Genomic DNA, 132,915 nt, shown 5'->3' on the forward strand with positions numbered 1-132,915 from the left:
TCCTTGAGGTGCTGGAAAGTGACAGGGTCAAGGAACAACCAATACGGAGTGGAGAAGGCCATTTTTTCCTTACACTCCGCAGACAAGGGAATCTGCTAGTAGCCCCTGGTTAAATCCAATGTCGTAAAAAAGTGAGCAGTGAGTAACAGGAAGTTGTGACACTTCATCGTTACACTTCATCAAACTGTGCCACTTTTTTCACCTTTCGATAGTCGACACAGAACCGTGTCTTTACCACAAGAACTGTGCAACTCTTCTATCACTCCCATTTTCAGCACAAAGGGTCCTTGCCACTTGGTGGGTAACTTTGAGATAGAAGAAGGGTGTAATACAAGCACTTTGTCTCCTGGTGAGAATTGCCCGAGTCTAACCCCACAGTTGTACAGACGCTGCTGCTATTGCTAGTCTGGGAGGGAGCAAATTTTCTCTGTCACGTCGCCCTGTCACTGGTGAAACCGTAGAGAAGGACACGGTCTGCACTGCTACTGCTACCTTAAAAAGTGAAGAGAGGTGCGTAGGTCCTGCAGGCCCGGCCAACCATAGTCCCTGCAGTACTGACGAAAAACACATTCCATGCAATGACTTTCCTGATCCACGACTGCTGTGTGCAGTGCTATCTGTGTCATCCACATTTGTGCTTGAGCTGCCTGAAGATAATCTCAAAAGTGAACAACAAGAAGATCCTGTACTGTCAGAAGTCATTGGCTGGAAAGCTAAGGGTCGAAAACCACCCTACTGGTGTATGAAAAATGCCCACCTCAGGAAAAAGTGCTATGGCATGAGTACTCTAGGCTTACATTTCACAATTGCTTACTCTGTCGTAGAGCTTTCAACCCATCCCAAAAGTCAGTGTTGCATCAGTTGGTTGTTCCTGAATCTTTAAAAGACACTGTCCTACAGCTGCTGCACGGCAACCCAGTGTCCGGTCACGTATCAGCAGAGATGGTCCTGAAACGTGCTCAGCAGCTATATTACTGGCCATTCATGTCACAGGACATCAGAATATGGTGCACACAATGCACTCCATGTGATGCCAGATGGAATCCCACACCTCATCACAGAGCTCCAATGAAAACAATTGTTGCGGCGGAGCCATTTCAAAAGGTGGCAGCTGACATACTTGAACTCACCATTACAAGTCATGGCAACAGGTATGCGCTGGGAATTCAAGACTGTTTCTCGAAATATGTCAACCTCTATGCTATCCCAGACCAACGTGCCACAACAGTTGCAAAATGGCTGTTTGACAACTTCATCTGTCAGCATGGCGTCCCTGAAATGCTGCACACAGACCAAGGACGTCAATTTGAATCTGACGTGGTGAAACACCTGTTTCAGCTGCTAGGCATCCAGAAGACACGGACCAGCCCATATCACCCTCAATGTGATGGGATGGTCGAGAGGTTCAACTGAACACTTATTGACCAGTTAGCTAAGTTACTCCTTCAGCAGCCTGGCGAATGGGATGACTGCCTCAATCAAGTTGCTTTGGCAACACCAGTCCTCACTCTACCACGGGGTTCATGCCATTCTTTCTCACACATGGACATGAGGCACAGATGCCTGCTAATATGCTGTTGCCTACCACCATGCCAGCATCATCTACTTCTGCTTCTCCTGCTGACTACGTCATCCAGTTGACTCAGAGACTTCAGTCTGCCTTCAACACTGCTGCATGGAACAGAGATTGGGCCCGCAACCAGCATAAACAACTGTACGATAGGGGCATCAAACACACTTCTTATGTTCCGGGTGACTTGGTGTGGTTAAATGACCCCACTACAGCAAAGCAAAAACTTGCTCCACATTGGAAGGGCCCCTTTGAGATATTGGAGTGCCTTGGAACAGATGGAGAAAACCCTGGTGTCACGTACAAGATTCGTTACCTCCTGGACCAATCAGACAAGACTCAAATTGTTCACTACAATCATCTCAGGCCTTACAATGCACCTGTCCCTAAAGGTGGAACCAACTCGCCTGCTGGTGACATACCTGTACAGCCCCAGATTCCACAATTGACTGCATTATCAGGTGCTTTGCCCTTCACAGCTTAGAAATCTGGAGCTAAAGGGAGCTGGAATGTTCAGGGCCGCCCTGCAACCTCATCAGACCCTCAGGTTTGCCAGCCACCACCTCTAAACCAGTCACAACCCCATTCCCACTCTCCTTTGTCCCCTTCTCCTCTGTCTGAGACTGTAACGACTTCCCCCTCTGGCCATGTGGTGATACACCAATCAGACATTGTCCCCTCAACTCCTCATCGAGTATCTGGTGTTTCACGGCGATGTGGGAGACGTCAAGTTGTGCCTCCCAGATACCTCAAGGACTATGTTTTGAACTGAACTTGTTTTTGGTTTTGCTGTTCTTTTATTGTTATCCCCTTGCTCACAGCATGTTGTTTTTCCTTTTCTGTAGGGAAACGGGGACGTTTCTTATGTGAGGGGGGGAGGAAAATGAAAAGTGTAGAAGTAAATTTAAATCTAATTGGATATACAAAGAGGTGTTTACAAAGGTTATGAAGCTAGTTATGTAGCTATTTGGTGGTTCCGTGATTTGATATTTACATGTTTACACGTTTCAATGTTTAGACATGCATGTTCAAAGCAGTAATAAGTATGTGTTATATCCACCTAGTTGTTTTCCTTGTTTTCATATGAGTATAAGATTTCCTGGATTCTGAGAGCCCAGTGAAGTATTTATGTGGGTGGTACACAGGAAGTGTGAGTTGTTGCTGTGTGCTGAGAGTAAAGAGGCTGCTGAAAAAGTTATCCGTCTCCATCTTGCTGTTCCTAATTATTCAGAGAGATTCCAAACCATCTAGTGAACCCTCACGTTACATTTATAATAAACAGATTAAAAGAGACAACGCTGAGAAAAGAAAGACAGCACAGTTTTAACTTAACTGAATACCTCACAAACAGGCCTCGTACCTGTCACAGTAACATTAGTGTAGGAGTTTTTAAGACATAACCCTAAAATAATAGGATGCAGTCTTACTTGTTGCATTAACTACAGAATTGATTACCTTCACAGCAAACAACAACTTTTCAGTTCTTTCAGATCTGTTATGTTGACTTTACTACAAAGTCTCCTGAGTATACCACCAATTACCTATTTAGAGGCATCGATACTGTGGAGAATGGGTACTAGGGGACGATGACAACACAGTAGAAGGAAGTTTCATGTGTAATTGTCATTCTTAGTTGCTGTAAGCTTCAAATTAATGATGCACAGTCATTTCTATGAAAAAAGTAGGGAAGGCAGAAGACATTTGGCTCTGGAACAGAATGGGTGGTTTCTCCACTGGATTTGATTTGGAGTTTTGATTTTTATTAAAAGTAAAATCTTACATTTATTAACAAAACTTTAATTAATGCTTAGAAGTACTTCAAACAGGTTTGTTCTCTATGGCAGGTAACAACTCAGTGAATTATGGTTTTTTTCAGCGATCAATCAGCTATCGGGTCATTATCGTACAGATCCTGGTAATAATTTTTCTTTGCATCAACTTGTTGCTCATTGTGATCTTTGTTAGAAAGGAATCCTTTCACACATCTGCACGTTACATCTTGTTTTTTGTAACACTGCTGTCAGACAGTGTTTTGTTATTGGTGTCAGATGTTTTACTTGTATTAACCCATTTTGAAATTACAATGCCAGTGTGGTTGTGTATAACTATCTCTGTTGTTGTACTTCTTTACTTCATTGTCACACCAGTTACCCTGACAGCAATGACTCTGGAGCGCTATGTGGCCATTTGTATGCCCCTGCGTCATGGACAGCTCTGCTCCACACGCAGCACTATGTACTGTATCCTGATCATTCATGGTGTCAGCTCTGGTCCTTGTATAATTATTCTATCCATGTTCTTTGCTTCCGCCTCACTTAAGTTCTACAAGCAATCCATAATATGTAGTGGAGAGACATTTTCTCTTTACAGATGGCAGGATCATGTTCGATCAGCTGTGTATCAATTGTATTTCTTAATTATGGGCATCACCATTGCATACTCATATGTTCAAATAATGAAAGCGGCCAAAGCTGCATCAGGAGAAAAAAAGAAGTTGACACATAAAGGACTCAAAACAGTGATCCTTCATGCTTTCCAGTTGTTGCTCTGTCTCATTCAACTGTGGTGCCCATTCATAGAAATTGCAGTGCTTCAGATTGATTTCACTTTATTTCTGAATGTCCGATATTTTAACTATATTGCGTTTAATATTGCTCCAAGGTGCCTGAGTCCTCTGATCTATGGACTAAGGGATGAAAATATTTTTCTTGTACTGAAAAATCTTATGCCTACTTCATCCTGTTCAAAATAAACATAATTTGAGTTACATCAGAAATATACATTCTCCGATTCATATTTCATCAAACCACACAGGAAAATACTGCTTCAATATGCAAGAAAAAATAATAACAATAAACAATGATTATTTTTATAGGCTTTAGCCCCCTGCCCCCACAACCCTGAAAAGGATAAGCAGAAGAGACTGGATGAATTAATGGATTAATAGATGGTTAAATTATTAATCATCCATGAATTATTAATCATCCATACATTTCCTGAACACATACAGGAAATTTGCTTTCCTGTATATATTCTGTGAGGCTGCATTTTTTTTTTCTTGTATTAAAAAAAGCTCTGCTTCTTTGTGTTTATCTACACATCACTGCCAGGTGATACCGCCGTGTAATCCATTCATTTCAACAAAGTAACTGTATTGTGAATACCACCTTTTAAAACAGTAACTGTAATGGAATACAGTTACACATATTTTGTAATTTAAATACGTAACGGCGGTAACAGTTTCCTGCTACCTTGAGCAAAGCACAGCACAAGGGAGCTGCTCAGGGAGCATCTGTGTGGTCATCAAAGTTCAACACTGTTAGCACAGTTAATCACTTATCGCTCCCTGTCATTCTGCCATTGAAGAGTGGCCAAAAATTATTTTATGTTTGTCCCTAATGCTCCTCAACATACTCTAGATTCATCCAGGATATGTTTCTTGCATAGTTAAGCTCTTGGTGAGCCAGTGACGTGTAGGAAGACACAAGGTGACGACCAAGAACAGTTTGATAACTACTACAAATGGCGGCTCAGAAAGACAGCTCTAATTGTAGGGTGGGTTAGCTCCCTGGTCTGCAGTTTTCATGAGAAAGCACCCCAACAAGCTAGAGATATCCCTAGGAGAGTCAAGGTTAATGACCAATGTAATGGATAGGACCATAAGTAAGACATGCGTCCGTGGCAAGCTGTGGAAGAACCAGCGTGGAATAAAGGTCCATCAGGCGAGAATGAAATGTTTGGAGCGGGAGAGTGAGATGCAATGCACAGGCCCTGAACCTGGTGAGACGCACCCCATAGGGCCCAGTCCCTCCACACACCAGAGTCTTCCAATCCAAATAGAGTAGTTCCACAGCAGGGAATTAAGTGGCCCTCAGCCATCAAACGGAGTGATTAGCAGAAGTTTGATGAGGATATGGCCAACATCATACAAGCCGTAGCCAAAAGAGATGCTGACAGCAGGCTTGAAGCAATGACCACCATCAAGCAGAGCAGAGTGGCACAGGAGACAGGGAGAGAGAGAGAGAGAGAGCTAGGAAATTAGCATATTTTATTGCTAATTGTTATTGTATCTTTATTTCAGACATATACAGAAAAAACAATATATACACAAGTACACATACTTGCATTTACATGTACAAATACACACACGTATGTGCTCAGACAAAACAAAAAAGAAAATAAATAAAATAAAAAGGAGTCTAAATGACATGAAATGACACTTATTAAGTCTGAAATGGAGTAGGAAGAAGTATAACATACTTATTAATCCCTACCCCATGTTCAACATTCTATTGAATCCAACTATTCATTGTTACCCCTAATTCCCATCATCACATGCCCTACACAATAAACAAGGAGGACATGTATAAACATAGCTACAGTGATAATTTAGACAGTTTAGCATAGTTATATATACAATGGGTCGTCAACTTTATCAGTTTCATATTCTTCCAAAAGCAGTTTTCGAAACATCTTTATGAACTGACTAATGCTTGAACATTGCTGTAGGTGCACAGTAAGACTGTTCCACAGTTTTAGCCCACAAATGGTCACACAAAAGGTTTTAACCTTTGTCCGTGTTTTAAGAGTCTTCAGATTCATTTTTCCCCTCAATTCATAGTCCCCTTCTCTGTCAAAAACATCCTCTGTATATTTCCTGGTAACATATTGTATCTGGCTTTGTACATAATTTTTGCAAATTTTGCATATTTTATAAGATCCATAAATTTCAGAATTTTTCATTTCAAGAACATAATGATAGTGTGGTCTCTAAATCCTGCTTTAGTAATCATCCTGATTGCTTTTTTCTGAATTTTACATAATGGTTGAAGTGAGGTTTTGTATGTATTTCCCCAGATTTCCACACAGTATTCCAAATATGGCAATATAAGTGAACAGTAAAGTACCCGGAGTGATTTGGAAGGCAAAAAATGTTTAGCTTTACTCAGTACAGAGATGCTTCTTGACAGTTTAGCTTGTATATGCTTTATGTGAGGTTTCCAGCAGATTTTGTTATCTATTATCACACCCAGAAATTTTGTATGAGAAACTTGCTCTACTTCAACATTATTTATTAACAATTTTGCTCCAGCATCTTTTTTACAATTTCCGAATAACATAAATGTTGTTATTTTTTTCAAATTTAGTTATAACTTGTTTCTGTCAAACCATGTTTGCAGTTTAATCATTTCTTTTGTGACAATTTCCAAAAGCTGCTGTGAATTCTCTCCAGCACAAAAATATTTGTATCATCTGCAAATAAAATAAACTGTGATATATCAGATGTTTTACATAGATCAATGATGTACAGGATAAACAGCTTTGGTCCAAATACTGACCCCTGTGGAACTCCACAAACAATGTACAGATATTCACCAATCTTCACAAATTGTTGCCTGTCTCTCAAATACCTCCTTACCCACTCTAGCACCACTCCTCTAATGCCACAGTACTCCAGTTTATCAAGTAATATTTCATGATTAATTGTGTCAAAAGCTTTATTTAGGTCAATGAAAACACCAACTGTGCATTGTCTTTGATCTATATTGTTGGTGATATTTTCAATTACCTCCATTAATGCCATGGATGTTGATCTATTTGGTCTGAAACCATACTGAATGTCCATTATTATTTTATGTTTATCTATAAATTTGTCAAGTCTATTAATGAAAACCTTTTCCACTATTTTTGAAAATTGTGAAATTAGAGAAATAGGCCTGTAATTTGTGAATTGTTGTCTATCTCCATTTTTAAACTTTAGCTGGTTTCATTTGTGTTGGGAATGCACCAGTTTGTAGAGACAAATTGCAAATGTATGTTAAGGGTTTGGAGATGCCATCAACTTTCTTAACGATTCCATATCAATGTCATCATAGTCAGTAGATTTTTTTGTTCGTGATTTCCCAACAATATCAATGATTTCCTTTTCTTCTACCACCATTAAAAACATTGAATGAGGATTACGTTCAATAGGTTTAGTTTCTTTCTCTGCAGAATTTCTTATATTATGAATTGTATCAGCCAAGTCTGGTCCAACACTTACAAAGAATTTATTGAACTCATTAACCACATCACTCATGTTACTAATATTTCTATCATTATTAATGAAATACAAAGGATAATTTAACTGCCTGGAACCATTTTTAATGATGGCATTCAATGTTTCCCAAATCCCTTCAATGTTATTTTTTATTCATATTTAATAATTTCTCATAATATTCCTTTTTACATCACCTCAAAATGTAGCTTCACTACTTCTACTCTTTATAAATTCTCTATATAAGGTATTTTTCTTTTTACATGCATTTTGTAATCCTTTTGTGATCCATGGGCACGCTGCATATTTTTGTTTTTGGCTATATTTCTTTACTGGGCAGCGGCTATCATATAACAGTTTAAATGTTCCTAAAAAGTCTCATAAGCTTTATCAATATTTTTTTCCTTATACAACATCTCCCATTCTTGCTTTAGTAAATCACCTTTAAATGCATTTATGGACTCCTCTGTTCTCACTTGTTTGTATTTTATTGTATTTTCCTGTTTGACCTTCCTGTAATTGCTGTCATACGCTACAAAAACAGGTAGATGATCACTAGTGTCATTAATTAGAAGACCACTTATAGATCTGTTTTCTATTTCATTGGTGAATATATTGTCTATTCAGGTTGCCGACTTGCTGTAATCCTGCTGGGTTTAGTGATCACTGGACAGAGTCCCATGCTATACATAAACTCATCTGTCATACCATGTTTGTTTGGATTTAATAGGTCTATGTTGAAATCCCCACAAATGAACATAACTTTTTGATTTGTCCTATTAAATCTTTTATCTACCCACTCCTTAAATATTTCAATATTAGAACCGGGTGTTCTATATATACAACTTACAATGACATTTTAATTTTTTTTCCATACGAATTTCTATTGTTACACACATGTTGTCCACCACCACCGTCATTTTTTCCACCACCCTGTATTTAAAATTTTTGTCCACAAACAAAGCCACACCCCCACCGTTCTTATTCTTTCTGTTCATAAAATTTAGTTCATATCCGTCTATTTTAAAGTCCACTTTTTTATCCGTATTAATCCACGTCTCAGATACTGCAATCACACTGAATGGATGTGCAAATTTGCATAAATATTCTCTTATGTTGTGAAAGTTGGCATATAAACTTCGACTATTAAAGTGGATTGTGGAAATTTTGCAGTCAGCCTTGGCAGTTTTATTGAATTGTTCTTCAGTATAATAACAGCAGGTATCACTGATGTTAAAAAAGTTCAATTCTGAATCAATGTCCTGCTCTGTGAAGTGTGTATTGTATTCCGTGTTTTGTGGTGAATTTAACTCCAGATAGACCCTGTGCACAAGAAAATGCTGACTTCCTGGTTTGAGACCGGATGTGGGGTTGTACATTTCCGGTAGCTTTACTTTGCGGTCAATTGCTACTGCGAAGATATACTCCAAAATCATGTCCAAAACTCGAAAACGGAAAGATCACATTAAGTTACAAAGAGGAGAAGGTGGGAACACTCACCACTGTTGTGTCATAAAAAATCGAATGATCAATTTTGACGTTTAAAGAGTTTAGATCGAGCAGTTGTTTACATCACTCAACACAAGCAGAACTGCATTACAGAATCAGAAGACGCATCGTCCACATTCAGAAGCACATCTCTGTATAGTGACAGTTATTATGATTTAAACAGGCAAATGTTCAGCATTCAAATTACAGGTGAAGAATAGTCAAACCAGATGTTTCCCCCGTTAGCAGGTGAGGAGGAGGAGCAAGTAAACAGGGCCGTAGGACTCAAGTCGCAGGGAGTGTGGATAAGGTGGAAGAGCACCTTGCAGCACTAAGTCACCTGGTCAAACATCATGCAGGCAGACTTCCACCATGTCCGATTCCTCGTGCAGGCAGTATACCCTACCAAGCCCAGTACACCTCCATGTGTCGTGGAAAAGCTAGATATCGGCCTGTCCCCTGTGCTCTGGAAGGGGCACCCTAGAACATATCCTCAGCAGCTGCCCAAAGGCCCTGGCCAATGGTCGTTATCGTTGGCGTCACAACCAGGTGCTCAGAGTAATTGCTGAGAAGACTGCCACGGTTAACAACCAGCCTGCTCAACTTGATTGGCAGCTACAGGCTGAGGTAAACAGCTAAAGTTCCCACCAGCACATCTGATCTGATCTGATCTGGAACTTACAGTGCCCAGGGAAGAGCATATCAATGAGACCAATCAGAGTGGACAGTATATCCTTGGTTTCTTAACATAAACCTCACTGTTACAGCTAGTGGCAGTGCGAAAGTGCCCCCCTTAGACTCACTTTTAATATAAATCCCATTGTTTTCCCCTGAGTTATTGGTTCTGTTATTAGTTAGCTACCATAAACTAATGCTGTAGAATGAAGGATGACACTTTAATGATGAATCCTCAGGTTTATTGGCAATAACCATTCAGTTTCACCGTAAGAGCTGGGAAAGTGTACATAAAAACAGCGTGTAAGTTAAAAGTCCATACTCTTACAACTGTAAACATTTACAACATAAATAACTTAACCAATGACTCTATGTGATATTGAAGTACACCGACTTTACAGATTCTTTATGATGGTAGCGATCAGGTGGAAACTTTTACTTATAAAGTCAGACATCTGTGTTTGCACTTCACAATAAAATACAGATTCATCTGGAGCTAACTAGCCTGCTTCAACTACGTCTACTGAGGTCTAGGTCACAACCCGCCCATTGTACCACCCCCTTAAACTGTCCTGTCCTGCCTCCGGTCTTCCTCATCTCAGCACTATAAATAAAATCACCCAAGTTTAAATCTAGCTCTCTAATCTTGCCTACAATGAAAATACAATGGCTTCCAAAAGTATTCGGCCCCCTTGAACTTTTCCACATTTTGTCACATTACAGCCACAAACATGAATCAATTTTATTGGAATTCCACGTGAAAGACCAACACAAAGTGGTGTACATGTGACAAGTGGAACGAAAATCATACATGATTCCAAACATTTTTTACAAATAAATAACTGAAAAGTGGGGTGTGCGTAATTATTCAGCCCCCTGAGTCAATACTTTGTAGAACCACCTTTTGCTGCAATTACAGCTGCCAGTCTTGTAAAGTTCGAGGGGCCCGAATACTTTTGCAAGCCACTGTATTTCAAATATGAGGAAGTTTTCTACAGGCAAAGACATAGATGTGTTATGAGTTTGCAAGCCACTGTATATAAAATCATGAGTACATAATCAACATATCACACAAGCATCCCTTCCCACAATGACAAACTTAACAATTGCCGTTTCTGTCACTCAAAATATTTAAAGATGTACTTATTTACATCATAACCGTACCTTTTTGCCTGTATCAAGGGGGCTGCTAATGACAAAATAAACTTCCACGTGCTCCGTTACAACACTCTCCTCCAAACTGCAAACTGCACAGACAACAATTTTACAGGTAGTCGTGCCTTCGAAATAATATCTTCAAATCTCAAACAGGAGTCAGATAGTAGATGTAGATGAGTGCCAAAATAAGCAAATAAAATGCAAGCAAATAAACCTAAAATAATGGGATTTAGTCTCACTTGTTGCACTAATTACAGAATTGATTACCTTCACAGCAAACAACAACTTTTCAGTTCTTTCAGATCTGTTATGTTGACTTTACTGCAAAGTCTCCTGAGTATACCATCAATTACCTATTTAGAGGCATTGATCAGAGGAGATTGGGTACTAGAGCAAGATGACAACACAGTAGAAGGAAGTTTCATGTATAATTGTTATTCTTAGTTGCTGTAAGCTTCAATTTAATGATGCACAGTCATTTTTCAGAAAACTGCAGGGAACGCAGCAGAAGACATTTGGCTCTGGATTTGATTCTCCACTGGATTTGATTTTGAGTTTTGACAATCTTACATTTATCAAACAAAACTTTAATGAACTCTTAGAAGTACATCAAACAGGTTTGTTTGCTATGGCAGGTAACAACTCAGTGAATTATGTTTTTTTTCCACGACCAGTCAGCTACCGGGTCATTATTGTACAGATCCTGGTAATAATTTTTCTTTGCATCAACTTGTTGCTCATTGTGATCTTTATTAAAAAGGAATCCTTTCACACATCTGCACGTTACATCTTATTTTTCGTAACACTGCTGTCAGACAGTGTTTTGTTATTGGTGTCAGATATTTTGTTTATATTGACCCATTTTGAAATTACAATGCCAGTGTGGTTGTGTATAACTATCTCTGTTGTTGTACTTCTTTACTTCATTGTCACACCAGTTACCCTGACAGCAATGACTCTGGAGCGCTATGTGGCCATTTGTATGCCCCTGCGTCATGGACAGCTCTGCTCCACACGCAGCACTATGTACTGTATCCTGATCATTCATGGTGTCAACTCTGGTCCTTGTATAATTATTCTGTCCATGTTTTTTGCCTCCGGCTCACTTAAGTTCTACAAGCAATCCATGATATGTAGTGGAGACACATTTTCTCTTTACAGATGGCAGGATCATGTTCGGTCAGCTGTGTATCAATGTTATTTCTTGATTATGGGCATCACCATTGCATACTCATATGTTCAAATAATGAAAGTGGCCAAAGCTGCATCAGGAGAGAAAAAGAAGTTGACACAAAAAGGACTCAAAACAGTGATCCTTCATGCTTTCCAGTTGCTGCTCTGTCTCATTCAGCTGTGGTGCCCATTCATAGAAATTGCAGTGCTTCAGATTGATTTCAGTTTAATTCTAAATGTCCAATATTTTAACTACATCATGTTTAACATTGCTCCAAGGTGCCTGAGTCCTCTGATCTATGGCCTCAGGGATGAAAATTTTTTTCTTGTACTGAAAAATCTTATGCCTACTTCATCCTGTTCAAAATAAATGTCATTTGAATCACAATAGAAATATAAATGCTGTCATTTATATTTCATGTTAAAATGTTAAAATGTATGGATGATTAAATTATTAGTAGTTTTCCAGTTTTCCATTTTTTTTCTGTATATGTTCTGTGTGGTTGCATTTTTTTTATTTAAAACAAACTGTGCTTCTTTGTGTATTACGTCACTGTTTAGTGAATAAGTAAAGTCAAATTTTATGTATACAGCACCTTTCTAGATAAAAGATCACAAGGTGCTTCACACAGGGAAGACAAAGTATAAATCAAAAACAGACAAAAGTTAACAAAATGCAATTTTTAAAAGATGTGTTTTTAGTTGTTGAGTCCACACATCTTAAGCTCAGTGGGAGTTCCACAGTCTGGGAGCCACATTGGCAAAAGCTCTGTCTCCCTTAGTTCTCAGCCTTGTATGCTGAATAACAAGTAGGCCCTGATCACATGACCTCAGGGGCCTGCAAGGGACATAGGGCTGTAGAAGTTCAATGATGTAGCCTGGTGCTTGTCCATGAAGAGCTCTAAAGGTCAGAACCAGAATCTTAAAATGGACTCTAAATTCCATGGGGAGCGAGTGCAGCTGTATTAGCAATGGTGTCACCTGAGAGTACTTAGATGTTTTGGTCAGAGGCCTTGCTGCAGCGTTTTGGAAAATCTGCAAGCGCTCCAGGGACTTTTTGCTAAGAGATGTAAACAGCAATCTCAGGTGCAGTGAACAGTGAATTGTATGGGTGCAAATTACACAAAACCTTAAAATCAGAAAATACAATTAAAATAAATGTTAAGTGTTTATCATATTTTTAAATAAGGTATTTGTTTATTGTACTTATCTACGGTATTTGTCCAAGAGAATTTTTTTCCCCTAATATGAGATGCTTAACTTTTTCTCAGAATGAATTGTTGAGTTTTCTTAATGTTGGAGCTTGATCGGTTTAGCTTAATCTATTGTTATGAATTGGTGCAACATACATTTATTTTATCTGAAATTTACAAATGATTTAGTATGTGTTACATGGCAGCCCTAAAGAATATCATTGTAACTCAGTATTATCTGATAGGTAATAAATACAGATCCACAAATGATATATACATATACAACAAATACAACTTTTATCATTTTATTGCTGCGGTGAGCAATGATGAATGTTGGAATAATATTATTTTGAAAAACATCTTCAGTACTGATCATAACCCGTTAATAACAATCATGACAACAAAAATATTAACGATATTTAACAGTAAATAAATTGTTATTATCATTAATAATAAGAATGATTTCTTTTTTATTGTATTTTTGTGAACAGTATTTACAGAAGCTCACTTGTTGAGGGAAGGTTTTTTTTTTTTTTTTGGTTTTTTTTTTTAACTGACCTAGTTCCTAGAGCTGTTTTGCAAAGAAAAATGGGCAAGAATTTCAGTCTCTAGATGTGCAAAGCTGGTAGAAACATACCCTAAAAGACTGGCAGCTGTAATTGCAGCAAAAGGTGGTTCTACAAAGTATTGACTCAGGGGGCCGAATAATTACGCACACCCCACTGTTAAGATATTTATTTGTAAAAAATGTTTGGAATCATGTATGATTTTCGTTCCACTTCTCACATGTACACCACTTTGCATTGGCCTTTCACGTGGGATTCCAATAAAATTGATTCATGTTTGTGGCTGTAATGTGACAAAATGTGGAAAAGTTCAAGGGGGCCGAATACTTTTGCAAGCCATTGTAGGTGGAGTTAAGACACAGTCCTTGTTCTGTCCTTATTGTGCGTCCCTTTGCCCAACTTGACAGACAGCTAACGGTTTCAATGAACATTGGAGGTGGACGTAAGTTTAAGGCTTTTTACTTCGTCAGTAGTTCAATGATTGACATCCTTTTCTTCCCGTAAAACTAAAAACAAACGCAAAGTAAATGTTACAAGATGTCTTTTCCTTTTAACTCACACTTCTAGGATATGAACTGTACTGTTATATAGTATGTGTAATCAACAGCGACTCAGTATTGATCACAATACAACTTAGTGAGTTTAGCTTCCTCAAAGATAAACATAACAGATGAAATAACTGGTTTCTAAACAAATCTCTGTAATAGAAATGCACCAAATAAACTTGTAAACATGTTGTACATTAATACTCACAAGCAATAACTCTCCAAGGCAGAAACGTTTTAAAGAGCAACAACATATTCTGCAGGTTAACAAGCGACCAGCTTCCTGTTTCCTCTACCCACAGGAACACAGAAAAACTCCACCAAAATATAAGCTGGTGACTATTCCCACTATGACCAGCAGAGGGTGCTGAAGAGAAAGAACCTATGCATGTCAAAATAGTCCTGTTGCTGAGGTTGTGGTCATCCTGTAATCTCTCAAGGACTATCTCCAACGCTTCAGTGACTGGAACGCAAATGAAGAGTGATGTAACATCATGCAAGGCCATTGTTTCACCTGCCTCCATAATGTCATCTCTCACCTTCTCAGCAAGGTCCAAGGTGTTCTGGATGTGGTGTTCAGAGCTGTCTACCAACAGGTTGAAGATTGAAGCCAGAAACTTTGAGATGCTATAGGTGACCAAGTTATCATACAGACAATTGCTCTTAAAGGAACACCCTATTTGTGTAAACCATTCAGTTTAGGTGTAGATTCGCCTGGGTATAGCCTGTGGTATGAGGTCTGGTCAATAGCATTGTCTTGTTCTAACTAATTGTACTAACTGACCTCACAGGCCATTTTTCATTCAGTGGGCTGGTTTCAGTTATTGTGCAAATGTACTGTTTATAAGGTTGGGGGAACCTGCAGCCAGCTGAGACTGACGAAGTCACTTCGATGAGTGATGAAATATTTCTCCCATTGAAAACACTACTTTCAGATGAACAGAAACAACCTTCTGGGGTAGTCTGTACAGACTTTTCCACATCTATAGTATTTTGGTGCATCCTATAATAGAAAGCATGCATGCTATGGAAAGTTTTTTTTTTTGTTTTGTTTTGGGTTTTTTTAGCTTTCAGCATTTCAGGGTTAAGATCTAGAGTTATACTGGGCTATTGCAGCAAATTTGTTGGAATGTCATGGCATGTGGCATGCTTCATGTTACATATTATCACAATAAAATTGAACAATTTAAAAAATTAATTAGTATCTGAAACAGAGAAGACAATTTTCTTTTACTAATTTACAGTGCTGTGCATGCAGTAAATACCTTAAAAGAGGCAATAGGTTTTGATTATTATTTGTTACAGACATATGAGGGTAGGAATATACAAATGTAAAATAACAGGATATACTTGTTCTCTTTGGCAATAACTATGACAGTTAATTTCTGAACACGCAAAAACTTTTTCAGAACTTTCAGAACTAGACTTCAGTGTAGAGTCTCTTGAGTTCTCCATCTATCATTGATGTGGAGCCATCAAGGGGAATGGCTGCTAAGGGAAGGTGATGGCACCATCTCACAACTTCAGTTTCATATGACCTTTAAATTAATGTTCCACTGTCATCTCTCAGAAAACCAGAACAGGAAACCTGAAAAGAATAAGTCTTATATTTAATAATGACACTCCGATGCCCTCTTAAGTGCTCTCTATGGCAGGTAACAACACACTAATTTGTGTGTTTTTGCAACGACCACTGACTGACCGGGTAATGACTGTGCAAATCCTGGTGATAATCTTTCTTTGTATCAACATGTTGCTCACTGTGACCGTTTTTAAAAGGGAATCATTTTACACATCTTCTCGCTACATTTTATTTTTTGTCACATTACTCTCAGACAGCTTTTCGTTAGTCACGACCGATATCCTACTTATCTTAACCAATTTCCGATGTTCATTACAAGTTTGGTTGTGTATAATTATCTGTCTTTTTGTGCTTGTGTATTCTATTGTCACACCAGTTACTCTAACAGCAATGACTCTGGAGCGCTATGTAGCCATCTGTATGCCCCTTCGTCATGGACAGCTGTGCTCCACACGCAGCACTATGTACTGTATCTTGATAATTCATGGCCTCAGCTCTGGGCCATGCATTGTTATCATTTCCATGTTCTTTGCTACTGCTTCACTTAGCTTCTACAATCAATACACTATTTGCTCTGTTGAAATGTTTATGCTTTATAGATGGCAGGATCATGCTCGCTCAGCTGTAAGTCAGTTTTATTTCATGACTATGGGAATTACTATTGCATTCTCATATGTTCAAATAATGAAAGTGGCCAAAGCTGCATCAGGAGAGAATGAAAGGTCAACACAAAAAGGACTCAGAACAGTGATCCTTCATGCTTTCCAGCTGCTCCTCTGTCTCTTTCAGCTGTGGACCCCATTTATAGAAAGTGCAGTCCTTCAGATTGATTTCAGTTTATTTTTAAATGTCAGATACTTTAACTATGTAATATTTAATCTCGCTCCAAAATGTCTGAGTCCTCTAATATATGGGCTCAGAGATGAACATTTTTTTCTTGCACTGAAAAATCTCATGACTGCTTCATCCTATTCAAAACAAACATAATTTGACAAGTTACATGAACAAAAAATTATATTTAAATTTATCAAAGCATAAAGCAAATAATTGGTTAAATGTACAAGAATAACTCTGATTGTATTGATACCAAGTAACAGTTAACTTTACATAGAACAAGCAGGAATCTGTAGTTTTGTGTCTTTCTGTCTTATATGTGTTACATTTACTAAAACACATTGTTTCTGTCTATTAAGACACAAACTATTTACCAGGCACATTTTACACTGAAGATTTAAAGTAAAGGTTAAACAGATAATAGGGTTATTTGATACAGTTCACTGTAGAGTATTTATGAAAAATGTGCCAGAATAAATAGATTAAAAGGTATTGATAATGTTTTCCATACAGATATACTCAGATATACTGAGAGGCTAAATAAAGCTGAACTTCTTACTGCATGTGTAAAAAAAATATCATAGCTCCTTATCGGCCTAATATAATTATATAATTAATCAATCAGTAATGTGGATTATCTTCAAGTCCATAATGTCCAGTCATTTATAACTGTAATGTGTTTACTGACTGTACAATGTTAAAGAAATAATATGTCATCAAATCTTGACATTGATATTGTTTGCAAAATTTAATTTTTTTTAATCAAATGTGTGCTCATCCATGTATTTTCCTAAGTGTACGTATGCATAAATAATACATTCATAGTCAGGTCTTAGTTGTTTAACCAAATTATAGTTTTTCTTGTAATTGTAACACTTTATTAATGGATTTAATGGGCTAATTTGCTATATTGATACACTACTGTATAATGTAATTGCAATATAGAAATTACAATGTAAGAAGATAGTCATTGCATAAATACTATAAATTTTGCATAATCTATTTATTATTTTAAAAGCTAAAAGGGTACTCTGAAACAATCTTTGCCAAATCCGTTTACCACCAGTGCTTGGAAGCAGCAAAAGAGAAGGAAAGGATTGTGCAAGTGTGGGCAGGGACTTCAAATCTAGAGACTTTTACTGATAACAGGAGATCTACTGTATCTAATGTGATGGAGAGAAGAAAAAAATACATTTTGTGTGTGCAGGACAACTAGGTGGAGAAAACTAGGTTAAGAGCATTTTTTTGGAATTATATGTAATCTTTATCTTTATTGTTGCTACAAATATGTGAAATAAATACATGAAATGTAAAGATATTAGATGGCTTTATTACGATGGCAGTCATTCAATATACTCACTCAAATGAGCAATCCTATTTATCCATATTGTATATTCTGTATCTATATATCTGTATATGTGTATATATGGTGTATTTATGCTTATATCCTTACTCTCATTCCCCTTAATGTATCTGTAACATGCAACTTCTTTCGGTGCTTTGCTACTGGAAACTGAATTTCCCGGAGGAACCCACCCGAGGGATTAATAAAGTTTCATCTAATCTAATCTAATCTAATCTATTCATATACATTCATTCATTGTTGAATGGCGCCCAACACCACTGTGTCGTCAGCAAACTTCACAATGCTGTTGGAGCCATGGGTGGCTACACAGTCTGAAGTGTAGAGCAGCGGTCCCCAACCTTTTTTGCGCCACAGACCGGTTTATGCCTTTAAGGTGTCGCGGATAAATACAACGAAATAAAACTAGTACCGGTACCGAAAAAAAGAAAATTTATTCATAAATTCACGTGAAAAGAACCAGGAAAACCGAGTAAATGATAAAAACGATAACAAAATAACGCTGAAAACCGATAAAAACCCTGAAAACCATACACTTTTTACACCTGAGCCTCAACTCTCGCGGCCCGGTACCAAACGACTCACGGACTGGTACCGGTCCGAGGCCCAGGGGTTGGGGAACGCTGGTGTAGAGGGAGTAGAGCAGTGGCGAGAGGACACATCCAGAGGCGGAGCCAGACATTTGAAACACCCGGGGCTTAGCCCTAAAGCAGGGGTGTCAAACTCAAATACACAGTGGGCTAAAATTCAAAACTGGAAAAAAGTTGCAGGCTAACGTTAATATTTATTGAAATATATTTATTGAAATATATTTATTCCTCCAGATATGAGAATGACTCTTTTCTTATGGACTTAAACAAGTTTTGCTGAAAAACTGAATATGGAACAAGCAAAGCTTAATACTAAACAATATATATATTAGCTGTATAATACCAGTAGGCCAGCTCTAATAGTAATTTGGTATGGCTTCGCGGGCCAAATGTAATTAGGCTGCGGGCCAAATTTGACCCGCGGGCCAGAGTTTGACACCTATGCCCTAAAGGGTAGTATGTATGTGGAATTTTTTTTTTTTTTTTTTTTGGGGGGGGGTTAGAAATGACTGAAAGTTTAATTGGCTCTGTTTTGAGTTTTGTTCAAAAAAGAATGACTTCATATAGGGAAAAATATATATCACATATGCAGGACACCTTAAACTAGTTTTTTAATTAAGCAGCAAGGCAGAACAAAATCAGGGCTGTATCAAGACATGAGGACTAAACCCCAATTCAACCAGACCCAAAACTGATCCGGAATTAAAACAGGACTACAACAGTTCAAAATCAGGACTACTTGGTATTTAACCAAGACAGAACCAGAATCAGAACTAGATGATAGTAGCACTAAAAAGCATCATAGGCCTGCACTACACTTATTTTTTTAATTCGACCAAAGTCCACTATTTAGATTGAGAAAAGTTCATATAATTATTTAGCCTTGTTGTGCAAACAAGCCTGCATAACTTAATAAATATAGAATTTGAAAAATAGCAAACCTAAAAAGAAACACTAGGTACGAGATACATGAGGACCTATGATACGGTGATACTTTTGCTAAACAACCATTTGACTAACATGTGTGTCTCACCTGCTCTTGTTCCATCTCTGTTCTGTCCTCATTCTCCATCTCCCTCTCTGTTCCTCTCTCTCCCTCTCTGTGCTGACAATCATCAAATATACAGTTGAAATCACATATTTATGTACTCTTCAGATCAAAACACAAACACTTTTTTAATTGTAACATCAAATCAGACTAAATGTTTATTTTTTTCGATTGCTAAATATAAAAAAAGAATTAAAAGTGCTACGTAGAAAGATATGTGCATGAGATATACATGAGATATATACATGAGAATAAGAATTAAGAGTGCTACGTAGAAAGATATATACATTAGTGCAGGTGGTGATCAGTGCCAAACATGGAATGATGCAGTGACACAGCGTAGGGTCATGTGATAGTGGCGGGGACAGTCATATGGTTATTGTTCATGTGTCCAACAGCAGAGGGGAAGAAACTGTTCTTATGGCGAGAGGTTCTGGTGCGAATGGACCGGAGCCGGCCTCCTGCCTGAGGGTAGCAGGTCAAACAGACTGTGTCCAGGGTGAGAAGGGTCAGCTGAGATCCGAGCTGCACGCCGCAATGTCCTGGAGGTGTACAGGTCCTGCAGGGATGGGAGTCTGCAGCCAATCACCTTCTCAGCAGAGCGCACAACACGCTGCAGTCTCTGTTTATATTTGTTAACTTTAAGAGTAAAGAGAGAAACTATCTGTATTTCTTAATTGCAAATGGCACCAAATTGTATTCAAACTGAGCCACACTTATGGAGCACCACAGTTCTTTTCCTGGTGTTTTGGTTGACATCTCTTGATTTTCCCATGTCAAAGAAACAGGCTCTGTGTTTTGCCTTATATGCATCCACAGCTGTGCCACCAATTTACTCACATGGACTCTACTAACCTATCAGAAGCTTCTTCAGCTCAGAATGGAATCGTCTGGAGTTTCTTATTAATTAACAATAAACTTAGTCAACATGTACTCCTAAATTTGATCAAAGTGATAAAAAATAGACAGCTCTGTCTCTCTTTATTCTGACATTTAACTAATTCAAAATATATTTCAATATTTATCTAAAACAAAGGTTTACTCTAAATTGATGTTGTACAGTAAAAATGTTTTATGTTTTCTCCCTAAAGTGTATGTAAATATCTGGTTACAAATGTGAATATCCTGCTGTCTACTGAAATCCCTCTTGTTTTGCATAGAATTAAACTGAACAACATACAAAGCATAATATATAAAATAACATTTACCTGAGTTTTTTCTTTGAAAGAAGCCTCTAATGTCCATTCTTATATTTCAGTACATAACTGAAACCGATTTAGTCGGGGAGGGTAAGAACTGAAAATATGAAATAAACACACATAAGCTAAGACTCTCTAAAAAAAAAAATAGCATTTGTTCGGCTTTTCATTTCGCCATTTGTTGATTCACTTGAAGAGCAAGTAACGTAATATTGGTCAAGTGATCAGTTTGATATCAATCTTTTGTGATTCACCGTCATATTTACATTATTTGTAGGGTATGAATGATTTGCTTTGGTACCTGGTCAAACTTAGGCTCTCCTTAGTATGGCTGGCTCCGTTTCTCCAACAGCGCACTCACAGGCAGCAGCTGCCCCGCCCCCTCGCTCAGTCGCTTAGTGCCTGAGCTCGAATCATACCAATATCAGGGGGGATTCACGCACAGTCGTAAATTCCCACAGTGTGCACTATGTGCTTCGAATATTGTGTGTACTTTTTGTTTTATACAGTTGTCAGCCAGGCATCTAACTATGGAAAAAATTACACTCCAAAAGACCCCGGGCTTCTGACAAAACAACCCGGGCTTAAGCCCAGTAAGCCACCCCCATGCTCCGCCCCTGGACACATCCCTGTGGTGCTCCTGTGTTGATGATGATGCTGTTAGAGACACATCTACCCACCCTCACCACCTGATTTCTGCCAGTGAGGAAGTCCAACACCCATGCACACAGACGGCTGTTGTTTTACATATGGTGCTAGGCAGCGTTTGATGCCTAGTGGTATTGATAATGTTTAGATAGATAGAAAGTCAGTTTGTCCTTGATTTAACCCTTTAAGACCTACCATAGAACCAAGTCCGCCAGAGCTTATATTATATTTTTACATGCTGTGGAGCCATTTTTGGGAGCATTTCAAGTTGCTATACATCAATACAACCATTATAGCCCAGATTTTAATAATATGTATTCATTAAGTGCATAGTAATTACATAAATTGCAAAAAAGTGCAATAAACTACAAAAAAAAATTGAAAATCGTTTTTGCTTTTTTTAACATATATTTGTAGTTAGAGAAATTTAAGAGGCTTATCCCTCAAAACTGTAAATACAAAAAAGTTGCACAAAATAGTTTCCTACCACAGGAAATTTATTTTGAGTGTCTTCATAGTTTTATTTTTGAAATACACCAATTTTTATACACTGCAGGAAAAACGAAAATAAATATTATACTGCAAATTTGCAAAAAAGCAGCATATGCATCAAAATAAACTATTTCCAGCAGTGCAATATGAGTCCTAAGCATCCCAGAAACGACACAGAAAGTCAAAGATAACTTTTAAAAAGACGAGTATAGGCTCTGAGGGCCTGATAGTAAAAAGGACTACATTTCCGCGAAAATGACGTCACTTCCGGTTTCGGGCAGGTAATGGCGGAAATGCAAAAGTTCGCGCTGACTTCTATTCCAACGTAGGAAGTGTTATGAACAGCTGATCGGACTGGCACAGCGTGTTTCTGGAATATTATGTTTTTGTTCCTGCAAGCGCTTTTTATGCAGTTTTTGCAAAGCTTTATGTGGAAGGAAACCGTGACCTAGGACAAGCTGATGGCATAAGATGTAAGTACAACTCCTCCGGTTTCATATGCAAAAAAAATTTTTGCGCTAGCTTACGTGGTTGCAGAGCTACTGGGATTTAAAAATAGTTACGCAAAACAGAGCGTGCCCGCTCCGATCGGCTGTAAAGGGTTAATGCTCCTTGGAATAAAATGTGACCAAGGTGTGAAGAATCTTTTAAAATGTTCTTGGTTTTCCTAATGCAGCAGGACCTAAGGAGATCTTCAAGAGAGGGTAGAGGACAGCCAATGGTCTCCTGGGCAGTCTACTCTGGGCAACTTTGGGCTGACTCAGCATGTAACAGAGACCACGCATAATAGAGGACACACTCTTGACGTACTGATCTCCAAGGGCCTGAGTATTTTGTTGTGGAAGTTTTCCATTTAAATAAAGCCTGCAGACGAGCGGTAGCTAACATTCTTTAATCAAAACACACAAAGAACAGACAACCAAGCTTGCGGAGAGCCTACATGACCGCGGGGCAGACGGTCAGCAGAGTCTCCCTGAGCCTAGCATGGCTCTCAGTTAAATACCTCCTTCAGGAACAAAAGGCAGTACACAGCTGTTTCACACCTTAAGGTTCACACTCCCTTGCTACCTCCCAGAGTCCTCAAAGAGACAAAAGACTCTTCCTGTGGAGTTGTCTGCTTCCCCCAACTTCCTTACTAGACCCCCACCATTTGTCTTACTGTATGAGTGTAAGACATGTTAAAATCCAGTGGCACCAAGGCATCATACAATAAAATAATGTGATTAATACATAAGTAAAAGAAATTCCTATACAATCTCAAAGGTTACTGTGTCTGATGTGGGCCCGTCTGATCATTACTGTGTTTTCTTTGAAAGTACAATTTCAGCCCACACAAATATGTCAACAGCAGTGATCACAAAATAGTGTTTAACTGAAAACAGTAGTGAGATCTTTAACCAGGTCTTCCCATTAACACCTGGCCTGTCGAGACTTTTGGTCAATGAGCTCGTCAATAGCTTCAATGCTAAAATATTAAATGTTGTGGACACTATTGCTCCCATTAAGGTGAAGGCTACAGTTGACAGGCTAACAAACCCTCCTGTGTCAGTGGCAGAGGAGGGTTTCATTCGACCATGCCCTGCAATGACTTTGCCAAATTCTTCACTGTCAGAATCTAAAAGATTAGACAAGCAATTGGTACATCAACGGCATATTCAGGATATGTACTGTGTCCACTGAAAAACTGCTTAAACACAATGAAACAGTTTCACCCTATTAACAGCAAAAGGTCTCAAAGACCTGTTACAGATCGTCAACTGTTCTTTAATGTCAGGTTTGTTTCCAGAACCACTAAAAACTGCTGTAAGTACACTTACACTGAAAAAGGACAATCTTGACAAGACACAAATGAACAACTATCTCAAAATCCGATCTCAAATCTCCCATTTTTAAGTAAGATCGTTGAAAGAGCAGTTTCTCAACAGCTCAATTACTTCTTAACACAGAATAACTACTATGATACCTTGCATTCAGGTTTTAGACAGAACCACAGCACTGAAACTGCTCTGACCAAAGTGTTTAATGACATATTATGTCTGAATACAGACAGTGGAAAAATGTCAGTCTTAGTTTTACTGGATCTCAGTGCAGCATTTGATACAGTTGACCACAACATATTACTCAAAGGACTGGAGAACTGGACAGGTCTTTCAGGAACTGTACAAAACTGGTTCAAAACATACTTAGAAAACAGGAAATACTTTGTATCAATAGGTAACTTCACATCTGAGCAGACAAGTATCACATGTGGGGTTCCCCAAGGTTCCATCTTGGGACCTCTTCTGTTTAACATTTACATGCTCCCACTGGCACAGATTATAAAGAACAACAAAATAAACTATCATAGCTATGCAGATGACACACAAATAAATATCACAATGTCACCGGGAGACCAAGGCCCTGTACAGGTTCTTGGTAAATGCATTGAGGAAATTAGTGACTGGTTTGCCACAATTTTCTCCAGCTAAACAAAAACAAAACTGAAGTAATAGTCTTTGGAGCCAAAGAAAAACAAGTAGAGGTCACCAGAGAACTTCAATCTATACACCTAAAAACCACCAACCAGGCACGAAATTTGGGTGTAGTGATGGACGCAGACTTAAACTTACAAAACACGTTAAGAAAATAACAGCTGCAATCCAGGGGGATACTAGGATACCCACCCCAGCCTGCTGCCTCTCACCAGCGGCAACTCCAGACTAAGACAGAGTCTAGCCCCTCTCCGGGAAACTGGTTCTAGAACCCAAGCCATGTACTGAGGTGAACCCGACTATATCTAACTGGTACGTCTCAACCTCACCACTAACTCAGGCACCTTCCCCACCAGACTCTTTCCCCACCAAAGAGGTGACATTCCATGTCTTAATTGCCAGTCTTGGTAGCCTGAGATAGGTCCGCCAGGGCCTCTGCTCCTGGCCGCTGCCCGGCACACAGTGCACCCGACCCCTACGGTGCCTCCTGTGGGTGGTGGGCCTGAAGGAGGATGGCCCAATCTGCCTTTTTCAGGCTTTGCCCAGCCGGTTCCCATGGACTAAGGACTGGCCACCAGACGCTCACTCTTGGCACCCTTCCCAGGCAGGGTGAACGGTTTCCTTGGTGTTGTGCTCATAGGGGTCTTCTGAATGACCAGTTTGACATGGGAGACCCTACCAGGGGGCAGAAGTCCCCAGACAACATAACCCCTGGGATCCCCTGGGACACACAAACCCCGCCACCATGATAAGGGTATTTCAGACAAACATGTAAGAGAATAGTGTATTTATTGGATATGTTCCAAGGTGTCTGAGTCCTATTCCCTACGTATTGGCAATTTATTAAAAAAACAACAACAAATCATTTATGCTGCCCAGTGTGCAATAAATACCTTAAAGGCAATAAGTAGGGAAGAAAATTATTTTTCCTATTGACTTGTTTGAATATTGCACAAAATAGGCCTACTGCTTGTCACGGTCACGTCACTGTAGGGCATAATAAGACATACCTTAAAAAAATAATGGGATGTAGTCTTGCTTCTGGCAATAACCATGCCAATTGATTAACTTGTCAACAAGCAACGAAGTTTTCAAAACTTTAATTAGTTGTAGACTCTCCTGACTGAGTGCTCCATCTATCAACAGTGTACAGCTATCAAGGGGAATGATCTCTTAGGAAAGATGATGACACCATATGACAACTTCAGTTTCATATAACCTTTAAAATAATGTTCCACTGTCATCTATAAGAGAACTGCAGCGGTCAGAAGAGGATATTTGTGTTTGGAAAAGGACGAAAGGTTTCTCCACTAGACTGATTTTTTGGTTTCAGTCTTTAGAGTAAATCTTACATTTATAATGACACTGATTGACTCTTAGAAGTTATTTAAACACCCGTGTTTGTTCTCAATGGCAGGTAACAGCTCACTAATTTGTGCTTTCTTGCACCAACTATTGACAGTCCGGGTCATGATTGTGCACACCCTGGTCATAATCTTTCTTTGTATCAACATGTTGCTCATTGTGACCTTTGTAAAAAAGGAATGCTTTCACACATCTGCTCGCTACATTTTATTTTTTGTCACTTTACTGTCAGACAGCTTTTTGTTACTCATGACCGATATCCTGCTTATTTTAACCAGATGTTCAGTGCAAGTTTGGTTGTGTATATTTATCTGTCTTTTTGTGCTTGTGTATTCTATTGTCACACCAGTTACTCTGACAGCAATGACTCTGGAGCGCTATGTAGCCATTTGTATGCCCCTTCGTCATGGACAGCTGTGCTCCACACGCAGCACTATATACTGTATCCTGATTATTCATGGCCTCAGCTCTGGGCCATGCATTGTTATCATTTCCATGTTCTTTGCTACTGCTTCACTTAGCTTCTACAATCAATACACTATTTGCTCTGTTGAAATGTTTATGCTTTATAGATGGCAGGATCATGCTCGCTCAGCTGTAAGTCAGTTTTATTTCATGACTATGGGCATCACTATTGTTTTTTCATATGTTCAAATAATGAAAGTGGCCAAAGCTGCATCAGGAGAGAGTAAGAAGTCAACACAAAAAGGAGTGAGAACAGTGATCCTTCATGCTTTCCAGCTGTTTCTCTGTCTTGTTCAGCTGTGGAGTCCATTCATAGAAACAGCTGTCCTTCAGATTGATGTCAACTTGTTTAGAGATTTCAGATATTTTAACTATGTATTTTTTAGTATTGTTCCAAGGTGTCTGAGTCCTCTCATCTATGGCCTCAGGGATGAAACTTTCTTTCTTTCTTTGAAAAATCTCATGCCTACTTCATCCTGTTCAAAAAAACATGTGATTTGACAAAGTACATCACTACTATTAATAATGGTAACATCCATATTTAATCAAAACATTCATTAATTTGGACAATATCGACAAGCATGTAATGATTAACTTCATATATTTTAACAGGTACAATTTACACTGAGGTTTTAAAAAAAAATGTAAATAATAAGAGTTAGTTCATCTCATTTGACAGAATTTACTGTAGAATATCTACACAATATGTGGAACAATAAACAAAATAATAAGTATGTGTGGTGTTTTCTACTTATCAAGTCTAACATAAGAGGCTAAATAAGAATAAATGTATTTTTGAACTTGTAAAAACAAATTTATTTCTCTAATGTCTTTAGGGCTAGACATATTTAATCAGCAAGATCAAACACTTCATGATTATTTATCACAATATAAATAAAACTAAATGGAATTTTCCAGGATCTAATATGTTCATTATTAAAACACCTGAATCATGTCATCGCAATTTAGCATTATGTGATAGGGCACCAAATGTGGATGCACAACAGATATCATAACAATTATAAATTGTAACAAATAGACATTTTCTTTTACTACTGTTATGTAGATGTCATAAAACAATGGAACAGACAATAATTTTGTTATATTATTAAAGCAAAACATATGTTATATTTCACTTATGGATTAGATAGAAGGGTGTCTGTCAAGAAGTCATTCTTAAGGAAGAAAAACAGCAAGAAAAGGCTGAAGTATGCCAAATTACATAAGAACGGGACTGAAAGTTAATAGTAACAAGCTGTAACGATTTATCCAACTTAGAAAGTTCTTGGTTCAACTCATCATTAATACACTTGGCTTCATTAAAGGTTGTATCAAACCTCAAGTAAACAAATGAAATAAATGCTTGTTGGTGAGTTTGTGTTACTTTTCCTAAAAGTAATGCAGCAAGCGAAGTTGAAAACCAGCTCAAAGAGACTTTAAAGACACCACAATGATTTTACTGTAGACACATGAACAGGTAGAAATGGAGATTGCAAGCCTGACTGCTCATTACTGCCTTTGTTACCTGTTAGCAATCAGGCTCTGGCTGCTGGGCAGTGGTGTCCATACACTCAGCTTTAATATCATTTACCTCTTGCATATTTCCAGAACCCTATATCCATAATCACATACTGCTGTATACTACTGTTTATAATATTATCTTACTTATTTTGTATTTGTTTGTATTTATTTGTATTTTTGTATTTTTCTTCTGTACCTGAGCTGAGGTAAAGCATAAATTTTCCCGCCATAAGATCAATGAAGTCTTATCTTATCTTATCACTTGGGGTTCTTGGCTAGCTTTGCGTTAGCATGCCGTCTTGCAGATGTTTGCAAAGAGCTGAAGTTCTGTTAGCAGTATCATCAAAATCAGTATAACTTTGTTGCATGCTACAACCAAAACTGCAGACAACATTGGTTTAGGCTAATTTGTAACATAATACACTTTATTCACCTAGTCTCTCAACAGCCTACCAGGCCAAAGAAGAGAAAGATTAATATTAAATAGTCAATATTAAATTATTATGTACATTTCGGCAAACTGTTTTTAAATATTGTATTTGGTATTTATACTATGTCAGTACATTTATATTCTGTTCAGAGAATAACCAATTCTGTTCTGATCATATTTATAATACTATATGACTACATTAGAACACTTTACTTGTTGTTCCTGGAGTATTTAAAAGTAAAATTGGAGGCAGAACCTTCAGTTTTAGGCCCCTTTTATGTGGAACCAGCTTCCAGTTTGAATTCAGGAGACACACACTATCTCTACTTTTAAGATTAGGCTCAAAACCTTTCTTTTTTCTAAAGCATATAGTTTGGGCTGGATCAGGTGATCCCCATCCACCCTTAGTTATGCTGCAATAGGCATAGGCTACTGGGGGATTCCCATGATGCATTGAGTAGTCCTTTTCAGTCACCTTTCTCATTCACCATTTGTTAATAGAACTCTCGGCATTGAATCATTAATTACTATTAATCTCTGGCTCCCTTCCACAAAGGGAGTATTTCGTCCCACTGTCGTGATAGTTATAATAGGGGATAATAGGGTATATGATTGTTGGGTTTTTGTCTGTATGTTCTGTTGTAGGGCCTACCTTACAATATAAAGAGCCTTGATGTTGTTGTGATTAGGCACTCTATAAATAAAATTGAATTGAAATTAAATCTTTAAAAACAATGGAGGACACAGTCATTTTATTTAAAAAAAAATCTTTGTTACAGCAAAACATATATTGTAATCCACTGATGGATAACAATCACTGGAACAAAATATTAGTGATTCCATCGTTTTCCTACATTTACTAACCCTAATAAATAGTCTTAAATAAAAATATATGCAAGTGGTTTATTGTTAATTTTATTTTCAAAATTAGCCTTTTTTGCTTTGTTCTTCTGTGAAAGTAAACATGTAAATATCTCACAGTAGGAAAGCTATTACAGCAAAAAGAGTAGAAAAAAAGTTTTCAAAGTTGAGCTCATATTACTTTGAAATCAATAGCACTTGCACATTGTTTTCCTGTTTTCCCATATGTCTGTGTTAGTCCTCTCGTAGATAAGCCTCATGCACCTCAAGCCCATCACTATCCTCAAGGAAGGCAGCATATTCTGCCATCCTCTGGATCTCTTCTACTTTTGTCTCAGCCAGCTTCTTATCTGCCTCTGCAGAAAGTTTCTGTGCTTCTTCCACCTGCAACTGGGCCACCTGGATGTTTGTTCTCATCGAGATGGATGCCTGGTGAGCTCCTGGAAACACAGATTCATTTTGTCAGATTTCTAAGTAAAAATATAGGTGTATGCAACTATTCCCAGAACTTTATAAAGTAACAGCACATGTTTCAAATTTGATTTTAATGACTTCATTCATCCATAATTCAGGAAAAGATTCTTCTCACCTGAAGTGCACGCTGCCTCAGCTGCCATTTTACACAGGCTGATGGCATTGATCCAAGCTGATTCATAACGTTTGCATTCGACTAGTCTTTCACTAGCCTGTTAAGACAGAGAGAAGTGACAAACTCAATAATTTTGTGGTGTAAAAGCTAATTTCCAAAATATAAACTCAACACAAAAGTACATTAAACATTTGTTTTAAGAACAAAGAGGACAACACACACTAACCTCTGCACGCCAGCCATTGATCGCTTGCTGGAGTGAATCCTCCTCTGCTGGGGTAATTTTTCCCAGTGAGGCCAAATATTGTCTTTGAAAAGCAATGCGTGAGTGCACAGCCTGTGAGTAAACAGAGGGAGCAAAAGCAGTCAGTTACAGTACACAGCAACATTTGAATTACAAACTCAGAAGAGTTTGTAGGACACTGAAAAGCATTTCGGGCTACTTGTGTAAGTTCAAATCAGACATACAAGACTTTATTTTAGAATTTTTGCAAATTTCATCCATTGTCTCTCAGTTTTTGTAAATTGGTCCAAGTAAATTAAATTCCAAAGTTTATTGTCACCATTAGGCTGAAAACTGCTGCAGTATATTACTGAATAGATGTGTCCAGATGTTTTTGTCCTCTCATGTTTGTGTTGAATTTAAAAGAAGCTTTTTTTTAAATTTTTTGGGATATGAAATTTTACAAACCATGTCTTACAAACTGTAAAAACCTACCTTTGAATAGTCTGCAAGGGCATCAACGTAAGCCAAGGTGGTCTGGGAGAGGAAAGTACATGAGCTGTCTGTAATCACTGAGGCAGCTCTTCTGATCAGAGAGTCATGTGAGAGGTTTTCCACTTGCTGCAAACAAATCAGTGTTTTTTAGTCTTTTCTTTAATTTCTCCATATGTATATTATCTATAAGAAGAAGAAATTTTCCTGAAGAGTCAACATTAGTGCTAGTTGTAGGTGACTGTACTAATTCATACTTCTATGATATTTTTGGAGACTCACCCACCTGTGTAAAAGGGACAGTGCAAAACCCACGGGCAACGCTTAAAGATGCTATGCTCATGTGTGAAGGCTTTATCAGTTCCCCAAACTTCTGGTTTCCAGGTATCCTGCTCTCAGAGCTGCTGTAGAAACAGTGCAGAACGTTAGGAGTAGGACCAGCAGACAAATTAATGATATTTCAGTTTGAAATGCTGTGAGTTATTGTCCTATGATCTGATTTGGACCAACTTGTGGTAAATATCAATTAGTACCAAAGATCAAAGTCCGGCTTTAACTTTGCAAAGCATTTTGTTGAATATTTATTCTTAACTTACCCGAGGAAGCGAATGCAGGCTGCTCCTCTCCTCAGCACGCTCTTGCTGATCCGCAGCACTGAAATATCTATCTGATTCCGCACAAGTCCTGTAGCGGCACGGCTCGCACACACTGAACACTGACGAACAGCTTGCATTTTGCAGATTAATTTGATCTGCTGCACTTACAGAGTCTATTTATCTAATCTGTAAAATAAGTTCCTGGCTGGAGGTTTTTCTGTTCAGTTTAAACCTTGCACTTTTCTCACTGTTGCCTTTTCTTAGTAAAAGTCTTACTTGCTGCTAGAGAGGTTTGAGTCTGCTCTGTGAATAAAAACTATCATGTCTTGTCAGTATTTATAGTGACTCAGCACCACTCAATTACGCAAAAGGCATTGATCTGTTGACTGTCCCTGTAAATGTGCGTATTTGGTGCTATCTGCAAAACCCTGTAGATACGTGCAGGTTAGAGATCATTTGTGCTGGTTGTGGACTTTCTATCTTTTACTATCTCTATCACTGTGTAGGGTTTATATGTATGGCTAGATGTAGTTAATGGCAAAAAGTTTACCAACTTTCATTACATTTTAATTTGAAAAAAAAAAAGCAAAACAACTATTTTTACTCATACAATTTCCCACACCTGAAAAGGGGCTTTTATTTCATAATGTACAATTAGGGTTAGGGTAGAGCAGAAGATTGATAAAGCACAAGGGCCAAACTCTGTTTTTCATTTTTCATTATCATTTTTTGTAATGTTGCATAACTACAACGAAAGTCAGTAGCCACTACCTAGAACAACAAACTACTGGGAGTTGCATTGTGGGTAATATAGGTGTTTTGAGACAGGCTTATTGAAGCTAGTAACTTCAAATGAAACCACCCCAGGTTAACACAAGAGCCAAAGATTGGAAGTAGGGCTGTTGTGCATGCTCACATTGGTGAGGAAATGAGACAGGAGAGGCCAAGGATTGAGTGAAAATAATTAGGGAATTACAGGTAAAGCAAGACAAAGGTAGCAAGAAAAAAACAAAAGATGCATAAGGGAAAGTTTCCAAAATAAAAGGAAGTGACTGTAACTTGTGTACCACATCCGGTCATGGCACACTATACTTCTTGAAGAGGTAGATTTGTCACAATTCGGGTAGACTGTGGTGCATATGTAGAGCATTTACTATCTGTGCCTAACGTCAGCATTTCTTCATCAACTACCACTGTGAAAATCACTATGTTGTGTGTAATTTATGGTACTGCAAATCTATCACTTTGCATACAGATTTCCATACAGACTCATAGGGAGAGGGGTTTTCACTAACTGCATGTCACTGAGTGTGGCCTATACATCAGTCGAACGGTTGACAAATGGACTGAAATAGGGAAGAGAGCAATATTGAAGTTCACTAAGAATGTGAAAAGTATGCAAAAACATCAAAGAAAAAAATACAGAACATAACTGAAACAGATAATTGGTTTATTTCTGCTGCATTATTTTCAGACACTTTCTCGCCTTTCCCCCCCTTTTTTGGATCAAGTTAATCTTGTATGAACAATATGACATAAGTGCAGCACTGAGTCCATTGTTTTGTACAAGTCATCTAAACTGTGTTCAAAACAAACAATGTTAAAATAGAAAGTTTCAATTACTAATGCAAATCTCAAGATATCAAATATGCCAAGATGAATTTTGGCAGGTAGTTTTTCAAAATGATGCACAAAACATTACAAATGTTTTCTTTTCCAAAATAAACTTTTTGTGTTGGAATCCAAAAAGAGACTACAGTTGTTTATGGTGGAGAAAGAGGTTGGGAAATGAGGAACTGCTGATGTCATAAGAGCTTCGGTTTTAATTTTTTTTTCTTTGTAAGTACTGCATTAAATAAGCTGATATGATCAGATAATAAATTGACTTCAACAGGTTTAAAACTACTTTGAGGAAAATGACGGGAGAAACTATATACTTAGGTGTTGAATCTCAGGAAAACTTTACAACATGATGAGCACATTGGATGGTCATACAATTGGGCCAACACTGTAGCAAAATAATGCATAATTTTTTCGTCAAATCTGCATTACACACGTACTTCACCTTCTCTGCGTTTCTCTCTCTGTGCCATTTAATGTTCCACTAAAACTCAACTGGCCAAAAGTCTGGCAATTGCCCTTTGTCTGATGCAATGAAAGTTATTTGCTGAGCTGGGTTCAAAAACAGAAAGTTTGTTTTGGACAGAACTGTGGCCCAGTCCTCTGGGGTCCTCATTACTGACGCAGAACTTACGTAAACAGCTGACAAGCCCCCATGAGCTGCTCTCTGTAGAGTCAACTGGTTTGCCAAACAAAAGAAAACTTCGGGTTGCTCAATGGGACTCGAGAGCTTTGTGTTAATAATCAGCGAGTCTGTTAATTACTAAGCGGGAGACTTGGGACATGCCTTCTAACGGCCCTCTGGAGATTCAACACTCAATGAAGAAACACCTCTTAATAGATTTCATCACCTTTTTTTAAAAAACAATACTGTTGTTGCACCTGCAGCTCTATGCTCTGATTACCAACTTGAGTAATGTTGTGCAAGAATGTTAAACATTGTGACAAAAAGATAATGCACTATGTCAAAGATACCACAGGTTTTGTGCCAGTAGGGTGTTTGCCATTTTTACAAGACCAGGACAAAAATCTAAGCAGCATATACTAGTACAGACCTGAAAATCACAGTTGGAGGATATACAAAAATTAAATGGTGCATTGTGTTCAAAACATTCAGGCCATTCCTGCTGGAGTTCTGATATACAGAGGTCCACATATTTGTCCTCCTATCTGGCAAAAACATTACTTCTCATATGATACCAGCAATTATCATCGTTAAAACCTTACTGAACACTTAATCACATGTCTGAACATAATCCTGGACTTCATCAAGAGTCTGATGGTCTGTTTAAGTAGCTTTGAGCATGTCTTCTCAACATATTTGATGCTGACAACCATTGACAGTTTTGGACAATCCACTACAAACTAAGATAGTATGACCAGGTAGAGTAAACTTAGATTCTGGTAAAAACCCAAAGCCAAATCTTAGCTAGATGTCTAAATTCTTTACCAGTGATACTGCATTTAGAGCTGCCAGACCAAATCTGAGCAATAGTGTGCCATCTAGCCCACCAACCATTTTCCATTTTCCACTTTGTTAAAAATACTGACTGAAGGGGTTCAAACTCTAAAACATTTTATTTTATTGATAATCAAGCAGATTATTTTTAACTTGCAGCTAACTATACATTTTATCAAATGTTTTTTAAATATAAAAAAAACATCTTAAAGCATTAGATTCTTGTACTACATTTTCTTGCATTTTCTCTAACAATTATGTCCAACATATAACCAGAACTGGCCCACCAAATGTCCAATCTGTCATAGTGGATGGTTTACAAAATGTGGAAATTTTAAGAACAAAGTGGTGTGCATTTTGGACCTACATCTGCATTTTCATCAGTATCAGCATTTGTGGCTTTTCTACTGTGTTCGAGCCTTTTTCCGTGCCCTCAAAGTACAGCTTTTGGTACACATGAACCTTCATTGCATAAGAGGCTTCCAACATGGAGCCAAGTTCAGCAAACTTTTAAGCCTGTGGGATGGAAAAACACTGAGCTTAGGAAGGTAATTACTGTTCTGGTTTATGATCATTTAGGTGTTTTTTTAATTCTTGGCTGTTGGTTTAAATATTTTATATATCTTGATTATGAAGGTTAACATATACATTAAATTCTTTGACCCTACAGTCTTTTCTAGGGATGGGTACCAGTATGCACCGGATAGTAACCAGACTGAAAAGCAGCGCACATTTTGGTGCTTTATTTCGGTGCTTTTTTTTTTACTGAGATGTCATACACTTTGGATTCTAGCCAATCATTTTACCTTTCCGAGGATAGTAGGCGGGCCCAGGTACGTACATTCTTTTAGAGCAGAGCTACAGATTAAAAATGCCCAAGGCGAAGCGGTCAAAAGTCTGGCTGTACTTCACAGCAAAAGATGCAAACTCAGCAGCCTGCAACAAGTGCTTTAAGCTGATACTGTGCAAAGGAGGTAACACCTTGAATCTGATGAAACACCTGGCGACGCATAGCGTTTTTTTAAAAGCCAAGAAATGCACCGTATTTGATAGCTTGCTGCGAGACCTCACACCGAGCGCATCTACTGCGGGTGTGGTGCCTGTTATTGGACCCGGAGTTAGCAACATCCCCAAGAACCCGAAGTGGAGAGTCCTGGCCCCTAGCCCTGCCAGTGTAGCAGAAATGATGACGGATGATGATGGCAGCAGCAGCTGTTCTTCTCTGCGTGAGTAGCTTAATGTTGTTCGTGTGTAATATACGTTGAGTAGGCTCACCACGTTATTACATTAATGCATGTAAGGTGAACTAGCAAACACCATCGTAGTTACATGCGGCTGTCCTCTTGTTTGATGGCAGATACTCCCTTCACCCTGGCCAAAAATGACCAAAGAAAAAGTGGAAAACAGCTAAACATGGTTTTTGGACAAAGTTCGTGTTTTTTCCATTGTTTAAGCACTGCTTCCAGCCAAGAGTGATACCATATATGCCCTATAGCTGCAGAAAAGGCTAACATTGTTATCTTTTTACAAAAAAACAGCTAAACATGAGAGGTTTTTGGACAAAGTTTGTGTTCTCCATTCTTTAAGCAGCGGTTTGAGCACTGTTTAAACACCTGCACCGTTTCAAAAGTACCGGTTTGGCACCAGTATCGGATAAAACCTAAACGATACCCATCCCTAGTCTTTTCAGGAGGACATTTAAAGGAAATAGCGTAGGACTGAGGCCTGATGATCTTAATGCTAGTCCCAAAAGCATGTTGCTAAAATGAAACTTTCCAGTAAAAAAATAAAGATGACAGCATACTGTTTGTTACTTAACCATTATTAGTAGACATTTGTTCCTGTGCTTGCAAGCCAGGCTTGACAGCCCAGCATAATTTCTTCTGTCTTTATATAGCAGCTACTGAAAAGCTAATGCTGAGACTTCCTAATATCTAAAACCACTGGATTGGACCACAGCAGCTACCGCCATCTTTTTCATACAATCTGTGCTAGAAGGCATGATATATCAGTGCTTCAAAACCACATTTCGGGTCACTAGGTGAGGTCAAGGTAGCTACATTTATTTTATAATCGGAGTAAGAACTGTGCCTTTTAGTCAATTTAGAAAAATCTATAGAAGTTATGTCTTTTTTGTACTGTAAACAAATGCAGCCACACCCTCATTAGTCACACCCAGATTAAGGTCTAACTGTATATAATTTTGTTAGCAAAATTTACTAGGTCAAAATTCATCCTACTAAGACATTGCTACACCAAAAAATACTGCAAAGCTCAGATGATAGTGATCTACATTTATTGTGGTTTTACTTAATACATTTTTACTTTTGCTATTGTATTTTACTGCTCAGGAAAGCTCAGGAAAGCTCACTGGCTCACATACCCCTCCACTAAATATAATATAGTTTCTATTCAGGGTATTTGTGTTTAAAAAAAAGAACATTTACTTTTTTAATGTATGCTAATATTTTAGCACTAGTAATTGTGAATTTTTAATTATCTTTGTTGTCAATATGAGCAGTGAATCACCTTAAAGTGAATTTAAGGAAAAAAAATGCAAATACAAATTGATAACATTTAGTCTAATTCGACAGTATCAACTGCTGCTTTTGATGCCTTACAACACAGGTGTCGGACTCGAGGGCCGGTGTCCTGCAGGTTTTAGATGTGTCCTTGATCTAACACAGCTGATTCAAATGGCTAAATTTCCTCCTCAACATGTCCTGAAGTTCTCCAGAGACCTGGTATTGAACTAATCATTTGATTCAGGTGTGTTGACCCAGGGTGAGATCTAAAACCTGCAAGACACCGGCCCTCGAGGCCTGGAGTTTGACACCCCTGACTTACAATATAGAATCACTTGTCTGTTTAACTTCCTTTCATGGATCCTGTGATAAAAGGTGCTTTATCCTTTTCCCCTACAGTAATCTGTAGTTAATGAGAACCATGATGCTTAATGACGATAGCATGAAATTAATTTATCTCTGGGGAATCAGCACTGAGTCAAACATAAGATAACCGATGCCAAACAGATCAGACAAGAGAAGACCATCTTTGACTCTTTGATTGTTGAAAACATGTTGTGTGCTGAGAAGAAGAGAAATCTGAGCTCTTCTGTCAGACAAAGTCATTGTTATTAGGTGAGCGAGGCACTGTCTCATTTTAATGGGTAAATGGTTTGTATTACAGGGTGATTTGACTTTACTGATTATTTTATTAACATGAGGCAGCTAATTTCTGTTGTAAATGTAAATGATATTATGCATTATGTTTTATTTTATCTTGTGTATATGGAAGTTTAAGTTGTGCTTTTTTTTTTAACAGGTGTGCTGCAACTTAAAGCTGCAGAATGCAGAATCTGACTGAACTTCCTTTTAATGCAACTTCCCAAAAAAGCCTGTCTGTTATCATCAAAGTATGTGCAGTTATCCCTTTCTTCTGCACCTTCCTCTCCTGCATTGTTGTCATGCTGCATGTGTTTGCATCTCACAGGCAGTTCCTAAACACTCCACGTTACATCCTGTTTGCCCACATGTTGATCAATGACACCCTGCAGCTTCTGTCCTCTGTGCTGCTTTTCCTACTTGTAATGGGTCAGGTAAAATTTCCTGTTTTCTATTGTGTTCCTCTGCTGTTCATATCCACTGTTACTTATCAGAACACACCTTTAATCCTGGCTGCAATGTCCCTGGAGCGTTATGTTGCCATCTTCTATCCCCTGCAGCGCCCGGCCGCCTGGCGCTCAGGCCGTATCTGGATCATTAATCTTTGTCTGTGGCTTACAAGTTGCATGTTCCACATCATTGAGTACTCCATCGGAAAACAGCGTCCTGCTGTAGATGTCCTCTCTACACCTGTACTCTGCAAAAATATACTTATCAACTCATCTCCAATCCAAGCATTATTCAGAACTGCTGTGAGTGTGATGTTCTTTGCAGTTGTGGCTGTTGTCATCTTCTTCACATATGTGAGAATCCTGCTGGAAACCAGGAAGCTGAGACAGGACAGAGTATCTGTGAATAAAGCCAAGCACACTGTGCTGCTGCACGGCTTTCAGCTGCTTCTGTGCATGTTGGCTTTCACTCTCCCCATCACTGAAAGTCTCACATTGTTATACACTAACTGGCCAGTGGAAGACATTGCCTTTTTCAATTATTTCTGTTTTATCCTAATCCCACGCTTTCTTAGCCCGCTCATCTATGGCTTCAGAGATCACAGTCTGAGGGGCTACATTGGGAAAACATTCCTCTGCTGCTTAGACACAGTCAAGCCCCATTTCAGAAGCAAACAGCAGGACAGCTTGTCTGCTTCTTGAAAAAAACAGTTTAGACTCCTGCAGAAAACCTGTTCAGAGTATCTGCATCTCTGTCTGTCGGTTGCCCAAATGAACACTAATGAACAGTAATTTTTTATGCTGTGATTATTTTTTTCATTCACACTGGCCATGAACAGATTCCTTCTTTTACTGCACGTGGAACAAACTAATATCATGAAGTGACAGTAAGTGGAAAAAGTTACACTGAAGCGAAAACAAACTCTTTGTATTACTGTTCCTCCTCTAAAGCTCAACATATATACATGTATATAAAAATGCTAAATTAAGATATCCACTTTATTTGTCTGATTAATATGTTTCTAAAGCTTCATATTACCTTCACATATTTTTGCACAGAACAGGGAATCTGACTCATGAAAGGGGCTCTGTAATTATCAGGTAAATATTTACAGTAAATAAAAAAAAAAAAAATTCAGTGGTAATTTGAGCACATACATATTGATTTGACTTCTTTTCCTTAAAAAGGCCAATAAAAGGTGTCTAAAATCTTAATAAGAAACTGGTCATGTTGGTCATGTGTTTGTGTCAGATTGCATGTTTGACTAAAAGTGTGATATTTGCACTAATAAATGTTTGACAGCTCCATTACATCTCTAACCTACAATAGTTGTTTGAGTTTAGAGCGAATCTCAGAAAATACTTTTTTATTCTTGTTTCAATTTTGTCACTTTGTTAAAAAAAATAAATGCACCACTAAAAGATGTGCCTTTATACTGGAAGGAAATTCTATAAAATTGTGATAAAATGTCTTTATCATCTCAGTTTCATTTTTTAACACCTTGGTTAGTATTATCATGAAATCATCTTAAACTGCACTCTGGTTTAAAAAGTTGTCTTGATCAGCAGTGGAGAAAATGTTCCCGATCTGAAATTAGTGAAAATGACCTTTTGAGCGAAGGATTTATTGATAATTTTGACATTAGTAATTTAATATGTAAATAAGATTTAAAAAATGAACTGGCTAAATCTCTCGGACTGTCTGTGAAAACAATCATGACCCCAAATGTTTTAGAGATCTAAGGCTGTTAAACATAAACCAGCAGAGACTAAAAATCTGTGCCAGAACCATCAGACAAGATTACTCAATTGTGGGAGTGAATTTAACGTAACTTTAATGACGTTTGAAGGGACACGTCCTCTCATTCTTTCAGTGAGGATTTATGATTAACAGGGACTGAGTTGCATTCAAGGTAACTCTAAATGCTTTTTGGCTCTCTGTGAGTTAGTTGGACTTTATAGCAAATATTTAAAATTGTATGGTGTCAGTATTAAAAAGAAATACTTGCAGGAGTATCTGGATGCAGAACTTTTGAATGCATATGTTGCACATATTAAGATGAATTGAAACCAGTGTAGCTTTGTGAGTTTGCCTTTACTGCAAATGTATAGACATAGTGCGTTGTTACACATTTGTACAATCTCACACAGCTCATTCAGGCTCACTGCCTTTGTCCTGCAGATGTCGCTGTGATTCCAAACACGGTTTTTAAACTGTTTTTAAGAGCAGATGTGCAAACAGGCAATAGATTTAAAATATATCTAACAGATCCAGTTATTTGTCTGACTAATATGTTTTTAAATCCTCATATTACCTTCACATATTTTGGCACAGATCAAAGAATCTGGCTCATAAAAGGGGCTCTGTAATTATCAGTAAATATTTACAGTAAATAAAAAAATTTGCAGTGGTAATTTAAATATTGATTTGACTTCTTTTCCTTAAAAAGGCCAATAAAAGGTGTCTAAAATCTTAATAAGAAACTCGTCATGTTGATCATGTGTTTGTGTCAGATATTTGCACTAATAAATGTTTGACAGCTCCATTACATCTCTAACCTACAATAGTTTAGAGTGAATCTCAGAAAATACTTTTTTGTTAAAAAATAACTGCACTATTAAAAGATGTCACTTTATACTGAAAGGAAATTCTACAAAATTGTGATAAAATGCCTTTATCATCTCAGTTTTATTCTTCAACACTTTGGTTAGTATTATCATTAACATCTTAAACTGCACTCTGTTTTAAAAAGCTGTACTTTGTGAACATTTTCTGCAGTTTTAATCAGAAATTTGCGAACCATAATGCTTTGACCTTTTAATCTAAGCATTATTGATAAGTTTGACATTTAGTAATCACATGTTTAAAATCTTATGTTGTCAGTATTATAAAGAAATGCTTGCAACAGTATTTGGATGCAGAACATTTGAATGCATATAATGATATTGTTTCTTTTCAGACTTTGATGTTTACTGCATTTCTTTGAGGATGATTATCACGTGATATTAATAAAACTGAACACAGAATAGAGCTGTTGAAAGTCTACAGCAGTAGATAAAAATTTTCTTCTTGGTTACCCAACAAATTTGTTGTAGATTAGTCTTAAAAACGCAATTCCACAAATTTTTAATCTGAGAAAAAAAACACCTTTTTCAGATGAATCTCTTCATCATTAATATCACAGTTACAGCCTTCCTTACTTTACAATAAGTCATTGTCTCCTGCTGTTGTTACTTTTGCTGCACATGGCATCGCAATTCAATGGCAATCTGAAAATATCTTCATATTAATAATAAAAGAAAATCTTTACACAAGACTAAAATAGCCTTTACAATGAATTAAATACATTTGAGTTTGTTCTGGTTTGGTTTAACTCATTTTTAACTGCAGGCTGAATATTTAAATAGATCGTTTACAGCAATGTCAAACTTAAAAAAATAATAATTTAGCATGTTTGATACATATTTCGGCACATAATCTCACTTTAGAAGACACCCCCCCCCCCCCCCCCAAAAAAAAAACAAAAAAAAAAACAAACAAAAAAAAAAAAACAAAAAAACAAAACAAATGGGGAATAATTTTATTATAGAGGACAACAGAGATAAAGTAATAAATATACATACTTGTAAACACAGGATCAGTTCTAAAATCTACTGTGAGATTTGCATGGAAATTTTGAAACCCATTGTGTTTTCCCTCTTTGATGATCTTTTTAGGCAGGTGACCTTTTTTTTTTTTTGCTTTTTTTTATTTTTAGAGAAATTATAACAATAAATATTTTATGACTATTTGTTGTGTTAATAAAATTTCTGAAATGACTTTGCATCCCATACTGTAAACTGCTGGTAGATTCATTTCTGGAAAGGTACACACTGCTCAGAATAAAAAGAGGCATGCATGCTTTGATGTCTTTCTGATTTACTTGCTTTCAGTTGTCTTTATAAGTCTGTTTCCCCTCCACTTCATCGCAATTAACACTATTGGACTCAGTCAAGAATAGGTCAAAGCAGTAATTGATGTCATCAGTCCAGGATACGTCATGTTTTTTGGTTCTGTGATCATCCTGATGACATTTTTAGCTGAAAGCCAAACTTGATTCTCAGGTGGGGATTTCCCCTTCTTTGAGTGACAACAGCCTCAACATAGCCATTCTCCTCATCACTGAGTTCCTTCTCATCAGTCATTTTTTAGCCTAGATTGCACAGATTATATTCCATGCCATCTTCCGCTTTTGACACTTCCTTATCTAATCCATCCTCACTGTTAGTTTCCTGGCCTCCTCCTCCCCTACCACTGTACTGATCAAAAATCACCACCAGGGAGGCGCAGTCCGTCTTTTAGGGATCCTTGCTGTGGCACTTCGCTGCTGCAGCTTGGTTGTTGCGCAGAGCTTTGTCCTGCAGATGTCGCTGTGATTCCAAACTCAGTTTTTGAAGAGCAGATGATTTCTCGTTGATTTTCACATTTTAGAAAATTGACTTCAAAGTAAAACTAAACAAAATATTGCAAATATATTACATCGCATTATTTGCAAAAACTGAACTCATTTCATCAGCATCCGCGAAACCCCATAAATCAGATGATGTTGGTGAGTACATGAGCGCAAACGAATTGTTTGAATGAATCCAGGCTGTACGTATGATATGATGAACAGAGGGCGAAGGCTGATCTCAGATCAGCTGAGAGCCTGCTCCAAATGCTGAGCTCAGCGGTGCTGTTCAGCAAAACTGAGAGACGCAATTAGAACTGGTGAATCTGCCGAGGAAGAGAGCGGACAGCTCACTTTCGGAGATGAAGTTTTGTGTTCTTGTTTGCTTTCTCTCGGGCCTCCTGAGTGTCGTTAGAGGGGAAATGTATACATCGCTGCTGAACGTAAAGCAGGCGGTCAGAGTTGAACGGAAGCTGATCGATTACCTGAGAACTTATATTGACCACGAGTTGGACAGACTTGAAGACATCAAACGGTGAGTAATGGTGAAACACTGGAAACAGATTTGATTGTAAAGGATTTAAACGATGTGTATCTTGGAAAATATCACACAGAATTAAAAGAAACCCCCATAGGTATTGTTATCTCGGTTTGTTCGAGTTTTCCAGAGGTGGTGATTAACCCGGGAGACACTGCACACACACACATAGTAATAGTAATAGAACAAGCGTTGCAGATGTGAGGTTTGATAGTGAAATGATCATATAATGAACTACATAAACCTTATATGCATGTCATTAAAAAGCAGAAAAAATAGACTAGGTTTTCGTGGCTTTATTTCACAATGTTGTATGCAGGATCACTGTTACATAACTAAGTCACTTCCCGCTAATTTATACAAATAACTCTATAGTTTTGTTTGTTTGTTTTTTTTTTGTAGAATTGCTTCTAATTTTTCTTCTGGTGAAAATAATGTTTTGTGCATAAAATGCCATTTTAATTATTGAGTTTTTATTGTTTCCAGTCTGAAGACCCTGTTTAATAATTCTGTATCTTCACACAGTTTTTTGCCAAAGTATCCGACCTGCACACAGAACTTTACAAAGGCCCAGCGGTCACAATGGCCAACCCTCTGGTGGCTTTTACTTTGATCAAACGTCTTCATTCAGAGTGGCTGAATGTCGTCTACAGCAATGAAGCCCTCGAGAACCTACAAGGTTGCCCCACTGCCTTCTTCAAAGACACATCTGGTGGTGATATCTAAGCATCCACCCCCCTCTACTGTCACCACCCAACCCCTCACCATTCACCTTTTTGCCCCTCTGCTGTCCAGCCCTCAGGTCCAGTTACGAGGAGGAAGAGGCTGATCTCCCCAATCTGGAAGACCTCCAAGGGGCTGCTAAGGGGCTAATGAGGCTGCAGGATGTATATGCTCTGCAAGTTTCCAGCCTTGTAAGGGGCCGTTTCCAGAGAGTCACTAATGGCGAGTCTGTGGATGTCTACATGCCTGCAGTATCTGTCCAGCTCTCTGGTGATGACTGCTTTCTGGTTGGGAAGGTACTGAAAAAATTATGTACTTTGGAAAAAACACATCCTGCATGTAAAAGAACATAAATATTCAGAAAATTTTAGTAACAAAAATAATGGTGCTGTTTTACTATGTAGCTTTTTTACGTTTGGCTCCCAGCCCAGGGTTTGGTCATGTGATGGGCGATGCCATGTATGTTCTCCTCCTATGCTTAATGTGTTGGGAAAGAAAATCTACTGCTACACAAATACGTGTTCACAATTTTGTCTTATTTGTCTAAGTTTTACACTTTAGATCAAAAAGTAATTTTTACCAAATTGCCTGAAAGGCAAACCATTCATCAGTGAATCTAATAACGACCTAAGCCTACATAAAAGATGGATAAAGCCACAATGACATCATTCAAAGGTTGGCGGGTTGATGTTTAAAGCTTTGAGTCTGTCATTTTGACCATCTCCGTATTGGGTTTTTTTGAGCCAGAAGTGAACAAATGAATTTGAAGTTAAATTATCTGTGGACTGTAAAGGGGCATTGCACTTAACTTTCAGTTAGTGCAAACACTGAGAAAACCATAAAAGTGATGCACAAACCTCTTGGCAGGCTGTTAGTGCAGTTAACCACAGAGCAGGCCATATCATTTGTCCGATTACTGCAGTAAAATCCTCCAAAATCAATACCAGAAACAAAGTCGAGAGAGAAGGTTCAGTGACTTGATTTAGTAGAGATGACATCTAAACAGGCAGCTGTTAGCTTCAGCTGTATGTGTTGGCTGCACCACCCGCTTTAATCTTTAACAATGCAAGATTATGTTTTCTTTTAAACAGGAAAATATAGCTGTGTTATAAATGTTTTCAAATAAAATGTGACGAAGCATAAAATGAAAGCAGTGTAGAGTACTCCAGTATTTGTGCCAACTCTGTATTTCTTAAAAGCACAACAAAGGAAGTGTGGTGCAAGTACACATCTGTCTTCTTTCTGGAACAGCTGTCAGAGTAACATAAGGTAGGAGGAGTCACTGAAGGAAATTAACGCATTTGGAAGTTGGTGTCCTGAAAAGTTTTCACTCTGGTTAACATCCCATTCCAGAGGGCTGCAGTTTTATCCCAGACTTGTTAATAGTTCTGTTGTGGGAACCTAGACTAGAAAACTGGGATTCTTTCCATTGTGTGCCTGGGAATTCTTTTCATGCGCAGATGAATATAATATTCTATAGAAGGGGAAAAAGGAGATTTTCCCCACAATAAATTCCACTGTTTTCATGCAGTGGTTATGTGTAAGGGTAGGGCACTGTGTGGGAGAGACATACTCTTGTATGGAAAAGACATTAAGTCATGCTGCAGAAGCTTGTCTTCACTTGTACCAGGGCTGAAATTATGTGAGGCGGTCAGTCAGCAGAGATGCTTAGTTTTAGGGTTTTCTCTTTAACAGAGCTACCTGCATGTGCTATCATGTAGTTTTTAAACTGATCTTCAAAACCAGGCACATTTAACACAAATTTGAGTGTCTCAGTTTTAGTGGGGAGAGGTTTAGGGCCCTTTAAGGTAATTGCCAGCTGACGTTTCCCTCAGGCTCATTACCTCATCAGCTGAGTATTTTACACATTTATTGCTCTTTAGGCTATTTCTGTTAAGAATAGCTGATCCTAAATTAAAGAGTGAAATGTGGGTGTAAACCTGTGGTGGATTAACTCAGCATGTGTGATGAGTTGGTGGGCTTCTGTGTGTGTTTGTGGGGGTTAAATAGCACACATGGAGCTGTGGTTGTGGATGTAATCTGTGACGGGAGGAGTCTCTTACAACCCACTTTCAGTGTGGGTGCTGTCAGCCCTTTAGTCAGCACCTACTTCATCAAGTCAGGTCAACTGCTAAACTGCTTGAACCTAAGTAAAGGAGACTTTTAGTGTTTGTGACTTTCAAAATCTAAAAATGCTGTAGTCCAGTTTTATATTTCCATATATACAGTACATGAAAATGTGATGCAGGGACACACTCCGTGGAAGACATGCCTACATGTAATGCAAATCTACCGCCCAGAAATGTCCAGATTATTTTTTTATCTACTTGCTTCAGGCACTGATGAGAATCAGGCTGCAGAGGTCTGTTAGGTTTACTTTATTGACTCTGCAACCTAGATTTTTTTTCCCAATTATATCTTTCAGCTGACACCACTTTGTAGTACTTTATCAGATTTTGCAGAGCTTCTCTAAAATCATGAGACCCAAGGAAAAGAGAAATTCAAAAGACAAAGTCAGTTTTTGAAAGAACAAAGAAGGAATCATTTATTTTGGTCATGTGTGTTTATCAGAGATTTGATTCCAGGTGTCAGTGTGCTGCGAAAGGTTTCTGAAACTGGGCCTTGATGGCAGCTGTAGAACATAAGCTGCTACATGATACACGCAGGATAAAAGGGGGGACTAAACAAAAACTGAAAGTGGAAGAGCACAAGGAATAAACACAGGTGGGTGAACAGATGGGCCGACAATAGGGTGAAGGTGAGGGAGAGACAACAAAAGCAAAAATAGCCATAAAGGTGTGGAACAAGAACAAAGGAAAGCAATTAACAAGAAGCACATATAGAAGAATTGAGGAGGTACAAGGCATCACAGGACACACAGAAGAGTAAACCCTAAGAAAAAGGATGGCGGTGATATGCAAAAAAATGAAACAAGATCCTAACCCAGTAAATCCAAAAGAAAAGAATTTAAGTCAAGCTGAAATGGCTAAAATGGCTCAGCCAGCCACAAACATATATCAGCTGACTATCATGAGAAACTATCTGACTCTGGCTGCTGACTCTGACTCTGGCTGGTCTTACAGTTGTTAGTGTGACCCTTACTGAAAGCATCCCTGCAACCACAAAACCTCACAAATTCTGGCTGACATGGATGCAGTATTCAGCTCTTCAGTTCTAGACAGACTCTGTTTAAATTGTGAAGTACTTGTTTTTTTTGGTGTTATTGTACCCAGGTGGCCTATGAACAAGAAGACTATATCACTCAGTGCAGTGGTTGGAGGAGTCTGCGCGCCTTTTCAGGGGAGCAGGAGAGGAGTGGAGCCCTGAAAATGAAGGCACTTTGGAGGATGCTTTGGATCACCTTGCCTTTTCTCACTTTAAAGTAAGTAAACAGACAGACTGAGGAAATTTGCATGATTGATGATTTAGATTTCTCTGAATTCCTTTTCTTGTCTCAGACAGGAAACGTCTCCTACGCTCTGAGTCTATCTCAGGAGTTACTGCATCACAGTAAGGCTCTTAAAACCCCTTTTCTCAGTGAACTGTGTCATCCTCTCTCAGACTGTTTACACATTTTCTTTCTCAGATCCAATGAATGGAAGAGTTTTGCAGAATGTTAAGAAATACGAGAAGCTCCTGGTTGCTGCTGGTCCACCCAGAGGCACTGGGTTGACGAGACCCTCCTCCAGTTTTTTAAGGACCAGGGACACTTATGAGAGACTCTGCCGGACTCGAGGCTCTCAGGTATTGCAATAATGAGGAGCAGATCAGGACAGGAACACATCAAACTTTTCAAATGCATATGCAGTAATGTAGCCTTGAGTTACAGGGTTTTATGTCACTGGATGTTCAGTGTTTCAGGATACACTTTATTGAAGAGGATGTTTTGTTTTTTCATTTTTACATGGACTACAGTTTAAATATTTACATCAGTGTATGTAGATGTCACGTGAGATAAAAGTTGAGGCAATTTTGGAGAGCCTTTTTTAAAATCTTCACATCGGTATGCCAATAATAATTATTTTTTTCACCTTTTTTCACCTGAAACATGCCTGTCACACTCATGAAATTATTTCATCAAAAGTAAATACGTATTTATTTACATAGCCTCTTTCAAGATAAAAGCACAAGCACAAACTTCACATCAAATAAAAACAACAAACATGGAAATTGACACTAAGATACTGCTGCCAAAAACCCCAAAACACCACCAGTACTAACAGAGGAAAATCTCAGTGATTTGATTTGATTTTATCCCCTGAGGATCCTTAATTTCTGTCCAAAAACACATGAATCCATCAAATTAGTTTACAAATGTAAGTCTTGACCAAAGTGCCGATCTGAAGTCATAAAGCTTCGCTCCTATAGCATACTCTTAACAACTTCATTTAATGTCTACATTTTTAGGTCTGTAAAATGTTTTCTTGGCTTTAAAAAGCACCGCAAAAACTCTAAATGTCGTCTTTGTTTTTAAGCTTTTATGTGGTGACAAGATCCATTAATGAGTAACTGTAGATGGATATCCATGTTTTGATCTTGTTAATAGACTTCATATGGTCGTTGCTTCTTACAGCGCAGGCATTTTGCAAATCCCCAACTCTTCTGTGACTACTTCACCAACAACAATCCTGCACTGATACTGAATGCCTGCAAAACGGGAGGTGGTGAGTCCTGCAGCCGTATGTGGTCCTCTACCATGACTTTGTTACTGACACAGAGGCTGAAGACATCAAGAGCCTCGCCCAGGCCAGGAGTGAGTGCTCATCGCATGTGGTCAAACAACCCATGTGTCTTCAATACGTTAGATTTTTTGGGAATTAAAAAAACAAACAAACAGTGTCTTAACGTCTTTTGTTTTAGTTTGATTCCGTCAGATGTTTGAATGGTTTTGTAATCCAAACTTTTGGAGAATCTTGTCAACAAAGGGAGGGGGTTTCCCACATGGGACTCACAAAACATAAATCTGGCAAAATGTTAACTTAGCAACAAGATGTCAAATCACAAAAGCACTAAATGAACACTTTTTTCCTTTGCAAAGTCACATTTAAGGTGTGGGACTGCCAAACTGAAGCATATAATAGATGTTCTAATAGACCAAATCAATATATATGTATATGTGTGTCACTAACAAACATTATCATTTGACAAGTTTTTTCTTTAACGAAACACATCTTTCGGCCTTTGGAGCTTTTATTTATAACAGATAAAGATTCAGAGTAAACCTTTTAAGTCATGTTTCTTGATGGTGAAAAACATCAAATGCTGAATTGTTATAAACAGTTAATACATTTAGTTTTAAAATTTGGTATACTTAATTAATGCATGAGTAGAGGGAATCTTGAATCTAGACCGTGTGTAGGTGTGTTACAAAAACGCCTCTGACTGCTGGCGTCTAAGCCAGACTTCCTACTGGGAAGATTCTGGAGGGATCATATAGTGGAAGAGTTGGCGTGCTTCCAAACGTTTAGCAAAGCTTAAGGAAAAGAGGAATACATTACTACAAAAACTTGGCTGAATTCCTCAAACTGTCCAAATAAACCAACAGAGCTGGGGCCGATAAATGTTCAGTCCACGATAGCTGAGTCTTAATATCCAATGAGTAAAGTGAAACGTTACTGCAGTGGATCATCCTGAGAGCTCTTCAGTCTTCTGATGCAGGAAATATTTGGTGGGATAACACATTTGCTGCCCCTATAGTTTCTGTGAGGTTTTGGCATGTCAGTGGGTTTTCCATCTCTTGCTCAGATGGAACCCTGTACTTATTTCATCATTATGTCAGCTTGTGGGCTGATTGAAAACAGGCCCCTGGTCTTAGTTTGGAGCAGAGAGTGGAATGGAGCATGGTTTCCAGCTTGCTGTTGCTAGATCCCAGAATACAGGTCTGTTAACACACAGTTTAAATAGGTTTTCTTGGTGATTAATTGTTTGAACTGTATCTATTGAGTTGAATATTTCACTGCTGATTCTCCAAGGCATGGAAATGTTTGTGTATACCTGTTGGAAAATTAGGAAAACAATCATGAAAACCGAGAAGCTCTGTGGTTTACACAAATATATTTGCGGTGCTTTTTTCTCAGGTTCGCTTCACTTTCCTCCAAAGCCCTAAAAAGATAGGAAGGATTAATGGAAACCCATCCCTTAGATTGCATTAAAGTTTGGCTGCTGTAACATTCGCAAAATTAAGATGCTTTTTTCTGTCTTTGCTAACAGCTGAGAAGGTCTGTAGTGCAGCTGGAGAGAAACAAGCAACAGCCAGACTATCGGATCAGTAAGAGGTACAAACAACACCTCTTGTTACTCTACTACCTGCCATAACAATAAAAACATCTGCTGCAGGTTTACTACTACATGCAGCTGGTATTTCTTTTCGTCACAGTATCATTTTATTAATCAATATCTTTATTGCTAGTGCCCTGGCTGAAGGGCTCAGCACAGTCTATTGTTGGGAATTTGGACCAGAGGATCTCACTGCTCACAGGTCTGAATGTGAGCAATCATACGGCGAGTACCTCCAGGTGGTGAATTATGGGATTGGTGGCCATTATGAACCCTCATTTTAACCATGCTACTGTAAGTTTGTGCATTACTGTAGTTGATTAGCGCTTATTTACATGGTGATCGTGGATATTTTAATTGCCTTTATAATGTCTGTTTGCATTTCTGGTAAAAACAGTCACCTTCAAGCCCCGTGTTCAAGTTGAAAAAACTGGGAATCGGTTTGGCTAACATTTATGATATATGTGAGTAAACGTCGAACCATCTATTTGACCTATTTGACCCCGTAGCTAAAAGTTCTTTGGCAGTTCTTTTTCAGCTGTCCAAAAGTCTAAATTAAAAATAAACACATTTGGAGAACCTGGCCAACTTGGACAGCAAGCCTGAGAAACTGATCAACAGTAACTACATGTACACTTTAGGGATATTCTGCCACGCAACAAACTTGAAACACAAACTCTCACAGTCACCTTCTTATCTGTCCTGATGCGGTGGCTTCAGGAAATATTTGGTGGGAGAACACATTTATTTGAACCTTTATTTGTGTTCATGTAACCAATTTGTCCTTCTGCTGAGTGCTTTTGTCCTTACAATAAAAGTAAAACTGGGTGTGATTGAAAAAGAATGAGTTTTCAAACACTGCAGCAGACAGAGCGGCTTTTCATAACATGAGCACGTAAACACAAGACACAGCTCTGAAGGAATGTCCTTTTCCACAGCTCAGCCCGTGGAGGCAGGTGGGTCCACAGCGTTCATTACGCCAACATTCAGCGTTTCCTGTTGTGGAGGTAAATACACTGCAAATATCTTAGCTATCTGTACTTTTTATTGCATATTTTTTCCCTTTTACACCATTTAAATAAGTTTTGGTGTCAAAAATACTAAATGTCCGATCACAGAAACAATAGTCTTGAGATGAATTTACTTACTTTATTTTCACTACTACTTTACTTGCAAAGTCAGTGGAGGATTTTTTATCTTTTGTTTTTTGGCATGTTTTTCTGGTTGATAAATGAGCTGCAGTGTAAAGTTTAACAGGCCATTCCTGGGGTTTACCTTTCACCTTAGAAACTCATTTCTTGTCCAACTTCAGAAAAAGATAAAGTGACCAAAAAAAGAAAAAAAAGTAAGAAAGAGAAGTCATACACATTAGGTGACAAATTAAAAGAAACACCACCATAAAAAGTAAAATACTAGGAAACAATGCCAGCATATTCAATGCCAAGGTGTTCAGATGCCAACACCTTGGCATTGATTCTTCAACTCTCTGGAAGTCTTGAAAAATGCTCTTTGAAAAGAAATTTCCCCCTTTGGTGTTTTACTTATGGCCGTGGGGAGACAAGGTCTAACATGGTAGTCCAAATCTACCACAGGTTTTAAATTTGGTTTGCTGTGGTTACTGTGAATGCCAAGCACGGTTTTAAAGCATTTTTAGACACAATAAACCATTTACTGACCTCTAGGATGTAATATCGTCCTCCTGCGACTGTATTGACTTGCAGACATCCTGTTTTAGGGGACAAGTGGACCATGTCAGCAAATTGCCTCGCCACAACATAGCAGAATCCAGTGTGCTTTTCTTTTTTTTTTAGTAAAAAATAAAATACTTACGCAATAAAATACCCACTTTTTAAACTTGTTTACGTATAAATTATATAGGCCAAAAATTGAAGACTATAGAACTTATTATTAAGTACTTAAAAATAACTGATAGTTACTGACCATAGTTTAAACCACACTTCCTTTTTTAAGATACTCAAAATGATTTGTTTTGTTTTCATGTCACAGAAGCTGCTATCTTCTGGGGAACCTGCACAGAAATGGTGAAGGAAACGACGACACACTGCATGCTGGCTGTGCCCCGTACTTATTGGAGACAAATGGGGTAAGACTCAGGTTCATTATGATGTGACAGGGCTGTGAAAAAGTAGCGTAAATATGGAAAGTAGCAAATCAGTCACCATCGCTTATCCAGCATTCAGCTCTCCTGATATGCTGGTGCACATCTGTACCCCATTAGGCATTTAGAGATGTGGCAGAGAGCAGTTCAGACACTTGGAATCTAAACATCTGCTGATGCCTGGAACCAGGCCATCACACGTGTGTTCAGGACTCAGTTAAGCTGACAGAAAGATATTAATCATTGAAAAACAGCTGCAGAAGTATTTAGTGAAGGTGTTGTTTTTAGCAGCCATATATATCGCCAGATATTAACCTCCAGGCTACACTTTCCAAGCACAATGACTCCAAGTACAAGTTGAAAATATTCAACAGCCAAAAAAAAAAGAAAAAAACTTTAATGATACTGGGGTTTTTTTTTCTGTAGTAGAAGATAATTTCACATGATTTGTGCCTATCTTTGTGTTCCAGTGGCAAACCAATGGATCCATGAGTATGGTCAAGAGTTCCAACATCGCTGCAGTCTGAATCCTCAAGAGTGAAGGGGTGGAGCCATTGCTGGGCCCCTTTGGAGTGCAAGCCTTTGCAATTGTGAGCCACATCTGCAGGGAGAGAGAAGGAGGCAGCAGGAAAGTTGATGCACAAGCAAGGGCAGCGAGAGCTGGGAAGCTTGCATCTGTGATTGGAGCCCTAAAGCCCCAGGGATCCTGGAGTGTACAGCGGACACTGCTGCAGTGGACATGGTGGAGGAGGAGGAGGCAGAGGAGGAGTGGGGCATCTGGCAGCCAGCCCCCAAGGGCGAAATGCTCTTTCTGGCCAGTTCCTGCAGATGGATAGAGGCCTTTGCCTTTGCACACTGTGCTGGCTTTAGTACACTGTGCAAGGCTGTTTACCTCCTGCCAGCTTTAAACAGAGATCTTATACAGCCCTGTTCCTACACTGGGCTCACTCAAGGATCTGCTTTTTACAAATCAACTTTATTTTGAAATATAAATAGTAAATTAATAATAAATACTAAGTCAACAGAGATAATCAGTGTCTCAGAAAGAATCAGGTTTCAAGAGGTTAAAATCTGAGTCACCAGAGATTACTGTTGTCAGAGCTCAGGCTCGAAGTTCAGGCTGGTGCCAGTGAGTCAAAGGAAGTAGAAATTGTGAATGTGCCTGCGCATTCCCAGCTGGCTGCATGATGCGGTCATGCTGTCTGTGGGAGACTCTTTGAATTTGGTTGGATTTAACTGAATGTCTCATGGAACAAATGAACCAGCAAGAGTAGAGAGTCGAGGTTCAGATTCTGCTCTTCATTAATGTTGGAACTTGTGTAAACTCACATGACCAATCCTGACTGCATACTATTCAGATATGAGTGTCTAAGTAGGTCATAACCCATCATAAAACAGTGCTGAAATTCACTATATGAGGTAGGAAAAGCAGGATTGGATGTATGTGACATGTGGAGATGCCCTGCTGCTTGAGTGGCAAGGATCTCTGAATAATACCTTTGCTCACCGCAGTGTACACAGACAGTGCTTCCAAGTATATAAACCAGCCTGTTTCACATTCCTGCATGCACAGTAAAGAGCAGGATTGTTTTCCCAGGGAGATGATGGATAGACAGGCTCGACTGCTCTGAAGCTCCAATAACGCTTTGCTTGTCATGTGTAAGCCACAGGAAATGCTCAAAGCAAAAAGATCTTAGAACACAAATTTATTTCATTTAAAGAATAACTAAATACTACTATATTAAAAACACTGTAGTTACAAGCTGGGTTAGGTATTTAGTTTCATTTTCTTACCTATAAAAATCATCTAAATCATCTATTTTTTTAATTAATAAAAAGATTATTTTCATTTCATCAAATCAGAAACATCTCAATAATCAGAATGGTTTAAAGTAATCATTTCTTTCTGTCTGTTTTAAAATGTACTGTTTCTTTTAGAACTGAAGGAGTTTTAATCTGCGCTCTGGATGTACTCATTATCACTGGTTCTCACTGTTTCCACAGCAAATATAGCTGCAGATGGACTTGATGCTCTGCAAGCGTAAAGTCCAAACTATTTGAAGCTCACATAACCAGAGGTCATAATATCAGGTCATGCGTAGGTCTTCCTCGGCACACTGTCAAGAGCACACAGTGATTCTGTGCCTCACAAAACCAAATTCTTCAGAGCCTTATGGGTCTTTCTAAGTCTTGAGAACTAAACGAACACTTTTTAAAGTCAGTGAGTTTGCACAACTGATGGAAAATACAGATAAGTAGCAACATAAAAAGCAAATCATAGGTAATAACAAGTCTTTTTAACTCAGATTCAAGAAAGTGGGGGGGGGGGGGGGGGGGAGCATTACAGACTTGTGTTAGTGAACAGCTTTGACTGAAAGACCAGGGCTTCCCTCTACTGGTAGACAGCTCGGAGGTGTATTTGTAATGTTTCACAGTAATATATATTGTTTGGTTGTTTTTTAATCTATTGTTTATTGCTTTTACACAGTTGAACAGTTTTGGATGCATTGTTTGAAGCTGCACTTATGGTTGTTTTAAAGGCTGTTGGACACTGGGTACAAGAAAAAACACTTTTGTGCCAATAAAATACACTTCTGAATAAAATGATTGCAAATAAAGCTTTATATGTGTGTGTCACATAAATTGTGATACATATTTCACAAATTTTAGAATCGCTTCAATTCAATGTAATGGTTGAGCTGCAAAAAGTAAAAGTGTCCACTGTGGCTAAAAAGCAAATGGCAGAGAAAAGTCTTAAAACAGAATATTATTTGCCCCCCCGCCCACCCCAATTAATCTCTGTATTCCTGCTTCCATTTCAGCAATTATTTAAACATTATGGTTTAAAAACCTCATAATTAAGATAGACATTGTACACTGTTAGTTACTGTATTAGTACAACACAATGTAAATGCCATAAATATAAGTGTAATAAATCCTCCTTCATGGCGGTTATCATGCTGCTCAGTAATTGTGTAGTCGTAGTTTTCCACATTTTTATTATGAATGAATCTATTCAACAGCTCTAAAAAAAAAAACCAAAAACATCGCAGCAAAAATTAACTCACTTTCCCAGAATGCCTCTGTGAAAAGCAGCGGCAGCGGAAGCGGGTAGTTCGTTGCTCGGGAACAGTTTTCCGCGCTGCTGTTTTGTATTATGAGTGTCTGTGGGTGTGTGTGTGCCGCTCACTCAGCTGCGTTTAACGGATTATAAATTAGCTGCAGAGCGATAACATGCCTGCTAATGTCTCTGACTGTCCTTTGGCCTGGCTGTTAGTTACAGTCCATGCTTACTGAGCTGAGGGATGAAGAGCAGAAAGCAGAGGTCCGCCAGAACTGCAGGCATCAAAAAGAAAGGTAAACTCAGTTTAGCTAGCCGTTAGCTACTGTAATGTTACCGACAGCTGTCAGCCTCAGATTAGCCTCAAATGTTTACTTACTTATTAGTTACATTTCTCTATGTACTGTCTGTTTTGTATGCACTGTCTTTCGGTTTGTTTCGCCGGACTTCACAAATCTCTTTTGTTTGTTTACGTGTAGCTCTAGCAGTCAACTTTATGCAACCTTTGTTTGTGGTTTTGTCAAAATATGCTAAAGCTAAAGGCAAAGTATACAATCTCTCTTTAAAACGGGCGCCTTCAATCGGTTTCTGTTTTCTTCCTTTTCGTTTTTGTGGTGTTTATGCATAAACAAGACTGTATTGATTTCATAAGAGATACCAAAATACTTCCTAATACATGGCAAGTCGGTGTAAGATTAAGTGAGTAATCAGACCTTGAGAACGCTCACCGGCCACTATGTTAGGTACGCCTGTTTAGGCTGCTGCTGGTGGGCTGTGGGGATATTGTTTTGGCACACTTTGAACCCCTTAGTATGTATTTACTGAGAACTGTTTAAAAAAACAAAACACAGCCTTCCTTTGTAATGTTGCTGGCCATGTCCATCCCTTTACTGAACACATTGTATCCATTTTTTGATGGGTACAATGTCACAAAGCTCAAATTGTCTAATGTTGGTTTCTTGAACATGGCAAAGAGTTCATTGTACGTAACTAGCCTTCACAGTCATTCGATCTCAATCTAATAGAGCAATGGGCGATATAAAAGAACTTATAAAATATCCATTGAACGTATAAGCATTGGTGTTTTTTGCTGTAAATTTATTTAGGTCTGATTTAAATCTCTGCGGATCTATGTTGTAACATACGACCTAACTGAAAGCCCCATATAACCAGTTATATCCCGCTGAAGTTAGAACAGTATTGTCAGTGTGATTTTTAGTTTGGGTTAAAGTAACTTTGACAATAAAATTTTCCCTCTTTAACCTAATATTTTTCATTCGTTTAAAGAAAAACAACAAAGAAAAACAAATCTTTCAGTACATGTTTTTCTTTCTAGAGGAAGGCTTGATATAATTTGTCATATCCAATCTGTTATATTTGTCCAATGTTTTTCAAGGCAATAAAAGAAAATATAGGAAAACTGAACATCCCATTCTTTTTATTACTTTCTTTGTGTTTCCACTTTAACTCTTGCAGTCCCCAGTGATGTGTCCCCATCCACTAGTCTCCCACCTCTGGTCGAGGGCCAGCTCAGATGCTTCCTGAAGGTGACCATAGGCCGAGTTTTATGGACAGTTCACAAGCCACCATCTGCAACGTTCATCAGGCTGCGCTGGTGGGGAGAGTCGTCCGACGGTACACATTTCTTTCCCAGAGATGGATCACAGCTGGCACAGAAAACTATCAAGACCACAGCTCGCTTCCCCATCCGCTGTGGCCCAAAACAGTTCACCTCTTACCTTACAGGTAGTTAGGAGAGGTTGATGCTCTTGAGTTTGCTATGCTGCTTCGATTTCCTTTTAATCTCCATTATGCTGTTCATCAACAGATATGGGCTCTTTGGTGCTGGAAGTCCTAACTAAACCAGATCATCTGCCAGTTGCACGAGCTCAGGTCGCTGGCATCTCCCGCCTGTCACTATCACAGTCAATCAGTGGATTTTACACTCTTGTATCTCCAACGTCTGAAAAGCTGGGAGAGCTACAGGTGAGTGTAGACTTAAAATCATATTTATTTGGATCTGAGTATTATTGGCTGTATTGAAATTGGGCTTTGCTCACTCAGTTTGTGACACTGAGGACAGTCCACATCTAAGCTTTTTCTTACACCCCTCATCAGGTAGCTCTTAGTTTGGAGCCACTGACAGAAGCTTATGACAGCAGCGGCTCCGGTCCCCACACAGACCTCAGCACCGAGCGACGACAAGTCACCCCAATGACCGTGCCCTCACAGCACAGGTTGCTTTCAGCCAACAACGGGAAAGAATCAGCCGAGAGCAGTGGCGGAAACACACCAAGGTTTAGAGTTGAATTCAAACACCTGCACAGCATCTCATATCTTGGCATACGCAGTGCCATTTTTAAATCTGAGGACAGTGATCTTACTTTATTCGTTGCTATAATATTTTCAGAGGGAAGGACCACTTATATTTCCAAAATGCACAGAGGGACGAAGAAGAGACGCTTGAAAATCAGATGCCAACAACAAACAGATCTCAGAACAGTCAAACAGCTGTGAATCCTTTAAATCAACCAACTAATGATATCATTTCAGGTTTGTTTAAGCATCCATGCATTATCAGTTTGCAGAAACGCATATCTATATTTTGAAATTTTATTTCTTTCATCTCAGTTATTCTCGACCGTGGAAACAAACTCAGAAATGCAATGGTTATATCAGCTTTGAAATCTGACACCGATAGTGCTGCGGCTCTGAAAGATACTCCACTGCCTCTACCAAAGGATAACATCCAACCTCTGCCAAAGTTAGTGTTGAAAAAAAATAGTGCTTCCTCTCTCTTACCAATTCACTTTCTGTAAGACTTTCTTCTTTTCCTTGCAGGCCCTTGTCTTCTCCTTCTGGGATGTTTCTTGAAAATATCCTTCACACTGATTTAACTCTGAAGCACTCTGATGATGTTACTGTAATCTCAGACAGTGGCTTGGACGGACCTGCTGACATAGACAACAGAGCTGTGGATCTGGTACTTGGCAGGTATCCATGTTTGAATTTATATCCAGATGCAGATGTACGATGTTGTATTTTTACTTAAAGTTTTCCCTTTTTTTCTCTTTTCTTTAAAGCTCTACTTCTGCTTTTCCTCTCTGGGATGGACAAGGCCCCTGCCCTGATTCTCTTTCTGGTTATAGCAGTGTCTGTAGCGATAGCGAGCTCAATGATCCACAGTATGATCAGAGCTTGCTGGAAAATTTGTTCTACAAAACTCCTGTAACTAGATGACTTTTATATGTTTTTTTTTTTGTTTTTTTTGGTAAAGTAAGCTTTGTCAGTTTAACTGATTTTCTAGTATAACTGTCATTCTTTCAGATTACAGGTACCACATTAGCTGACACTGAGGAGGAGTGCCAAGGGATCGTGTCTTCAAGTAAAGATCAGGCAAAAAAGCTGACTGAGTCTGCACCCAAGATTAGTGAAGGGTGAGGGCCTTTACGTATTCTTTTTAAGTCAGAGCTAGAGCTAGAGCTTCTTTCAGAGGCTCAGGTTGTTCTTAGATGCATGAAATGGTTGGGAACTGTGTTTTTCTGTGTCCAGCCACAATTCAGAGAATCAGCGGTCAGGAGATGGTGGGAATATCCATTTTCTCCTGAGTGCAGAGCAGCTGACTTTGCTGAGTTCGGTGCGGCTGGCAAGAGTGACGATTGAGTCTCTGACTGTACCAGCTGGCAGCTCACCCACAACACCCAGAAAAACCTCAAATAAAGGAAAACCACTTCGGCCATTAATTGCCAGGAAATGGTTAGGAAAACATTTAAAATCTTGTTGATCATAATGCTAATAATAATAATAATAATAATAATAATAATAATAATAATAATGATGATGCAAATCACTGACTTTGTTATAAAAAATACAAACTTTTAGGGACAAAACCGTATGTCATTTTCTTCTTTTAGTACATATTTTGTTGAGTATTCGTTCCCAGTGACTTCAAATCGACATGATCGCAGTAAGGCGAGCCGAGATGGGGAAGTGACCAGAGTTGTTTCCAGTAAAGTCACAGGAAGAGGTATGACCATTGAGAATCTGCTTTAATGAAATCATCCCAAGTGAAAAGTGCTGCTTGTGGTGCTTCAGGTTTGTGACTGACAAACATTATGTTTTTTAGTGGTGAACTTCCATCATCTCTCTGTGTTTCCTGTCAACTTCAGTACAGCCACAGTTGAACAGTGGTGGAGAACTGATCTGATTTTCAAGATTTACTCACGAAAGAGTGACCAAAGGAAAGTAAGTATCTTCAGGCTTACTATTAGTAATTTGATTTTGTTGAAATTTGTCAATTATTTCATGATATGTGAGCTACTGTTTTTCTTAACAAAGGCTTTACGTTATGATTATTTTTAATTAACTGGTTGTTTTGAAGTTAAAATATTTTTGACATACACATTTTCAGACAATAACACAAGTGTGATTAAAATATTGAAGAGTCTGTTATTGTATTTCTAACATGTTCTACAAACACATGGCTGTGATTCCATTAAATATAAAAAAAGATCATTGCTGTTTTCTTTTAAATGCTCGGGTGTACTATGTGTTAAATCACTATATCCTGTGTTGCAGCCTGTTGCCATTGGTAAGGCAATTCATCCATTGCGCAGTCTGCTGCAGAACGAGCAGCTGAGTCAGTCTGTCGTGTTGCCTGTTCAGAGAGAAGGCAACAGTGAAACATGGGAGTTTGGACCTCTCAAGGCAATATATTTTCATTGGCTTGCTTCTTTTACTCAGGAAGTAATGTTTGGAAGTAACTGTCACAGAAGTAATGTTGATTTGTTTTGCAGGTTTCACTAGAACTTGGAGCACACAGTAAAGGTTTCTCCTCTGAAAAAAGTAAAAGCAAGGTGACTTGGAGAGACATGTCACCATCACAAAGTCCAGAGAGACAGGCGAGCCTCAGAACCCAGCATGCTACCAATGGCAGAGAGGAGTTACCGGCTAGTTCTTTTGAAGAAGCCAGGCTGAATGTTTGGACACCTCAGAGACCCTCCAGGGAACCTGCTCCTATTTCCGGCTATCAAACATCTCCCCCTAAATCGTGGCAGCAGGTGGAGGAGGAACCTGAGGTCCTGCTGCATGCCTTACTCATGGTACCAGATGGGAAGAACTTCAACTGTGGGCCTCTGCAGGCTCCGAATGTTTATTTGAACTGTAAACTGTTTTGGTGTGATGAGCCGGCAAGATCTGTTGTCAGCTGGGGTCAGCCAAACCCTACGTTTAGCTTTGTTCAGGTAAGTGCTGCAGGTCCATTATTCTCACCACATTTAAAGTTTGCTGCCTGGCTTTGTACGTCATTGAGTCACTGGAATGATCTTATTTATGAAGGGAAATTACTATAATGTTTTTGCAAACTGAATCCACAAAACAAAAGACATAAAACTTACTTTTTCTCTTAAGTCTTTTTTCTGGATCTACAAAGAGTTTGCACAAAGCTGTTTTTTTGTAATAAAGGAGTATATGGGAGCATTATGAGTTTTTTATTTTTGAGTGTTGTTTTAAAAGCTTTACATATTTTTACATAGCTTTTTAATATTTTATTTATGTACCTGATACTGTGCTATTCTACAAGAAACTAGTAGTAAAATTAACATAAGAATAAATTAGCATAAACTAGCATTAGAAATTATTCTGTGGCTTCACAGAGTAGTGGTTTATCTGTTTGTCTATCATGGGAAAAATCCCTGGTTGGAGACCAGGAGGAGAAACAAATCCTCTTGGGGTTCCTTCAGTAAAGGCATCTGACATAAAAATCAATGCATACATTAGTCTGTTTTACCTGGCAGGCGTTTTGTTTATTTGTTTATTCCAGAAGTTACCAGATTTGGAAGCTGTTTGTTGAATCAATTAAAACTACATGGATGCAACAAACAGACACTTTAGAATTAGTGAAAAGTAAATCTAGATTAATTAAATGTAATAATAATAATAATTATTATAATAATAATATTATTATTATAATTATTATTATTATTACTTATTATTACTATTATTATTATCTTTAAAACTGTTTTATGTTCCAGGCTTTAATCCTTTTTTTTAGTCTGGCATTTTTAGTTGTCGGGATCATTGATGATTTCTCAGTGCCTGCAGCTTGATCTAAATACACTCTTTACATTTCTCTGTTTTAGGTGACACCTGTGGCCTTAACAGCTAAGCTGCTGGAGAGGATGAAGAATAATATGATGGTCATAGAAGTGTGGCAGAAGACTAGAAGCTCAGGGCAGGATCGACTCCTTGGCCTAGTTAAATTGCCTCTTCATCAGTTCTACATGTCATTCAGGTAAGATAGGTAAACAATAATATAGGATAATTATGAAATATTACAGTTGCTAGCTGGTCAGCTGACTATTTATTTGTTTGCAAAAAGTATCTCTGAGTTTTGACTGAAGGAATTAGTTAAATGTGAATGCTACACCATTTGTGCCTGGGAATTATATTTTGATGTTTAGTTTTTTTGACTGTTCATATACCAACGCTTTGAGAACGTTATCCACTGATTAACAATTGTAATTGTTGTTTAGCTGACAGTCCTATAAATTGGAATCACAATAATAATATCTGAGAGGGAAGAGCAGTGAAAACTTTTAGTATCCCAGGTTTACATACACCAAGAATGTATTGTAAAAGGCAGTTACCCTACATTCTAGTCACTAAGTGGATTCCTAAAATATATGACAAAGTATAGAACATACTAACATGTTTACTAAAATATGTCTGTCCCCTTCAGGGATCCAAAGATCACCCACCTCCTCCTGCAGGCGCAGTACCCTGTTTTAGGGGTGGACTGCTACATGCCTGTCATTGATGTGTTCTCAGGGAGCTGTAAAGGAAACCTCAGGGTTGTTTTGGCTATGGGCCAATCAGAGCAGATCGTTTCCCTCCAGCGCACGAGAGATGAAGAATATGACTCGTTGCCTCATCTTGTGAGACCAGTTCATCTGCTTGATCACCATCCACATTCACAAACAAAGGTTGGTGTTACCATTGGCTGCATAATACTTGTCAAATAGATTAGTCTGGCAGTTGGTTTTTTGTTGTTTTTTTTTTAATAGAAAGTATAGAGAAAATTCCACTTTAAATATGTGCTGGCACAGAATACAGACCAAAATATAAATATAAATAAATCTGCACAATTTACATTTGTCCCTATTGAGTTTTTATGGAAACTCGCTGCAATGCTTTTTTGTTGTTGTTGTTTTTTGTTAATTTAGATCCTTAAAACCTCACAACTCATGAATGTGACTTGGTAGAATAAATATTCATGAAAACGTTAACACCAAACTTCAACACAACTTGTTTGTTCCCTTTCTTTCTCTAATGTGTTGGTATGAAAACAAAAAAACATTAACTGCTCTGCTCCCTCAGGTGACTGCAGCACATGTAGAATCTATGAGAGAGCATGTTTTTGTGGTAAGGGTGGAGAGGGTCAGTGGGATGACTCCTCTGCAGTCCACAGTGTGGGGTGAGGCAGACTGCTACATCCAGTACAGCTTCCCCTGTCAGGAGGGCAACTCTGCTGCAGACATGGACCAAAACCTCATAGAGAGCAGTAAGGCCACCTAATCATTTCAAATCTTCAGCATAAGATGTTTCTATTCCCTCTGAATCATTCCAAGCTTAATCACATCCCAACAGCTGTGAACCTGAAACCATTCCGTACCACCACAACGCTCTGTGTTCCTGACCCGGTGTTTGGTCACACAGAGACTCATGTGCTCCTGGCTCCTGAAGGAGTTCCTGTCCAGAGGCTGCTACTCAGCTCTCTCTCAAGTCAAGGTCTCAGCAGCGGTGGAGGCATCCAGTTTGAAGTGTGGTGCAGGTTTGTGGATGCTGTTATGTCATCCATGTATCATTTAAACTTTAATAAAATAATGAAGTGATGTTTACCACAGTTAAAATGCTGATTATAAGCCTAGTATTTTTACCCCAGGAATGGTAATGTTTTGGTTTCCTGTTTGAGCTGAAGTGCCCTCTGTAAAAATAGGTTTTAAACTTTACTTAAAGTTTCATTAGGTACAAGGAGCACAGAAAACTTTACTTCCTTGGCAGCTTTTGTAAATTTTGTTTCATTACATAAATCTAGTGCATTTTGTATGTTTTTAATCAGTGAGTATCACACTGTATCCTGTTAAGGAAAATACTTTATTTCTAAATGCTCAGTTGTGCATACAGTAATGATATACAGGTCTGCAGCATTACTCTTTTAGTGTCTTTAGTGAAGTGATTCTCAAGCTGCATGTGTGTGTACAGACAACCAGGTGTAGTGGGGGCATGCCAGACAGAATTTTGAGATCCACTAACTTAAATCAGAATTTATGTGAAAGTAATCAGTCTTAATTGCAACTGGCTCAACTTGTTTTCTTTTTGTGATCAATATAATGTCTCTCTGTAGATATTACTATCCAAATGTGAGAGATCAGCTCGTGGCCAGAGGAATGCTTCCGCTGTCCAAGCTGTGTGCCATGGTTACCATGCAGAGGCAAACTCCTGATGAGGCTCAGATGTTCTCTCTGCCCCTGATTCCCAGGACAGAGAGTCCCACAGTACACCAACCTCAGCCTTCAGGTATAAACACATAATTATGCACGCATGCTAATAGGAATATATAGATACAGGCAGTATCTGACTGTTATTGCTTTTGTTTTTGTAGGACTGTTAGATGTTTGCATTCGATACAAGCAGAGGCCTGTGAGACCCGAAGGACACACTGGAAGAGGAGCTGCCTCTCGAGTTGTGACACTCGTGGTTCAAGTGCACAGAGCATGTGGCCTGAAGGCTGCCGCAAGGTACATCACTATTACTGACCTCCGGACAATTTGCCTTTTTTATTTCATCTATATATGATAAAGCTCATTAATTAGAACAGATTTTCTGTACACCTGCTCACTTTGATAAAAATATTTGGGTTAGGATGTAGGATTAAGAGCTGATGATGTGCACCAAATCTACAGTTGTTGAGACTCTGCTGTTTTATTTTTGTTCATTCTGAGATTGGTGGCAAATTTCATCTGATCAAAATAAAAGTATTCGCTCATTTCTTCTTTATGTGTATTGAAACCATAATGCCCAAATTAGTATTTAGAAATACTGCCTCTGCTATTTCAGGATATTATCAGAACAAGATGAGAGGTTCAGCTACTTTGTCGGCGTTGGTTTGAACACTTTCATCACAGTCCAGCTTTCTTTCTTGCCCGAGAGTGAAAGGAGGTGCACCCGCACAGCAGCAAAGGCTTTCTGCCCCGAGTTCGACCACCACATGGAGGTGTCCTGTGATCTGCTTGCTCAGACCAGCAGCGGAGAAACCTTCAGCCTTGCTGAGCAGCTGGAACAGGCTTCTGCTGTCTTCACTGTGTGGAACCGAGACAATCGTAAAAGTTTAAGTGAGCTCAGTGCACTCTTTGTGAAATGAGGTTACTCTTACATTTAACTTGCCTAAAGTATATTATGTTACAGTTTTCTGATTATGTTTAACTTGAGACCATTAATCATTTATTTTACTTTTTATTTATCTTTTCTTTACCCATCAGTGGAGCCTTAAAGAAATTGTCATAGTTTTTGTTTTTTTGTTTTTTAATATTATATCATATACACCCGTGTAATAACTGACCGATCTAGATATTAAGAATCATCATGAATGTTAGCCCTAGTTTGTAAATATTTTTCGTTATACACCATTTAACAGTGAGATAAACATCAATGCGTTGGAAAAGTCTGTAAAAGAGCTGATCCAGGATGGGACATTGAAGGATACCTTTGCTTTTTGGCAGCATAATGTCAAGTTTAAAAAAAACAAAACATGTATTTAAAATTTTTTAAACATTATTGTGTAAAAATTTTATTAGCAGTATTTGTTTCTAATATTGTCCTTTTTTTTTTTTTTTTTTTTTTCTTTGTAGGTGTGAACGTTTCCAAATCTAAAGATTTAATGTTGGGGACTGTGAAAATACCTCTGTCTGAGCTCATCAACAAAAGAACAGGTATGTTGGGCTTAAAATAGTTAAAGCAGTTATTTTTTGTTAAGACTTTGTCAGAGTTTTTCTTTTTCCACATATGTAGGTATTTCTGGCTGGTTTGGAGTTTATATAAGTCGTGAAGCAAGTTCTTCTCAGCACCAGCACATCTTGGTCGGAGGCCTAGAGCTTTCCATTAGCTTCGCTCACCACTCTGATAGAGAAAGGGTCATTAAAGCTGCTCAGGGTTTAGGCTGGGAAAATACCCTGACTGACAGTTCCATGATGCAGGATGAAGAAGAACTGTTTGAAGAGAGCATGAGAAAACTCTCGCTGACCTTTACCATGCCTAGAGTGTGGCTACCCATCCACTGTTTGCTGCTACCTGGGCACAGTGAGCTGCTGCGCTCCACCTACTGCTACATCAGGTACAAGTTCTATGACCGAGACGCCTTCTGTTCTCACCTGAAACACCCATCTGCTGATGAAGGCGCAGGGGAGGACCAGGCCACAGTGAGTTTTGAAGGAAGTAGGACTGTTGAACTGAGACGTACGCAGCCTTTAATGTGGTATCTACGGGAGGAGAAGCTGGAGGTGCAGGTGTGGGTTGCCTTTAAGAAAAATAAAACCAGAAGGCCCAGTGACACAGACCGACTGGTGGGCTCAGCATTCGTCGATCTGTCCTCGCTTGCAAAGACTTCCAAGCAGAAGCTGACGCTAAGTGGTATGAAATAACTGCTCAGCAATGCTTTACTAAAACCGTCTCCATATTTCAGAGTGTAATAAATTTTGTATTTTCACAGGAGTGTACCCTCTGTTCAGGCGCTCAGCAGCAGATCTACAAGGAGCAGCTCTCAGGGTACACATCACCTTGACAGGCGGTTCAGATCCAGGAGAAATACCTACTGGAGCTGAGACTCAGGTGGACTCTGACAGTCAGGAAGAACTGGTATCAGAGGACATGGAAGAAAGAGATCAAGTCCTTTCTCCATCTACACTCAGAAAATCATCAGCGCAGAGCAAACACAAGTATAAATCCTCCAGAGCCACTCCAGACATCTCATCTGTGCAGCACACGGAACAGAGTACAGATGAATCTTTCCCTGTGACAGTCACAGTGGATCGGGCCATGCACCTGAACCTGAAAGGTGTGACCTGATGTCTTGTGCCTTTTTTTTTTTTTTTCTAAAAAAAAAAAAAAAAAAAAAAGCAAACAAAACATACAGTTCACTAACAACAACATGTTTGTCTTTTCCATCAGGCTGTCCCCTCGCAGAACGCAGTGAAGGGATGCCATGTTGCTGTGTTTCATACGCCACTGCTGACTCTGCTGAACCAGTGTCCACGGCTGTGATAGCTAACACAGACTCCCCTGTGTGGGACCATCAGCACGAGTGCAGGTTGAATAACTTCACAGACCTCAACTTAAATAACCTACTGATCAAACATCAGGCTAATGTGTTTGTTTCAAATTTCCAGGCTATCAAAGCAGCTCCTGGTTGATCCACAACAATCCCTTGTGTTTAAAGTCTGGCATAAAGGAGGTACAGGAGCTGTTTCACCCCGTTGTTTGTGTTGCTTTAATGTTTTTGAAGGATTAATTTATTCATTTTCATTTTGCTTCCATAGAGCTGGACAGGGTGATTGGATTTGCCTCTGTAGACCTGTCCCCTTTAGTCTGTGGCTTCCCATCAGTGTGCGGTTGGTACAACATCACAGACTTTGGCGGCCAGTGTCACGGCCAGCTTAAAGTGTCCATCACTCCACTGAAGGGGGTCCAAGATTTACGCTGGCAGAGACTATCTGTGAGTGAAGAAGCTGCCAAAAACTCATTGGTGAGAGAACTCAGACTGCTTGAACAGATTTTTTTACACTTGATGGCTTTCTCAAAATTTGAAACAAACCAGAAGGTGTTTGTCTGGCAGGGTTTGTTCCAGGCCTTTCCTCTCAGCTACCAGACTACAGCCACATACAGCAGCTTTCCCTCTCACATCAGCAGGTTCCCTGAGCAGAAGATCTCATCACCCGACCACACGGACAGGCTGTTCTCTGAAAGGTTTTTATTCACACCATGGTTGTGCCGATCATCTGTTAGAATATTTGCAGCCAGTAAGGCAATGGAAGGTGTTCATCAGCTGTGTTTCATAATTTTTGTGGTCCTTATTCCTGAGATCCAGTCTCATAAATGTGTATCACTTAGTTTAGACACATTGAGGACTGAAAAACGTTAGGGCAGGTTTTTGTATATCTACAGTAAGTAAGTAAGCCTTAAGCCTCCCCTCATTTCTTTGTATTTTGCCATGAAAATCAGAAATATGTGCAGCGATTTGTTGAAACGTATAAATCTGGAAACAAACAATTAAGCATTTAGGCAAAAAAAACAGTTTTAACATTGGTGACACAGTTTAGTTTAGTTTCCACTTCTTGTGTAAAATAAAATAATATTTTACAAAAATAAAATAAAAAAAACACTGGTCTCTGAAAATGATATGGACTGAAAATGAGTTTAAAGCAGCCAATGTCCTCCAAAAACCTTCAGAAAGTCTGGAGAACTATTGCACAAGACCACTTCAAAAAATTACAAGTCTGACCCCTTTGGAAACAAAATACAAATAAATGAGTGTGGCGTAAGTACTGTGTATAATACTGTGTTTGTGCAATGGGGATTAATTTGTTTTCCTGTCACAAAATGTCAACAAAACAAAAGAACACAAGCGTCTGCTATCAGATTATTTTAAACATTGGTATTGGCACAGAACTGGTGCTTTGCAGAACCGGTCCTTCATTTGCACAGTTTTATTCATTGCCACATGCTACAATATAAAGTCTGCAACTGTATTTATATGTTATTGTAATGACTGCTGCAGGTCCAGTGAGAGTGACCGTCATTCTGAGCACATGGACAATGTACGCCTGTACCATCAAAGTCTGCAGGAGCAAACAGCGTCTCAGTCCTTTCACAGCAGCAGTGCAGGTGACATCAATCCTTCCAGCTCGATCCTGTTCTCAGCACTCAGGTACCAGTTTATGGACACTGCATTGTTTAACCATTAATGACTGATGCAGAGCCTGAGCTTTGTTTCTTTTCTTACAGGAAAAAACTGAGCGAGCTTGACAACATTCAGAAATATTTCAGCCGCAAACTTTCAACTCCTACATTCCCACCTATGCCAGAGCAGGAAAGTCACAATAAACATGAGAAACGGAGGGACTCGGAGTACAGCTCATCTCAGCTTCTACTAAAGTCAAACCAGTTAGTCGGAGAAGTCCACAACATCATCAGTGGTGAGTTCATCCATTTACTGCTAAGGTCCTAGAGGACGTTGTGGTCAGCCAGTTAACTGCTGCTCTGGATCAGCACAGCATTCTTGACCACTTTCAATCAGGTTTTTGTAGATTTCATTGAATTGAAACGGCTCTTCTGAGAGTATCACATGACATTTTGAGGCCGAGCAACAGGGGAAACTGTTCTCTGCTGCTCAGGTTGGACCTTACCTCAGTTTTTGATACAGCTGAACGTTTCATTCTGCTTAATAGGCTGAAGTGCTAGGTTGGTATATCAGTATCTGGTTGGAGTGATTCTCTTCATACCTGTCTGACAGATCATTTTCTGTAGCTACTTCAAAGCACAGATCTCCCCTTTGTCCAGTTCATTTTGGTGTACCTCAAGGTTTCTCTTTTGGGGCCTCTGCTGTTTTTATTGTATTTGCTCCCCCTTGGGCACATTCTGTCAACCTTTAAGGGCATCTCTTATCTCTGCTCTGCAGATGATAATTGGTTCTACACCTCATTTCACCCAAATGAAATTTGAAAACTTAGCAGTTTATTGAAGTGCCTAGACACTGTTAAACAGTGGATGGCAGGCAGTTCTCTTCAGCTAAATCAAGAGAAAAATGAAATAATTAGAACCTCTTGGTTCTTTGGCAAACTTGGAGAGCTTTTCACAGACAGACACCAGGTTATACCGGAGGGCTTCTACTAACATATGACTATGGCAGGCCCCTGAGGTTCTGTGACCGGGGCCTGCTGATGGTGCCCAATACTAAGCTGAAAACAAAAGGAGACAGATCCTTCTGTTTAGTGGCACACTCAAGACTTACGATTGGTGGACTCTTTTAAAAGCCAGTTAAAAACAAAACTTTTTAAATCTGCTTTTTATTAATTTCTCTTGTTTTGCTTTTTTTTTTTTGCATAGTTGGCAGAGTTGGTAGAGCAGGTCACCTCCTAACCAGAAGGTTGGTGGTTCGATCCTAGTCTGCTCCAGTCTGCATGCCAAATATCCTTGGGCAAGATACTAACCCCAGGTTGCTCTCCAATGCAATGTCCAATGATCTAATGTTAGTTAGACAGAACTAAAAAACTTAAGAAAAGAGAAAAGTGCTTGTGTGATTGGGTGAATGAACGAGTTGTGTAAAGCGCGTTGAGTGCTCAGAATAGAAAAGCCCTATATAAGAACCAGTCCATTTATTATAATAATAATAATAATAAATAATAATGGATTGCATTTATATAGCACTTTTCGGGCCCTCAAAGCGCTTTACAATGCCACTATTCATTCACTCTCACATTCACACACTGGTGGAGGCAAGCTACAGTTGTAGCCACAGCTGCCCTGGGGCAGACTGACAGTCTTCTGCTGCTTGTTATTTAAATGAGCTCATTGTACAGTTTTTCTCATATCCCATTATATTTATTTTATATGCAAACTACATTTATGTTATTAACTTCTTCTGTGTGAGCCAGACAAAACTAAAAAGATTCAGCTTTGGGTTTAGACACATGTTGCATGCATGTGTGTTTCTCAAACCCTTCAAACTTTGTCTGTCTCTTTACACAGGTCTACAACGACACCGCTTGGAAACAATTCCTTCAAACCCACAGAGTAGCTCAACAGTGTCACCTGTTGGAGACAGCAATACACAAGCAATCACTGAGAGATCGTCCAGTCCTCACAGAGTTTCACATTGTTCCCCAGAAGTCACGTCTCCTCTGCCATTTACACCAGCAGAAGTGTCTGAGGACCTCACAGACTCTGAGCCTGAGGAAGAAAAGGACAGACGAAGTGGCAAGGCTAAAATGACTGAGAGTGATGAAGAAGAAACAGGTTGCAGAGAGGAAGAGGACGATGATGTGGATGAGCAGACAGATGAGGATTATGAGGAGGTTGTAGTGAAGCTGAGGCCTTTAAATGAGGTGACCTCATTAACAGACAAAACCAGTCCCTGGACCAGCATCTTGTCAGATCCTGAATTGGCCTCTCTGGAGAGCCTGGAGGGACCAGAGCACCTGGACCTGAGTGAAGATGAGGGCAAGAAGAAACTGTTGGTAGATATGGAATCGGGTCACCCCAGTGGGAAGCACAGGGAAGAGGAAAGTGAAGACGACTGCAGCTTAAATGGTTCCACAGGAGATGCCTCAGATCTGGAGAGAGGTGATGAAACGTCGCAACATGCTGGAGGTGAAAGACAACAACAAGAACTAAACAGCCCTAACAAGAGGTCACATGACACAGATTCATCACCAGCCAAACAGCACACCACAGACACCCACAGTGTTTCCGCCTCCTCAGACGAGCCACACCTCCAACGGTATCCTTAAATGTGTTTCATGATTCATTTGTGGCCGTTAGGTTATGCTGTTGGTTTTTGCTTTTCTGAGCCAGTTCAAATCAGTGATTCATTATAAAACTTGTTTTAGGTGTGTAAATGCTTCATCTTGTGTGGCGTCTTTAGGGTTTTATTTCAACATTCATCTCAACAATCTAGACATAAGGAGACTGACAGGTGGAAGTGCGAAAACGTTCCTGCTGAGCAGGCTGAACATAAACTCACACACACTAAATCCCATGTGGTTGCTCACAGTCTGTGTAATAATGAATAATAATAATGGATTAGATTTATATAGCACTTTTCAAGGCACTCAAAGCGCTTTACAATTCCACTATTCATTCACTCTCACATTCACACACTGGTGGAGGCAAGCTACAGTTGTAGCCACAGCTGCCCTGGGGCAGACTGACAGAAGCCAGGCTGCCATATTGCGCCATCGGCCCCTCTGGCCATCACCAGTAGGCGGTAGGTGAAGTGTCTTGCCCAAGGACACAACGACCAGGACTGAGAGCCCGGGGATCGAACCGGCGACCTTCAGATGCGCTTCCCCTTAATATAGTTTTCCCGTGGAGGTCAAACAGATATTTTTGTTTTGTTTTGTTTTTCTGAACATTTACTTTCATGTTTTTGGGGAGTGTTTAAACACAGTTCCCTTCCTCTTCAGTTGTAACTGCCTCAAAACACACTGAGAACGTGTTTTCTTTAACTTTATCCATTAAGCTCTGTTCCTGCAGAGGTTCTAAACTTCTTCCTCCCCTCCCACCAACTGGAGGCGTCGATGAGAGCTATATGTTTAGCACCCACGTTCTCCCAGGCATCCAGCAACCCGGTGAGTGTTTGTCCACGGGCAGTGCTTTTGGCCGTCACGCCTGCTTATATGTTCACTCTCTCCACTCCTGTTACTTTTACAGTGGTGTTAGAGATTAACCTTTACCTTTGATGTATCTGTTCATGTTTGCATAATTTAATGGTTTTGCAAATATACTTGCCCAACCTTCTGTACACACAGTGTTATGAATAATCTTTCGCATGATGTGTGATGTGAGTGATGCCAGACTGACATTCGGTGTAATTTAACACTCAGTTCTGCAGCACTAACAGGTTGACTTTCTCTGATCTCATTCACAGTGTTTGCCCAGCATTTAAATGTTGGGGTTTTTTTGTTTTGTTTTTTAAACCAACAACACATTTTTGTATTTTTGCAAATTTTGGATGTGATTTAGTAAAAAGTATGAATTCTAAAACCACTGATGGATCTCTCTTTTAATGTAATTGATCATTTTAATGCAATTTAAAACAAACAAAAATGCAAGCATGCTGATCCACACAGGTGTACACACGGGTATTCACAGACGCGGACTACACCTTTCTTGGCTGCTGCCTCAAAGCACATTGTGCGCTGTCTATCTTGCGTGCTGCACAATATCGTTTATTATTTAGTATCTACTGATATCTACTGCTAGCTAGTTTATTGTGATGGTGCCGTTTTTTTTATTATGTTGCTCTTTGTTGTTTGCTTTCTCTTCTGTTTTTTTTTCTCCATACAGGTGACCCAGGTGTTTTGTTTTTTTTGTTTGTTTTTTTTTCTTTCTTCCCCCCCTTCTCACCGTCTCTTCTCCCCTTTGGTTTTCTCTCTCTCCCTCTCTTTCTTTCATTCTCTCTCCCTGTCCTATCCCCCAGTCATGTCTGTCCCGTTTGTAGCAACTGAAAATAAAATAAATTCATAATTATAATAAAGGTCAATCAAATGGACCAATATGGCAAGGCCATGACGATCCACTTGGTAAAATAAATCCGCTTGGCATCTTTCTTGGCCTTAAGACAACAATTCTGATGGCCAAAGATCCAAACGGGACACAAAAAAAAAATAATAATAATAATAATAATAATAATAATAATAATAAATCAAATACAGCTTTATTGTCAAAAACCATATGTACATTCCATACACAGGAATTTGAAATTGAAACGGTCCCACGGCCCTCAGTGTACACTAAAACAATATAAAGATAAAAATAAAATAAAAGTCTTATATACAACACAATATAATACTGCAGTACAATACAATAAGATGCTGTCACATGCAAAAAAAAAAGAATCAATGGAGATGACTGTCACTCCTGTTTTTTAATTTTACAACTTTTTGAAGAGCACAATAAAACAGAGAAGTTGAGAGTTAGAACTTATTTGGAGAGGTGGTGTGACTGTTGGCACCACCTCTCCTCCCTGCATGATGAGGAGACCTTTCAAAAAAACTAGTTCAGGCATGCCATTTGTTGCTGATACATGCAGCTGACAGTCTCACAACATGAAGGCTAACCAAACAAAGGTTTGTTGTGTGTGAATTGTAAGTCATATAATCACAAAAAAAGTTTCAGATTAATTAACTTTTTTGTCTTCAGCCTCCCCTGCAACTAAGCTGTCTTGGTACACTGTGTACTTGCAGTTCAGAACTTGTGTTTTGTTTGTTTTTTTTTTAACTTTAACGCTTCATGTTGTCAGGACCAGAACTCATCGGTTCACAGCGCCCCACCTCCCAGAGGCCCTCGGCACCGTCCCAACATGTCACCGTCATCCATGAAGAAAGAGACGGAGAGAATAGCAAAAATTTTTGCAGCTCACTTTGATGAGACTGATTAGAGACGTTTGGTTTCAGCCTGCAACAATAATCATGTATATTAAATGTAACATGTTGTATTTTTATAAATAAATATGAACCATTTTCACTACTGAAGTTTTTTTGTTGTTGTTGTTTTTTTTTTTTTTTTAAATGTTTTATTGAAGCTGAATGTCTGCACGGCTGGTGGCCACAAGTTTTGGTGATGTAACTGTTTCAGGTTCTCTCCTGAATAAGACAGCTGTGTATGTTAATTTCATGTTTTTGGGTTTCCCATCATGTTGATTTGTAAAGAAATAAAACATTGAAGTTCATGTGGTGGCAGTTAAAGTTGAACATTTGAGCATTATCAGAAGGGAAAAAACAGAACTGTGGTTTCGTTGATAATAAACAACAACTATATAAAAGATAAACAAATATGGAAGAGTGGGGAGGTGTGATCTCCAGACTTTAATATTTTCAGATAGTGGTCCTACTGAAATATTAACACACCTACAATTCCTGTAAATAGAGGGTTTAAATACATCATCCTAAAGATGTATGATAGCAGAAACATGAAACCTGAATCGATCTAAAAACAAAAAAACAACCACATATCCATGTTACAACACCCAAATGACACTGCAGGGTAGTTTTGGGGATGTAACATAACTCAGTTAAAGTTAATCCTGAACCATTTACTCCTGTACTGAGGATGTTGTGAGGCTCTGTTATACTTTGGGGGGCATTTTTTTTTTTTTTTTTTTGCCATGGTTTGAGTCTTCTTGTCCCTCTTAGAGGAAAATGTCACTGCCAATCAAGAGAAAGTGCAATTTCTATAATAAAAGACTATTATTTCATATTATTTCCCATGGCCTTCACAGTTATCGATCGTGGCTCAAGAGTTGGGAGTTGGGAGTTCGCCTTGTAATCACAAGGTTGCCGGTTCGAGCCCCGGCTTGGACAGTCTTGGTCGTTGTGTCCTTGGGCAAGACACTTCACCCGTTTCCTGCTGGTGGTGGTCAGAGGGCCCGGTGGCGCCAGTGTCCGGCAGCCTCGCCTCTGTCAGTGCGCCACAGGGTGGCTGTGGCTACAGTGTAGCTTGCCATCACCAGTGTGTGGATGACTGGTTGTGTAAAGCGCTTTGGGGTCCTTAGGGACTAGAAAAGCGCTATACAAATACAGGCCATTTACCATTTATCCGATATACACCCACGAACTCCTGTGAGTTGGTGGTCGCCATTGCCATCATAAAAACACCAAAAGCAGGATTATTTCCCATAAGAATGGGAGGACATTATCCGTACTAAGATACATAAAACTTTCCTGATGACGCCTCAGCTCTTGTCCGCTGACATTGAAATTGTTTTTTTATTTGAAAGCAGATGGATCATGACAGAGAACACCGATAAAGAACAATCCGGGGTATTCCGCGCATGTGTGTGATGAGTATCTGGAGTTCTGCAGGGCGGTGCAGCAGGTCCGTTCAAAGTCAGTAAATGTGGGCCAGGCTTCACTCGTCGGCTACGCAGTCAGGTGTTTGTTGACATGCAAAGATACCGACTTAGTTCAGTTTGCTTTCGACTTCTTGTCGTGAGCGTTTCTGTTTAATGGCACAACGACGCTGTTCCCTTCAAACTCCAAACTTTCTTTTGCATGGAGCTTGACCTACATCGCTTTTATTCGTTTCCGTACACGAAGGATGAAATGATGATTAGTCCTTCAATGCGCACTTTGTTATTTAAGTTTTGTTGTTGCTGAGGCTTGCTGTTGAGCTCAGGCACTGATCATGGTTGGAGGGAGAGCGGCTGATTTGACGCCCACAACTGCTGTTAAAATCTTCTCAGCTGGAACAGCAGGCTGCGTGGCGGACCTGGTCACCTTCCCACTGGACACCGCCAAAGTCCGGCTACAGGTGAGGCATCAGGAAGCCCCACCCGCCTCATGGTATTTGCAACTATAGCCACCTCAAAATATTCTCGGTAATTAAGAGCTTTATATTTTATAACAAAAAGTGTAACACAATTCAGAATATAAAAAAAGTGGAAAAATTGGTGCACAGGAACACCCCCTCACCCCGACCCGGCTCAGCGTACACGTTATCGTGTAAGTGTTGTTTCCTGATTTCTTTCTTTCTTTCTTTTTAACATATTTGTCACACTCAAATGTTTCAGATCACCAAATTCCCGAAACCCCAAAGTCCGTTTTTAACTGATGATTTGAGTTATTAAAGAAACAAGTGTAACGTGAGGGTTCACTTGATGGAATCTCCCTGAATAATTAGGAACAGCACGATGGAGACAGTTAACTGTCTTACCAGCCTCTTTACTCTCAGCACACAGCAACAACAAAAACCAACACTTCCTGTGTGCCGCTGTCATCAATATTTCACTGGGCTCTAAGAAGCCAGGAAATGTTATACTCAGATCAATGCAGAAAAAACAACTAGGTAGATATAACACATACTTATTACTGCTTTGAACATGCATGTGTAAACATTCAAATGTGTAAACATGTAAATACCAAAACAGGTAACCACCAAATAGCTGCATAACTAGCTCTATAACCCTTGTAAACACCTCTTTGTATATCAAATTACCTTTAAATTTACTTCCACATTTTACACAAGATATCCAAACCTACCTTGCCTTGTGTGAAAATGTAAAATTTACTGTGACCACTCACATTTTTAAGAAAGCAAAGTTCAATTTCACTAGCCACACCCAGGTGTGATTACTGCCAGTCTAAAAAGTGAAGTAGGCTAAAATATGACACAATTCAAAGAAACAAAAAAACAAAACAAAACATGTAAAACAAAAAGTCACTGAAAGATATCAGTCTGGAAAGGGTTACAAAGTCATTTCTAAGGCTTTGGGACTCCAGTGAACCACAGAAAAGAACCCAGAACAACATCTGAAGAACTGCAGGCCTCACTTCAGCTAGGGTCAGAGGTATAGAGGTGAATGTGATGGTGTCGAGCTGCTTTGATGCTTCTGAGCGACTTGCTGTAGCTAATGGAACCATGAATTCTGCTCTCCACCAGAACATCCTGAAGGAGAATGTCCAGCAATAAGTTTGTCCCTTCAAACCCAAACACACTTGAGTTATGCAAGAAACACACTAGTGTTTTGGATCCTTGTCCTGCTCCTAAATGGTAAACTGACTGGTTCTTATATAGTGCTTTTTTACTCTGCTTTACACAACCTCATTCACCCATTCAAGCAAGCAATTTTTGCTATGCTTTTTCTATCTACAATTCACACACATTCATACTCCGATGGATGCATCGGAGAGCAACTTGGGGTTAGTATCTTGCTCAAGGATATTTGGCATGTAGACTAAAGCAGCCAGGGATGGAACCACCAATCTTCTGATTAGCAGATGGCCTGCTCTAGCACCTGAGCTATAACCACCCCAAATGGCCTTGTCAAAGTAGGAACTGGCGTTATCAAACTCCAGACTGAAATCTTATTGAGATGCTTGGGAGTTATTTGGAACAGGCTGTTAACGCCTGTTAAAAACAATGTTGTTTTTTTTGTTTTTTTACAGGCGTAACTAACAAAATTACCAGTGAGTGTCAGTTTTCCCAAAATCATTGAAGTTGCCATATCTGTCTAAGAGCATAAAAAATAACATTTATTCATAATGTTACCACATGAGCATTTTTAGGATACTATAGATATAGATTGTTGTCAGCCAATACAAGGTTACCTGTGTTTTGGCTGACTAGAAGATAAACTGCTTTTCATGTTGCCTAACTCCCTAGTTCAAGCATATGCTCAGAAATATCTCAACACGGCTGCATGTTACACGAATGTAACCTAACAATTAAGAAAGCAGCCTGATCACAGACATATGTGGACATTTTCCCTCTAAGTGAGGCAGTGAGGCTGATGGCACATCTTGAACCTGTTATTATGTTTCTTCAGGTGCAAGGTGAATCCAAGCCCTTAGTGAAAGGCCAGAGGGCGGAATACCGAGGTGTGTTTGGCACCATCTTCACCATGGTGAAGACAGAGGGGCCGAGGAGTCTGTACAGCGGCCTGGTGGCAGGGCTGCACAGGCAGATGAGCTTCGCCTCGATCCGCATCGGCATGTATGACACCATGAAGCAGCTCTACACCCGAGGCTCAGAAAGTACGTCTGCATCAAAACCACATCCTACAACTCAGTACACAGCAGTTTACAGCCAGTGTACTCCACCTCAGGAGTTTAACAACCACCAAACAAATTTAGCCTGTTAAACCTGTTGCTGGTCTTGAGCTGGACTTTGTATTATTTGCCTTGTTTGGATGGATTTATTGTTTCTGTCCGATGTCTCTTTATGTTATAATTTAGATTTTTTTTTTAAACAAACCTTATAATGGTGAACTTTTAAAGTTGGTAAAAGAGATCTTAATTTATGGCACTTCCTGGTTAAAGTAAAAATAAACATAAAAAAAAAACCCAAAATGAGCTTCAAATACAATTATTTTATGAAGGACTCACTGTCTTATTGTTTTGATTAATAATTAAAATTATCACAGCTAAAGATGGTACAGATGGAAAACAGAAAAAATCCTTGCAGGTGATCCAGATGTGCAAAAATTCCTTTACTGTGAGTTTGATGTCAGTGTTTCACAACTTTTAGGAAATACATGCCAGTCGGCAGGTATAAACATGTAAGAAATTATGTTCAGAAAGAGACGTTTAACTGATGTTTAGAGCAACTGGTTAGTTTAGATTTTTTTAAGATTTCTTAAGGGGCTAATGAGCTCAAACACTCCCTTCCTAATATCTGAAAATAAACTTCAGAAATTGAAAAGTCCTGATCATCTAACCGGAAATCAGACTCAGACTAAAATGAGTATAAGTCTAAACCGTAATCGCCTGAACTTGTTTTGCAGAAAATGCCTCCATGATGTAAGCCATGGAGAAAAAATGTCCTCTTTCAAGGAATGTGTTTATGCTGGAGGCCTCACCTATTCTAACTATGCCGCTGTGGCATTATTAAGCAATCCAGATTTCCACCCAGATCAACAAAACTTCAGAAATTAGAGACACAACAACACACCCGCTTGTTCACATTTCCATGTCCAACCCTCTCTTTCACTTTTTCTCTGGTTTTTAAACTCTCCCAAAGGCATAAGGACATCTGCCTGACCTTGATGAGGACATCTCCAAACTATAATCTCTAGCCTAGCTTGTTGCTTTATTTGGTGAAATTATCAATTAAACCAGTTTGAATGAATAATGTTCTACCAAAGAAAACAGTGTACGTCTACCCCAGTAGGAAATGATGCTTGAAACCTGAGAGAAGAGGATCTACCAAATAGAAAGTGAAATATTAACTCGCTTCATATTAAAAGCATAACTGAAATATTTTGTGCATTCAGGTTTCACTATGATTATTCGAACTGCACCAAGTTTGATCTCTAATTGCTGTGTGTGTCTTTGTTTGAGGCACCAACATGTCATAAATCAATTGCTTGCATAACAGATGCTGGACTCGGGACTCGACTGCTGGCAGGTTCCACCACAGGAGCGATGGCCGTGGCTTTTGCTCAGCCCACTGACGTGGTGAAAGTCAGGTTCCAGGCTCAGGCCCTGCGGCCTGAGAGCAGCTCTGTCAAGAGATACAGCAGCACGACTGATGCCTACAGGACCATTGCCAGGGACGAAGGTTTTAAAGGCCTCTGGAAAGGTATATTAAAATACACTCCACAGGGTTTAGGTGTTATTATTGCACAACATGACATCCCTAACACCACTGAGCAGCGGTCATCTTGTAGCAGTTATGACTTATATCATTATATTTCTCATAGATTGCCACAGGGATGATTCATGTCAGCCTCTGAGCTGTAACATCATGGTCAACAAAAAGGAAAAAGCAAAAAGCAAGGGTTTAGGGTCATGTTAAAAATATAAGCTCTGAGGGAAACAAAAGTAAAAATCATACTTACACAAGTTAGTGGCGCTTTTATGGTTTCTGCAGCCTAACACTTATGTTAGGTCACAAATTAGACCACAGGTGACTGACTTCAACTGACTTGTCCCCAGAATTTTACGGAGTCTTCTGTTGGCCGAGCATTTCTCAGAGAAACCTGCTGCCTTATGTGCAGATTTTATGTTGCAAAACAAAGATGTGAAGCTTGCGTTACTTCAGGCATCTGACAGAGAGCCCACAATGACCTCGGGATAAACCAGCACATTTTCAGATTAGTCTTCCTAAAGGGGAACCACAGTGATTTTACATGTGAGTCTTTTTCAGGTGTTCATGAAACTACTGTATGTTTGGGAAAATACTGTGTGGCTCCAGAAAAAAAGTGCTTCCTCTATTGACTGACAAAACCACACCAAGTGATTTGAATTTGTTTTGGTGAAGAAAATTAAGAATAATTTTTTTTGTGTCCTTTAACCATTAAAACTAGAATTAATTTAGACAATGCTTCAAAACAACGGTCCAAATACAGCAAGTACCCAGAGATGTTACCACGATGGCTGTTGAATGGCAAGACTTGCTTCCAGAGGGACTTGTGGATATTTTTTATAAATTAGCAGCCAGTGAAACTTCTACATGATCATTTTTTCCCCCTGAAAGCCCTAAATAAGTTGCACAATAGATTTTTAAGGAATAAGCAAATATGCCACAAATTTAAACTTATATTTACTTTTGTTTTTTATCTTCTCACTCCATTTTTTGAAAAAAATTTTTTGCAAATTTCTGCTGATAATGACATGAGTGTGCTGCTGAAACTGATTTAAAATGAGATGCTGTTAACTGTTGAGGCCGGTAGAAGAATTTCTTCTTTATAGCAAAGTGAAAATCATGACTGATTTTCATGACTGTTTGATGACAGCGCAGGATGTTTTTTAAGACTGAGTTCACCAGAGAAAGAAAAGTGTTCCTATATGTTTGCTGTTCTTACAGGTTGTCTTCCAAATATAACTCGTAACGCCATCGTAAACTGCTCTGAGCTTGTGACCTATGACATAATGAAAGAGCTCATCTTGAAGTATAACCTGATGACAGGTAAGTGCAAATCTTTCTAACGCTCTCTCCAGCGTCGGGTTTGTTTGTTTAAATAACAAATCAGTTTTTCCTGCAGACAACATGCCGTGCCACTTCACCGCAGCATTTGCAGCCGGTTTCTGCACCACGATTGTAGCATCCCCTGTGGATGTGATAAAGACACGCTTCATGAACTCAGTGCCTGGGCAGTACAGCGGTGCTGTTAACTGTGCTATAACCATGCTGATTAAAGAAGGACCAACAGCTTTCTACAAGGGGTAAGGAATGTATTTTTGAAAATCAAGCATGACAGAGTGACTCCTACACACATTCTTGTTTCATCTGATTTGTTTCACAGCTTTGTGCCCTCATTCCTTCGCCTGGGTTCCTGGAACATTGTGATGTTTGTGAGCTACGAGCAGATAAAGAGAGCTGTGATGAGGTTTCAGCAGTCCTGAAAATCTTTGCTCGGACCTGTTTGCCTGTTGGTTTGATACTGAAGCCATTGTAGCACAGTTATTGCTGTTGGTTTAGACCTTTTCACCCTCAGGAATAAAAGTGCACATCTAACAAGGAGAAACTGCAGTGATGATTGATTTTTTAAAAAAAGCATTTATTTAAATATTTAATAATTCTTTTCTTATATCTCCAAAAGCCCTCTTTTCACACGAGGCATTTTAATGTTTACTGGCACACTTGAACAGACGCACAAGACAAAATGCCCACAGTGCATTCTTTAAGTTGTATCTTTCTTAGGCAAGTGTATGCATTCATTGCCTTTGCTTCCAAGTGTAGTAATACACGCATGAATGGAGAAGCACAAAGCTGAATTTAGATGTGCAAGGTAACAAATGACTGTTGGATATATACTGACAGAACAGGTCGAACATGTTTCTGAGGCTGTAAAAAAGAATATAGGAAGTGCAAATGTATGTAAATATGTAGCCCAGAGTAATTATCCCATTTCATACTGAATTTTCCCAAAGCATACAATTAACACCTTTTGGAATGAGCAGCTCCTATTTTTATTTTTATTTTATTTCATGGATAAGGTAGAAATTTTTGTTTTATGTTAGGCCATGATTGAAACTACTGAGATAACATGTATACTCTACTCACACTCTTCAGAAAGGCATGTTCCTGGATACTAGAGAAAAGGGCAAATTGTTTATTATAACTGCAGATTCAGGAGGAACAACAGCTTTCATTCTGGTTGTGTAATGATGGGTCAGCTCTATATCATCCTGAGGTGCATGGACATTTGCCCACCCAGTCTACCTGTGTTTTGTAGGAGGTAAATCAGGAGTAAGGGTGTTGAGCAAACTGTTGTGGTTTGCTGCTTCACAATTCCAGCAATAAGTCGCTCATTCTCAGTGGGTGCTGGATAATGATGACCAAAACAAATAAGCCTCTTTTTAGTTACCGTGTTCAATAACCTTTTGCTTGGTGGCTTTGAACCCACCATCTTCTCTGGTCATATGACAAGTTATGCTAAAGTGTTATTATTTCAATATCTGCTCAAAATGCATAGATATATAATTCCGACATAGTTTTAGACCTTTATATAACTCAGATCAGTATTGTGACAGATCAGATTAAATGGGTTACATTAAATCCGACATAATATTTGTTTTCTAAAATGTCTCAGTCTTCATTGAAAACTTGAACACAGCACTCATAGCATATGTTTGCTCACTGGGTTTAAGCTACTGTGGGAAAACTCCCTGTAAACCTCATATATTTTCTGTATTTTGGGTAAAATTATTGCTTTGTGAGTTTTGTTGGGTTTTTTTTTAAGTGAATGTATTGCTGGGTCAGGGCATTTTTATCTCTTAACCTCTCTCTAACCTCATATACGAGGTTGACTGTGTGTGTGAGTTAGACTCTATGTATAAGTATACTGGTTCACTTGGTCTGTTGCACTTGTATGCCTGTCAGTTATGTCTAATGTATGGTTTATGCTTTGACCAACTGGACTGTCCTGTTTAAAGTTTTAAAAATATGAATAAAATGTAGATGAAATAAGAAGGCAGTAAATAAAAGGACAAGATTGTCTATAGGGGGGCAAATGTTGACCCACACACGTACACAATGAACCTCATCATGTGTTACTATATACCTGCTGTACTACTGGATGCTGTTACAGATACTCTTCTGTATAATCCCCCATGAGACCTTTCAGGGAAACAATACAGAGATAAAACACCACCTAAGTGTGAGACTCAAGCCAGTAAAAGACTTTTCAGGCTAGAGGATGCAAGCTCCTACAAATATTTTATGATAGTTCATCTTTCTTATGCCATTTGTATCATTCTTGGTGTGTATACAAGCTTATTAACAAAAGTATCCACATATTCAAACATAATCGAGTTTCCTGCCAAACAATACAGAGACACGGAGGTGAACAGCACAAAACAACCAGCTGACAGACAAGAAAATTGCCCAGTTTGAGTCTTGCAGGACAAAAGACGCTGCTGACAAAGATGAAACTGAAGTCTGTGCTGGAACAAAAGCTCGTATACATGGTCCACCTTGCTAATCATCTCCATGGCTGAACTGGTATGGCAAAGTGTGGTGGACCACATGGCACCCTGGCTAACCCTAATGTCCGCTCAGGCGAGTCCATGTTGAGCCAAAGCAGGACATGGACTCGTTGGTCTTTTATCAAAAGACTTTGAGCGTGGACATCATCATGAAGGAAGCGTTGTTTGTGCTCCTTCTCTGACCTTGGCAGGAGTCTCTGGGCATAAATGGCTGCAGGTATCGAGTGTCAGTGAGCAGTTCAAGTTCACCACAGAGAAAACATTACTGTGTTCTAACCAGTTTATAATTACTGACGGCGTTTACAGTAAAATCACCTTAAGTTAAAACTCTGTAATCAAAATGATCAAAGTTTGTTACTTGGAAACAAAAAACAAACTTGCTGATGTCCTTTGCATTGATTTGGTTACATGCCAACATCCACCGCCTTCTTATTTAAACAGGCTAAAAGCTCAGAAGCATTTTTCCTCCTGTTATTGTTGGTGTGGTTTACCATGTTAAAATAGTATATCTGCAGTGTATGGTTCTAAGGACACTTGTTTCCAGCACTGAATGAATAAAACTTGAAATTTTTCATTATGAATGGCATTTTCTTTTCAGTTATGGAAACAACCTCCATATCGATCACCTGAAATCATGTATCATGTGCAAGCAAAACAAAACTTTAGAAAAAGTAAACGGGGCATGGTTCATATGCCTTTCTAATGACTTCAGATGCACACAGCCACCTTTAAATGAATAGAAAAGAAGTCAGCTAGATGAGTTGAATTTTGCCCTCCAGACAGAACTGTCATCAACATCACTTAAAAAGTGCTTCAAAAGATACCCTTCCGTAAGCTCAGCAAGAGTGTTTTCTCATAATATTCCACTAATGGCACTAGCACTGAAAGCTGAGTGGTATCCATTATATGCTGGCTGTGAGTTAAAGACACAGATCTGGTGTGCAAAAGATTAAAAAAAGAAAAGAAAACGCTACCTTTCAGGATTTCAAGGTCTTCATAGAGTTGTGAGGCTTCAAAAAATGTGTAACTCAAAGTACAGCAGGAGAGTAAATACATTAGGAACTGTTTCTGAGGGGAGTTGGATGATCCCCCCCCCCCCCCCCAAAAAAAAAATAAAACTCTGAGCTATGAAGCGCTTTATCTTTAGTCACTTTGCATTTGGTAGCTTCTTTAAAATGTCCATGTTAAATTTGTTGAGGGTGATTTAAGTGGCTGGTCAGTCATCAGTCCAAACAAACTGAAAATTAACTAATTCTGGTCCCTGCCCAGTTAACTAGTGGTCTAGTCCCCAAAGAACCCCTTTCTGCAGAATAAACAATAAACCTGCTGAGTTTTTTTCTGATATAACTGAATATATTCTTCTACCCATGCTTTACTGTTTTTCAATATTTATTTTATTTATTTATTTATTACAACAAACACATTAATCCAGACTAAATCTGATTAAAAATCCATGACTTCAGTGCGGTGCTGGTTGGTGCCTCCTCGGCTGCATGTTCAGTGGCTGAAGACGGATGGGTTTGCGGCCTCGGAGGTGCACTCCCATTCGAAGGAGCTCATCCTCATCAGAGCAAAACAGCGAAGGCTGGATGCAGGGGACAGTGTTTATGTGGGCGCCAAGCACCAGTAGGAATGGAGGTAAGACAGCAGCTGTGGTCAAACTGACCTGCTCAGGAAGGCCCAGAGACAAATAGTGAGCCTCACTGAGCCTTTGTGCTGTTTTTGTTTCATTTCGGATTATCTCCTGCAGGTTCTTCATCAGGACCAACCTGATGTGGTGGAGTTTCTGGGAGCTGACAAAGAGCTCCAAAAAATCTTGTATTGCTGTCTTTCCATCTGTAAACCTCTGAAACAGTAGCTGTGAGACAGAAACACATACAGAAGGCGTTTTGCAGAGCACAACTTGGCTCCAGCATCAATCTGAAATGTTTGTGGGTATTAAAGTGGGAAAAATTTAGCTTGCTGTTCATATATATTTGGAAACTGACACAAGTTTTGTTTTTTTAACTGTTTAATGAAACATATTCCAATGGCAGTTATATAATGGACATGGGCATACTGTCTAGACTCTTAGCTTTCATTTGAAGGTATCAACATTCAAATTGGATGAAGGGTTTAGGAGTTTCAGCTCCTTAACATGTGCCACCCTCTTTTTAAAAGAACCAAAAGTAATTGGACAATTGACTCAAAGTCTATTTCAAGGGCAGGTGTGGGCAATTCCTTCATTATGTCATTGTCAATTAAGCAGATAAAAAGCCTGGAGTTGATTTGAGGTGTGGTGCTTGCATTTGGAAGGTTTAGCTGTGAACAGACAACATGGGTCAATGCAGGTGAAACAAGCCATCCTTAAGTTGCTAAAATAGAAAAATTGTGGTTTTGTACAAAACTAAAATTAGAAAAACATTGTCTCTGTCCAAATACTTTTCGACCAAACTCTATATATTTATTGTGTTTTTAGGATTATTTTTATAATGGGATAATAGTTTGCCACAACTTTGCCAGACAGAGTGAACATATTGAGCCAATGCAGGGATATTACTCCTGAATTAATATAAATGTGAAAAAAACAAAAGAATCCTGTGTTTTGTTTATTTTTTTTATTTACTTGGCAAACCTTTTATTCCTACAGATCTTGATCCTGCAGATCTTTCTGATGTAATCCAGTGAGATCTAGTTACTATCGTCTTATTAACAACAAGGTATTTGAGTGTGTTGTTTAAAGAAAATACTTCACTGATCACAGATCAACAAAGTGGCTCTGCAAATTATTAAAAAAAAACCCAAAAACATTGTTTCCTCACCTCAGACTCCTCCTCTGCATGTCTGATCTTGTTCAGGAGACACCAGTGAGCATAATGAACACTGTATTTTTCTGCTATAATGAGAAATGAAAGTGTTTCAGCATGTTGTCTAAATAGTTTTTGGACAGACAAAGAAAATCAGACCAGAAGGGATTTCACTTACCGAGTTGATCTTGTTTGGCCTGAATGATGCTTCTGAGTTTCTTCAGCTCCTTGTACTTCACTGCAAGCAGCAGCTTTGCATCTCTAAATTTGGGTTTCTGGGTAAGATTGACTTTGGCCAGCTTTTGATTTGAAATCCGTGTCTTTTGCGCAGCCTGCTGGAGCCTCTGAAACTAAAAAAGCACCACATCTTGTTTTAGAAACAAGAAATGAATTAGTGCTGTGCTTTTCCCCTATATGTGCAAAAGTAAACAACAGCAGACCCCAGATGTTTGATTGATTAATCAACTGGGAGGAATGTATTAGTCGCTATTATAATGTTTGTTTAAATCTCTTTTTTAAAGCAATAAATATTAAATACTTGATAGTCAAAGATTATAAAATGGAAGAGGTTCTACTGTGAATTTATAATGAAAATAATAATTAGTTGATGATTTTATAACACTGACGAATAGTAGGACATTGACAGGGACCATTTTTATGTAACAAGTATGAATACTTTTAATATTTCTTAGAGTATTTTACTGTGTGCCATTAGTACTTCGCAGAAGTAGAGTAACCTACTTAACACATTTACCACCCAATGCCCTCAATTAACCATGTTGGTAATTACGAAAAGAATTTTCTCCGTGTCTTTATTTACATGTGTGCACATTATATTTGTAATTTTAACATATAATTATTGTTTTTATCCATCAATTTTGGAATAAATTTGGAGTAACAAATTATAAAGCATATTAACATTTTTCTTTTTATTAAGATGCCAAATTACAGTTATTTACTTCACTTATTTACTTCTCGGAGATCTCAAGGGTGCCGGCTCAAATTTGGGAAACGTGGTCTAATGAATTTGTTAAGCGCTGCACTTTTAAAAGAATCCGAATACTTCTTATTCGTGTTAGTTTAAACATCTTTTTCACTCACCTTTTCACTGCTCCTGGCCATGTGAGTTATTTTGTCCTCGTCTTCCAGCAGCTCTCGCAGCTCTTTGGTTCTTCGGACGCCGAAGTGAAACTGGACCGGCAGAGACATGCTGACCGTCCGTGCTCTGGATGCTCTCTGTCTCCTCAGTATAACACCTGCTGGCTCCTGAAGCGTCCTTCGGGAGCTGTTGATGCTGCATTCAAAGACAGTCAGAGGTTATACTACTGCAGAACTTGTGGAAGTAAACATGAATCTTCCTTTGAAAGTTTGACATCCTGGAGAAAGAAATGTTTTGTATTTTTTGTTGTTGTAATTTTTGCTACTTTCTGCCGAAAGTAATAATAATAATAACTTTAGTTATTGGTTAAATAATAGCCAATAACTAAATTGGTAAAAATGCTTCTTTAAGCTTGTGTGAACCTTTCACACAAAAAGGTCTGTGTGGTTTTCTTTGGGAGTGTCTTAAAACTGAGTTTGAATGTGTAAAAATACCTGAAACACATCATCTATTAATGAATCAAGGACTTGGGGAAAAGCCTTTGAAGATAATGCTGGTAGTTATTTATTCTTGTCAATAAATTACATAAATAGTTTCCTTGCCATGCTTAATATTTGTTCAAGATGAGTTCTAGAGAATTTCAAAATAATTTAAAAGAATTGTAACTTGTAATGATTAAAGACCTTAGTATTTATATACTGCATACTTTTTATATAAATCTGCTGTATTTATCACAGTAAAGGATGAAAAGAAAACGGCAGTGCACAGCATATTGTGAGAGTGTGTGTTGTTGACATATTGTCGCTATCACTGTGGGATTATTCTTGGTTTTGTGTGTCTCTGTTGTCTAGCCTTGTCCTGTCTTGATCACCCTGTCAACATGACCACTGCTGCCCTCAGAATAACTGAGGCTATATGTAGCCTCAGTTAATCCTTAAGTCCAGCGCTGCCATCCGTCAGTGAAAGTCCTGCACTGAGACTGAGAGGAGCTTCATGTCCAGACAACATTCAGATTTACCACCACAGCTCTGAACACAGGACATGTCCACTGGGTGAGGAAGCGATTCTGCTTGTACTTAATATTTTAAAATTTTGCATAGTGATGTGTTTTACTGTGTGTGTGGTATGCTGAAGACGGTTCTAATGAGGTTATAGGGTTTTATTTTGGGTTTTTTTTGCATTTCTTATGTCCTTTTCTCCTTTTTAAAAATTTATAACGACATTACTTTTTAAATGTGCAAATTGTGTCGTCTTGAAATATTACAGATCTTCACAAAAAGCTTTGCAGTTCTCAGTTTTGCATTATGGGCAACAGAAGTCTTGCTCATAAAGAGTTAATGGTTATCTGCACCTTCAGATTGTTAGGATTTCTCCTTTTCTGTGTCTTTGCCTTTGTTTCTGTTCACATCACTTCTTATCTTATCTATGCTTGTGCTGGAGTTTGCAGAAGTCATTATTTATATAAACTCCTCAAAGGATTATTTCAACTCACAAACCACAAACGGGCCTTTCTCTTAACCAGACTTTCTATTTGCACAAAAAGCACAACACATTTTATTGTTCGCAAAAGTTTGCAGAAAAAGTGTGAAAAGAGTCCTGTGAGTCTGTGATTGCTGCATGTTGTGAGTAAATAAGAAATAATTAGGGCATGGAGGGGATGAACAACAACTAACAAACAAGGTTAGGTTGATATTTCGAGTTTTTTCGTACGTAAGTTTTAAAAGTTAGTCCTCTGAAGTATGGCTTCAGAGCAATCACTTGAATTTTAATTTTGCTAGTTATTAAAACAAAATCACTGATGTGAAACTCTTATTTTGACACGATGTGCTAAAAGCTGTCCTTTCACTTTTCAGCACATCTCTTTTCATTTTTTCTGTCCCTCCATGAAAATGTGATTTTTCTTTCTCAGTACAGGAGCTGTAGTTTGAAGTATTGTGATTATTCACTGTCTCATTAGTTATCACTGCACCAACCTGAAGTGAACAGTCACTTGTTTTGGTTACGGGCAGTTTTTTGCTAAGACTGCAAAGACTCCTGAGACAGTTAATGTTCATGTGTTTTCAGGGTTACAGGACAAACATTACTTTCTGTTTCTGGGTTCTGGTTCCTGGTTGGATTTTATTCTTATTCATTTCTTGTGTTTGTAGTGTCCCAGTGTTTCTGTCTTTTCCTCTCTGTCTTGCCTTACGTTGGTAGTTTCTCCTCCCTGTGTGTCATCTCACTCATCTGTACTTTATCTCATCGTCTTCACTCACTCCTTTTCCATGTGTGACTTGTCTTCTCTTGTCTGAGTGTCCTTGTTTGCGATTGCCCGCCCTGTCTTAATTGTCTTGTTGTGTAATCAGTCCTCTGTATATAATTAGTCACGTCTTTCATTTTGTCCTTTGTCAACAAGTCTGTTTTGGCTCCCGCTAACTCTTATAATCTGAAAACCTCATACAGATCATAAGAGCCCAATTTTGTTTTACACCTTTGGACTTTTGAAACTGCATTTTTCTCCTTTTACTACTAAAGACCAAATTTACCACATCTTCACGTGACACTTTAATATCATATTGTTTATATTTTACCCTCAACTCTTATGCAGTCAAATAACAACAACATTGCCGGGCTCCTTCTTTATTCCACAAATTCTGGTGCCTACATTACCCACAATGCAACAGTTGCTGCGGCTTTAGTGCAGAAATAAATCTAAAAATATCAAGGCATCCTGCTGTTTTAAAGTCACAAAAATCATATAAGGAGATTTTTGGATATTATTGCATGTTTGTATATTTCAATAACAGAACACTTAAGAACAATTGTGCAACATAATTAAACCCAACATTTCAATAGTTCAACTTTAACTTTTTCAAAAAAAGTGATAAAGGTGATAAATCTTGTGGTGACCTGGCTGCATTATGGTGTACTATATGATTAAATGTTTGCATACAAATAAAGAGATAGCAGTTTTAATCCTACCTGTGTGCCTCCTTTTAGATTTACTATAAATGTTAAAAATCAGTCATTATTTTAGTTAATCTTCTGTTTCTATTGGATTTAAGGCAAAAATGTAACCAGATGCTCGGAAATACCGTAGCATTGTAGTCTTATCAAAAACAAATACAAAGACAGTCAGAAGGTCATAGTTACATCTACAGTGACAGTGTCACCCTGAGGCGTTAGCCAACATCCCACAATCTGTCTGTACAGACTCTAACAAGGCTGGAAAGCCTGCTCCTTTAATGTGTGTCTTAATGAGAGGCAACATTGAACCTCATCGCCACAGCCATAGATGCACTGACTCTTGGTGTGGTCACAGCCAGCAATATTATGCATTAAGATGTTAATATTGTATTAAAATGCAGCAGAACATTTTTGTATGAATCAGAGCTGATGCAAATGTCAACACAGAAGTACTATTCAAAAAAAATCGAAGCAACATATTTGACAGAGGCTATGCAGTAGTACTTTCTTCCAGTCAAAGATCTCAGTATCAAAATCTCGTCATGCCTCTGTTTCTGCTTCAACCTGTCAGCACCATGATGCGTCCTCTAGCTCTTCACCAAAACATCTCTGGGACGCTGAGCTGTGAGTGAGTCAGAGTTAACCACCATGAGCGCTGACACCGTCAGCAGGCCAGAGCTGGAATTGGAGAACAACGGCGAGCTTGCTGACTTGGTGGCAGCCATGAACGTGGCCGCCAACCGTTTAACCCCCCCTAATGGCTACAGGTCGGGTGGTCCAAGGACCACCAACACCAACCGAATTCGCCTCTCAGACAGGAAAATGTCTCTGCAGGAGAGAGGGAGTCGCATGGCCCGACAGCCAACCATTGAGACCAAACGTGTGTCAATCACTGGCGTTGATGTGAGAAATCTTTACATAACTTTCACATAATTTTTAAATAATTTGATATTTTACTGATCAGATAATGGAATTCTATCCTTCATTTATGTAGGACTGTATCCAGCTCAACCAGTATAAACTAAAGGAAGAGATTGGAAAGGTAAATTAAAATCATGATATAGCATATACTCTGGTAATACAGAAGTGAGGGAATGCGATTTATGAACCTTTTTACCTTTGGTGTTTCACTCCAGGGTTCATATGGAGTAGTGAAATTGGCTTATAATGAAGATTCAGAAGAGCACTATGTAAGTCAAAAGATTAAACTATACTGAAGTATTTACATGTCAGTTTGCCTTTATTACCACAATTTGCTTTATTTAATTCATTTAGGCAATGAAAGTAGTTTCAAAGAAGAAGCTGATGAGGCAGTGTGGATTTTTGCGTGAGTGCAAAAGCATTCTTAGTCATAAGTATTAATTCCCTTTTGGCTTTTTTGCTGTGGTTTTAGTGGTTGTGTGTGTATGTATGTGTATACATTCCAGGCCGCCTGCCAACCTCAGGGTCAAAGTCACAGCAGGATCCGTTCCCTAAAGCCGCCTTGCCTCTGGAGAGCGCGTACAAGGAGATCGCCATCCTGAAGAAACTGGACCATCATAATGTTGTCAAACTGATCGAGGTTGGTACGAGGACTCAGTCTTACAATCTCATTGGAAGCTTAGAACAACACAAATAAACACAACAAACATTTCAGCTTTGAATGAAAGTTGTGCTGAAGTATGCACGATATTGAATGCAATAAACACTTTATAATAGAAAAGTCTTTTTCTGCTTTTAATACAGAGTGGAATGCAACTTTGGATTGGATAATATGTTGGATTAAGGTTCAAGCAGAGATGCAGGGAAATGTTGGCTTACACAGAGTCACAGAGTGATTCCCCACAGAAGTGACGTCTTCAACATGCTTCGTATCATGAGCTGTTGTTTGATCCAGGAAAAAGGCAGATATTAGATAGTGTTGGTGGGTGGTTTAAGCCCCTTCGCAATGGTACACACTAATGTATGTTAATATCAGGCTTTTGTCTTGAATTCTCCCAGTGGATTCACTCTGTAGTAATCACTGATATTTATTCTTTCTAGAAAACATGACGAGCAACTTCTAAAGTTGTCCCTGCTGTTGGCAGCTTCAAACCTCCAGCAATGGACTAAAAAGAATCTGCTCACATCTGGTTTTTGTCTTCAGTTGGGTACCATAAACATTAATTGCTGGGTGAAATGATTCTGCATTAGTGACTGGTGTAAGGTCCAACCCCAGTCTGCAGTGATGGAAACATCTCACGGCTGATTTAGACTTCGGCAGTGAATCTTCGTAGAGCTTATGACGTAACCTATGTATGTGGTTGACGCAGTTGCCAGCATGCATCCCTGTGTGTAGTGTTAATTACATTGTGGTCACGGCCCAGTATTTTATGTGGTGCCAGCCACAATAGAAACAAATAAATGAAAAAAAAAAAACTCTGATGTATTTCCCTGGTGGGTCAGGTTTTTTTTTGTGTGTGTGTGTTTTTTTCTCTGGAGGAAAACATATCTATTGCTCAGGTTTTTCCACATCTTTGAACATTCCCTCACATTCACGTCAATCGTTTTTCAAAATCTCCCTTCAAGAATTGTGGACATATTATGCTGAGGCAATGTTGTTATTTTCTTACTGATACACTCAAAAACTGAGGCTGGAAATGCACAGGAGGAGTAAAAAAATAGGCCAATTCAGCCTGAATCAATGAGAGGTGTAGGTACATTTTCAGAGCGCTGGACGTCAGGTTACATTTTAAGATTTTAGAGTGTCTTGGGGTTAAAACGTACCTACAGTGTAGATTTAACAGAGGTTAGTTACCAGGTGAGGGCAGCACTATTGCCTCACAGCAGTGGGTTCAAACCCGAGTACTGACCGCTCTTCTGTGTGGAGTTTGCATGTTCACCCTGTGCCTGAGCACTGGTTGCTCTTGCCAATGAAAAACATGCCAGATTAACTGTGCCTGTGTCATCCCATCATTAATCTGATAATTTACACTTCCTGGTTATATTAATGTAGAAAACCAAAGGCATCTATTTCTTCTATCCCTGTTTGAGTCAGTCTTTGTAAAAGATGTTTAAAAACAAACAACCACTGTAACTGTGTCACTGGCCTTTGTGCTGCTTCCTTGTGCCTAAAATGTGCTTGTGGTGGACAGAATGATAGACTAGAAAAAGACTAAACTTTCTCCACTAGCAATGGGAAAGGAGCCAAAGACTTATTATTTTAATAATGATGATGATGATGATAATAGTAGTAGTAGTAATAATGATGATGATGATGATGATGATGATAATAATAATAATACTAATAATAATAATAATAATATTATAAACATCAGTTACTGTGTCTTCCAGGTGCTGGATGATCCTGATGAAGATGGACTTCACATGGGTAGGCAATAATTTATATTTATTATAATTTATGAATCTATTTTGCCTCAATACTGTTTTCAATAAGAAGGCAAGAAGTCATTAAAATCTCATTTTAATCTGTCTTCAAGCCTTCGAATTGGTGACAAAAGGGTATGTTGTTGTGCTTTCATGTATTCTATTGAGCTCTGAATTGGGATTTTATTGAGTTGGGGATGCCACCATGATGATTAGATACAGCATGACTATTTAATGTACGTTTCTGCTTTTGTGCACCTCTCATGTTGGTCAGACCGGTGATGGAGGTGCCTACTGACAACCCTCTAACGGAGGAGCAGGCTCTCTTTTACTTCAGAGACGTTGTCCTTGGAATAGAGTACTGTAAGTACACAGACTTTCTGACACATTTTTATCTGATTTTACATATCTGTTCAGTTGCATTCACTTCACTCATAAGCCTCAAGGCAGGAATGGGTGAATATCTGTGTCTACAATTTGTTTCCATATGAAATTAAGCCCAAATGATCGTTCCTGTCACAGCTACACATTTCAAAACGATTAGCAACTTAACTAAGTTGACTTTACTAACTGCAAATATGTTCATCATGAGCTTTTACAATATCAAGCTGAGGTGTGTGGAGACCAAAAGCAGTCAGGATCTGTCTCAGATCCAGGAAGACACCCTGGAGAGGAGGAGGTCCTCAATTATGTCTCTTCAGTAGCTTGGGAATGATTCAGTATCCTCCTGGAAAAGCTGGAGGATGTCTTTGGGGCAGTGAGGTCTGGTGTTTCTGCTTTGACAGCTGCCCCTGTGATCTGGGTCAGATAAGCTGTTGGATAATATTTGACTTTTAATTAATTTTAAGCTGTTTTTTAACTTTAGAATATAAAACTGTACATAAATAATAAACTTAACAGGAAAAATGTAAATGTAATGTAAATTAATGTTAAATCTATATTTTTTTGTGCAGTACACTACCAAAGGATTATTCACAGGGACATTAAACCATCTAATCTGCTGTTGGGAGATGATGGCCACGTCAAGATAGCAGACTTTGGTGTGAGCAAAGAGTTTGAGGGGACAGACGCCCTTCTGTCAAGCACAGCGGGGACGCCGGCGTTCATGGCTCCGGAGACGATGACCGAACACGAGCAGAGCTTCAGTGGAAAAGTGAGACGATCTTTTTCCCTATTGGTCATCAGTGATTTAACTATGCTTTGATTTTACATATCAGGCTGTGTTAGTTGAGAGAAAGTATCAAGAAGTGATGCTTAGCGAACCTGCTGAGAGCCTTTCAGTGGTGTCACTGTGATCATTTGTGTTTATTTGCCAGGCATTAGACGTGTGGGCGATGGGAGTCACACTGTACTGCTTCGTCTTTGGGATGGTAAGCATGTTTTGCAGCATGATGCTTGTAGATTAATACACTTTTACATCAGTCGTTTAACATTTGAATCCCTTTTCTTCTATTTTTCCTGCTTTAGTGTCCTTTTTATGATGAATACATAGTTTCTCTACACAACAAGATAAAGAACAAACCTGTGGAGTTTCCAGAGACGTAAGCAAACTGTAGGATTGTTCAGTAGACGATCTCAGATTTTGACTTTCAAGGTTTGTGTAAATGTTCTATGTAGATACATAAGACTAAAATATAGTAGGACCAGTATGGGTTAAAATCATAGTTTCTTATAGATTCATTGAATAGATTTCTCCTGAGATCAGGCAAGAAATGGGAACAAATCAATTTGCTTTTGGTCTCTGATCATTTATTTGACTATAATTTGTTATTTTCTTTATTCATAAGTGTTTTATCAAATCTAGTTAAAGGTAAGGAGTCAGTAATTTGTGTTTTTACTTTAATTCATTTATCTTCTGTCAGCTAGCTGTTTTTTTCATCGGCGCTTTAAATATTTTATAAACTTGTGCTCACTTGTTTAGCATTTTGGAACTTACTGACATTCAGTCTATAATGATTTGATATTTAATATTATTGTATAATATAATATTATTCATCAGTAGCTTCATGTCACATGTTAACATACCTAAATGTGTTTAATTCCTATCCACTTATTTTTCTGACTCTTTTATTTTGACAGGCCATTAATAAGTAATGAACTGAAGGAGCTCATTGAAAGGATGCTGGATAAAAACCCTGAAACAAGAATCACCATCCCAGAAATTAAGGTGAGAAGGAAAATCTATCACATCTACATCCTAGAATCACAGAAACAACATCAATTATAATGAACATATGTGGTCCGGATGCAGCTCCATCCGTGGGTGACAGAGAACGGTGCAAATCCTCTCCCTCTGGAGGAGGAGCACTGCACGGTTGTTGAGGTCACTGAGGAGGAGGTGCAGAACAGCATTAAACTCATCCCCAGCCTCTCCACTGTGGTGAGTCGCACACATCTGATTGATCATGCAAAGACCACAGTACCTGAAGCCAGCTGCAGGTACTGTGGTCTTTGCAAAAAAAAAAAAAGTAATGTATTGCGTGGCTGTAATTTGAATGTGTTAAAGTAACGCAACAACAACAATGAAAAGAAACAAAAACATCTCATCTGCATGTTTTAAATGGTAATCTGGTAGTAGAACTCAATTACTTCAGTCCTTTATGCTTCAAAACCACACAAGAGAAAAGAGAGAAAGCACACAAAAGTAACGGTAAAATGGTTAAAAAAATCAGTGGGTTATTATGATTTTGAAGTGCTCAGACCTCCTGCCTCCAGAAGCATGCATTAGAAGACATATTGCATGCTTAACAATAAGAATTGCTGTAACTGGGATAATTTTTTAAAATTAATTTTTCATTATATAATAGAATTAAAAACTAAGATTTGCAGCTCAACAGTTTACCAAAAATGTAAATCAAATGGGAATTCGCTGATACTCTCTCTGATGTCCCTCAGATTCTTGTGAAGTCCATGCTGAGGAAGCGGTCTTTCAGTAATCCCTTTGAGTGTCAGGGCAGACGGGCGGAGAGGTCCATGTCTGCCCCTGGAGGTCTTCTTACGTAAGTAGCCTACTCTGCAAATCCTGCCTGCGCCGCTCTGCCAGACTGCCAGCTCTGCGATTAGGCCTCTAACAAAGCAAAGCAGCGAGCAGATGCTTGGATAAAAATAGATCAGTTCATATGTAGAGTCTCTTTCACATATTACACATAGGAGATCTACAGTTCCAGCATATCAAGAGCATTAATCTTCAAATACCGAGTAGCTCTTACACTGTATTTGTTGTGTCCTTAAACGAGCAGCAGGCAGATAAAAGCATTTGTCCTCTCCTGATAAGCTAAGTGGGAGCCCCCGGTGGCAGCGGTAGTGGCTGCGCTGCTTTTGTTTTCCATTAACGGTCTGTGGGGGGCACAGCTAATTACACCTCCATGAGAAGAGATGAGAAGCTACATCCTCCTCCACACTTACCCAGCTACCAGCAGTACTACAGCACAGAGCTGCAGTCTCCCACTCAGCAAAATATGTGAAGCCCATCTGACACATGTGATGAGTAAATGCTGAAATCTTCTGATAATTTGAGCTAATAATGGCAACACTTTTTAAATCAAATTAAAGGCAGAAATATTCCACACTCTGAAAGGTATTGATTGGCGCTCCAGCCAGCTTAAAGAAGATCAAAACTTTCTAGATTGATCTTCTTGGAGGGATGACGTAGTGCGGCACTTTGATCCAGGTCAGAATTAACTTCATGTTTAGCCTGAGCCAGGTTCATCTTCCAACTCATTATCATAGTATAATACTAACAATGGGGGGGGGGGGGGGTAGCCATTTTTTAAAATTCCAGCATAAATTACAATATATTATTAATGGACGATCACAGAAGTAGATTTATTCTGTTTCTTAGTCTATTGCTTGATTTTATTTTGACTGCTTGTACGCGCAAGTTTTTCAGTCATTGGAAAAAAAACCTGGTGGGCAAAAATAGCTTAAAAAAGTGATCTTATTCATCTTATTTACGTATAACAAAAAAAAAAAATGAATGAATTGAACTCACTGATCTTTTTCTGCAGAGAACATGTCTATCAGTAAAATATGAAGCACTAGCCAGCAGCAAAAACAGCTACCATCACTCAAAATCTGGATAACAGCACCTCACAATCTTACACAGTAACACAATACATGTAAAAACTGAAATGTAAAAACAAAACTTTGCAAATGAATGACTTTCATTCTACACATAACACACCCAAAATCCACAACACGCTCTTTTGTACAGATTGAAAGAGTTGTCGCTTAAAGATTAAGGCTACAATTAAGATCAGCAGTTCCTGCACTTCTCTTGTATTTATGCTAAGCCAGTATCAGGCTGTAGCTTCACATTCATAAATATAAACAGACACATAGCTGTCATCAAATTTTTGATCTAACTCTCAAGCAAAAAAGCAATTTTCCACAAAATTTCTGTCCACAACCAACTGCTGCGTTTCTAAAGTAAAATTTGTGTTTGTCATAAACTGCATTACAAACTTTAAATCCTGGCCTCTTACGTCACATCTCCTTCTTACAGTGGTTCTTGGGGCTTACTGGGGTCTTCGTCTCACCTTCATCCTTCCTTGAGGTAAATTTTTAAGCATTTAGGCTGAGCTCAGATGCTTCATACTTAGTGGAGCTCATCGGTTGTTTGTTCAACCTTAAGAGGATTTAGGAGGAACAAGACAACACAAATCTCTCAGCAACGAGCTGTACCAAAAATAAAAGGACACATGGCGTTGTTGACAACTGCTTTGTGTTGGCTTTTCCTCCCTCTTGCGTCCTATTGAGGTTGATGTTGGGGGGCAAGTGATAAGCTTTGCTGTGAAGGACGAGTACGCCATAACATTTCTAGTCTAGTGTGACCCCTCCTCCCTCCTCTTCCTCACATGCAATCTCACAGCTGCACCTTCAACGACATGACTGAGCGTTTGTCGCCTGCAGGAAAGTCAGCAGAGAGGGAAGCAGAGAAGGAGAGTTGGAGGACTTGTATGAAGATGAAGCTTTTACAGAGAGTGCTGATTAATCTGGCTCACATGGATTTAAAACACAGAAAGTATGTTTTTGTACATTTATTTGTGTCTTTTTCGCTTAATTCTTTTGTTCGTTGTTGCTTTTGACATTAGAGGAGAAGATTGTGGTCATTTTGTAAATTTACTGAATGTTCAAGTAAAGATTTGTAGTGCATGAAAATACAGAAAAAGATGATATTATCTTCCATCCGGGCTTAAAAAAGTAAATATACTCCATGAAGATGAAGATAGTTTTACATTTTCCTACAGCTGTTGAAGATAACAAAATATAAACTATTGAAACAATGACTGAATCACGTTTCTTCTGTCACGTTTAGTTTTGTTGCGTTGACTATTAAACACTAGATGGCAGCCTTGAGAAAACCTATTATTTCATAATGACTTTTATTTGAATGTTACTAGGTTGACGGCATTAAACTATCAGTGGCTGCTACAGCTGTGCACGCATGAATGCACACTTCTTCATTACCACTATTTCTAATGATTCTGTATATCGGCTGCTCTTCATGCTTTTGACCAGTAGAGGGAAGCATTATGCAGCAATTATACAAACTCAAACTCAACAACCTGCCCTGCTGAAGGACCCTTAAGCTATAAACGATTTAGCACCATGGACACTGCTATAACAATCAGCCGCAGATCCACCTCACCATTACAGTAGTTCAAAAACAGCTTTCTAAAATTTTATACGGTTATATGAGTGCTGAACTGGACACTTTATTTTGGACATATAAACGTGAATACAGTAATTTCTTTGTGATCCATTATATAAATTTGCTGTAAATTGATCATCTAAGAAAAAATGATTCTCTCTATATTTTCAGCTTAAGGATATATATATGTGTGTGTGTGTGTGTGTGTGTGTGTGTGTGTGTGTATATATATATATATATATATATATATATATATATATATGTATGTATGTGTGTGTGTATATATATATATATGTGTGTGTGTGTGTGTGTGTGTATATATATATATATATATATACACACACACACATATATATATATATATCCTTAAGCTGAAAAATATAGAGAGAATCATTTTTTCTTAAATGATCAGTCACATTTATTTGCCACTGTTAAGATGTTTTATCCGGAGTGTATTATATCACAACCCTCCTCTCTTCTTGTGCAGCAAAAATAGATGTTTCAGTAGTGAGGACGAGGCGTGATGCTGCAAAATTTAAAATCCCTGAGCAAGAGTGCCACTGCCAATCACCACCACAGCTTCACAGTAACAGCACAACGCCCTGATCAGCACAGATTTCAAGTTTATCGCACTGAGCTGGATTTAGAGAGGCAGGCTTCACCGTAGTACAGGTGGGCTGAAGGTTTTTCTGGGGTTGCGTGTAGTAGGTGGAACAATATCTCTGATAGTCTGAACAGCAGAATATGGAAAAGATACAAAGGCAACAAGTAGAGAGTGAAAAAAAAAAAGGAAAAGGTAAAGACCAATAAAAGAGATATGAGCTGGTACCATGTGACTGCGGTGGAGAAGCTCGAACACAGAGCTCACATTGTCAAAGGAGCTCCAGATAAAGGTGTAGAGCTCGGGTTTGATGAGTTGTTGCTTGCTTCTAACTACATGATGAGATGTTACATTGGCTCTTTCGATAGATTATGAAGTCATCTGTCTCTCTCATCTTCATCTGTCTGACCATGTTAATCAGACAAAACATACTCTTCGCATCTCTCTATTCTCCCTCTACACTGCTGTGGTAGAATACCTGATTTAGCACCCATGTTTCACAGGATGAGCATCAGAGCTATTGATAACCTTTTAACATATATTTTTTTTTCAAATAAAAAAGATGTTCCTGTACGTGTTTCTCAATAAAACAAATCCCTCTAATAAAGAGACAATGCTCCAGATCTGACTCGGTAGTTTCAACATTATAAACTAGAAAGTGCATTTTCTGAAGAAACTGCAGTGTGAATGCTTGAATCTGAATGTATGCACTGAAATGAATTAATTGCTGAATTTTGAGTTAAAAATATTGAATGAGATAAAAAACAAAAAACAAAAAAAAAAAAACGAATTTAACCTGAAAACAAAGGTGCTGAACTGCTAAAAGCTGAAGGTTACACAGAAGAAGAAGTTGGAAAAAAACTGAAAATGTTTTAAATGTAAATTAGAAAACCCTAAGAACTGAGAAAAGAACATTTAGAGTCAGAAAACATCTGAATGAATATTAAAAGGTCATATTCTTTGAATCACTGAATGACTAAAATGTGATCCCTCCACTTTGATCCACACAGTTTAAAAAGTTTAAATGTCTGAGCTTTGAAAGACACTGTGTTGGAAAGAGAACAATAATGGCGACATTTTGAGGGTAAAATGAAGGCTGTAACACTGCAGACACAGCAGCAGTTGAAAGAGAAGTGTTTAAGATGAATCTTGGTACAGTGGCAGGCAGAGCTCGTTAAGCAGGCAGGTGTGAGCCTGGTTGCTATAGTGACTGCACCCAATGGCTCCATACACACGTACACAGACATGCGCCTCACTTTTGCTCCTTAAAATGAACAGAAAAGTCAGGCCGAAACAAATCGTTCCCAAATGAAAAGTATAGGTCGTATTGACGAAATTCTTTCACCGTGAGCGGCAGCAATGTCCAGTCTACCGAATTCTCAGTTTTCATGCCTGTGGAGTTTATTATATGGACGTGGTGACAGTGTAAAGACACCATGCTCTTCTGATTTTCAAACCAACCTTCTGAGCCAATTTAACATTAGAGTCTATGGAAGAGTTGGAGGGAGGAGGCTGTGCATTGGTGACATTTATGAAAGAACCATAACACCTAGTACAATAGTAAACACATTGGATGAAAGAGGACAGCGATGGCTACGTTTTGAGGGTAAAATCATACCTGTAGAGCAAACGCAGCGGACACAGCAGCAGTTTTAAAAAAGATTTTAAGATTAATTTTTTTGCTCCTCTCACTCTAGCAGTTGAGCTGCCTCACTCTAGCCCCAACATTCCGTCCCATACACACCCATTATAAACTTTGAAACGGGTGAAAAAACATCATGAAACTTAAACTGGAACTGAAGAAAAAGTATAATAGATATTGAAAAGATAAATACAAGTTGAATAGTTGAATGTCTTGTCTTCGTTTTAAAGTTTGAATGGTGGCTCTATGTCAACGTATGTGGAAGTAGATACAGTTTAAAGAGGAGGAAGTTGAATGAGAATTTGAAGGGTCTCTCCATTGAAATACATGGGAAATTTTTGTTGAAAAAACTTGAATAATTTTAAAAATATAAATGTTAGAAATGAGAAAAATAGAAGCAGTCATGTCCAAAAGAATAGGAATCTAACGGTGTTTGAATGGTTTTTCTAAGTTGAATGGTTTTGAAGGAGTTAGATGCCAAAAAACGTACGGAATATATAATAATATGGCCAATTCGAGTAGTTGAATGAACAGCTAAGTAATTAACCCCCTTTTCTTTCAATTAATAAAGATACTTTAATGCTCCAGAATCTTAGTAACTCTGTTTTAATATTACATAACAAAAGAAAGACTGGCCCGATTAATCGTGTTAATCTTTTTGCTCACTTGATGACAATTTATACTCCTTGTTATCACCTGTTACTCATAAAAAATGTATGGTAGTCTTTATATATTTTTAGCTGACACTAATCTGTTACATTTTAAAAATGCAATAGCAGTGATATAAATTATGGCACAGAGAGACTGGTCCCATTACTGTCAAAAGTATTTTCTCAGTTTAGCTATGAGCTCACCATATAGCACTCAACATATACAGCCATGTAAACGAGATAATCTGCACAGCACCCTGTGTTAAAAGAAATCCTTACAGCTACGAGAGGTATTAGGAGGGTAAGTAGCAACCAGGTGCTAAAAATCAAATCCACTCGATTAATTAGTCTTCAGCAAGTGAGCACCTCTAAAAAAGCAGAAATGTTGTCAGTTTGCTGGTCTGGAGCATTCAGGTGTGTTACACAATCCCACAATCTTCAAAGATGTGGATATTCCAGCTCAGACTGTGCAATACTCAGAGAAACTATTACTATCCAAACTTAGACTCTACAGTGCTCAGTTAGCAAGTTAAATGTTAAAGTTCATAAAACTGCAATTAGAAAACAGACTGAGGAAGTATGGCTTCTCTATGAAAACAACATGGAAGCATACCTGAGATTTGCAAAGCTGCATTTGAACAAACCACAAGACTTCTGGAACAATGTCCTTTGGACAGATAAGGCCAAAGTGTTTGGCCATATTGCACAATGCACAGAGACTGATAAAGTCATACAGAAACTGATTACTTCAAGATATCACTGCTAAAGGTGGTTCTACAACCTACTGAATCATTGGTGTACTTTGTTTTACACAGGATTGCATAAAGTCCTGTGGAAACTTTTTTTTCACGTGACGGTGACTCCCTAAACACACGATAGAGAGTGGTCACTGACTGCAGGATCTTTCTAAAACCACTGTTAGCAGTAAGTGCCAAGTTGGCAGCAAAGCTAAGCCCCTCCCAGGAATGCTTAGTGTTGAGAATATTATATCCAAACTTTGATAGAAGTGGAGTAGGAAAATTTCCGTAAGAGACAAGCCAGTCTTAAGAAAGAAGGCACACCAAATTATACAAGAACTGCAATAAAAGTCAGAGACAAGATGTCTTGGAAAATCCAAATTTTTAATTTCTGGTTTACACTGTCATCAGTACGGAGGAGGTCAGGATAAAATACAACAGTGCGTGTGTTTACAGCCAGGTGTAAAACACGGTGGAGGCTCTGTCATGGATTGGAGCTGCATTTCAGTCAGTGGTGTTAGAGATCTTGTCAAAACTGATGGAATTATGAACACGGGAAAGTATCTGATTTTGATCCACCATGCAATACTATCTAAAAAAACCATCTGATTGGCAGCAGATTCATTCTTCAGCGGGACAGTGATCTTAAACACACTAATAGTATGGATGGTAGAACAACAAACCATTTAATTGCATCTCCAGTTATGATTAAACATCTTTGAAACTAAGGTTTCCTAATATATTAACAAACAATAGCTAAATCTAAAATCATAATGCAGACCAAGAACAGTCTTCCTAAATGCTAGCAACCCTTACTTGAGAACAGCTGTAGTTGTTATTTCATTGTTGGGTTACTGTCATCACTGTGGGCAGCTGTAATTTCCACTCGAGCTTCAAGGTTTTGATTTTTGGAGCAGAGAGGTAGCACTGTGGTGCTACAGCAGTTTCCAGTTCATGGCATGCTTGAGTCTTGGTGGTTCCTGGGTTGTTTCTAACCAATTTCCTCTCACCTGAGGGTGACAGATTGGCTCTTCTTCTAGATCTTAGCAAAGTGGTGACAGATCCAAATAACTTGTACTTTTATACGGTTGTCTGAACTGATGATGGAATCTTCAGTTATTTAGTAAGGGTTCAGAGGCCTACAACACTTTTCCTTAAATCTCCCTCGGACTTTCCCATTGTTCTGAGTCAATCCAGTGAGTGCTGTCGAACAAATCCTTTTTTGCTGGCGATGACAAACTACTAGTTGCGGTTAATCAGGATCACTAATGAGAAGTTACCAGGTCTTGACTTCACACTGTAGAACCTTCATCTCCATTGATTAAAAGATTTCAGTGAGTTTATGCATATATTTGAGGCTATATATATACTTTTGATCCAGCATGGCTAAGAGAAAATATAAAATAAAACCTGTGAGCCAAAATCATGTTTTTTAAACTCACTAAAGATGAATGCTGTACAGTCATTCCACTCTGTAAAAGAACAGTTTCAAGACATCAGTAAAAACCCCAAATCACCATAACATTCATCCTCATTATGAGTGTGTGCAAACTTCTGACCACAACTGTATATCTTAATGTCAGGTCAGTATACAAGGCATAAAATTAATGCTTTACAAATTCTCTGTCTGTTATGTAAGTTTATAACGAAGGGCCTTTAGTCTAGAAAGAACGTTTCATTTCTTTAATTATTGCCTTCATTGTAGAAACTGCACATTTTATCCTATTATCCTAACTGCACATTTTGTCCTATGTCCAATGTGGACTGTATCCACTAATACAGTGCAGTCATGATACAGAAATGGTTGGGATGGCTAGACTCCAGGTTACATCTTCTGCTTTAGCTTCCCTGTAAAAACAACTCTTTAGCCCCTGCAAGCTAAAATGGTTCATTTGTATTCCTGCAGTCAGCCCATTTTTCTGCTCGCTGCAGTTATGTGAAGACCAAAGAGGAGTGTTTCTGAGCAAAGATTTCTGTGGAAACTGTTGCCATGCAACAGCACAATACTGCTTTCATACAGAGTAGTAACTTCACTGTATGACTGCTCATCTTCCTCAGCTCCCACTGCTGAGAAATAATGTATGTAATCTGTTTTTCTATTCTATTCTATTCTATTCTATTCTGTCTGTTTCAGAGTGTAATGGAGCCAGTATTTTGGGTTGTAACTGTACAGTCATTGTTTCATTTCTGGTCAGGGGAAACTTTGCTTCAGTGTCTACTTCCACACCCAGACTCCCTTTAGTTTCCACACTCAGAGCCAGCTGCATTTCAGCCCCCTCTCCCCGTTAATCTCCTATTCCTATCGCCATGCTATGTTTCACCCCTTTAGACCCAGGGAGCTCCACGTCACCCTCTCTGCCTTTTATTCACCACAACTGACCCCACTGCCCTGCTGTCAGTGGAACTGTACATCCCCTTGAGGCTGCACCGTGAAGGAGGGGGTTTTCTTCTACTTCTCTACACCGAGGGGAATCCCCTGAGCCCACATACATACTGACTCACTGGCTCAGACACCAGACAGACCCACAAACACTGTAAGGTATAATTATACCTTACAGTGTTTGTGGGCCAAATTTGGCACCAAATATTTGGCACCTGGAGAGCTGATTGTAATAAAGCAGTGCTGAGTAGAACCTGTTCTAATAAGCAGACACATCAGAAACAGATATTTTAAAAACAACAACAACAACAAAAAACAAACAATCTAAATTACATAATAAAAGCATGCAGAAGTCAAAAGACTTTATGAAATGTTGCCAGCCATTTGTGCCTTCAGTCTTTTCTCTCCTCTGCAGGGTGGCAGTGAGCAATGCTCAACTTTTAATTAACCAGGAAGTCAAACTCTTGAGAATAAGAAGGGAGGGATCTCTTTTGTCCTCGGCCAGACAGGCAACATTAACTTAGCATGCATTTTTCAGTGGCAGTAGTCCACAAAACAGCCCCCACAAAGCACTGATCTATATTTTGTAGTTACTAACAACATTACAATGACATAAGCTGTTAGCCAAATATCTCCTGTCTTGGATAACATTGGTTTATTCATCCAAACTTCTGGGCTGATCTGGCTGTTAAATTGCTTGCTTTTATTTAGATCAGCTAACAGCTAACTACCAAATAACCCTAAACACATTTATTCATACATTGCTAAGATACAGCTAAGTGGCTAATCTGCACATATTAGTCCCCAGTCACACAAACTTAAAGACCAGTCAGTGGTTGATAGAGGATGATATCTAGTCCCCGGTTGACAAGTGGTTGCTGGCAATCATTAGGTGAAATTGGTAATAAAGTGGGTGCTGCACTGAAGACCTCCCTGTGATTGCTTTGGTGCCCAGCAAGCTGCCACATACTTGTTTGTAAATGCTTGCAAACCTCTCAGCTAGTGGTAGTGAAACTGAAAAATGCTACCTAAACCAGAAACAGAGAACCTTTGCCTTTACAGAAAAAGTTGTGTCATATCAATGTAAGTGATACTGTACATTTTAAAAGTCACACTTTTCACAGTGTGAAAAGTGCACAGCATGCAAACTGTGTTGTAGCGTCACCTCCACATCAACTTGTCATTTTAATTATGCCCAGCATTACAGTAAATACACTCGTGTCTGCTGTCGCCGTGGACCTATAACATACATGACTCACAGTACAGAGTGCAACATAACAATCTGGGACTGTTTTGTCATTCAAACCTCAAATTCAATTCACCTCAAGAATTTGTGATAACTACAGTTTTATAAAGGTTATTTTGAGCCTCATTAACAGGTGACTCGTCAAAATTAAAGTTGAATTTGTTTCTACAACTATAAATAAAAATTAGAAAAGAAATGATACCTGTGTAGTTCCATCAGTCACTTCTTTGAATCCTGAGCTGACTTGAAGGCTCTTTTACTTTGCCACGATTCAATCGCTAAGTGCTGATCAAGCTTGTGGCTGTAAACTGGCTCTAAAATGCCGAAAGCTAAAAGCTGTTCCTTTAATGCCAACTTGAGGCAAATCACTGGGACCGTTTGGACCCAGAAACGTCTTTTAAACCAGACTTAACACATGGATGCACAGAGAGTTCAAAGGAAATGTTGTGCACCAGGACTGTTTCATTGGCTGAGCAGCTCCTATAGGTGTAGGTGGTCCATTATTTTTGTCCATGTAATGAATTTTACCAGCTTTTATTGGAAGTGAAAATTTTATTTTAACTTCCCATAAATTTGTATTTCTGCTAACAAACAATGGATAAATCATTAGGTGGCAACAGACACCAGCACTGCTTTCACAAAGACCAGATTGCTTTCTGTTTCACAACACTGATCGACCTATTTAAGATAATGCAAACTGAATATCTTCCCAAGTCCCAAAAAGGGCAATCACACAGGAATCAACTAGCACTGACGTGGCAACCAGAGTCCATAGAAAGTCAATGATATTTAGTGGCAGTTAGTTAAACCTTTCTAAACTTTGAGGTAATTGAATCAGCTACTACTGAAAGCAAAATATACCATTCACAAAGTGGTAAATACATTAGAGGTTACTTAGGCAACAGTAGCCTGGAATATCCACTAGTAACAAAGCATCATGCGCAAGTGAATTGCTTCATGTGTAGATGCTCCTTAAAGCCCCTCATTGTTTTGCTTGTTTTGCAATCGCTTAGAGGAGCCTTCTTCATCTCCTCCATCAGCAGGACCGTATTATTTTTGCCATAGTGCCAGCACACCATTTCACCACCCTGAGAAAGTCCAAATGGGAAAACTATCCATTGAAATTATAACTCTACCCTTTGCAGTTGAAGAGAATAAAATGTAAAGCTTAAATAAGGAAGTCTGAGCGAATAGTTATGTTAATGGCTGTAATGTTCCTGAAATTTACCAAACATGCAGACAGCAAATGGACTGGATTAATTTTACAAACTTTTGTTGATAATGCTATACTCTGTAGGTTGAAATAATGCCTTAGTATTAAAAGAAATTGCAGGAAAGCATCTGTAACCAAATAATTTTTTAAAAACTCCAGACAGCAGAGCGCTGTGTTCTGCAGCCAGATGGAGAGGTGCAATGTATCTCGGACTGTTTGGGGACGAGTGCTCCCTAAAATAGTCGTGTAAAACCTTCAGCTGAACACTGTGGCACTTTTTGATAAATAATACAAAGTCTAAATGTTAGCCTGAATAATTTATTTTGCAGCAGCCATGCATAACAGCTGTCTCTGTACCCAAAAGAGTCTGTAGCTTTCTGTGACTTATCATAACTTAATGACACCAGAAAACATAATAGCACAATGGAATGAACTTCAAGAAAACAGATCAGAGCTGATTGTTTGTATAGTCTGTGTTATTTCCAAGCTGTTTTCTAGTTTGCTCGGTTGGGGGTAAAACTGATGAATCAGAGTGTTTTAACCACGGATATGAACTCTTACCACTAAAACAGAGGCAGATAGTCTCTACAGCGGAGGGGCTGTCACACTGATGTCTCTGGTCTACTCACTGTCTATTCACAGGCTGCAGGGAGGCCTATTTATAGATCTGTCTCTGTTCTCTGCTTCTACATCAGTCCCCTCTTTCTCACTATCTCTCTTTTCTCCCTCTATTTCTACCTCTAATGGGTTGGTATTTCTGGAGCTGTACAGCTATTATCTTCTTTGCATCTTTTGAGATGCAGATCACGTTGAGCTGGATCATAAACTTTTCAAAATCTGACATGTCTGTGCGGTGAACTGCTCAGAAATATATTCTTACTGTGTCTGGCATTGCTGCTGGAGGAAAGTGATTCAATTCAGCATTAATCTAAGGTTTTATTTATTGGTGTTGGGCTGAGAGGTTTCAGCTATGGTCTTTCAGTCTCACATAACCCTTAGTCTTTCCCTATTCTTTTAGAGAATGTCTTAAGTTTTAATTACATGTGTGATGTGCTATTTTTTAGCATGGTGCTGCTGCTGGTGGTGGTTCACAGAGCTGCCACTTCTGTCCCACAGTCCTCAAATGAGCCATGAAAGCTTTGGGGTTTGGCTGATGATGAATGAATGGGTCAACAATGACTGTGAGAAGCATGGACTACAGGAGGTTAACTGCCTTTTAGTGCAGAAATTTGCAGACAGCAGAAAATGCTGCACTCAGTGCAGCCCTGTGAAAGGAAATCAATAGACTGCAACCAAGCTTAGACTTTGTGATGACCTTTTGACTAAAGTCACTGACAGATGTGAGGCCTCAAATAATACAATGTTAATACAATAGCTCTGTTTTCCTAACATCTACAATGTAGCATGTGAAAGTGCTAATACTCTTTCTAAAATTATGATTTTAGATTTAGCTATTGTTTGTTAATATATTAGGAAACCTTAGTTTCAAAAATGGTTTTGTTCTTGTTCCCATCAAGCATTCCTATTATAATACACCAAATCTCTGTCTGTCTGTCTGTTTCTTTGTCCACTAACTCCTATCAGGAATTAAGCAACCAGACTTGACACACAGGTAAATCTTGGGCCACCCAAGGTTCTTATCTATATCATTGTTACGCAGAGAGGTGTGGTGAGGAAAACATCAGACATTACTCTATCTTAACCGAAGTAATTACTTTATTGTCTCTTGCCAATATCTTGCACATACAGACAGCATTTCCTGCCAGCTTTAAATACAATAGAGACCACACCTTCTCAATTCAGACTGGCCTATAAAAGAGCTGCAACTGAGGCGGCCTCCTCTTTACAGGGAAAACAAGATGGCCACCACAGAGGCAACCTGCGAACACCTTGCTGCATTAGTGCTTCCCAACAATCATATATATTATCAGGCTAAAATGATGTGTGTGAGTATTTATTTACCTGAAAATGTTACATACAAAAGAATTGCATTGTTTCTCATTTCATGACAGTAACATTTGATTTGCATCCACAAAACTTGCAATATAACGATATACGATAATGCCATCAGGTTGCCTGGCAACCACCTAGAGAGGGGCTAAAATCACCTCTTTAAAGCATTTATGTGCCTACTTTTATAAGGTAAAGCACCTTGTAAAAACATTGTATTATTTTAACTTCATGGCCAACAGCACAAGCAGGGCAAACAATCCTATACCACAAGGATGTACTAAAAATATCCAAGGTACTGGACACACTGGGAGTGCAGTGCAGGAAGTTTTAGTTATTTTAAGATAGCGCTAGGCTAACTCTTTCGCTTTAATTTGCTGGAAAGAGATGAGAATGGTGAAATATCCTCATCTATCCATAAAACATATAAGCATATTTATAAAATGTCTTTAAATTCAGTGTCTGTACTTTCAGTTTCCTCTTCTATGCGTCACGTACATAATCTAAATAAGTGTGTAGACAGCTACTTCTCTACAACCTTGAAAGAGCTTGTGAAATTCAGAGAGGACAAAAATAACCTGCCCCTATCACTACAAGCCTGACTTCCAAAGTTTATTTTTAATCCGTCATCAAAGGTATACATTCTTTTGTATCACCAGAAACGTCTCAGGAAATCTAATTGTGGCCCTCTGTTGATGATAACAATTCAGTCATTTAAAAGACATTTTGATGGCATAACAATGGCTCGATGATACCTAACTGCATCGTCATCCTGGACTCATCAGGGAAATGATGCTTCCTGTAATGACAGAGCAGTTATTGTAGATGTGGAAGTGATGCACAGTTAAACAAATGTTTCCCATACATAGGGCCTTTAATACCTAATGTAAATAACTAATTTAAATGAACATATATGTATGGAAAATTATATGTATATGTATGCATGTAAAACTATTGAGTTTTATTCAGATTTGAAAGAATTTGCCATGAGTGGTACTAAATTGAATTTGTAGCTACTGGAGATTCAATTACACGTCCATCAGCAGGCCCCAGAGTGTTTTGGGATGCATAATGTCAGCAGCATTTACCAACAACTGTGACACCGGTGTCCCTGAAAGTGTGGCAGTGAGTGCATTGAAGCACCAGCATGAAGATAGGTTGGTGCTGAATCCTAATGCCTCCTGTGCGCTCTGAGCTTTCATTTTTTACAGGATGCAATAGGTACTGGGCTGCTAGTGGGGTACTTATTATAGCCCTAGCAACAGGAATGGGATTGGTGACTGCAGAGAGTAAGCTTGTCAGCTATTGGCTGGTGAAGAGGACCTTTCAAAGCAGAGAATTTCATCTCATGAAAGGTTCAGTGCAGCAAGCTGCAGCAAGAGGCTGCAGTCCGGGGGTGGGCGAGCCAGCAGCTTTATCAGCGACATTGGGTTGACAGATGTGCATAAATGCTCAGATAAACTCGACCTTTGGGTGTCAAAAAATACAACAGGGAGGTGAATTTAAAAGCCTAAGGGATGGTGATTCTCCATCCTTGCCCAACATTAGATGCAGGACTTTGTTTTATTGCTGCGGTCATAAAAACCTCTAGTCTTTTCAAGAAATATTCTTTGATCTATGGCCTAATTTAGTTAATGATTAGCAAAGCGGCCTGAAAAAGAGCCTCATGTAAGACATACTGCAGTAAGCTGTATGTGCTGGCAGCATCTCTGCACTGCAGCTAATACAGACTCCATCTCATAAGTTCAGCACATGGAACAGCACAGTTGCATACACACGCATACTCACCAAGATATGGATGCAAACACTTGCACATACCACATACACGCACCAGTTATGTGACCCACAAAAGGTTATATAAGGTCAAACTGGTTTCCTGTATTAATGTGTGGGCAGAAATGTTGAGTATTGGAATGAAAAAGAATGAGCTGTGGTGGTTTTGGCATGAGTGTAACAGACAAAAAGAAAAAAATATAGAATAATACTGATAAACAAATAACTTTAATGGGCAACAGATGGCAACCAAAAATTCCTCAGAGGATACAGTTTGTACTGTTTTCAGTAATCAACCCCTGACCCCCAACTCTGACTAATTTGCAGCAGCTCAGCTCTTTTATTTTTAATCAAATCTGTAATTTATCTGTAATTTCTGCATGTTTTCATGTCATAAAAACAAAGATCAACTGCCAAATAATGAAAACTTAAAAAGAAAAACACAAAGCACTGGGAAAATAAAACAAATTAATTTAAAAAGGGAACACAATGCATGTTTTCTTGACAATGAATGAAAGTCTTTCAAAAATATCCAAACAAAAATAAGTGACAAAATTCCCTTTCTACTCATTTCCACACACAACACTTAAAAATTAAAGCAAAGGACTGAACTCCATTTTAATATAGGTGACATGTGTGAGCAGTTGTGCCGATTAGGATTTCATGCTTTTTGAGTGGCGAGCTTTTCAGCGCTGTCAACTTTTAAACTGCGTTAAAAATAAATCAAACCAGCTGTGACATAAAGTGTGAGCTCATGGAGGCTGACTCATGATGGTGACATAACCGGCATACATGAACAAGGTTGTATGACTGACCTTAAGGCTTTAGGTTTCTCTCTCAAGTCGTCACATCTGAAATAAAAAAGGTCTCCCAACCTGCCATGCATTAAGAAAAAACTAAACTTCCATCTGTGTGAATATATTAATACTCTAAAGAATTAGCAGCATTGTGACTGTAAACCCGTTCAGCAGCTTTCTGTCCTCTTAAGCAGCTTCTAAGTGTTTATTTAAAGTTTGTTCTGAAGACGTGTAGTCGCTAATTGATAACCAACACTAGCGAACTGACTGTGCTCTCCCTGTGACTGTTGGTGATGATTATTCATACCCATGTGCTGTACAGACAGCAGAAACGTGAAAATGAGAAAACACTGAAGGGAAAATATTATCTTTCACACATCCTTGCAGGAAAGTAAAATACTGGCAGATAAATCCTTTTTTTTTTTCCCCCATTAAAGGTCAACTTGCAAACGAGGCATCTTAAATAATACAGGCACGCACAAAAAGAAGCCAGTACTGTACTCAGGCCACAAAACAATAGTGAAACATTTTTTTCCTATGAAATGGTTTTCTTTAAGAACAAATTTACTTATGGGTGACGATACAACAATACACTAGACCACCACGGAAATGGTGCATGTATAATTTAGTCATATTTTTTTTATTATCATAGCTATTATTTCGGTTCTTGTGCAACTGCTACATAATGACTCACATTCAAGATATTTTGTCACTCAGGAACAGCTAAAAAGTATAAAAACAAACAAACAAAAAAAAAATGTATACTGTCAGAAATAAAATATGGTCCATGTCTGTGAATTCATAACAGAAACATTGAGCTTGGAAACTTCACCATTATTAAAACTGGATAGCATGACAGAAAAAAGTACTTAAATACTGTTCAAAGAACAAAATATATCATAATCATACTTCAATGTGACAAACACCAGCTGATAAGATTAGATGATCACTGGTGGGTTTTTATCTTCCTTTTTTTTTAACTTTCATTAACAAATTAAAATACACATATTGCATGTCACTATAGCAACGCCCATTACAGGTCAATTTTTACGATCAGCATTTTGGTATAGCAAATCAAAAACCATAACAAAATGAAATAAATTAGAAATCAACATCAGACAAAGCCTGTTTTTCTCAATCATATGAATACTTAACACCCACAGTATAAGTTAATAAAGTCAAGCTACTGTATATAAATACATCACCGGCATGCACAATATTGAATAATCGATATTATTGTTGTCATCATCTTACACTGAAGAAACAGTATAGTAGGCAAGTGCATTTAATAAAACAAACACAGAAGTAAACCACAAACTCTGAAGCTGCTTTTATTTTGTATTTTTTGTCTTTTTTTTTTCGTTTTATTTTGTTAAGTCTCTGCCTTTTAGTAATCTTCACCTCCAAAGGAATCGATGGTTCCAGCGACAAAACGGACTAATAGAACGAGGGGAATTAAATTTAACTAACCAATCCTCAGATATTTTCACTCCCGTCTAATTTAACCTCTAAAATTTGGGGGACTTGACTGGTTTGAAACTTTCTCTTTGTTTGCTAGTGTGAGTTTAAAGCATCAGTGGCTTTCAGGGCTCTTTCTCTTACGTAGACTACTACTGGAACCAATGCAAACTAGTTTTGTGAGGCATTCCCATTCAAGCATTTTCTCTCTCAAGTGACTCAAATGCATCTCTATCACGCAAAAACCTAACTAAGCAGCTTATCTTGACAGAACAAGTTCAGTTCCTACGCCAGTGTGAGGCTGCCATTTCAATCCAACAACAACCACTTCAGGCTGATTGACTGACATATCAGTGGTTTTGGCAAATGTCAAAGAGAAAATCAAGAAGACGGAGGCCCCTTTCAACTGTATATATATTTCTATATATATTTAAACTAAGATTTAACCTCCACTCTCACCTCTCTTTTGATTCTTTTCTTTTAACACATGGAAAAATAAAGAACTGCTGCTGCGGTAGTATCATCGGCAAAAGCGGCTGCCAAAGTCCACCGGCCCTTCATATTTTTTTTTTCGAAGTGCGGTTTCTTTTTAATTGTTGCCCTCCCCTCCCTCGTCATCCTGCTGGTCACTTGTCCACAGTGTCAAGTTGTCTCGGAGCAGCTGCATGATGAGAGTGGAGTCTTTGTAGGAGTCCTCGTTGAGGGTGTCGAGCTCAGCGATGGCGTCGTCGAAGGCGGTCTTGGCCAGATGACAGGCCTGCTCGGGGGCGTTTTGAATCTCGTAGTAAAACACAGAGTAGTTGAGAGCTAAGCCCAGGCGGATGGGGTGGGTGGGCTGCATGTGCTCTTTGCTGATCTCGTGAGCCTCGTTGTAGGCCTTCTCTGAAGACTCCACCACGGTGGCCCTCTTCTCTCCCGTGGCCACCTCAGCCAGGTATCGGTAGTAGTCGCCCTTCATCTTCAGGTAGAACACTTTGCTCTCGTGCTGCGTGTCGCTGCAGTTCTTGATCAGGAAGTTGTCCAGGAGGTTGAGCACATCCTGGCACACGGCCTCCAGCTCCTTCTCAATCTTCTCCCGGTAGGCCCGCACCATCTCAATCTTTTTCTCATTGCCGTCGGCCGAGGTCTTCTGCTCAATGCTGGAGATCACCCTCCAGGAGGAGCGACGGGCACCCACCACGTTCTTGTAGGCCACAGACAGCAGGTTCCTCTCCTCATTGGACAGGGCTTCGTTCAGCTCTGTTACCTGGAAGAACAAGAAAAAGAAGAAGAAACAGATGGACTGTTAAATAACAGCACCAGACTACATTCACTTTGTGGAAAAAAAAAGTTAAAGCAAGAACATTTCATCCAAGAAATGACCTCAAGAAGTCAGTAATATGATTTAGTAAAAATGACAAGGCTGTTGCTGTTTAACGGTTGCATCTTCTCAAAACAGGGTGATTTTGTGCTCTTTAGTGGTTTGTAATGGAAGCATAGAACTCCATGAAATTTTTAATTTTAAAGACTAAACAAATGTAGAGATCAACCAATAACAAAAACAGCTGTTAGTTGCAGTCCTAATTGCCACAACTCGGGCTTCTTCTGCATGAAATAACTTGGGTTAATGGGGCCATCCACAGCAAAGAAGATGAGCAATATTTCACGTCATGTGCAATTCCAGTTTCCATGGCAATCCATTCATTTAGTGCACCAGTAGCTTCAGCTGCCACGTGGACAGCTAATGCTAGTTAGTGAGAAATGATATTCAAGATAGTTGGCAGCAGTGGGGGGTTGGGAGAGGAAAGGAGGACTGGAGATGGCTAAAATGTTCCCACGAGCACTCGGGGGCAGCTGCACTGTAAATGAAAACCATCACTGCTCAGGCGGTTCACATGTCCCAGTGACCTTCTCCCCAACTGAAACTGACCTTTTTACCTGTCTAAAACACCACACGGTGACATCACTCTGAGTTAGGCTGTTAATTTGAGATTTTGATGAATCCGAATGCTGGCCGGGCAGTCCTCAAAGAGACTGGGTTATGTAACTCGAGGCTTTTATATTGGAAACGTAGTTTGTGCGGGTACATGGCCTCTTGCAGATCAATAATCGGTATGAAACATGGTGCTTAGGCTTATCATAACCTTTCACCAAGAAAAGAAGAAAGAGCTTATTGCAATTTTTTTTGCAGGTTTTACTCAAAAAGCTTTTCGTTTTGTGCAAACATTTCTCCTGAGCAGGTCTGACATTCTCTGCTCAGGCAGAGGAGCACAAACATGGCGCAGACTCGCTGATGTCACAGCGATGGAGAGCAAAGCTCTCAACTCATAGGGATTGAGTGGCCTTTGCTCTGCTTGTTCAAAACTGTCACACAAACCCAGTGATACCATCAGACTGCAGATGAAAAACACACAAAACAGTCAAATGAGGTAGATTACTGCTAATCTGATGACTCAACCTATGTGGGGGGGGTTGTTGTAAAAAGAAAGGAAACAGGTCACTGCTCTAATTATTGTGATGCTTCCAACTGGAACTACACTAGTACACTATATATAAGTATAGTTATACTATTATATATGTACAAAATAAAACAAATACCTCATTGCTGATAACATGGTCATAAAACAAGACAAGAACAACTGAGGTTGATACAGAGTTATCAATCAGTCGTTTAAATGTTTTATTAGGCAAAAATGAGATCAGCTGTGAAAAGAGTTCTGTGCCAGTTCTGTCTTTTGGGCTGTCTATCAGCACTGGTTGGGAAACTTTTGAAGGGCATTTCTTGTAATTATTCACATTTCTGCCTACATTTTTCATGAGGAACACAACGGTGACAGCCTATCATTTGTCTTCTCTGGCTGCAACGGCGAGGGATTCCCTTCGATTAGAGAGGGAGAGTACACACCCCTGCAAAAGGGCCCACTTTGGACCGCACTGACATGGCAGATTGCTTAAAGAGAAAGGAATCCCTCCCCTGCATGCACATCATCCCACCTCCTGCAACCAGAAACCCTCGATGACAAGTGCTCCACGGGGGCTCAACTCATCTCGCATAAGGCAAAATGTTCCTCGTTGTAAAAAGTGTGGGATGATTTTAATCCGTGTGTGAGCTCACGGACGCTGTGCTGAGACTACCGGGATGTTGCTGGTTCCAGTATGAGCTGGTGTGACACAGCAGTTTTTTTAAAAAAAACCTGTTACTGAATCCACTTCCCAGAATTTCTTAAGGGGCCAGAGAAACAAAAAAAAAAAAAGGCAGACAAAGGCTCTGTCCTCAGCACCATCCATTAAGAGCTGAGAAAGCTACAGTGAGGCAGGCCAGCATGTCATCTTCTTCACATCAAATATTACACCATTAACCAGGGTCATTAACCAAAAATGGCATTAAAATGCTACCAGATATCAGCCCTTGATACACAAGCAGCATGCACAGAAGGTGATATCTGACAAATAAAGTAATAAATAGGAAGGAAATTCCTGTAATCAAATCTGACCACACTGACTCACTGCAATATGACAAAGAATATTCTAGAGAGATTCTGCTGCCTCCTACGTTTGTTTGGAGGAGAGCGTTTAGTTTATGAAAGCTTTTTCTTTGTCCAAAGCAATCATGCTCCAATTTATCCCCCAAGCCTCGAGTAGAAACATTAAAATGATCGCCATCATTCTTATTGTTTTAATTTATGTGACAAAGAGAGAGGAGAGGAGGCGGCGGAGGAGGAGTGGGAGGAGGAGGAGAAGAGGACGAGGAGAAGGGGGGGCAAGAGCAGTTGATAGGCTTTTTCCTGAGCAACCTCACATGGCTCCCAGCAGCAGAAGCTCTTAGAAATTCAGCATAATGGAGGAAGGGGAGGTGTGGTGGTGAAAGAAGGGGAGAAAAAAAAAGGAAATCAGCAAATGTGTCAGAGCAGAGCCGTTCCACGATTCGAGTCTCTTCTTAGCCTGAGAGTGAAAGCTCGGGCCTGCATGCGTTTCATTGTAACGCGCCCTCAATGAGCGGCACGGCCGATAGAAAGGCACCGCCCAAGGAGGAGCCGATTTGGACTGGAATCAGAAAAAAAAGCCTCTGAGCTGTCAATGGACTGGCGACAGCACAATAAACACAATGAACGTTATTTCAGAATGACCCCCAGATGTAGTGCTGTAATATCGAGAGCCAGTTGTAACCGCAGCTTTACAGCTGCGAGTCTTTACGCAGGGCGAGCCTTTACGCAAACGCAGCAGCTTTACACCGATATTCACGCACATGTAAGCCACAGTTATCATCTTTCTTTTTTTGTATTTTACTGTTATTTTGAATTGACTTACCGATTTCATAGCAGCTGCCATGTCATCATATCTCTCAGCCTGTTCAGCCAGCCTGGCTTTCTGCACCAGCTGCTCGCGATCAACCATTTTTTAGATGATGTTTGGTTGCTTTGTCGAGCTGCTCTACGTGAAGTTTGGGGAAAGAAATTACTTAAATTTTAAATCGCAATGCAGTGAAATCCTACGCGAACCTAATGCTGCAGCTGTTCCCTGCTGTCTGTCTGAGCTCCGTGCAGACGGGACACCCTCTCCTCTCTCCTCGCTCCCTCCCTCCCTGCCTTTCCTCCTCCTTCTCCCCCCTCCTCCTCACACACACACACACACACACACACACACACACACACACACACACACACACACACACACTCTTCCCGGGCTGCGTCATCACTGGAAAAGGTGGGTGTCTGTGCCAATGATGTAACACTCCATACATGGAAAGTAGAGGGCCAGGCCTGTGGGGATGGATGGATGGGAGCAAAGGTGAGCTATAGATGAATTATGGGAAATGGGGTCCCCAGCAAAGCGACAAAAAGGCCTACCTAAAGCACAGACTGTATAAATGATGGACATACCGCGGTGACGTCACCCACCGGTTTTGGACTGTGTATTTTCCGTGCTGTTATGTTAATGTTTCGGATCCAGTATAGTGCCCATACTTGAATGAAAAGGTGTAGTGCAGCTGTATCTTGCATCTTGATATCACACAGCTGAGGCCATTGTATTGCAAGCATAGACAATATAAAAGATGGGTGTAGCTTCTGGGACTGAAAAGTGAAGTCATTGCAGTGCCTTAAACTGCATTCTTTTTAGAGGCCTCCAGGGTGCGATAGCTTTGGCTGCAAAACAGAAGCCTACAAAAAAAAACAAAAAAAAACAAAAAAAAAAACAGCCCTTTGCCCTAAACTAAGCAAAGAAAACACTTTTCCAGTGAGTTTATTGGCACAGTCACTCGTTTTGGGTCATACTTATAAAAAATTAAGTCCATTTTGAAAATTCTGGTCATTCCTAGTATCAGAAAGGTGGGACATCCAGGTTACATTTATTGACAAGCCATTAACCAATGAGTGCACAGGTTCACAGCCTTGCTTGTTAGCCTTAATTTCAGCAAACATGACTTTAACATTATTATGTAGACACAATTTTTTAAGTCAGTTTTGTAACTTCAAAGGTTTGTGATGTATACACTGCATCCACACTTCGCCATCTCTGCACTAAATGCTTGATCCAAACACAGATAAAGATGAATTCATCCATTATAATCACATGACCCTATTATTTTGAACTTTCCATTTTGAAACCTTAACTTTAGCATTTTGGCCTCCTTTATTTGCCAGCTGTTTAAGATGGTCAGAGTCTGAAGCTACCATATTTGGACAAGATTTCGAGTTATCAGCCAAAGTTAGCCAGCTTGGTTAGAAAGCGCTGTTCTTTAACCAGTAACGTCCAAGAAAGCTACACTATATATCAAATAATCACATTTCAAAGCTCCAAACATAGTAAAGAGGTCTTTCAAAGAAAAGGGTATTTTAACATGAGTGACACCATACAGAACAAAGCAGGCATCACTGATAACAGATTGGTTTTATTCAGTCAGGCACAACATGAAAACAAGGAGATGAGGTGCAGGTGGGTTGCAAAGCAGCTTGTAGATGCACAATAGGCAACTGTAGGCAAGATAAATCAGTAAAGCTATCACTGTAGGTAGGTGTAATTACATTTGTGGTCTGGCAGGGAAGGTGGTCACCATGACACAGCATGGTAATGACTGATGACATTGCTCACTGGCCAATTCTTCCCCCAAGGAGAGGAAATACCTCAATAAAGTGTAGTAAGAGTGAGACTCAAGCATAAAAAAAGCTTTGTAAAGTTCCAATCAAGGGAAAAAGCATATCAAGCTCTCCAGTATTCATCTTATTTATGTTTAGGATTAAATGCCCTCTTGACCGCACTCACATTGGTAGAATATGGACAGTAACTACACTCACCTACAAGGCAGCATGATAAAGTGCCTTTAAATAAAGGAGATGCAATGCAGTGTCATGTGAGCTGCTGTTGTAATTATGGGGGAGGTATGAAGAAGAAGTGGAAAAGATGTGATCCATTGTGCCTCTAACATGCCTAAGTGCAGAACTGGGTGCTATTTCAAGTGAGTAAAAACACGATTAGTGATTATTAGGGTGCTGTCACGTGTGAGAGAACATGATGCCATGATGAGTGCTCTTGCAGTGAACGAACACAAGGTGAACAGCCCTTCTGATGAAAAACAAGAAATGCTGTGCCCTTTACAATGCCCTTATGTTGGACTGGTCTGACCATTATGGTAACAATTACACCCTTAAAACATTTTTTTGTTGTTGTAGTTGGCATTTATTAATGTAGATGATTTTAAAACCACGTCAGTACAACTAGTGGTTTGCCTTTATATGTCTCCTCTTTTGGTCTATGCAGCTTTTTTCCAATTTAAAACACGAATGACACCATACAGAACAAAGACGGGAACAAATACTATCAGGTAGTAATATTACTACCTGATAGTATTTTTTTTCGACAATATAGAAAAGATGCACCATCTCTGCACTACAAGCATAGCAGTTCAACAGCATTCTCTTAACCTACTAGTTTTTGGTAGTTTTATTTGTAAAAGTGTTTTAAAGTTTTTACACGCTCTTTTCTGTTGGACATCCTTCTCTCAAAATGCTGTTGCAACTTTTCATCTTGAATTAATCTACACTTGTAAAGAGGGAGATTAGCTCTGGGTTAGCCAGTGGTGCTAGATAGATAGAGAAAAATGATATTAATACAAACAGATTTGCAGAATCTAACAGGAGACAGGCTTTTTTTTGTCCAAAGGTTGAATCAAAAGCTGCAAAAGCAAGGGCTTAATGAGAAAGCTCAAGTTTAAGGTTTTATAACCTTCATCCATACATTTTCTTAACAACTTAACCAAATTAGGATTGGAGCCAGCTCTCAGGCCAAGAGGCAAGGAACCATTCCACACAGGGCAAACATAGAAAAACAGACATAATTTACAGTCACATCCAACCCTTCGGCAAATTTATAGTCAGTCACTAACTAGCTTAACCATATATCTTTGGTCTGTGGCACAGGGAAAATACCGGGAGGCCCGAGCCAAGGGGCAAGTTCAAACCAAGAACCTTCTTGCTCTGAGATGATATTAACCCCCGTTAACTATGCCACCTGCTTTGATGGTTTCTATTTTATGGTTATAAGGTACTGACTTATTATAACAGGATAAGGAATTCCATTTTATTTCGTTTGAGAGTGCAATCCAAAACTTCTGACAGAATATCGCAGAAAGTTGATTCTGCTCTTTTACATAAACAGGAAAACCATGTTCACATTAGACAAAATCAAACTTTTCTCTCAATGAATCAATGTTGACCCTAAAGTTCTCCTGGCTTATGTGCTGACCCTACCATTTGCTAATGACCTAACCTAGCAGCTGGCCTACTAACCTTTACTTGTTTTGCAGCTAACATCAATATCAGATTCCAATCAAGGAGACTGGGTCACACCTGAAATGACTGGAGCACACAGCTAAGAGAGTATTGTGAACACACACTCAGTTTTCATATAAAATGTACTAAATTGTTGTATTTTGCTACACTGCTAAAAGTATTAACAAAATAAAGAGTGGCTTGCCAAAGTTATGATTTTAATTACAGCAAGCTCTCCACACTTGAATAAAAGAAGGGCACTAAATAGTTCTGTTGATATTAAGTATAAGTTTTATATACAAAAATTATTAGAATAATTATAAAGCAGTGTAATAAATAATGGCCCAAACTGTATGTAAGTGAGTATGAGGTGAAACCTTTTTGAAAGACTTAAAACATATACAATCGCAGTGAAAGCTTTTTAATTATTTAATTACAACAGTTATTAAAGGATATACATGAATACCAGAGGGGGGGGGGGGGGGGGGGGGGATCTGACTCTCAATAGTTATTCGGATGCTTTAAGTACATTTATATGCAATTTAGAGTGATATGCATTTATAAGGACAGCAGTTCTTAGTATAGGTGTCTGTGTATGTACCTATAAGTCAATATGTATCTAAAACTTTGATGTCACATGAATTTGTTAAACTGACTAATTTTACAGCAGACTCTTTATTATACTTAGAAACATGCAACAGCTCCCTCTTCTGGGCAAACATAAAAAATGACAAGAGAACAAGTGAGAATGTTTTCAATTTGTTGCTCACTGAAGCCAAGAGTAATTTTTGGAACCTGCTTTATTAAATCCTTTAAGAGGTCTCAAGCCTGTGACTTTGGAGCCACATGTGGGCACATGTGGCCCCCTCCAGGGGTGAGTGGTCAGTTTGGCTAAACGACCTAAATGATGTTAGCAAGTTGGTGTTTTTTCTTTTATATTTTTGTTATACAAACAATGAGTTTAATTCAAAATTTAATACAAAAATGACCTAATCTTAGGCATCCATAGAAATAAGGAATGAAGAAAATCGTTCCTTATTTCTTTCTTTCTTTCTTTCTTATTAATCTATTTATTTATATCTTTAGAGCTACATAAACTTGGCCTATACATCCTTCTTTTCCATCTATTAGGATGTGTAATGAGAAAAAAGCAAACAAATTTCATTATTGTAGTTACATGATTTCATAAATGCGAGAAAAATTGTAGTATTCCAGTAAAAATGCAAAAATAATCCAAACCAAATCAAAAATAAAACCTACTAATCATACATAGCCCTCTGCAGAGTAGTGGGGTGTGGTTGATATGCTGATTTATACTGAATAGACTGCACCAACTCCCTGAACCTGCTTTACACCTCCATGTAGATTTTTCTGATTAATAATTATTAAAAATGGTTCTTTTGTTAGTTAAGAAAACAAGATTCTGTCACATATCACCAACAGTCAACCTGGTCCCTGGGTCCAGATTTGTTTTTGATAATTTCGTGATAACAAGAAGGAGATGTCTACCAACATTTCTTACTTCAGTTTCATGTTTATTTGTCAAGTTATGCTCTATTTCTTATTGGGAAAGAATCTATGTTAGGGCTAGCTTTATCTCTGGTAAAGATTTCATCTAAAACTGTCTGTGGCTTTTCTTTAGCTGCTAGCAAACAGATAAACAGACAAACTAATCATATAATCTTTTGGAAGCAAGTAACAGAACCTGAATCATTTAACTCAAAATAATCAAAGATGTTAATTGGAAAGCCTGCTTGGCTCATAATGTAAGAACAAAATGATCCAAAAGAACAAAAATAATAAAGAGGGCATATGAGAACAAATGACTGTCTGAATGAAAACTGACTTTTGAAAAGCCTAACTAACAACTGAAGAGGACAAAAAGCAGTGAGTGCACATGTTCGCTGGTTCTTCTTTTAATCATCAACATTAAAACACAGATTTTGTCTCTCAGCAGTAAAACTGAAACATAATTGGGCACCAGTTTAGCTCATCTGGTTGAGCTGCAAACCCAAATGCTGAGGTTTGAGTCCATCCGAGACCATTTTTTGCATTTCACCCTCTCTCTCGCTTCATTCCTGTTTACTTTCTACACTGTCCTGTCAAATAAAGGTGAGACAAAATAAATCAGATGGGGAATAATGGGAAAATGAGGGCTGAGTAAGCTAAAGTAATGAATAGTGGCAGTTAATACATAAAGAAAGATAATATTCTTCAGTCTTTACAGAAAAGCATTTCTCAAAGTCCAAAACATACACAAACAAAAAAAACAAAAACTGAACAAAATTAATGAAGTGAATAAAATCAACAACACCTGAAGCTACTCAGCCTCAACTTCCTCAGATACAACTTTCAGTTATTCAAACAACATAGCGCCAGTTAATGGTTGGAAGAGTAAACAACAGCAATGGCTCAGATGTGTTTTCAGTTTCTGCCTTACCATTTTTCAACAAACACACAGATGATTGATAATCTCTGCTGGAGGAGATTATCACCTGCTGACTTGGCCACAGGTGAAGAAAGGAAGTGTCGACTTTCAGTGATGAAAACTGGGTCATGTCAGGAGGAGGAGGAGCAATAAGACGAAACAAGAAAACAAGGCTACTTCCTTAATTGAGCAAGGCTTGATAGTTTAAGGAAGCAGAGCCACATATACACTATACACTCTACACTGTACACAACCAGCCACACTGAACTATTCACACTCACACTGATAAAGGGCTTTGTTCTCCAACCAGAACCATTGTTTTATTTAAAAAAAATAATAAGTTGCAACACTTCAGAAGAAAACCAGAGCAACCAGATAAAACCCACCAGTACCTCTGGCGAGGCCTATGAGACGAGGACCAATGCAAAAGAAAGTATATAAAAGAAAATAAATATTACGAACAGAGCTACAGTTAAACGTATCTATGTGTCATTAAGAAATATTTTTTTAAAAAGGTCTGTTTTCTCTACTTTTGTACTTCTCCTTTCAAGTATATTTGGAAGCATTTTTGCTTTTCAAATATCTGCATTAAAACTAAAGTTATTTCATCTTGTGCTCCTGTTGCTTTGCACACAGTGCAGTTTGGCAGTGCTGAACTAATGAATCTATCTACTTGCTTCAAAGAGGATTACTGTTCCTTGTGCTTAGCTTAGTTACCTCACATTAGGTTGAGGCTAAGGAGAGGTCTGCTGTCTACAGTGGCCATCTGTCTGCCAGGTGGACAGTCGAGCACTCACTTTGCTGTAAATGGAGACAAGGCTCGAGTTGGATGTTTTGATATACCCAGATGAAGTAAGGATCGCTACTCCGGAGGATCTCAGGGACTGGGAGCTGGAAACTGCGAGCCAGGTGTCCATACCCACCGTCCGGCTCTTTGTTGCACTTTACCCGTACAACCCGGCTGCCATGTCTCCAAACCACGAGACAGCTGCAGAAGAGCTGCCCTTTGTGCCAGGCCAGATCATCAAGGTAAGATTAAGTGTAATTTCATGCACTCTGTACATTGCTACACCGAAGCGCTTCTCTGTGTTTGAGTTGCGTTTCATCTCTTCATCAGTTCAAAATGTTCTTTGAAAGAACCTATAGTGTTTCCTGTTTGTGCTGGAGTCACGACAGTTAAATGTGTAAGAAGACAATAGGTTTTTTTTCTACATTTCCTGTCACCTTTTTCATCTGATTGATGTGATTTACCGCCTTTTTTCTCTGAATTTGTCTGCTGCTGCATCACATAAATACAGACAAATACATGTATGCAATAAATACACTCTTTTATTCAGAAACCAAGCCTAAAGTTATAAAAGTAACTGCTGGTGCTGGTTTTTTTTAGGTTACTGGAGACAAAGACGCAGATGGGTTTTATCATGGTGAGTCTGGCGGGCTTTCTGGCTATGTGCCGAGTAATATGGTGGCTGAGATCCCAGTGGATGATGAGTATCTGAAGCATCTACTCATGCAGCAGGGATTCCTCCCCGTGGACCACACAGGTATTAGCCTGTTTACTGTAACACGCTGGCAAAACAGTGTTGCTGGGGTAACTGAAGTATAATTGAAAAACAATTATTGTGGCATAATTTGGAACGAGGCCGTTCAGAGATGATCTGTGAGAGGATGTTTGCAATGAGCTCCTCCCTACAGGAAGTTTACAACAGCTATTAGGACAAATAACAGTGAATAAAATTATCACGCACGTCGCTTAGAAATGTGAATGCAAAATTTACTGATTGTAAAAATATGACACTACCACTGTCACTGCGTGGAGTTTTTGTTTATCTCCTATGTTAGCATGAAAGCTTCATTGGGACGTTTGCTTTTTGTACTGCAGGCATGTCTCTAACACCAGACCTGAGCGATGTCACCAGTATCCCTGACAGTGGGGCTGTTAGACGAATGGTAGCCTTATTTGACTATGATCCATGGGAAAACTCACCCAACATGGACAGTGAAGTAAGCACCGTGAAGTAACATTACCATATATTATATATTTAAAATATGAAGATTAATCTACTGTTTAAGTCTACTGTTAATCTACTGTTTTACACAAACTGGTTTTGACTTTCTCTGTCTTATAGGCTGAACTCGGCTTTCGTTCGGGAGATATCATATATGTTTTAGGTGACATGGATCAAGATGGGTTTTACTATGTAAGCATCATCCTTGCACTTACAATACAGTGACTGGTGTTTAGTTTTCATACTGATGTCTGTACAGAAGCTAAACTTTCATTTCAACTTCAGGGAGATCTTCATGGACAACGAGGTTTGGTTCCATCAAACTTTCTTCAGCTGTTTCCCTGGGATTAGAAGAAAATGCACGCTAAGCTGTTTGCTACAAATGCCAAGTCACAGACGCAGTGAGAAACCAGGAGTTTCTATGTAAAATATGGCTAAAAGGACACTTCATATATCAAAAAATAGTTTATTTTATTTTTATATTCTACTAACTGCATCCGTTTTAGACTGAAAGTAAGCAGCTAATGAACCCCCTGTTAGTATCAATAAGAATGCTCAAAACTAAAAAGAGTTCAGACCTTTGTTTAAATGTTTCTTTATTGAAATAACAGATACTTACAAACCCTCTGATGCAAAAAAACAAACAAAAAAAAAAAAACAAGAACAACAAAAAAACAGAATATTTACAATAATGCATATTTTGAAAATTACAGGTAAAATACTAAATGTTTTGTCTGGCAATTTCTGCTTTAGGTGCTTTCACAAAAACACAAGAACTGACTTGCTAAATAAATTACCTGATGGGAATGGATAAATTATTTTAGCCTTAATAATACACAATTTACAGATTTCTTTCTCCCCAGTGTTTTGATATAGCATTTCCATTTTTTGCCTTATGCCCTGTGTATATATTTTCTATCACTGGCTTATTTCATATAAGTTATTTAAAAAAAAAAAAAAACTTTTTGAATTTTGCAGCAATTTTTTGTAAAAATAAAGAGACTCTTGTTATAACTGAAAATATTTTTAATCATGTAACAAATGTAAGAGCTGTAGTTAAACTGAAAATAAACTGTCCTAATTCTTACTTTCCTTACCTGATTTTTCTTTTTAACAATGGACCAAAAATTGACATTCAGTTCTTTTCTTGTCTGGTGAATACATTTGTTGTAATAAAAAGAAATACAAAATTTATTAGATAAAATAACAAAGAAGTTCAGCAGGTTTTCAAATGTTCACATAGTTGGTCTGGTTTCTTCTTTTACTTTCCTCTGCAGCAAACAGTATACTCATCCATAAAGTAGGAAACACTACACTGTGTAGTAAAGTTTAGTAGTGCTTTCTACTTTATGGGTGACAACACTGTACATCAAGTAGCTTCTGGTCGATCCACCGCAAATACTGAAAACTGAAGGTTAATCAAAGGCAAGGCTTCACAAACACACGATCAAAATCCACGTTATCATTCTTTATAAAAAGAAAGAAAAACATTCAAAAGACTTGAAATTTTGCTAAAAATTAGGCTGAAATGAAGTAGTAACGTCTTAGTATGTTAGTGTGTTTAAAAAACGTTGATCATCAGATTTTCAAGTTGTCATCAGGGTCTTACCAGCGTTTGGAGTCCAAGGAAGAAAGAAAACCCAGAAGTGAGCGTGATCTTTTTATTAACCCTGTCTGAGCCACGTGGTTTACACAGGAAAAGCCCCAACAGTTTCTCACACACACACAAAAAAAATACATGCATGCAAGTATATGCAGATGTGCACACACACATGTACACCCACAAAGACACACGTACGCACACACACCACACAGTGGTTGAAATAGTATTTGTACATTTCCTTAAAATAAAGCAGGAATTATTAGTTGTATTAACAGCTTTTTGTAGAGATTTTTTAAATTTGATGTGTATGTAATCTTATGAAGCTGTAGCTGCTGTTAGTCCAACTACCTCGTACACACCTAAACATGTACTTGTACTATACTTCATATTTCTTTTTTGTGTTCACACTAAGTAAAAATATCAGATCAATCTACTTTCACAACCTAAAAGTACCTCTGAATTTAACGTCGTTTATCTTAGGAGGTCTAATTTAAGTGTTTATTTGCACATCTGCACACACAGACACAACCACAAGCGCGCACACACACATGCACATATGCAAATTCAGAGTGTACACCCAGGTCCTGGCCGACTGCACCGCTGCTGCCAAGCGTGATCTCAACCCTTTTAAGGACATACTTTTACGAGGTGGCAACTGCTTTTAAAACAAAAGTCAGTCTCTGAAGCAGATAGATATTGATCTTGATAATAATTTATGTGGATGTGTACCAATGATCTCGTAGCTCTTTGCCAATGCAGCACTAAGGATTGACTGAAATAGCAATGTAATGATAAAAGATCAAAGTGAGTCAAAGTAGACTTATTGATTGAGGGAGCTCACTTTGGAGATGCTGAAGCTCTTAAAGGTTTATGTTAGCAAAGGGAGAGCGGTGCTCCTCAGCACGGTCCTCAAAAGTCAGACATTACTGTCTTGCAAGTCTAAAACATTGTGTATAAATTACAGGAAGCACTTTGTATCTCATTTATAATTCTGAGAACTCATTCACGCCTGCATGTTTGTGACAAGGTGTGGGTGGGGGATGGTGGTGCAAGGCTCTTCCCCTATCCCAGCAGCAAATGTGCAATATGCTTGCAACAACAGAAACTTTGCAAACAGAATAGAGATGGGCCTGTGTCCTCTGTTGTCACGACAACCCAAACCTCAGAGTCACACCAAGTGAAATAAGAGGAAGTGGGGGATGGGTGGCGTGCACAAACCGAGAAAAGATGTCCTCGTTAGAAGAAAACGGAGCCAGAAACAAGCAGAAAGAGAGTAATGGAGAAGATCATCAAAATGCAACACCAGACAATAAGTTTCTTTTTATGCAAGTCATCAAATATTAAGCCAGCCAGCATACACATACACACTCACACATACAGATACACACACACACACACATAGGTTGTACATTTGTGAAGGCTGAAAAAAACAGCAGTGAGTCTTTGCAGCAGGCCAGCATGACTGTGCATCTCTCTGATTATCTCAGCACTGTTGCACCAAAGGCTGTCCTTGCATCAGCCATCTATCCCTGTGCAACATGGGATTATATCCTAAGTGAGTCCTTAAAGTACTTAGGGTGATATAGATAGCGTCAAGGGGCCAAAAACGAGCACAGCATCTAATGACACCGGTAGGTATTATCCTCCCAGCAGGGCTTTAATTAAATTATGTTTTACCTTTGACCATTGAGCTCATGAGAGAATAAATTGAATTTAGGCAGCTGTAAATAAAATATAAACAACTCAGAAGGCATTAGAATGAGCAACAGGGCGGCAGATATAATCTGAATCTGTCAAGAAAAGTTCACCTTTCCTGTTTCTCTCTCATTTTAGGCGTCTAGATTTCTTATTATCATCACTGTTGGTTTGGTTCCATCCCCAAGGATGGAAGAAATTAACTGTCCAAGAATCCTCTTGCACTTTCTTAAACTCAGTATGTGCCTTGTGTTGCTGCTGCTGCTAGTCATGCACCTGATCAGTGCTGCCATACAGTCAAGAGATTTTGATGAGAAAAAAATTTCAGTCACTTTCATGTACTTGCTCTGTATTTAGTTATTCAGTATCTCAAAAGAAAAAAAGAAACAAGGATTTAGGACTACACAGATCAATGAAATAACATCTTATTCAATTCAGTTGTATATATCTAGCACCAAATCACAGCAACAGTTGCCTCAAGGCACTTTGTACTGTAGGGGAAAAGGCCCTACAATAATACAAAGAAAACAGAGAAAATCCTAAAAGTTAAATGCCCCCCTGTGAGCAAGACAAGAGGTGTATGAACACATAGTGAGTGAAAAAGGTGAATGAAGAAGGAACATTCAGTGCATCATGGAAATCCCCCTGCAGCCTAGACCTATTGCACTGTAACTAAGGGAGAATTCAGGGTCACCTGATCCAGCCCTGAGACAGGATGTTTCTAATTTTAGAGATATTGCGCAAATAGAAGAAAACACACACATATATATTAAAACGTAGTTTAATATGTGCATTGAAGGACATATCCTGGTCAAAAATGACAGGATATGTGTTACTGGCTTAACAGTGTTATTGGAGGCCAAGGAATACCATCCAGTGTAAAAATCTGGTTAGATACCATATTTCAGTTTTAGCTGAATTCAGAAGCAAAACATTAGAGGTAATCCAGGTCTTTATGTCCTAAAGACATTCCTGCAGTTTAAGTTGGTGTGTGTGTGATATGGCTTCATGGATGGATAAAGTTGGGTTTCATCTGCATAGCAGTGAAATGTATGCTATACCTTCTAATGATAATGGCTAAGAAAAGCATGTTTAATGAATACAGAATTGGTCCTAGCACAGAACTCTGCAGAAATCCATAATTAACTTAAGTGTGTGAAGAGGACACTCCATTTAGACCTATTAGATCTATTAGATAGATCTGATTCAAACCACTGCAGTACAAGTACCTTGTACCTTCAATATCTAAAGCTGATGGTTTGGGGAAAGTAATCACTGAAGTTAACCCAGAAAGGTTAATTTGGGGTAAAAAGAGTAGAAATAGTAAAATTATTAATATGATAATCTGCCTCTGTGGAAGTAGCCCTCAGGTAGCTAGTCTGCACTGTGTTAGCACAAGTATTAGACAAGATGTCAGTGGATGAATTATACCCTTAATCTTAGTTACAGCACTTTCAGAAAGACTTCCACTGCTGTGTAATCCATCATTGTAAATGTAAATGCTATTAGGAAATGATCAGACAAAAGAGGGTTTTCAAAAAAAGAATTTAAATGTTTAGTTTCTAACAAGAAACACTAGAGTGTGATTAAAAAGGCAATTGAGTCTAATAATAGACTAAATGCTATCTTGAGGCTAATATTTTTAGTATCTACAATAATTGCTTTATCTGAGCTGAGCACTAAATCAGATAAAAAGTCTGAGAAATCAGACAGAAACCAGCCGGGTGAACAACAGATAATAACAAATAAGACTTATGAGTTTTCCAACTAGGAACAAGGGTAAGCATCAGACTTTCAAATGAATTAAACCCCATCTGGGTCTTTGGTTGATTAACAATCTGGAGTGGGAGACTGTAACTCTAGTTACTGGTCCCAATTCTGGATAGTCACATTTTAAAAACTTTCCCATGTGTGGGACTAATAAATGTTTATCTTATCTCTTATCTTATTCTGGGCAGTTTAATGAATTTTGCCAGATTTCTACAAATGAGAGGTGCTGGGATGGATGCCATCTCTCCTAACAAGTTTCTCAATTATCTATAAAGCCCACATCACTCAGACAGCGAGCAATTTAAGGGAAACATGTGGCTAAATATGTCACTCCTGATCTGATTGGAGAGGGGACCAGAGAAAACTAGACAAGCCAGCAGTGTTATGGTTACAATCAGAGGCGGAGCCAGACATTTGAAACACCCGGGGCTTAGCCCAAAAGGGTAGTATGCATGTGGGAATTTTTTTTTTTTTTTTTGGGGGGGGGAGGTAGAAATGACTGAAAGATTAATTGGCTCTGTTTTGAGTTTTGTTCAAAAAAGAATGACTTCATATAGGGAAAAATATATATCACATGTGCAGGACACCTTAAACTAGTTTTTTAATTAAGCAGCAAGGCAGAACAAAATCGGGGCTGTATCAAGACACAGGGACTAAACCCCAATTCAACCACACCCAGAACTGATCCGGAATTAAAACAGGACTACAACAGTTCAAAATCAGGACTACTGAGGACTTAACCAAGACAGAACCACAATCAGAACTAGATGATAGTAGCACTAAAAATCATCATAGACCTGCACTACACTTATTTTTTTAATTCTACCAAAGTCCACTATTTAGATTGAGAAAAGTTTATATAATTATTTAGCCTTGTTGTGCAAACAAGCTGCATAACTTAATAAATATAGAATTTGAAAAATAGCAAACCTAAAAAGAAACACTAGGTACGAGATACATGAGTACCTATGATACGGTGATACTTTTGGTAAACAACCATTTGACTAACATGTGTGTCTCACCTGCTCTTGTTCCATCTCTGTTCTGTCCTCATTCTCCTCTCTCTCCCTCTCTGTTCCTCTCTCTCCCTCTTTGTGCTGACAATCATCAAATATACAGTTGAAACCAGATATTTACAAACTCTTCAGATAAAAACACACTTTTTAATTGTAACATCAAATCAGACTAAATGTTTATTTTTTAGATTGATAAATATAAAAAACATATTTGTTAACTTTAAGAGTAAAGTGAGAAACTATCTGTATTTCTTAATTGCAAATGGCACCACATTGTATTCAAACTTGAGCCACACTTATGGAGCTCCACAGTTCTTTTCCTGGTGTTTTGGTTGACATCTCTTGATGTTCCCATGTCACAGAAACAGGCTCTGTGTTTTGCCTTATATGCATCCACAGCTGTGCCACCAGTTTACTCACATGGACTCTACGAACCTATGAGAAGCTTCTTCAGCTCAGAATGGAATCGTCTGGAGTTTCTTATTAATTAACAATAAACTTAGTGTATATGTACTCCTAAATTTGATGAAAGTGATAAAAATAGAAGCTCTGTCTCTCTTTATTCTGACATTTAACTAATTCAAAATATATTTCAATATTTATCTAAAACAAAAGTTTACTCTAAATTGATGTTGTACAGTAAAAATGTTTTGTTTTCTCCCTAAAGTGTAAATATCTGGTTACAAATGTGAATATCCTGCTGTGTACTGAAATCCCTCTTGTTTTGCATAGAAATATACTGAACAACATACAAAGCACAATATATAAAATAACATTTACCTGAGTTTTTCTTTGAAAGAAGCCTCTAATGTCCATTCTTATATTTCAGTACATAACTGAAACCGATTTAGTCGGGGAGGGTAAGAACTGAAAATATGAAATAAACACACGTAAGCTAAGACTCTCTAAAGAAACAGCATTGTTGTTGTTCGGCTTTTCATTTCGCCATTTGTTGATTCACTTGAAGAGCAAGTAACGTAATATTGGTCAAGTGATCAGTTTGATATCAATCTTTCGTGATGCACCGTCATATTTACATTATTTGTACGGTACCAATGATTTGCTTTGGTACCTGGTCAAACTTAAGCTCTCCTTAGTATGGCTGGCTCCGTTTCTCCAACAGCGCACTCACAGGCAGCAGCTGCCCCGCCCCCTCGCTCAGTCGCTTAGTGCCTGAGCTCGGATCATACCAATATCAGGGGGGATTCACGCACAGTCGTAAATTCCCACAGTGTGCACTATGTGCTTCGAATATTGTGTGTACTTTTTGTTTTATACAGTTGTCAGCCAGGCATCTAACTATGAAAAAATTACACTCCAAAATACCCCGGGCTTCTGACAAAACAACCCGGGCTTAAGCCCAGTAAGCCACCCCCACGCTCCGCCCCTGGTTACAATATTGTTACAATATTAATTTTAGTGACCTCCGATTGACTTAACCATGGTGTCTTATTATCTTATCTGTCTAATGTGTGTAGGGAATGTCAAAAGTTCCAGAAAGGATTGCTCATCAAACAACTTGTAATAGCTGTGCTGTGGAAGCAAAGTGTACTAAAATGTCTGATAAACTGACCATAAATCTTGTGTGTATTTATTATCTTTTATCAAGCAGTTTGATTGGCCTCCTATGCTGGGAGGCTTTTTTACCAGATGAGATCA

The 132,915-nt window shown here is 38.8% G+C and overlaps 11 protein-coding genes, 1 long non-coding RNA gene and 2 pseudogenes across 15 annotated transcripts; 11 read left to right on the forward strand and 3 right to left on the reverse strand.

Annotated features, from left to right (window-relative positions):
* The first annotated feature begins 3,711 nt into the window (after window positions 1-3,711).
* Window positions 3,712-4,333, forward strand: LOC120737014 (annotated as a pseudogene).
* A 7,077-nt stretch (window positions 4,334-11,410) lies between these two features.
* Window positions 11,411-12,482, forward strand: LOC120737015 (annotated as a pseudogene).
* Window positions 12,483-16,053: 3,571 nt separating this feature from the next.
* Window positions 16,054-16,974, forward strand: LOC120737017 (odorant receptor 131-2-like). Its single transcript, XM_040037439.1, has one exon. It carries the CDS (start codon window positions 16,054-16,056, stop codon window positions 16,972-16,974), a length of 921 nt encoding a protein of 306 aa, XP_039893373.1.
* Window positions 16,975-26,042: 9,068 nt separating this feature from the next.
* LOC120737018 (odorant receptor 131-2-like) lies at window positions 26,043-26,963 on the forward strand. Its single transcript, XM_040037440.1, has one exon. It carries the CDS (start codon window positions 26,043-26,045, stop codon window positions 26,961-26,963), a length of 921 nt encoding a protein of 306 aa, XP_039893374.1.
* A 2,390-nt stretch (window positions 26,964-29,353) lies between these two features.
* On the reverse strand, window positions 29,354-31,488 carry LOC120737100 (diablo homolog, mitochondrial-like). Of its 2 annotated transcripts, none has more exons than XM_040037587.1 (6): window positions 31,175-31,488; window positions 30,865-30,979; window positions 30,582-30,707; window positions 30,090-30,200; window positions 29,864-29,960; window positions 29,354-29,714 (listed from the first exon to the last, which is right to left on the reverse strand). In XM_040037587.1, exons 1-6 carry the CDS (start codon window positions 31,309-31,311, stop codon window positions 29,509-29,511), a joined length of 792 nt encoding a protein of 263 aa, XP_039893521.1. In that variant the 5' UTR covers window positions 31,312-31,488; the 3' UTR covers window positions 29,354-29,508. The 2 variants fall into 2 exon arrangements, with proteins under 2 accessions (XP_039893521.1, XP_039893520.1); XM_040037586.1 differs by having other exon boundaries at window positions 30,865-30,982; window positions 31,175-31,487.
* Window positions 31,489-36,999: 5,511 nt separating this feature from the next.
* or95a1 (odorant receptor, family 95, subfamily A, member 1) lies at window positions 37,000-39,001 on the forward strand. The gene has a single exon (XM_040037585.1). It carries the CDS (start codon window positions 37,603-37,605, stop codon window positions 38,566-38,568), a length of 966 nt encoding a protein of 321 aa, XP_039893519.1. The 5' UTR covers window positions 37,000-37,602; the 3' UTR covers window positions 38,569-39,001.
* A 2,429-nt stretch (window positions 39,002-41,430) lies between these two features.
* p4ha3 (prolyl 4-hydroxylase, alpha polypeptide III) lies at window positions 41,431-54,570 on the forward strand. Its single transcript, XM_040037441.1, is given in 20 exon segments — window positions 41,431-42,831; window positions 43,360-43,513; window positions 43,630-43,853; window positions 46,791-46,809; window positions 46,812-46,939; window positions 47,016-47,067; window positions 47,144-47,301; window positions 48,131-48,199; window positions 48,201-48,227; window positions 48,229-48,375; window positions 49,768-49,825; window positions 49,967-50,047; window positions 50,050-50,105; window positions 50,107-50,127; window positions 50,231-50,297; window positions 50,772-50,840; window positions 51,841-51,855; window positions 51,858-51,907; window positions 51,910-51,937; window positions 52,423-54,570. Coding segments are annotated over 19 exon segments (1,437 nt in total). The 5' UTR covers window positions 41,431-42,831; window positions 43,360-43,416; the 3' UTR covers window positions 52,494-54,570.
* Window positions 54,571-55,052: 482 nt separating this feature from the next.
* c2cd3 (C2 domain containing 3 centriole elongation regulator) lies at window positions 55,053-73,515 on the forward strand. 2 transcript variants are annotated; one of them, XM_040037583.1, is made up of 33 exons: window positions 55,053-55,309; window positions 56,490-56,759; window positions 56,842-56,999; window positions 57,132-57,310; window positions 57,424-57,566; window positions 57,645-57,777; window positions 57,855-58,007; window positions 58,097-58,241; window positions 58,341-58,450; window positions 58,566-58,769; window positions 58,928-59,040; window positions 59,140-59,258; window positions 59,592-59,720; window positions 59,810-60,256; window positions 61,154-61,305; window positions 61,753-61,996; window positions 62,391-62,574; window positions 62,661-62,844; window positions 63,418-63,590; window positions 63,676-63,811; window positions 64,131-64,405; window positions 64,922-65,002; window positions 65,082-65,699; window positions 65,779-66,123; window positions 66,237-66,375; window positions 66,455-66,519; window positions 66,605-66,810; window positions 66,901-67,031; window positions 67,843-67,992; window positions 68,070-68,260; window positions 69,813-70,563; window positions 71,305-71,413; window positions 73,087-73,515. In XM_040037583.1, exons 1-33 carry the CDS (start codon window positions 55,258-55,260, stop codon window positions 73,222-73,224), a joined length of 6,627 nt encoding a protein of 2,208 aa, XP_039893517.1. In that variant the 5' UTR covers window positions 55,053-55,257; the 3' UTR covers window positions 73,225-73,515. The 2 variants fall into 2 exon arrangements, with proteins under 2 accessions (XP_039893517.1, XP_039893518.1); XM_040037584.1 differs by lacking the exons at window positions 71,305-71,413; window positions 73,087-73,515 and adding an exon at window positions 69,171-69,210 and having other exon boundaries at window positions 69,813-69,981.
* Window positions 73,516-74,581: 1,066 nt separating this feature from the next.
* On the forward strand, window positions 74,582-82,263 carry LOC120737187 (mitochondrial uncoupling protein 2-like). Its single transcript, XM_040037746.1, has 6 exons — window positions 74,582-75,095; window positions 77,110-77,317; window positions 78,660-78,863; window positions 80,091-80,192; window positions 80,269-80,449; window positions 80,530-82,263. The coding sequence occupies exons 1-6, from the start codon at window positions 74,970-74,972 to the stop codon at window positions 80,627-80,629; spliced, it is 921 nt and encodes a 306-aa protein (XP_039893680.1). The 5' UTR covers window positions 74,582-74,969; the 3' UTR covers window positions 80,630-82,263.
* A 1,584-nt stretch (window positions 82,264-83,847) lies between these two features.
* LOC120737188 (vacuolar protein sorting-associated protein 37C-like) lies at window positions 83,848-86,755 on the reverse strand. Its single transcript, XM_040037747.1, has 4 exons — window positions 86,602-86,755; window positions 85,679-85,850; window positions 85,516-85,589; window positions 83,848-84,572 (listed from the first exon to the last, which is right to left on the reverse strand). The coding sequence occupies exons 1-4, from the start codon at window positions 86,707-86,709 to the stop codon at window positions 84,174-84,176; spliced, it is 753 nt and encodes a 250-aa protein (XP_039893681.1). The 5' UTR covers window positions 86,710-86,755; the 3' UTR covers window positions 83,848-84,173.
* A 725-nt stretch (window positions 86,756-87,480) lies between these two features.
* Window positions 87,481-98,243, forward strand: camkk1b (calcium/calmodulin-dependent protein kinase kinase 1, alpha b). Of its 2 annotated transcripts, XM_040037398.1 has the most exons (17): window positions 87,481-87,651; window positions 90,117-90,448; window positions 90,540-90,587; window positions 90,682-90,735; window positions 90,821-90,872; window positions 90,973-91,106; window positions 92,858-92,894; window positions 93,004-93,025; window positions 93,165-93,253; window positions 93,844-94,043; window positions 94,207-94,260; window positions 94,358-94,431; window positions 94,970-95,057; window positions 95,142-95,270; window positions 95,786-95,889; window positions 97,395-97,445; window positions 97,802-98,243. In XM_040037398.1, exons 2-17 carry the CDS (start codon window positions 90,194-90,196, stop codon window positions 97,881-97,883), a joined length of 1,473 nt encoding a protein of 490 aa, XP_039893332.1. In that variant the 5' UTR covers window positions 87,481-87,651; window positions 90,117-90,193; the 3' UTR covers window positions 97,884-98,243. The 2 variants fall into 2 exon arrangements, with proteins under 2 accessions (XP_039893332.1, XP_039893333.1); XM_040037399.1 differs by lacking the exon at window positions 97,395-97,445.
* A 1,689-nt stretch (window positions 98,244-99,932) lies between these two features.
* On the forward strand, window positions 99,933-105,573 carry LOC120737235. Its single transcript, XR_005696703.1, has 3 exons — window positions 99,933-100,951; window positions 103,667-103,672; window positions 105,563-105,573. It is a non-coding gene; the product is annotated as an uncharacterized LOC120737235 (long non-coding RNA).
* Window positions 105,574-112,512: 6,939 nt separating this feature from the next.
* On the reverse strand, window positions 112,513-117,538 carry ywhag2 (3-monooxygenase/tryptophan 5-monooxygenase activation protein, gamma polypeptide 2). Its single transcript, XM_040037741.1, has 2 exons — window positions 117,278-117,538; window positions 112,513-114,236 (listed from the first exon to the last, which is right to left on the reverse strand). Exons 1-2 carry the CDS (start codon window positions 117,362-117,364, stop codon window positions 113,580-113,582), a joined length of 744 nt encoding a protein of 247 aa, XP_039893675.1. The 5' UTR covers window positions 117,365-117,538; the 3' UTR covers window positions 112,513-113,579.
* Window positions 117,539-122,674: 5,136 nt separating this feature from the next.
* On the forward strand, window positions 122,675-126,159 carry si:ch211-105f12.2 (RIMS-binding protein 2-like). Its single transcript, XM_040037810.1, has 5 exons — window positions 122,675-124,192; window positions 124,551-124,707; window positions 125,046-125,167; window positions 125,293-125,364; window positions 125,458-126,159. The coding sequence occupies exons 1-5, from the start codon at window positions 123,971-123,973 to the stop codon at window positions 125,521-125,523; spliced, it is 639 nt and encodes a 212-aa protein (XP_039893744.1). The 5' UTR covers window positions 122,675-123,970; the 3' UTR covers window positions 125,524-126,159.
* The last annotated feature ends 6,756 nt before the right edge of the window (window positions 126,160-132,915 follow it).

This window comes from Simochromis diagramma, unplaced genomic scaffold (genome assembly GCF_900408965.1).
Source record: "Simochromis diagramma unplaced genomic scaffold, fSimDia1.1 OVJJ01000463.1, whole genome shotgun sequence".
Lineage (NCBI taxonomy): Eukaryota > Metazoa > Chordata > Actinopteri > Cichliformes > Cichlidae > Simochromis > Simochromis diagramma.

Bases quoted from the DNA above. Each gene is read 5' to 3' on its own strand.
- or95a1 (XM_040037585.1), top strand. From the start codon at position 37,603: ATGCAGAATCTGACTGAACTTCCTTTTAATGCAACTTCCCAAAAAAGC.
- LOC120737187 (XM_040037746.1), top strand. From the start codon at position 74,970: ATGGTTGGAGGGAGAGCGGCTGATTTGACGCCCACAACTGCTGTTAAA. The intron at 75,096-77,109 runs GTGAGGCATCAG...ATGTTTCTTCAG, and splicing joins CCGCCAAAGTCCGGCTACAG to GTGCAAGGTGAATCCAAGCC. The intron at 77,318-78,659 runs GTACGTCTGCAT...CTTGCATAACAG, and splicing joins CTACACCCGAGGCTCAGAAA to ATGCTGGACTCGGGACTCGA.
- c2cd3 (XM_040037583.1), top strand. From the start codon at position 55,258: ATGAAGAGCAGAAAGCAGAGGTCCGCCAGAACTGCAGGCATCAAAAAG. The intron at 57,311-57,423 runs GTTTAGAGTTGA...TAATATTTTCAG, and splicing joins AGTGGCGGAAACACACCAAG to AGGGAAGGACCACTTATATT. The intron at 59,259-59,591 runs GTAAGTATCTTC...CCTGTGTTGCAG, and splicing joins GAAAGAGTGACCAAAGGAAA to CCTGTTGCCATTGGTAAGGC.
- LOC120737018 (XM_040037440.1), top strand. From the start codon at position 26,043: ATGGCAGGTAACAGCTCACTAATTTGTGCTTTCTTGCACCAACTATTG.
- ywhag2 (XM_040037741.1), bottom strand. From the start codon at position 117,364: ATGGTTGATCGCGAGCAGCTGGTGCAGAAAGCCAGGCTGGCTGAACAG. The intron at 114,237-117,277 runs GTAAGTCAATTC...TTGTTCTTCCAG, and splicing joins TGGCAGCTGCTATGAAATCG to GTAACAGAGCTGAACGAAGC.
- camkk1b (XM_040037398.1), top strand. From the start codon at position 90,194: ATGAGCGCTGACACCGTCAGCAGGCCAGAGCTGGAATTGGAGAACAAC. The intron at 90,588-90,681 runs GTAAATTAAAAT...GTTTCACTCCAG, and splicing joins TAAAGGAAGAGATTGGAAAG to GGTTCATATGGAGTAGTGAA. The intron at 91,107-92,857 runs GTTGGTACGAGG...TGTGTCTTCCAG, and splicing joins ATGTTGTCAAACTGATCGAG to GTGCTGGATGATCCTGATGA.
- si:ch211-105f12.2 (XM_040037810.1), top strand. From the start codon at position 123,971: ATGGAGACAAGGCTCGAGTTGGATGTTTTGATATACCCAGATGAAGTA. The intron at 124,708-125,045 runs GTATTAGCCTGT...TTTGTACTGCAG, and splicing joins CCTCCCCGTGGACCACACAG to GCATGTCTCTAACACCAGAC. The intron at 125,365-125,457 runs GTAAGCATCATC...TTTCAACTTCAG, and splicing joins ATCAAGATGGGTTTTACTAT to GGAGATCTTCATGGACAACG.
- LOC120737188 (XM_040037747.1), bottom strand. From the start codon at position 86,709: ATGTCTCTGCCGGTCCAGTTTCACTTCGGCGTCCGAAGAACCAAAGAG. The intron at 85,590-85,678 runs GTAAGTGAAATC...TTCTCATTATAG, and splicing joins GGCCAAACAAGATCAACTCG to CAGAAAAATACAGTGTTCAT. The intron at 84,573-85,515 runs GTGAGGAAACAA...TCTGTCTCACAG, and splicing joins ATGCAGAGGAGGAGTCTGAG to CTACTGTTTCAGAGGTTTAC.
- LOC120737017 (XM_040037439.1), top strand. From the start codon at position 16,054: ATGGCAGGTAACAACACACTAATTTGTGTGTTTTTGCAACGACCACTG.
- LOC120737100 (XM_040037586.1), bottom strand. From the start codon at position 31,311: ATGCAAGCTGTTCGTCAGTGTTCAGTGTGTGCGAGCCGTGCCGCTACA. The intron at 30,983-31,174 runs GTAAGTTAAGAA...CTGTTTCTACAG, and splicing joins GCCTGCATTCGCTTCCTCGG to CAGCTCTGAGAGCAGGATAC. The intron at 29,961-30,089 runs GTTAGTGTGTGT...CTGTCTTAACAG, and splicing joins TCAATGGCTGGCGTGCAGAG to GCTAGTGAAAGACTAGTCGA.